The 121,960-nt window shown below is 36.7% G+C and overlaps 13 protein-coding genes, 1 long non-coding RNA gene and 2 pseudogenes across 16 annotated transcripts; 10 read left to right on the top strand and 6 right to left on the bottom strand.

The window, feature by feature from the left end:
* Positions 1–1,277: 1,277 nt before the first annotated feature.
* On the bottom strand, positions 1,278–4,970 carry LOC137732200 (serine/threonine-protein kinase BRI1-like 2). The gene has a single exon (XM_068471500.1). The coding sequence runs from the start codon at positions 4,903–4,905 to the stop codon at positions 1,411–1,413; it is 3,495 nt and encodes a 1,164-aa protein (XP_068327601.1). The 5' UTR covers positions 4,906–4,970; the 3' UTR covers positions 1,278–1,410.
* Positions 4,971–15,528: 10,558 nt separating this feature from the next.
* LOC137732365 (non-functional NADPH-dependent codeinone reductase 2-like) lies at positions 15,529–17,747 on the top strand (annotated as a pseudogene).
* Positions 17,748–25,148: 7,401 nt separating this feature from the next.
* LOC137731749 (D-galacturonate reductase-like) lies at positions 25,149–27,018 on the top strand. The gene is made up of 4 exons (XM_068470942.1): positions 25,149–25,548; positions 25,819–26,062; positions 26,169–26,348; positions 26,559–27,018. Exons 1-4 carry the CDS (start codon positions 25,229–25,231, stop codon positions 26,769–26,771), a joined length of 957 nt encoding a protein of 318 aa, XP_068327043.1. The 5' UTR covers positions 25,149–25,228; the 3' UTR covers positions 26,772–27,018.
* An 8,882-nt stretch (positions 27,019–35,900) lies between these two features.
* On the top strand, positions 35,901–37,884 carry LOC137731748 (D-galacturonate reductase-like). The gene is made up of 4 exons (XM_068470941.1): positions 35,901–36,304; positions 36,557–36,800; positions 36,898–37,077; positions 37,351–37,884. The coding sequence occupies exons 1-4, from the start codon at positions 35,985–35,987 to the stop codon at positions 37,561–37,563; spliced, it is 957 nt and encodes a 318-aa protein (XP_068327042.1). The 5' UTR covers positions 35,901–35,984; the 3' UTR covers positions 37,564–37,884.
* Positions 37,885–41,137: 3,253 nt separating this feature from the next.
* On the bottom strand, positions 41,138–44,541 carry LOC137731996 (transmembrane 9 superfamily member 3-like). Its single transcript, XM_068471271.1, has 7 exons — positions 44,316–44,541; positions 44,142–44,182; positions 43,210–43,795; positions 42,964–43,101; positions 42,721–42,877; positions 42,139–42,623; positions 41,138–41,693 (listed from the first exon to the last, which is right to left on the bottom strand). Exons 1-7 carry the CDS (start codon positions 44,465–44,467, stop codon positions 41,474–41,476), a joined length of 1,779 nt encoding a protein of 592 aa, XP_068327372.1. The 5' UTR covers positions 44,468–44,541; the 3' UTR covers positions 41,138–41,473.
* A 4,329-nt stretch (positions 44,542–48,870) lies between these two features.
* Positions 48,871–58,419, top strand: LOC137731995 (sodium/hydrogen exchanger 8-like). Of its 2 annotated transcripts, XM_068471269.1 has the most exons (22): positions 48,871–49,234; positions 50,055–50,105; positions 50,212–50,303; positions 50,565–50,642; positions 50,712–50,869; positions 51,057–51,158; positions 51,230–51,347; positions 51,765–51,817; positions 52,057–52,122; positions 52,332–52,376; positions 52,471–52,523; positions 53,674–53,858; positions 54,332–54,379; positions 54,516–54,623; positions 55,246–55,483; positions 55,659–55,961; positions 56,089–56,318; positions 56,414–56,632; positions 56,711–56,917; positions 57,051–57,315; positions 57,426–57,730; positions 57,829–58,419. In XM_068471269.1, the coding sequence occupies exons 1-22, from the start codon at positions 49,030–49,032 to the stop codon at positions 58,192–58,194; spliced, it is 3,495 nt and encodes a 1,164-aa protein (XP_068327370.1). In that variant the 5' UTR covers positions 48,871–49,029; the 3' UTR covers positions 58,195–58,419. The 2 variants fall into 2 exon arrangements, with proteins under 2 accessions (XP_068327370.1, XP_068327371.1); XM_068471270.1 differs by lacking the exons at positions 48,871–49,234; positions 50,055–50,105; positions 50,212–50,303; positions 50,565–50,642 and having other exon boundaries at positions 50,734–50,869; positions 51,062–51,158.
* A 3,713-nt stretch (positions 58,420–62,132) lies between these two features.
* LOC137730917 (sodium/hydrogen exchanger 8-like) lies at positions 62,133–70,469 on the top strand. Its single transcript, XM_068469919.1, has 23 exons — positions 62,133–62,683; positions 63,188–63,238; positions 63,346–63,437; positions 63,700–63,777; positions 63,847–64,004; positions 64,196–64,297; positions 64,370–64,487; positions 64,912–64,964; positions 65,041–65,105; positions 65,202–65,247; positions 65,341–65,393; positions 65,731–65,915; positions 66,257–66,304; positions 66,441–66,548; positions 66,801–67,032; positions 67,212–67,514; positions 67,651–67,748; positions 67,929–68,060; positions 68,154–68,372; positions 68,452–68,658; positions 68,871–69,135; positions 69,246–69,553; positions 69,653–70,469. The coding sequence occupies exons 1-23, from the start codon at positions 62,476–62,478 to the stop codon at positions 69,983–69,985; spliced, it is 3,462 nt and encodes a 1,153-aa protein (XP_068326020.1). The 5' UTR covers positions 62,133–62,475; the 3' UTR covers positions 69,986–70,469.
* Positions 70,470–75,905: 5,436 nt separating this feature from the next.
* On the bottom strand, positions 75,906–77,966 carry LOC137732443 (protein XRI1-like). Of its 2 annotated transcripts, XM_068471749.1 has the most exons (6): positions 77,794–77,966; positions 77,464–77,654; positions 77,266–77,347; positions 76,921–77,157; positions 76,435–76,722; positions 75,906–76,170 (listed from the first exon to the last, which is right to left on the bottom strand). In XM_068471749.1, exons 1-6 carry the CDS (start codon positions 77,912–77,914, stop codon positions 76,163–76,165), a joined length of 927 nt encoding a protein of 308 aa, XP_068327850.1. In that variant the 5' UTR covers positions 77,915–77,966; the 3' UTR covers positions 75,906–76,162. The 2 variants fall into 2 exon arrangements, with proteins under 2 accessions (XP_068327850.1, XP_068327851.1); XM_068471750.1 differs by lacking the exon at positions 75,906–76,170 and having other exon boundaries at positions 76,217–76,722; positions 77,794–77,965.
* Positions 77,967–80,790: 2,824 nt separating this feature from the next.
* On the bottom strand, positions 80,791–81,434 carry LOC137732554 (uncharacterized). The gene is made up of 2 exons (XR_011068352.1): positions 81,127–81,434; positions 80,791–81,043 (listed from the first exon to the last, which is right to left on the bottom strand). It is a non-coding gene; the product is annotated as an uncharacterized lncRNA (long non-coding RNA).
* Positions 81,435–82,690: 1,256 nt separating this feature from the next.
* Positions 82,691–84,566, top strand: LOC137733033 (L-lactate dehydrogenase B). The gene is made up of 2 exons (XM_068472259.1): positions 82,691–83,561; positions 83,981–84,566. The coding sequence occupies exons 1-2, from the start codon at positions 82,944–82,946 to the stop codon at positions 84,428–84,430; spliced, it is 1,068 nt and encodes a 355-aa protein (XP_068328360.1). The 5' UTR covers positions 82,691–82,943; the 3' UTR covers positions 84,431–84,566.
* A 1,721-nt stretch (positions 84,567–86,287) lies between these two features.
* Positions 86,288–89,319, bottom strand: LOC137730490 (glutamate decarboxylase 4-like). The gene is made up of 5 exons (XM_068469476.1): positions 89,106–89,319; positions 88,737–88,941; positions 87,744–87,944; positions 87,105–87,626; positions 86,288–86,806 (listed from the first exon to the last, which is right to left on the bottom strand). Exons 1-5 carry the CDS (start codon positions 89,183–89,185, stop codon positions 86,288–86,290), a joined length of 1,527 nt encoding a protein of 508 aa, XP_068325577.1. The 5' UTR covers positions 89,186–89,319.
* Positions 89,320–96,064: 6,745 nt separating this feature from the next.
* LOC137730768 (protein NRT1/ PTR FAMILY 8.3-like) lies at positions 96,065–99,344 on the top strand. Its single transcript, XM_068469727.1, has 5 exons — positions 96,065–96,315; positions 96,916–97,021; positions 97,103–97,320; positions 97,475–98,031; positions 98,310–99,344. The coding sequence occupies exons 1-5, from the start codon at positions 96,262–96,264 to the stop codon at positions 99,130–99,132; spliced, it is 1,758 nt and encodes a 585-aa protein (XP_068325828.1). The 5' UTR covers positions 96,065–96,261; the 3' UTR covers positions 99,133–99,344.
* Positions 99,345–100,319: 975 nt separating this feature from the next.
* On the top strand, positions 100,320–103,481 carry LOC137730767 (protein NRT1/ PTR FAMILY 8.3-like). The gene is made up of 5 exons (XM_068469726.1): positions 100,320–100,394; positions 101,356–101,461; positions 101,553–101,770; positions 101,862–102,415; positions 102,518–103,481. The coding sequence occupies exons 1-5, from the start codon at positions 100,347–100,349 to the stop codon at positions 103,347–103,349; spliced, it is 1,758 nt and encodes a 585-aa protein (XP_068325827.1). The 5' UTR covers positions 100,320–100,346; the 3' UTR covers positions 103,350–103,481.
* A 489-nt stretch (positions 103,482–103,970) lies between these two features.
* Positions 103,971–106,498, top strand: LOC137730764 (eukaryotic translation initiation factor 3 subunit I-like). Its single transcript, XM_068469723.1, has 7 exons — positions 103,971–104,498; positions 104,590–104,717; positions 104,831–104,950; positions 105,047–105,136; positions 105,498–105,584; positions 105,681–105,760; positions 106,227–106,498. Exons 1-7 carry the CDS (start codon positions 104,099–104,101, stop codon positions 106,300–106,302), a joined length of 981 nt encoding a protein of 326 aa, XP_068325824.1. The 5' UTR covers positions 103,971–104,098; the 3' UTR covers positions 106,303–106,498.
* On the bottom strand, positions 106,426–107,731 carry LOC137730766 (short-chain dehydrogenase reductase ATA1-like; annotated as a pseudogene).
* A 284-nt stretch (positions 107,732–108,015) lies between these two features.
* LOC137730765 (NADH dehydrogenase [ubiquinone] 1 beta subcomplex subunit 7-like) lies at positions 108,016–110,761 on the top strand. The gene is made up of 2 exons (XM_068469725.1): positions 108,016–108,476; positions 110,534–110,761. Exon 1 carries the CDS (start codon positions 108,148–108,150, stop codon positions 108,454–108,456), a length of 309 nt encoding a protein of 102 aa, XP_068325826.1. The 5' UTR covers positions 108,016–108,147; the 3' UTR covers positions 108,457–108,476; positions 110,534–110,761.
* The last annotated feature ends 11,199 nt before the right edge of the window (positions 110,762–121,960 follow it).

Below are 121,960 nucleotides of genomic sequence, written 5' to 3'. Positions count from 1 at the left end.
GCATACTAATATCGTATCGAACTAAATTTAACATCTCTTAAGCAAACGCGGGGGTGTTCGGATATGTGTAGATTATAAGTTGTATTGCTTTGCATGTGATTGCACTAGGACAAAAATTTACTCTATAAACTTGTACGTACGTACGTGCAGAGAAAGTGAAGTGAAAACAAGGAGAGAACTGAGAAAACTATAGTTACATGAACAATACTGTCTATATGTTGAGTGTTAATCTACATTGAAGAAAGAATGAATCTTATATGTGCATATAAATAATTAAATTTTATAATACAACCTCAACTTTTTCGTTTGTTAGACGATAATGTCGCGGCATCTATATATCTTTAGATATAAATAGAGACAAAACCTTTTTCCAACATCAACAAGAAGGAACGAGTGGATGGAACTTTCCATTTCACCTTACAGCAAGTCAGATATTAAAGAATTAAAAGAAGAAAAGGTCATTGTTAAAGAAAACAAAAAGTAGAGAGGGAGAGAGAAATAAAGTCACTGTTCGTTTCCCCACCTGCAAAGTAAAACTAAACCATATAATATAATGTAGGACGAATAAGTTATATAAGTGTATATATACATGTATATTCCTTACGTGCAAAAGTTGGGGAAAGAGATCTTTATCTTCGGACTTTGTCCCCATTTCTTAATAAAAATCTACATCCAATCCCATTCCCACAAGCATATATTTGTATATAGTAAATCCCTCCCACACAGAATGCGATATCGAGCTAAGTAATAAGATGAAAAACAATCAAATTCAACGGTTAAAATATCCATAGCATTGAGTGCTATATACACGTAGCAGTTAAGCCACAGCCCTTAAATAATACAATTTTTGTTGTTGATGATGTTTTTTTTTTTTTTTTTTTTTTTTTTTAAACCACAAGTTGCAAGTGGGCCGGATTCCATATCAATTTAGACTCAACCCAGTTTCTAAAATCAAATAGAGACCAACCGAGCCCAAGTTTTGGAACCGAACACAATATTTGGGCTGGGTGGGCTGATTGCTTCCACGTGGAATGAAACGAACGGCTTACCCGAGTCAATTTGTTGACCAATAAAACAAATAGCCCACAAGGTCCAACCGGACCGAATCTTTGGGTCAAAAACTCAAATCCAGCGGTTGCCTACCAAACAAGCAACTCCGGGTGTCCGACATTGTCCAACGTTTGCCAAACTAAGAACCCTCTTTCTTTACATGCTCCTCAAACTCTTGCAATTTCACTTCTATTGCTCTTAGAAGAAGAAAAGATTTGCAAAACTAGTTACAAGAAATTCTTTTTGATATCGATTTGATCAACAGGTTCTTACAAATGTTGTAATATTCTTACAGTGATTAACGATGATGATGAAGAGTGATCGATAATCGTACAAGAAACATGAGACCTCTTTCAAATTTCAAGCACTGTTACTACTTCCACTTGCTGATCCAGGCACCAGCTCTCTCAGCATGGCAACCACCTGCAACATGTTAGGCCTCTTTGATGGGAAGTCGTCGACACACTGCAGTGTCACCCCTAAATACCTCACCATCTCTTTCACTTCGTCAGCTTCTGCTTCATCCGTTCCTTTAGTTACTGAAAGTAACTCTTGGTCTATCACTTCCATTTGTTTCCCTTCTCTCACCTTCATCTTCGCCCATCCGACCAAGTTAGTGTCCCCAAAATCTTCCTTGTCTGTTGGGCGTTTTCCGGTCACAAGCTCCAGGAGGACAACCCCAAATGAGTAGACATCGCCCTTTGCAGTGCAGCGGAAACTCTGGTAGTATTCAGGTGGAACATAACCAGGAGTGCCTGCAAGAGTGCTTACACTCAAGTGTGTGTCAAGAGCACTTATGAGCCTTGCCATTCCAAAATCAGAAACTCTTGCTTCCATTTCGTTGTCCAACAATACATTGCTTGACTTCATATCTCTGTGTATGATGTGAGGGATGCAATTGTGGTGGAGGAAACACAGTCCCTTCGCCGCGCCTCTTGCAATCTTTTTCCTTTCCTCCCATGTTAGCATCCGCCTATCACGGGTCTTTGTTCTTCCATGGAGCATTTCTTCGAGGCTTCCGTACTCCATGAATTCATATACTAGCAGCCTCTCTTCGCCAATTTTGCAATAACCCAATAAAGGCACAAGATTCCTATGCTTGATCTTCCCCAGAGTTTCCATCTCGGCCATGAATTCACGGTCACCTTGGCAGCTCAGCCGTATAAGTTTCTTGATTGCAACACTTGACCCATCTTTCAGCGTTGCCTTGAACACTTCCCCAAAACCTCCACACCCGATAAGACTATCTGCCGAGAAGCCATTGGTTGCCTCAATGAGTTGGGAAAACTTGAGCTTCCTCAACTGCCTTTGGAAAGTTGCAACATTAATGCTCAAGGGTTCTTTCTCCTTGTCAATCTTCCATGCCGCATGGGATGCTTGCAAGCGATTAAGCATCTTCACCTCCTTTGCTTCCTTTCGCCTTGTGCGCATTGCAATTGCCCACACAATCAGAACACAGACCGAAGCAAGAGAAATCAGAACCCCCACGACAATGCTGTTAGCCAATGATGCAACTGATGGCCTGCGACTTTGTTTGCCTGCATCCTGATCGCTCGGAGTCGTGGATGGTTGGTCATTGCTGCTCTGGCAATCGGGCAATGGGACCCCACAGAGTCCAGGGTTGTTAGCATACTGGGTAGCAGGAAGTGTACTCAGCTGACCCCTAGAGGGAATTTCTCCGGTTAACTCATTGTTGGACAAATCAATTTGCACCAAGAAAGATAGGTTCTCCAAAGAATCGGGGATATGACCCTGCAGTCTGTTATGTGATGCGTCAAACACCCCTAAATCTTTGAGCTGGCCAAGTGATGCAGGAATCTCACCTGATAACTGGTTGTGGGATAGCTCAAGAACTTGCAACGCAATCATGTCCCCCATTTCTTCCGGGATTTTCCCGCGAAGCTGATTGTATGATAGATCAAGATACTCCAGTGTTTGGTATTTTGTAAAGAGACTCAGCACTGGACCAGAGTACAATCTGGCGAAGTCACAAGTCCTCAATGTTGGGTCCTGCTGAAGCCTTTCAGGTCGGATTCCTGCAAACTCTAATAAGCCTCCCACACCTTTACAAGAGTTTCCCACATTCCGTACAAACACCAAAGTATTGCCGGAGAGTATTCCGCTCAGTGCTTTAGCTCCAATCTGCCTCCCAAGTCGAGGTGGGATCTCTCCGGTGAGTCTGTTGCTGTTCAAATCCAACCAAACCAAACTGCTGCAATTTCCGAGCTCTCCTGGTATCTTGCCACTCAAGCTATTGTTCCCAAGTTGTAGAACCGCCAGTCGTGTCAATAGGCCAAATTCCCCTGGGATTTCACCACTGAGTTGATTGCTTGTGAGTGATATCCATTCAAGATTGCTGCAGCTGAACAATTCAACTGGGATTGCACCACTCAGATTGTTATTATTGAGAATAAGATCCTTGAGATTCTTGCATTTTCCCAAGTCTGGTGGGATTTTCCCCTCTAAGCCATTGTACCATGCTATTAGCTGCTGCAAATTCTCCAGCTTCCCAAGCTCAGCTGGAATCGAGCCGTTGAGATAGTTCAAACTAAAATCGATCGTCTTCAGCTGAGAACATTGTGACAGTTGAGCAGGGATTTCGCCTACAATGAGGTTGTCCGGCATTCTCAGCTCCTCAAGTGACGAGGCTCCTGGACATATATCTGGTGGGATGACACCGGATATTTTATTAGAACTCAAGTCTATAACCTGCAGGCTTTTGCAAGCTGATATGGAACCCGGAAGTGATCCAGAAATGATGTTATTCCTCAACACCAAGCTCTGTAAGGAGGTGAGGTTCTGAAAGATAGAATCTGGTAGGGGACCTGTCAAGTTGTTGTTAGAGAGATCGAGAAGCTCCAGCGAAGAACACGAGGAGAAAGAGGCTGGAATTGGACCAGTAATGTTGTTAAACGAAAGCTTGAGTTCGACAAGCAGAGCGCATGCATTTCCTAATTCAGGAGGTATCCAACCGGTTATCTGATTGTGAGAAAGATCCAATCTCTGTAGACTGCCCAGTTGCCCAAACGATGCTGGGATTTCGCCTGTCACATTGTTGGTCGATAAACTCATAGTTTTGAGACTGGTGCAGTTTGCCAAGGACACAGGAATGGAACCCCTAATACGGTTTCCTGACAAATCAAGCTGCAACAAAGAAGGGCAAGAATACTTCTCAATTCTCAGACCAGAAATCGACCCGGTTAGATTGTTGTAAGAGATGTCGAGGGTTTGAAGTTTGTCGGAATTCAATAAGAGATCTTTGGGTAGAGAGCCGGTTAAGTTGTTAAAAGCAAGATTCACAGAGACAAGATTTGGACATTTTGAGGAAAGAGTCTCAGGAAGAACACCGAAAAGTGCGTTGAAAGATAAATCGAGCTGTTTCAAAGCATATGGGAGTTGAAGCAAAGAGGTTGAGTTTATACTGAATTTATTGGAAGGCAGATTTAAGACAGAAAGCATGTCTAGAGAGGCCAAGGGTGCAAAGGAGATTGTCCCCACAAGAAAACAACCGCTAAGATCGAGCTGAGTTGCTCGGTTCATGGAGCATGTAACTCCATACCAGCTGCATGGGCTGGTGCCGAGCTTCCAACCCGACAAGACGCCATTCGGGTCCGTGTCAATCATCTTTTTGAAGTTGAGAAGAGAAACTGCGTCGGTTTTGATCGATGGAGTGACTTGTTGATCAGCTGTGGAAACAGAAACAAAGTGAAGTCCTACCAATACAAGTATTGCAGACAGATGAAGAAAAACCTGGACTGGATTGAAGTTCTCCATTGACGAAACAGGTTTCAATTCTCCGGAAGACAATTTAGAGAGAGTGTGAGGGAGTGAGTGGTGAGAGTGAGTGCATATCATGAGAAAATGTTGTGAGAAAGGAAAGGAGGGAGCTTTAGGAAAAGGTAATGCTTTATATTGTTAAATAAAATGGACAGAATGGAACGTGGAAAGGAATAAGAAAAGAAGGGAATTAGAATGTGGTTGGTGGTGGGTTTGTACTTATACGGTTCGAGTACCATGAACTGTAGAGAGAGAGAGAGGAGAAAGTAGTGAGAGATTGATTTGACTTTTGGTCAAAAGGAGTAGGATCCACATCCTACTGACAGGTTTTATCTAAGATCGGCGCTATATCCTTAAAAAAATGGTTCATATAAATAATATTGGTTTGTGTATATGAATCAACAGCCACTTTCTGTCAGTAAGCGTGAGAAAGTTCCCTATTAGGAAAGTGAATGAGCAGTATACATATATATATAGATATATATGCACCCACACTGTCCCTATGGGTATTTCACAGTCGTGTCGTTGCATGCATTTCACGAGGGAGGAGGGGGAGGAGATTGTAACTAGAAATATCAATACATGATCGTATATTATTGGTGACAAAGTAGATTTTCTCGGAGAAGAAGAGAGTAGAGTAGTGTGGGACCCAAGGGCTGAAATTTGAAGGAGAAGGAATGATACTGTTCCATTGCCCTGCCTGGAAAGATAAAAATGTAGAGAGGAGGAAGGGAGTGAAGAGAAATAGAGAGAGGCCCACAGATACAGGAGGAGGCAACATCATCAAAGGCAGTCTGGGGGTTAATGGCATTTGGCATGGGAAGTTATGATGCCTCCAATTTTTGCTTTTCTTTTAATGTTAAGGAGATTCTCTCAAAATTAGATTTTATATTGACTTTATGTTACATTACAGTTTAACGTTAGTTTTTACGCCAACATTATAAAATATTGTGCCAAAAATATAAGGTAACAAAAAGTCCATGTGTAGTCCCCCCCCGCTTGTTTTACTTTTTTTTTTTCTTATTATTAATAAAATCCAATAGAGGGGAATGAGCCGGGGATTTCTATGTACAACAGTCTTTTATCTATTGAGGGAGGGTTGGTGCCTTGCAAGCGATCATTAATGAAAAGCTAATTTCGTTTATTTCATCTCTACAAAATTTATATTAAAAAAAATAAAATTCATAGATAGTATCACTTTTGAAAGTCTCCTTAGAATTTCTCTTTGAAATAATATTCATCCTCTCCAACCCCGGATTGGATTGGATTGGATTTCAAACTATATAATCTCAGAGTTTAAAGTAATGACCTTTATGGCTGGTTTATGGGACCATTTTAGTGCTCTGTTTAACTTTGATAGTTGATGAAATGATGCATCTTCTCTTGGGTTCTGATATGTAAAGTCAGCTACTATCCTACTGCTTGCCTATATTATGATCATCTTTCAAGCCATCCATCATATTGGGCTCGTACAAACTAAATAATTGCCAACGTTGTCTATAGTTCAATATGTTACTGTTGTTGATTAGGTCAGTTGATTCTAACAATGTGTCTTCTTTCGCAATCAAATTTTTATTTTTCTTTTCGTAGATTAGAGTAATTTGCAATACCATTTTGTTTAAAATAAAATAAAAAAAGTAGAGATTATTAGTTGTTAATGCCTTGCATCTAACCAAGAGTAATTGATGAGGGGTGAATTCAACAAGTGAAGATCAATTTTGTATTATGATCTTTAGTATGAACATCAAAATGAAACAGGAAAAAATATGTGAAATTAGAAACAAAAATTTTAACTGGTTGGAGAAATTGTAGAGTTTTGGTAATTTTAGTACCGTTTTATTGCTAATCACTTCATATCAATCAATCATTTGATTAATGATGGCATCCTAACATTATCGTGACGAGGTAAGAGACCGCAACCGATGATCCCTGGATGGTCGTTCTTCATAAAAAGAAGAGCAATGCTTGAATCACGACATCTGCACGCGTAAGTAACTGTCAGTTATTGAAGCAATTGAGTTTCATGATAATTTAGGCCACTAAAGGCAGCATAATTCTAAAAAGAAGAAAAGAAAAGCCTTTGCCTCACTCCTAAATGAACTTTATCCTGGCGCGTGATAGATGAGCATATACAATGAAGCAGATTGGTGCCTCCCAAGATTTTTCAACCCAATTGCATAGAGGCATAGACCCAATGAGAGAACTAGGAAGCATGGAAATCCACTCACTTCAAAGCGTACAGAGACAACTCATGCTATGGGAGGATTGCATTTTGACCATAATAAAGGTCTTAGAATCTTTAATTATTAAATTTATAATTAGTGCCTTAATTTGTCCTTCTAAATAATCATTTTCATTTTGGCAACCTGCTGTTCTGGTATAAAACTTTCGTTTTTGTTTTCAACATTTATCGATTGTACTTCTTTTTTGCTCGGTATAAATAAGAAAATGATTTCCACTCACCATTTGTCTCCTTGTAAAAATCACTATTTCATTTTACTTTCTTAATTCCGTTTTGATTTATTCAATCAAATCATCATAAATAAACAAAGATTGAGGAAAAGATGTGAAAATCACTTCTGTACAAATATTTTGTTGGAATTCTCAGTGTGCTCTGAGCAACGAGGGCAATTAGGCAAAAGTGGAAATGCCATCATAAACTGTAGTTCTAGAGGCTTTCGGCAACTTATGGGATCAGAGCCTGAAAAAAGAGAAAAAATGGGACTGTTTGTTTCCTTTGGCTATAATTAAAAGAGTAATTACCATCTTCACAGCTTGGTCAACTTTGGGGAGAAGACCCTAAGCTTTAAACCTTTTTACAGTTGTGGATAGAGCCTGACAACTTTTGAGACAAAAAATTAAGATATGCATTCTACTCATCGCTTTTAAGTGATGTTAATGCTAGTTATCATACTTATCATCGTTTAATGAGTTTAATTTTGAGATTTATGTCTATCTAATATACATATTTGAAATTTAAGCTTCGTGACAAATAATATGATGAACATCACCATCACTTGAAGGTGATGCATAAAATTATTCTCAGAAAGAAGCTACAAACTCTGTTTAACAGCAACTTGTTATATGTTCAAATCATTAATTTTTGTTAGCTCGAATATCTTATCGCAATTCTTATTCACTTGTGTTGTAATTAACGTATTCTCAATGTACAATAATTCCTATCAACTATAAAACGAAAGGAAACGAAAATGTATACTCAGATGAATCATACGTGAATGATATGTACTGCAATGTAAGCCACTCAAGTTTAGCCAATTTTGACGGTCCATGAAATGATAAATTCCCCGTCCCATCAAAAGCTATGGAACTTGAAAACACCTTTTACCCCAGCAAAGACTTGCACGCCACGGGAATCATCTTCATCATTTGCATAGGTCTTTTTTTTTTTTTTTTTTTTTTTTTTTCACTTTGAGTTTTTTAAATCCTAATATTTTCTTGGCAAAGATTACACAAAGAAAGAGGAAATTGAAATTGAAATTGGAGTGACAAAAACCGAAGGGATGTGGTAGTTCTTGGGGTCACCACCAATCATTTGGATGATGTAAAAATGCAATTAGTGGGAAGTGATATATGGATGAGTCGGGGGCCCTTTGGCGTGCCATCAACGACAACGTCTTACCATTCTTTCTACGTTTGCATTTGCATCAAAAGCCACGCCCCGATACCAGTTCCCCTATATTTTCAATGGACAAGAATTGTCTGCCCTTCTATTTCGGCTGCATTTATGTACCTTTTTGTTTTGTGTGATCACAGTTAAACTACGTTAATATTTTATATTATTTTTTTTATAGAGATAATAAGACAAAAATAAATAGTAATATAAAATGTTGACGTGGCTTAACCGTGACTACACAAACAAGAGAGCATAGGAGGGCATTGGAAGTGGGAGACCATACAATCCTTGTCCATTTTCAATATAGTTAGTGATTTTCACACCTCTTTTTTTTTTTAATTTTTTTATATTTTATTCTGCAACGTTTTTTAATGATTAAATTGTTTAATTTTTAGTCTATATTTTAAAGGTTAACTTTGCAAAGAACCAATCAAATTATAAATTGCAAATTCTAGTTTTTAAATGAGAAACATAGTTCATTTATCATTTGAATAAACATTAGATGACTAAACGACTTCGGTTTAAAGAGCGAATTAAAAAATAGACTGTTTGAATCATCGTTTACTAGAATGAGAATGAGAAACGACAAGGATGACTTGGGATTTGTTTTAGTAGCGATTTCTAGTGAATTACGGATGAGGGTTTGGGTGAAAACAAATGAGATATGTAAGATGTAACTGGTGGGATTTGATAAGCATGAAGATCTTGGTAGGGCCTACTGTAATCATATATGTTTTGGACAAGCTTACCTGTTGAAATCCTTATATTAATAAATTCCATTCAAACGCACAAATGCTACAGGAGAGAAATCATTCTGAACGTTATAATTAAAAGTAATTTTATCTGAGATTAGTCCGGTAGAAAATAATGATAATGGATCTTCCCATGGGGCCTTTTTCGGCCTAACATTGGGCTTAAATTTGGTGTCGCAAGATCTTAATTGCTCTTTGGACAAACTGTGATTGGACTTGAATTTATGGAAGCAAACCCAATATGTTACTGACGGAAAAAAACCTAATTATTTGAAAAATCAATAGCTAAAAATGATATTTATTCGATATTATTGGATAGATATTTTCTTACAACGTTTTGAATAATAGTTAATGTTTTTTATATAAGCAATATTCTATACTAATTTATCAAAATTATGTAGTGGAAGATTTGAACTTGGGTGGTGACACACCCCGACCGAGATCAGGGAGTGCTGGCCGTCACACGAAGGTGACGTAGCCATGTGCGCGTGCGGAAGCTATTAAGATAGTAATATAAAAGTACGAATAATTAAAAACTAGCATACAAGTACTAAAACAAGTGCTAGCGTATGTGAGACACACTTTCAGAGCAAGTCTACAGCAGTCAAAAAGGAAAGATGCGACATAAATACACCCGAAGGTGACCCTACAATGGTGAGTGTCTGTCAGAAATGCCGGGACGCCCTCTGGGATAAACCACCGAACTTGCTAGACCACTAGAACCTGGAGGGGCGCAAAAACAAAAGCGTGAGTGGGCAAAAACAAAGCTCTTTGAAAACTCTTTAGCAAAATACATTCTAACCCCTCGCCGTAAAACCTGTATACTTCCCAGAAAATGAACATATATACGTATGTATAGATATGCCAATCATGCTCCAAAATATGCCATTCATGCTCGAGAATATGCCACAACAGAATCTCATAATCAAATGTAAGTACTCAATCGTAATTCACATCAATAACATATAATCTGGCAGCCGGGAGTCACCTAACGTGACTTGTACGGCTGCATATAGAGCTCCATTCTCAACTCAATAACTGAATCTGCACACGAGTCGGAACCACCTATCGTGGTCTGTACGACAGGCTTGGTGTAATATATATATATGCTCTAGTGCTACGATCACGTGAAGCTGGGCGATAAATCGCGGGTCACCTACAAGTCGGAACCACCTAATGTGGTCTGTACGACAGGCTGTGCACCTAACTTGGATCCAAGGTGAGCATGCAGTGCGGGTGAACATACACGTGAATGCTATGCCCCAACTCTGGGCGGGAGCACTAACACCGGGGGTGCAGATTATGAGCTCTCTAAGCATCTCAAACTACTATTGCATACAAACATGAATACCACTTACCTGTCACTTACCTGTGCGTCCACAGCACCAATACACATATATAAATGTATGCCGCTACTAATGCATGTGATGATGCATAAGTGATAATAATAAAGTGCATGGCATAAATCAATTACTCTTTTTAATCTATTTCTGGGAATTTAAATGTATATAGGTATATACGGAAAACAAAAGCCCACTCACTGATAAGTGGAAGGGTCGTAGCCCCCCTGCCTCGAGTGTGTACGCTCGTCCTCGGAATACGAATCACCTATACGCGAAAAAGCTACGAAAACGTTAATTTAAAAGCACTTAACCAACTTCTCGTAATAACTTCTCATACATTGCTCAAAATGGACAATTGAATATACCAACGTGCTCTACACAACCTCAGGATCACACCCATATTTTTAAAATAATTTTTGGACCCCGCACGCGCCCCCACGCGCCTGAATAGGCACGGACCTACGCGCCCCCACGTGCGGCCACGTGCCATGCACACTGACGGCGTCAACTGACGCCGTCAGGAATATTCCATTAAACTGACGGAATATTCCGTTAAACTTAACTGACGCCGTCACTGCCGTTAGGAATATTCCGTTAAAACTTAACGGAATATTCTCCCTTCTTCTCCGGCGAGACTCCGGCGCCGGCGACGGCGCCGGAAAACTGGGAAAAATTCAAACTTAGTTTTCTCCTTCGTTTTTCAACCATTTGTCACGATCTTTATACCAAAATGAAGCTTAGGACTAGTAGAATCACGTTAGACTACTTTTAAGGCCTAAAAATTAAGGAATTATACCTGCAACAACGATCCAAGTTCGGCCAACTTTGAACAGGACGATCCCGACGTCCAAACTCGTCCAACGAAACATTCCCAAGCTCCTGGGAACCTCACAAACACAACTATAAACTTAAAAAGTCCAAAAACCTGCTAGATTAGGTTTGCATGAACAGTGCTTAAATCGGCCATGGCGATATTGACGTGAAAACATCGAAGTTCTTACCTGAAAATGGCACCACTGGACTCCTCTCAGCCCCACGAGCACGAGGGTGGTCTTGGTTTCTTGATTCGTGAAGGTTTGAGTTTGTTTGTGTGTGTGTCCGTATGTAGAATGAAGAAGAAGAAGAACTCGGGGAGAGAGAGAGAGAGAGAGAGAGACAGAAAAGAGACAATGGGAGAGGGAATCCCGGGAGAAAAAGAGAGGGTATGAGTGTGTGTGGTCCTACAACACCACACAACACAAAACTACACGTAAAGTAACAAACTAGGGGGTAAAATCGTAAATTCACACGTACGTTTCGTTAGTTTCGGGACGGGATGTTACAGGTGGTATACTGAAAGTAATATTGCTCTAAGAGACAAGGCTAAGCTCATTTCTACAATAATGGTATTAAATTAAAAAAAGCAGTAGTTATTATTTATAAGATTTTTGGGACACAGCCAAAAGAAAACAAAAACATTTTATAATGAGATAGTATTGTGATTAGTAAAACCCAACAGACATTATGTCCCACCCTTTCGTCCTACAAGTTAGAGGCATATATTTTTTTTTATAAATAAAATATAAGAAAAACTAATGAAAAGTCCTCAAGGACTTTAGTTTTAACGAAAATGATAAAATAAAGATGTAAGGGAATAGTATCAGAAGTGACATTTCAGGGTTAAAATGTCATTTTTGTTAAAAATGAACAGCACCGAAAATGTTTCACTAAGATTCCCTAAAATATATTGATGAAAAAAAGGTACTGCAACATCAAAGAGCTATTGGAATAAAAAAAAAAAAACAAACAAGCAGAAAAAATTGTAGCCACGAAAAAAAAAAAAAAGCAACGTTGTTGGCTTTGCTGTCTGTTAGAGGCATATCTTGAAACCATCTCATGTGGTCACCGATAGTTGCGTATGAACTAGGGGTGGGCAAACGGTACATGGACCTGCGGGTATGAACGGGTCCAAGCGGTTCGGAACGGATCTAATTTTTTTAAATTTAAAACGGCGCAGGACGGGGCGGGGCAAGTTCTAATTGCTGAGGAAACGGGCTCCCGACTCGAACCGTTTCCACGTTCAAAAATATGAGATTTAACCTAGTCCATTGATCAAATGATCAAATCTCTGCATTAAAACATATATCAGAGTCTGTTTCTCCGACTCTCTTTGACCTCGCACTCTCTCCCCGAATTTCCTCTCATCTCTCTTTTCCGGCCTCCATAAAGCATCATCTCCGTCCATTCCCCCACTTTCTCGTTCTCCCTCCCACCCCTTATGGACTCGACTCCTTGAGACAGTGTCGACATTAATCGGGGAAGAACACCACAACCACACCATTGCGAGTTCTGGCCACCACCACACCATCCTGGCCATTGAGAACACCACCATCATCCTGCAAATCCCTGGGTAATTTATGAATTAGGGTTTCTGATTTTAGAATTTAGGATTTTTGTATAAGCTTTTCAATTGATTTAGGAATTATGTGGGTTTCTGCTATGGGAATTTAGGTTTTTTGGGGCTGTGATTGCATAAGCCTTTCGATTCATTATATGGACTGCTGTGATTTGATTACTTGCTGAAACTTTTCGATTGGTTTTGAATTTTATGGATCTGCTTATAGATTGTAGATTTTAAGTTGTTGGTATTTAAATTTGTTACAATTTTTTGAAGATATTGATTTTTGAACTAAAATTGGTAATTGAAGCTGCAATCTTGATGCTTGTAAGTCAAAGACGAGTTTATAGATTGAATTTGTATATGATGTTCTTCAGAGATTAGTTTACATTCAAAGATTTATACAAGATGTATCTTCAACCGTCGTTGGAAGAGAAAAGGCTATTGTGGTTAATCTAGAGCAGTTTCAATGTATTATTACGGCCGATGAGGTTCTGTATTACATAAGGATTTATATAGTTTTGAGTTCAGTGCCTTATTGGTGACTGATAATGATACTTGCCGAGTTCCCACAGTGCCGGTTTATTAATACGTGTGTGTATGTGTATATCAGTATTGATTTGCAGTGCATCCTCAATTTTCAAAAACAGCTCCTGTGTGCAGAAGCTTGTGAAATAGGTCTTATAATGTTCTAAAACATGAGTTGGACCCGTGGACCCGTATATAAATTGGACCCGTGTTGCTGTGCAGTATATAAATTACAAAAAAAAAAAAAAAAAGAGTTGGACCCGTCCCGAATCGGTCCGTTTCAAACGGGCCGGGTTAGGTCCGGTTCCTAAACTCAAAATCCCTCTACCCAGCCCGTCCCTCCTCGTTATTGTTTAAAACGGGTAAGGTCCGGTTCCTCCAAAATTAGGCTCGGCCCGGCCCGTGCCCACCCCTAGTATGAACCATATAAAGTCCTACCCCAGTTAAGTGTACGTAGTCACCGACTCACCAATCATTGTTTATGAACCTTCTGTAAGTGTTAATGAACCATCTGTATTAACTAAGTTTATTTACACCAATAATTGCGTATGAACCATCTGTATTAATTAAGTTGTTCCATATATTTAAGGGTTTTTTTTTATATATAGGCCAATGCAATACTTATTTTCATGACAAAAACCCATCTCGTTTTAAACTTTCAAATAAAATCTAAATTTGAAATAAACTGTTATGTAAACAAATAAATATCTATTATTTTTAAAATATTTACAATTGTGCGACAACACCCTAATTATGTTGATGAATTTAATTATCCACCATAATTATGGCAAATAAGTGCTTTATTATTACAAAAGTATCTACTTTATACTTGTCTTACCATCATCTGTTTCATTTCTTATACTTGTTTGACAATCATTGTAGGTAAATTATTTTGCATGTATTATTACATATGTTAGGCACATTTTGATATTATTATATATATGTGTATGCAAATAACTTAATTAACTTTTGAATCAAACAGTATTTATTTGTTTTACTAATAACTTATATTGTTATTTTACCTGGAACTTAATATTGTTATTTTATATATGTAAAATATTGGTAATTTTGAATAAAATAACATTTGTATATTTGTGAAAAATACTAATTTACTGGTTACAATTATTTGAAAAGGAAAAAAAATGCTCATTTTTACATAAATGTGAAAACAACTATATATATAAGGAATCAAAACTCTAATATCATGTAATTTTTGTTATTAATATGCATTGAAATCATGATGCTAAAATTTCTTTTCCAAATCTGCATAACATTTCAAAACGTTTAATTGAATGAAATAATATAAAATAAATGTAGACAACAAGTAATAGACCCAAAGTCAATGATATTAGGGGTAACTTAGACATCCAAAAATACCAATTTTGCCAACTCATACTTAATTATGGATATTGCTTAGTTGGAGCCTAGTCATTGGGTTTTTATTAGAAAATTTTACAATTGTGGATTTTAGTTAATTATGGATATTATGGATAGAGTGCTGATATTCCCACACCGGTGTCTTATTTCCCCACCCACCATTTAATGAAAATGTTAATAACATATTTATCCTTTTAAAAGAAGACTCTTAAACCCCTATTTAATTAAGTACAAAAATTTTGAAAAAACAAAAAATAATTTAAAATATATAAATAATGGTGGGTGAGGTGTGATATCTTCGGTGGAAAGAGGTTGGGAAAAATTTGAGTTAGAATCGACGGAAAGGTTGGAGGAAGGAATGAGTGTGTGCTAGACGAAGGCGAGAAACTCAAATGGAGGAAAAAGAGACTTGGGTGTGAGATCTAAGGCTTTGACAAAAAAGGAAGAAGAGTGATTTGGGGATCAGTGGTCTCAGCAAGGTGAAGATAGGTGTGAAGGAGATGATGAATGTCCAGTTCTTAGGTTTTGCATTTTCTTTCACTTTTTCTATGTTTATTTATTTATAATATTATTTAAAGATATATTACAATTATTTAAAAATATATATATATTAGGGTTATTTTGGAAATAATGGTGGGTGGGAAAATTACATTTTACTTTTTTTAATTTTTTATGGTGGGTGAAATTATCATGTGGATGGAAAAATAGGATAATATGGTGGGTCTAGTAGCACTCTTATGGATATTGCTTAAAACTGAAATCGATTGGTGTGTGGTGGAGGCAAAAATGGGAAGCAAGAGCATGCCGAAATTGCCACTCCCGCTGGCGGCAAGCGGGAAAAGCATGCCGGTGATAGGGTCAGGGACGTTTCCTTCAGCCGGCAGTGAAGCCACAAAAGCAGCCATTCTCAATGCAATCAGAGCTGGATACACGCACTTTGACACGGCTGCTGCTTACAACACAGAGCAGTTTTTGGGTGAAGCCATTTCAGAAGCTCTTTCTCTTGGCCTCATCAATTCCCGGGATGACCTTTTCATCACTTCCAATCTCTGGTGTAGCGACGCACACCCTCATCTTGTGCTGCCTGCCATTCATAACTCTCTCAGGTAATTCGTTAAGTTGTTTATTCTTTTTAATACAATGCATATTAATTCTGCTTACAAGGGTTGATGTTTAATATTAATTCTTCTACTTAAGCAGGTTAATTTGTATCCATCCATGTATGTAGGAATCTTCGGTTGGATTTCCTTGATCTGTATCTGATTCATTTTCCGGTGAGTATGAAGCCGGGAAAATTTGATTTTCCTATTAAAAGAGGACCTTCTTCCCATGGATTTCAAGTCGGTTTGGGAAGCCATGGAGGAATGTCAAAACCTTGGCCTCACCAAGTCCATAGGAGTCAGCAACTTCTCTTGCAAGAAGCTTGAAATCTTGCTTACCACTGCTAAAATTCCCCCTGCAGTCAACCAAGTAATTCATTACCTCTACCGTATATATAAAGTTTTATAACAATGCGGTTAACTAAGTGTTTTTAAATGCGGATGTTGATACCATGCCAGTATGCCGTTGACATTGTTGATACTGCAAATTTACAGTTATCATATATGTGATCGGTTGTGGTTGTCTTTTATTTGCAAGTGTAGTTGACCCCAAAATTAGTAGAATTTAAGTAAATGTTTAATCTGGTTAGGTGGAGATGAACCCAGTTTGGCAACAGAAAAAACTAAGACAGTTTTGCGAGAAAAAGGATATAGTTATAGCAGCTTACTCTCCACAGGGGGCAAACGGAGCTTTTTGGGGGACAAAGAGAGTCATGGATTGTGAGATGCTCAAAGAGATTGCGCACGCCAAAGGAAAAACCCTAGCCCAGGTACGCACCATAAAAACCTACTGAACTATTTTTGATCTGACCGTTCATTTGAAAAAAAAAAGGAATTTTTTTATATTTAAAAAATATTGAGAACGAGTCCCATATTGATTGAAGAAGGGACCTTGTACGGGCTTATAAAAGGTTTGGCTACTACTCATATTGCCAATTGGTTTTATGGTGAAACCTCAACTTTTGTTATGGTATCAGAGCAGGTTGTCCCACATATGAAGCTAAACGGTTATACACGCTCCATGTCATCCCGTTTTGTTATCCACGTGTTAAGCTTGAAATTAACCACACATGAGGGGGCGTGTTAAAAATGAGTCACATTTTGATGGGAGGAGAGACCACATTGATGGAAGGAGAGACATTGAATGAGCTTATAAGAGGTTGGGCAAATTCACCACATGTGAGGGGCGTGTTCAAAATAAGTCACACATTGATGAGAGAAGGGATCTTGTATGAACTTATAAGAAGTTGAACTACTCTTTATATTACCAATTAATTTTATGATGAAAATAATAATACCAATTTTCGTGCGCGGGTACTCTCTTGCTTTTGACCGAGTTGAAAGTCTCCAACAAGATTTTAATGAGGCCACATTGATGCAACCTATATATTCTTTTGTATAAATTCTTATTTCTTGAAAATATTATGATATTAACTATGAAATTTTGGGTGCTTTGCTTTTGCATGCATGAATTAGGTTTGTTTGAGGTGGGCTTATGAGCAAGGGGTGATCGTCGTGGTGAAGAGCTTTAACAAGGAGAGGATTAAAGAAAATATTGACGTATTTGATTGGGAGCTGAGTCCTGAGGATTTGGATAAGATCAATCAAATTCCACAAATCAGAGGGTACCAAGGATTTGACTTCATTTCAGATGAAGGCCCTTACAAGTCTCCTGAGGAGCTTTGGGATGGAGAGATTTAGTCCTCGTGTTTCACAAATTGCACAAGTTATGGTTGCATGATTGTTGAATGAATGTACTTTTTTTTTTTTTTCCGAACAAAAATGAATGTACTTTTTAGAATGCCAAAATCATACTTTGCAATTGTTTTTGTTTGTTTATTTGTTTTTTTTTTTTTGGTCAAATGAAGTTTCAGTCGACAAAGAAGGAAACAGTAGAATTATTTCTTGACAAAATCCAAGGAAAAAAAGATTACCAATTACACGGTTAGGAGTTAGTAATTAGTCAATTTAATCATATAAGAGCCCGCCTATTTGTTAGAGCTTACTTACAAATAGCATAATCAATCTGCTCCACTAAAGGTTTTAACTTCCAACAGATGAGGTGAACTGGTGAACCGTACCGTATTGTTCATAGTTAAGACCTTAGCTACCTGGTAACATCCACCCCGTGTCCAGCGGCCTATCTCTGAATTCAAAGGTGTTCTGTCTTCTATGGCCAAAGTAATAAACATAATTACATTACATAACACGCAGTACTAATTCTTGCAAGAGAGATGCTAATCCGACTCGCCTATATCAAAGAATAAACCGTTTACGGTGACTTAGCATATCCTGAACGTGGTTTGCTCCATAATCTTTGACAATTTGGACAATGGTTGATAAGACAATATTAAAATTGATATACAAGAGAATCACAAGTATCACATGAAAAGGAAAAAGTCTATAAGAGGTCATCTATTTAGATTATATGACGTAGTTGTTGATGTTGGATTATTACTTAATTAACATCCGTATTTTCTATTGGTAACACATCACTTAGTTTGCAAATGTAATTTAAAAAGTTGGTTACCTAGCATAAGTCTTTATCATAAGGTCCTATGGCCAACATCTTTTAATTCATTTTTAAGTGTTTTTAGACCTAAACCAACAGGTAAACTTATTTTACTTTCATCAACGTGCTCGCGACAGTTTTTAATATAAGATATGTTGCTTACAACACAAAGCAATTTTGGGGTGAATCCACTTCAGAAGCGCTTTCTCTTGGCCTCATCGATTCCCGGGATGACCTTTTCATCACAGGACTAGAAATTTCAGCTTTACCAACAAAATCAGTTTGTCAGCAAAAGTTATATTTCGTCGGCAAAGGGTCTTTTCCGACGAAATTTTTTGTCACACAAAGCATGTTGTGTGAGATCTTTTCCGAAGAATTTTGGTATTTCCTCGATTCTGTTTTAAGGTGACAAAACACAGCCGTCAAATTGTGCCCGCCACTAAAATAGTTGACACAATAGCATGTCAGCAAATGTGTTATTGCTCGTCAAAATATTTTGTCGGCATAGATTTTCCACGACAAAAATATTCGTCCAAAAAGGTGAAACTCTTTTGTCGACAATTTTTTTTCAGCTTAGTACCCAATGCCGACAAACTCTTTGCCGACAATATTTTGCCGGGAGAGATTTCCATTGCCGAAACGCAAAACCACATTATGAAATAATGAAGAGTTACATATTAAACCCATCAATATACATACCAAATGCTATATAACATTAGATATAATGCATCCACAAACCGTAGAGTAAGCATATTGGAAAATGAGTAGTTTGGTATCTAAACCATTCGTAGATGAGTAATAAGTTCCAGACGAAAAAGGAGTCTGGTAAGCATTTATTTCATCCTCTTCCTCACCCACATTCCTCACCCACATGTTGATCGGAATTTGTGTGTGGTGGTAAAATCATTGGGGGAGGTACAAACCCAAGGGCTTCCTTCGCTAGCTGCTGCATAGTTTGCCTCTACGACTGTATGAAAAGTCCAAGACTTTACTGGACTTCACGCGAGCTGCATCAGCTGCATTCACTCTCTGATCTGCTGCCTCTCGCGCTGCTCTCTCTGATGCCAGCTGCTCCTGATCCAACTGCTGGGGGTGTCAATGAAGATCCCTTCATCCTAAAAAAGATGTAGTCAAGACAGTACAATTTAATACAACGTCAATCATATAACTAAAGTAGAATGTTTATCATAACCTCAAAATGTAAAACTTACAAATTTGGCCTTAGCAGTGTCATTGGTCCAATTCTTATTATTCCTGGCATAGGCTATATCAAAGGTATCAATCTTCGGAAATGGGACTTAGTTCCAAGATTACATATTGTTAGATGACAAATGTGAGCCAAATCTGTCTAATTATGGGCTTGGGAGGAAACCAGTGGAGAAAATGATGACACTGGTGGTGTTCTATCATTTGCAGCGTCTAATTCTAGTCTATCTGCTTCACTGAAACTCTGTTTTGTCTCTTTTATTGGGTTTGATTTTTCCGCAACTTTGGATATGTTTGGAGCAATGGTTATGGATTCTTGAGTTTTATGGTTATTTAGAGTATGGTTTGTGCTAAGCTGAGAATTGTGATGTCTGAGAAGATAGTTCAAAAACTTATCGAGAAGTTTGTGTAGTAGTATATTTCCTTATCATAGCTTATAACGTCAAGCCTAACAAACATTCTAACAACTTAAGCTGACGTGGCATTGATTACATGGTAACGAATCATCAAGATCACGATGCTGACTGGATTTTTATGTGAACCCACGTCCCTTGTAGCATAACGTTTCTGCTTACGGTTAGTACTTAGCATAACAATATTCAATTGTTCAATGATAACGCAACATTGCTCACAAAAGTATAAATATTATTTACTTTTGAAAGAAAATGACATCCACAGAGTGAGCTCTATTTGAATATATGAAAGATACTACCGCATCATTTCCATTTGGCGAAAAAGTTGTTTGCATAATTAATTTATATACTCACGAGTCACGATCGAAGTTTGAAAATTTCTTTCCCCACGCTAATTTGATGTATAATTAATAATAATATTATTGATTACATGAAATACAGAAGAAGCATGGTTTATTTACAACGCACCTTTGTGAAAGCAAAAACCCACAATCCGGGAAAAGGGGTTCCAAATCCAAAGTTTTCCATTTGCACACCTGAAAAAAAAAGCTTATGATCGACCAAAGAATGGTTGATGAATTTTAATTCATATTTTGTTGATGAATTTCTCCAAGGTCACGTTTATTATTGACTCTTGGCCAACAAAGAAAAAGCTTATGATCGACCAAAGAATGAATCAAAGTTATTAACTTATTTCATTACAAAGAAATTAACGGAAGAGGGAGAAGGGAGTTGAGAAATTGGGTTGTTTGGTCAGTAATGTTGGCTAACTTCATGTCTTCAGGCATGCATGCGTGCATGTTTATCGACTGGTAGAAATTTGTATATGTATCAGCAAAACAATGTAGTATATTATGTGTTATAACATACGTAGATAACATGGCTAATCTCAATTTATTACTCTGAAGTTTCTTGGTTTTCAACATTCAGTATATGAAATTTTTTTCATCTCAAAGTGGTACCTAAAGTCACAATCTTGGAACACTTTCATACATCCGTTAAGGTTGCTGTTAAATTAACCATTAACTGATGACGTGTCGTCCACGTGGATAATGACTGAGCGCCGTATGAATATTAAAAAAAATTTAAATAATTAAATAACTAAAACTAAAAAAACTAAAAACCCCATTTCCTTTCCCTTCTCCTCCTCCGCCCGAGTCTATTCCGAGTCAGACCCGACACGCAGCTCCTAGAACCCACAAAGAAGAAGGAGAAGAAGCAGAGATAGGCGGTGGAGGAAACTGGTAAGCGCTCCATTGGCAGAGTCTTTTGACACTCTCAGTTCCTAAAAAATCTCAGACCAAAATCTGGATACCAATCGACCCCATTTCCAAGATTTGGTTTTGGAAGAAAAACTCAAATCTTGAAAAACTGTAATTAATTGTTGTAATTTGATTACATATCTTAGGGGCGAGGGAGATTTATAAGAACCAAAGTCACATGGGGAGGTGGGTAAGTGAAGGAGGATGATTACATCTCTTCGCCTTGATCTCAGAAACCCAGAAAGAGTTCCTTATGGTTTAGCTTTTAGGGTTATATATCCACGTGGCGCCCACAAAGAAGAAGGAGAAGAAGCGGAGATAGGCGGTGGAGGAAACTGGTGGCGATGGGGTTGGATTGGAGGGTGGCTAGGGCGAAGCGACAGAGGGGCAAGGTCGCCCCTTCCCTCGCTGGAAATCAAGGCCAGGAGCGGTGATTTCGCCCCTCTGGTCCCGTCGGAAGTGAGCAATTCCGTCTGGTTCTCTGGTTTTTGGTGCTCTGCAACAGAGTCCAGTGCTGGTGTGTTTCTGTTTTCAATTTTCAAACCCAGGCCAAACGACGTCGTTTGGGACGGCAAAGAAATTTTTTTCAAAGTAGAACGGTGCATTTAGTTTCTATTAAAATACTAATAGCAGGAGACCATGCCTTATATGTCGTTTAGTAGCACGTGAACAATTAACATCCTTCTAGTCTTCTTTGTCGTAGGATTTTTTTTTAAAGATTTCAAGGCTAGAACTTTTCTAATAATTTCGATATCGAATAGGAGCTGATTTGAAGGCTTTGATTTTTCCTTTTGAGTTGGAACTGATTTCATTCTAAATTTGTTTTAGATTTTTTATTTAAAAAAAAAAAAAAAAAAAAAGATATGCATTTTTTTAATAGGTTAAATTATTATAATATTTTAAATGTACTCGATTATTAAATTCGTCATAGAGTACAAGAATTTGAATTTATTTTCACTAAGTTCGTCATACTGTCACAGTTCGTAATTAATATTGATAAATCATGAACGTCATTAAATATTTTCTACTATCGAAACTGATTTTGTTGTCTCCATAATTTTTTAACCATGCACCATTTTAAATCTGTTCCTCCCCTCATCAATTCCTGGCTTCGCCACTGACGGTGAGGGTGGATTGCAGGATGTGTAGATGGGGATTGAAAGGGTGGTTGCGGATTGGAGTGTATTTTTAGGGGTGTTTTTTTTTTTAATATATAAATTTTTTTTATATAAATTTTTTTAATTATTATTATTATTATTATTTTTTTTTTTAACATCCACATGGTGCCTAGTCATTGCCCACGTGGCGTCACGTCATCAGTTAACGGTTGATTTAACAACAACCTTAAGAGATGTATAAAAATGTTCCAAAATTATGACTTTAGGTACCAATCTAGGATGAAAAAAACTTCATATACTAAATGTTGAAAACCATAAAACTTTAAGGTAATAAACTGAAATTAACCCTATATTTTTTTTATGTTTATTTACTTACATTATGACATATTGTGAATTACTTTTATATTCGAATATAGTGAAAAATCTCTAATTGAAAAGTACCGTTGACTCGTTATACGCGTCTAGGAGTTTGACTGTTCAACGAGCGTACATTATGGGTTGGAAAATTGGAAATCGAGGGTATAAGACAAAATTAAGAAACAGTCAAATAAACAACACAACAGAAATCGTATTTGTTCTACGAATTTCCAACGCCTTGGTCGCTAGGTAATGCTTCACATTTTTTTTTTTAACTGCCAATTAATTAAGGGTGGTGTATTCACATATTTCATTTTATCTTTATTTACATATTTTTAAATTTTAGACAGTATGATCGGATGAGTATGTGAAAATTAAAAATGAGAATGTGATAGCACCACCCTTAATTAATCAGTTGGTTACGAAGGGTCCTTCTCATGCATTATTGATTTTTTTTTTTTTAACAAACGATATCATTTACACTAAAAATGACGGGGTTAGGTTAAGCCTCATAATGAGCTAGCAATATATAATGTGGTTCAAATTCATCTTTGACGATAATCGAATCTAAAACTTCTCACATACAAGTGAAAAGAAACACAACTAGATCGTATTATTAAGTGACATGCATTATTGAAATAATTCATGCTTCCTCTTAAGTCTGAAAACTATCTGAATCCAATAGAGTTATCCAATTCTAATAAGTCAAGAAGGATTAAAATTATGAAGTAGTTCGAAGACTAAATATTTATGTAGTTTTTTCCTCCAGCTTTCTCTATTTGCACTGGCAATTTGTCTAATAAATTAATCTCTCGCTTTGACTAAAAAGAGGGTAAGAAAAAGATTGAGAATTTTGAGTTTTCGTTTCATATTCGAGCCAGAACCAACATCTTTATTCGATAGTTACATGTTACTAATTCTTCAACTGGACTGTTCTGTTTTACATATTCAAGTCTTTGCAAAAAATCGTAGGTCGCAATAATAATTCAAATTCAAAGTAAGCAAGTCAACTTCTAAATCATTATTGTCTGATAATATGAATTTCAATTTCTAAGACATTGTTTTCAAATAATACAAATTTCATCGATGCCAGTAAGCAATTCAAATTTGAACTTTTAAAACATTATTGTCTAATAATACTGCAATCCGTATCTTAGATACTTGGTACAACACCTCATGCTCACAGTATTAACATTATTTATCTGTTATTGGTGAGCGACTTGTGTAATTACTGATTCTCATAATCGAACATGTTTACTTATTTAAAAAGAGAAAAGTTATGAATAAAAATGAAATAAGAATGATAAGTACTATAACTGTTCCAAGTATGTAATTAACAACCTCCCTTGGTGATCTCGAGCTTGTACCTGATTTTTCATGTATGACATACCTAATTTCAATGTGCGATCTACTTACTTTTACGTTTCGAACACCAAATCGGCCACCTCCTGATCTTCGATCCAAGCCAAGGTAACAAATCATATCCAGCCAGTCCAGCTGAAAATGTGTCTAAGATAGCATAATGAATATGTTTCTACGCACTGACAATATTTCTTTTCTTTCGCACGATATCTTTATCTTATTGAGTTATAGTCCTAGGGTAATATATATATACACACACACACACACACTTATATGCTCATAAAATTTTCTTTTAATAAAAAATTATATTTATACTTAAGAGTGAGATCAATGTGGATAAGCAAAGTCACACAATAGAGTTTGTCATAATAATTTAGTATCAAATTTATCAATCACGTGAGTTAAATTTAAAATTTCTTACTTACAAACCTTCAATATTAAGTGACAAATTCATAAGTAAGTAAGATGATATGTATAATTTGTACAAGCAAATTTTAAAGAAATGTAAAAGGCTAGGCTAGCAACAAAATTCATAATTTTGTTTATTTGATTTAGTATTTTACATTACATTTGTTTGCCGGATAGATTCGACTACGACATATTCTGGTAGGTCAAAAACCAAGAAACGTCTTTTAACCGCAATCATCACACATCATGACATTTAAACCATAATCAGTAATTAAATAAGATGATATATAATTTGTAAAATAAATGTAAAAAGACAGGCTAGCAACAAAATTCATAACTTTGTTTATTTGATTTAGTAGTTTGCATTACATTTTTTTTTCCGGATATACGACTACGACGACATATTCTGGTAGGCCAAAAACCAAGAAAAGTCTTTTAACCGCAGCCATCACACATCATGACATTCAAACCATAAACTGTAACTAAATAAATGACTTATGACATGGTCTACGCAGGTGCATGCCTATATAAACGGAAGACAATGGTGCAAGTGGAGACCAAGATATCTTTTAATTCCATAGACTTCTCTCTAATTTCTTGAAGAGATTATTTGAAAGCTTAAATTCTTGATCGACGTATACGCTAATTAGTAATGACGCCAATGATAGTTCCTGAGGTAACACTGAGCTCCTGCGACACGACGATGCCAGTGATCGGCATGGGGACTTCATCGTACCCTAAAGTTGACCCTGAAACAGCCAAGGCTGCAATTCTTGAAGCCATCAGAGCGGGCTACCGCCACTTCGACACTGCCTTTGCATACGGGTCAGAGCAAGATCTGGGGGAAGCCATAGCTGAAGCACTGCGTCTTGGACTCGTCAAGTCCAGGACCGAGCTCTTCATCACCACCAAGCTTTTTGCCAGCTTTGCTGAAAGAGAGCTTGTAGTGCCTGCCATCAACAAGAGTTTAAGGTTGGAATGATAGTATGACAAAGTTACAGTTTAATCAATCAATTCATATTTCATATTATTAAGGACTCGTTTGATAACATTTCATGTTTCAAATTCCAATTTTAAAAACTCACAAAATAGCTTTCAATTTTTAGTTATAAATTTTCTGATAAAATAAAAACTGAAAAACCACATATTTATGAAATAGCTCCCAAATGAAAGTTGAAACCCTAGCTCATTAACTTTTGTTTGCTGTTAGTTAACACTATAAATCATGAATTAATTATGTAGGAATCTGCAATTGGAGTATGTGGATATGTACCTAATACATTGGCCCTTCAAATTTGGGAAAGTGGTGAGCTCTATGCCAGTGGAAAAGGGGGTGCTGCTACCCTTAGACATCAAATCAGTTTGGGAAGGCATGGAAGAATGCAAGAGATTGGGCCTTGCGAGGGGCATTGGCGTGAGTAACTTCACTTCCGAGATGCTTGAGGACCTCCTTTCCATCGCCAAAATCCCTCCCGCCCTCAACCAAGTACATATACATTCCTACTTTATGATCAGTTATCTTTTTATATATACATGCATGTATAAGGCTATATATTTTATTTGTTAATTCATTTGTAAGTTAAACTATACAGTTGGAGATGAACCCACTTTGGCAGCTGAAGAAACTGAGGGAGTTCTGTAAGGCAAAGGGCATTCATGTGATGGCCTACTCTCCGTTAGGTTCAACCGGGACTAAATTTGGAGGCAACAAAGTCTTAGGCTCGAAAGTCCTCCAAGACATTGCCGAATCCAAAGGAAAAACAACTGCTCAGGTAGCTAGTTAATATGTCTTGAAGACGAAGTTAAATTCCCTTATAATGAATAGTTCCACGGTACACATGTAACTGAATTAGAAAATGATATTGTTTTAAATTAGTAGTGGACCGCTGAACCGTCTCTGAAATTTTAACGATTAGCACAACTACTTTTGTTTAATTTGCCACCTAATATAAATTTTCTTCTTTCTTTTTAATGATCTGCAGATAGCGTTGAGATGGGTGTACCAGCAAGGGGTGAGCTTGGTAACAAAGAGCGTCAATAAGGAAAGAATGAATCAGAACATTGACATCTTCGGTTGGTCCTTGACTGAGGAGGAATTAGACGAGATTAGTCGTCTTCCTCAACACAAAACAATCACCTTCGCCTCAATTATGGGACCGCATGATGTTGTGCTCCAGGTCGATGCTGGATTATGATCAATCCTTCATTTCGGATCTTCACTTCTTCCTAGCTAGGATCCCCCGTACTCTTTTATCTTTTATTCTTAATTATACTGTATTCTTTTTCTCTTTCTTTTGCTGTTCAAAATTCCATAAGTTTCCGCAAGTTCCACAGTTGTTTGAACTTTCGGCATATATATGTGTGTGTGTTTACTAGTGGAAGTTCCATAAGATATTCAATTAATTTTCGAACAATACTTGGTTACTCAAAAATGAATAGAAACTCCTATTCAAAAAAATTCAAAATTGTTCATTGTCAATTTATACAACTTCACGTTTATAATCAGAACAGTTTATATTATAAATCACCCTATAAAGATCGTCTCTGCAAAAAATCAATTAAAACTAAGGTTGTTTAGTCATTAAACTGTTTAAAAACAAATAAATGGTATTAGTAAAAGCATTACGAACCGTCTATGTGTTTGCTATAATAGATTGACTAAACGACCTTAGTTTTAATTTATTTTTTTGCAGATATGATCTTTACAGTGTAATTCATAATATGAACGATTATGATTATAAACACAAAGCTCTGTAATTAAAACACTAAGAATTTTGAGTAGAAATTCCTACTCATCTTTAATAGCCAAGTATTATTCTTATTATTCCCGCAAGTTCCACTGTTTCAGAAACTAAAACAAAAATATTAGTAATTGAAAAAAATAAAAAATTTGGGAGACCTGTTCATCTTCCACATCTCCCTCGCCCAGACATATGAAAATTCAATCATCATCTTCCACATCTTCCACATCAACGTCACATTCAAGAATCCTTCGAACATAATTGTTCGAGTTATGAATTCCAGTCGGTTTCACAATTGCTTCATCCTCCTCTTCCTCCGTCCTCTTTATCTCCACCTCCTCTCCCCAAACCCCATGCCCGTCCTCCTGTCACGGCTCAAACTTCCTGGTAGCGCAGGACTTCACGGCGTAGCCGGAGTTCTTGGGATCGTTTTTTATGGTGATTTCGGCGGAGCGGTTGATGCAATTGATGTAAAATCTGAAATGCTTCCAAAATAGGCTTCGTCGGAGACTTGAATTGGATTTGATGCTTTTGGACATGAAATTACGAAGGGTCTGCCATTCTTTTTATTTTTTCAATTACCAATATTTTTGTTTTAATTTGAACTCAAAAAGAAAAGAAAAATTGAAATAGTAATTGAGTTAAAAATCGATTGGGCTTGAATTTTATTAGGGGTACAAGTGGAAAGAAAACTGCTAGTTTTTAAAAGTAATATTATTCATACTATGTTTTTATATTATATTTCTATACCACTTTAGGTAGCATATGATGTGGACAGTCATATTATTTGAAAAATTTGCAAAACCCAAGAAAAGTAAGTACTTCTCGTATACCATAATCATTATTTAATTAACTAGTTTTTCTTAATCATTAGTTTATTAAATAATGAATTAAATTTAAAATTCTGATTAATTAGCCACATCAAATGCCACCTAAAATTGTATGAAAATGTGATATAAAAACATGATATAAATAATATTACTCAATTTTTAAACACAATAAGTATTTAGTTTTAATGACCACGCAACATATAAATTAATGTAAGCAATTTCGTCTGTCTATTTATATCCATCTAATCATTTCTGTCAACTTATTCCACCTAATTATGTGAGCAATTTCTTGTTTTGGATTAATGATATCCACCTAATTATGTAAGCAATTTCTAGTTTTGTATTGATTATTACTTGTCAATGTCTATTTTTTGTGCTCGTAAGCCTGCTTCTAACCTCATATTATTTTCTCAAGTCTCGACTATTAATATATTAATAATAGTGACAGAAACCAAACCATGGCCATGCACCTCAAACCAGCTGAGAAAAATTCTGCATCAAGAAAAAAGAATTGCATGTACTTATATATAAGTATTTGATTTATTTTTTATATTATCAATTGACTTTCTATTAGAATTTTAATTTTTTTCATTGTATCTGAACAAGTTATCTCATACGTAAAATCTCAACTTTCTTCAAAATCATAACGACTGTTGATAAACTTACGACGAATGTCTCGATGGAAGCATGCAATCCCCTCCAAATTGGAAATCTTTTTATGGTTATTGCCTTGCTACTTTTTATTTATTTATTTATTTTGTTTTGTTTTGAACTGGATAATTCCACTTTGTAATATGTATAGCATCACATCAGGGATATGTGCATAATATGTATAGCATCACATCGGTGATATGTGCATACTTTTCCCCTGAAAATTCATCTTTATGAATAAGGAAAACTAATCAAAAATTTTAGTTCAAATGAAAAATAACAAATAAATGTGTAAGTAAATAGTACCAAGAAAGATAAAAATGTCATTTTTCGTTAAAAGTGAACAGTATCGGAAATATTTCGTTAAAACTCCCTTATAAATATGAGATTTCAACTTAGGATGTTTCTAAACTACAAGTTAATAGAATCTTCTTTGTTAACAAAAAGAGAATAAAAAAACCATTTAGTCTTCTATCACAACAAAAAAGTTAAGGTCAGTAACATAATTTTACAAGACAAAATTTTGTTTTTTTTTTTTTAAGTCTCATCTACATGTGATTTTAACATCTCTAATTTTAAACAATTGAAAAATAAAAAATGAACTTCTATCTCCGCTCTCACATTCTATCTCACTTTCTTTCTCTATCCTTCAATTTTAAAAACAAAAATAAAAAAAATTTACACACACTTTGTATATACAAGGGAGTAGGATTCTCTCCCCTTTTTTTTCCCTCCTCTTCCCTCTCCTCCTATTTGAACGGTCATAGTTAAATCACGTCAACATCTTATATTAGTTTTTTATACCAAGAGAAAGATAAAATAAGAGAATGTAAGAGGAGGGGATGGAAAGTGATGAAAAAAGAAGAGAATGAAAGGGAATGGAAAGAGAAGGGAAAAGAATTCTAGTCCATATACAAGTTTAAAATAGTAGTATCGCCTTTTGTTGACTAATGAGTTGCCCGCACATCCCATGTATATCAATAAATTGACCATGACTAGTTGCTTGCTCCTTTTTTTTTTTTTTTTTTTTTTTGAACACCGTTGCTTGCTCCTTTAATCCAGGGTATTTAAATTGATACGTATGTACTTTGACTTCTATCCGAACTTTTTCATATAACGATGTTTTACATTACAAGAGAAAAAAGATTTAGACTAAGCTACACAATCAATCTATTATAGATAATGTGTTGACTCGTCATCCTTACAAATTAAATCTAAAACCTCTTACTTGATAATAAGTAACACCATTTTTTATGGTTTCCACCCTATTTTTGGACAAACAATAAAAATTCAACATTATATTAGACATTACTGATGAGCTATGTATAATGTACCAATATATAAACTGACGAAACGAGCACCACAAATTGTCTCTCAAAAAAAAAAAAAAAAAAAAAAATGAAGAATCCCTGCAAAAAAATGGTCCAAAGTTCAAGATTGTTATGTCATCAAACGATATTTGGTTGTGTTGAAGATTTAAATTTAAATATGTTTTGTAGCTGGAAATGAGCCCAGCTTGGCGGATAAAGAAATTGAGAGAGTTCTGTAAGGTAAAGGGAATCCCATGTTACAGCTTACTCTCTTTTCGGTGCAGCTAACAGTTAATGGGGAGACAATGAGACAATAGTGTTTTAGGGTCGCATGTCCTCGATGACATTGCCAAAGCAAAGGAAAAACAACGGCTCAAGTACGTTACGACTCCTTCGTTCTTTACATATATCTTTCGATCCTTTCCCTCCCAATATCACTTGTACTTGTACTTTTTTTTACGTGTTCTCGATTCTCTCGCTTCAACAATGCATGCATTAAAGCATGGTAACACAACGCTTCAACAAGGAAAGAATGAATTATAATCTTGACATTTTCGATTGGTCTTTGACTGAGGAAGAAATAGAAATTCAGAATGTAATTACAGTAACTACATGGAGTTCATTTGAGTATGGTAGCCATTGTATTGTAATATTTACCCTATTTGTATAGATTTCAGGTGTTAACTAACTGGTTATAAGTTCGAATCCTTCTTGCTAGAGCTAGAGGAGCCTCTCCAAAAGCCTCCCCTCATGGTTTCGGGTTCTTGTATTAGCAAATAACAAGTCATATGGTCAATTATTAGAGGGTGATGCTACCCACGAACCCATTTTTACCTCTCACACACCTCTTTCTATTTTCAGCTATCAGATAAAATGAATTGAAAAAGATCAATGGACAAATTACATAAAGCAATAAGGGTAAGCTAATATGGAAAAAAAGTCATTTCAGAGAGTTAGGTAAAATGTGGCCATACAACAAGCTCTTCTGTTCCCCCACATTAATGCTTCTATTCTATTACATACACCTAGTGAATAATAGTTAAGGCAAACTCTAAATTGCCCCAAAGTTTCCCAACGCCTAAAGCAAACGCTCAACAGAGGCCTCGAAAGACTTGACTCGGGAAAGCTCGCTGCTTCCTCTGCTTCTGAAAGCACCCTCTCGCCTACCTTCAAACAAAAATCACGACTCTTTCCTATGATAAAAAAAAGGAATAAACGATGACCTATTCAACAGAACGATCAACCGACCACCTACTCATACTTGATGGACTTGTAAATGTGACGAAAAAACAGCAAATCAGTGCGGAAACTTACGCTGCCAAGCATGAGAAAGAAGCAGTAGCAAATGCAGGCCATGTGACCGAAGAAGAATGACGTTTGCATAAAACCAGACATATCTGATCCGGCGTAGTAATAATACAAGCAGTAACCATATATGAAGAGGCCAGTGGGTCCACCGCATGGGAAAAGACCTGTCGCAGATCAAGAACTCTCATTAGTCCAGCCACACAAGTCATAGAAAAAGGAAAACATATTCAATAAGTATAGCTATATGGATTCAGAGTCACGAAGAGATGGGTTCACAGAGTCATAACTCAAAAGTAATGACACTAGTCACTGAAAGCATATAACATTATGAAAACCCCGAAGATCATTAGTACCAAACAACTTTTACCCTATTTATGTAAAGTATATATAGAAATTTGTATTTTTGGACAAACGATAAAAAAATCAACACTATATTAGACATTACTGATAATCTATGTATAATGTACTAAAATATAAACAGTTTAAATCAATAGAAAAAGTTATGAAATGAGCACCACAAGTTGTCTCTCAAAAAAAATATTTGAAGAATCCATCAAGGAGAGGAGACTCTCTCTATCTATACATATATAATTGAAAAAAAAGGAATAACATCTTAAGTTAAAATTTAATTTATAAATTCATTAAATCTAACCGCTGAGATCCAATATGATCAAAATCTAATAGTAAAAGAAAGATCTAACTGCCCCAAATTAAATCTAACGGCTAATACAATTTGAAAAAAAAAAATTTAAATCAAAATTCACCCAAAAACTCTTGTTTCATGTGATTTTTCAATATTTATCAAAATCTAAATATTTTTAAGTTAAAATATCCATAAAAATAAATTACGATAGTTTACATAAGTCTTATTTTTTTTAAAGTCACTTTGAAAAAAAGTTTTAGCCTAAATTCATTCTTTAACTATCTCGGGTTAAAAATTTAACCCAATATGGTTGGAGCAAATAAACCATTTTCTAGGTTTAAAATGTTAGATTTGAACTCAAAGGGTTGGATATGGTCTTATACTAAATCTGATAATTAAAGTGTACTCTTTGTACGTTATATGTACATTGCCAAGCCGTCAACCAATGCTGACTTTGAGTATCTGAACCAAAGATAGAAGAAATGTAAAAATAAGACTTTGGAGTAAGTCTGTAAGATGCTAGGAGATGGTTAATTTGCTGCATTTTTGTGCATCTCTCTCTCTCTCTCTCAGAGAGCGAAGGACCACATGATTGAATGGGCAGGGATGTGAATGTGTCCGCACTGACCAAAAATTTGTCATTATCTCCTATTTCAAAGACTACAAACCAATATTTCGTTATGCATTAATGTATCAGTCAGCAAATGAAAATGAAGCCTAGCTTAATTAACATGCATTCTTTCTTTCAAAGTCTACAAACCAATATTTCAGCATGCATTAATATATAGCAGTAGACAGCAAATGAAAAGGAAGCCTAGCTTAATTAGCATGCATTATTTCAGAAAACAACCCCGACACGTTGGATGGTCGTGTTAGTTATAAGGGTATTTTTGTAATTGTGAAATGGTATTAGTTACTATAAAAAGCACTGTAAAGGGATCATTTGGGATTCACTTGTAATAGCTTCGTTTGTGAAAAATACAATACAGTCTTCTTCTTCTGCTTATTTATCTGCATTCTTAAGCTCCATTTCTTCTACTTAATAGCTCTAACACAAAAGAGATGAGTCACTTAGAAGATACGACTTTAATTTGACGATTCCTAAAATTGTATCCATTATTTGTAAAGTGAACACAAGATTAATGGATACGTAGGAGAAAGGATCACTTGATCGTTAATGCTCATCAACTGAATTTGTTCTGAAGTCTCCATTATTAGGTTTTTTTTTTAGTCAAAATAGTATATGAGATTTGTATAACTCCTCGCTTTAGTCTCAGATATTTGAAATTCATAGAAGTGGTCATTGAGATTGTCTACCATCAATCATTTTGATCCTTAGATAAAAAATTATGTTAAATAAGAATCAAAATGATAAAATTACCTTCAATTTAATAAACAATAGGTCAAAATGAAATGACCAAAATTGAGGGTATTTTTATCATTTTATCATTATTTAATGGAGATTTTTCATGAAATGACCAAAATGATTGATTGTGGACAAACTCAGGGATCAATTCTATTGATTTCAAATCTCAGGGATCCAAATAAGGAGTTATGCAAATCTCAATGACCATTTAGGCTAAAAAGCCTAATTAGAAATATGAAACGGTCAAACCTAGTCTAGCAAGGAAGTCAATAAAAGCTCCTCCGTTGGCTATGATTTATGACTTTACGCTAGTGCTAAAAAGTTGAACATGAACTCCTTATTGATTTATTTAACGACACTGGTCATTGCGGAAGAGAAAGAGGTGATGGAAGTATTAGCAGCGGGGAGGGGGGAAGGATTGGTTTGAGTGGTGGTTGGTGTTGTTGTTTTCAGCCATGGAAGCGACGATGGGTTGGAAAAAAAAATTGGATCGTTTGTCGTTAAGATTGTAGGGCTCAATACCATGTAAAACTTTAGAACATTAAGGTTTTCAGCTTAGTTGCACACCCATATAATGATGGGTTGCAGTATATTTATACACATCGATTTCAGATTACAAGTAGGGTTTTGAATACCCTATTTACACGGAGAACTTTGAATTCAAAATACAAAATCAAAACAAACTTATCTTTGAACTATTCAAACTAAAACATGACCTAGCAATCTTATCCTATGAAGAGTTTGTTTCGGAGATGAGTTTCTAATAAGATTGACTCGGTCTAACATATATGCCGTTGAAATTTGATCCAACAATTGAAGTTATTATAATTTTTAAAATGAACCCCTATTTATAACCGTTTGATCAAATTTTAGCGACACAAATCCCCTAATTTGATGGATTAGAATGAAGAAATTCGGAGAGTATCATTTCCTGGTTCGAGGATACAAAGGAATATTGATACTCTTGATGGTGTAAGATCTCCTCTTACAACTTTTACTTTTGTTGAAGAAAATAATAGTACTGCCGCTTGACAAATTCATTTGTGTTGTAAAAGTTGTGGGGGTGAATGCCCTCATGTTTTTGGCAAAAGGTGAAAAGACTTTAGAATAGTGATCATGTTGTTGTTGTTGTATGAAGTTTGTCAAAGAACATTCATTTCATCTTTGTAAGTTTTTATGGGAGTGACTCTATTTAAAGAGCACTTCGTGTGTGATCACTACACACTGCAAAAAAGAAAATAACTGAAAGCAATAATGTCAATACTCTTTCACTTCCGTTTTTTTTACTTGCAATCCTTTTATGTTATAATTACGAAACTAAACAGCGTAATATTTTACACCCGCTTCATTTGTGTTCCTAATAAAAATAATCTCTCGAACTTTTATTTATTTATTACAATTTGTTTAATTTCACCTTATCTAAATAGTTTATTCTTCATTCTAGTTCTATCACGAAATTAAAGGTCAAGTCATAGCGTACATGTATTTATTCACGGTGGTTGATTAGTGAATATATTACACAAAATAAAGTATTCACGTGCTCCATTGGAGAGTTTAGGTCTCTGCTAGCCCAGTTGTCTTGTCCGGGCAGAGCCCTGGTCGATGGGTCATGACTCTTTATGAAAACAGAAGAAGCATGATTTAATACTTGAGAAATGCTAAAGGAATTCTTTTAAAGTAAGAATTTTTTACGGTTTATTGTTTTACATTAATTTTCGTATTAATATTATATATTATTATGTCAAAAATATAAAGTGATAAAGAGTTCATAAAAAATCACTTTTGAAAGAGGTCTCTTAAACTTTATATTTGCAATAAAATATTAGATCAGATGTGGATGTGTACACGTATATACAACGCACGTTTTGTGAAAGCAAAATCCCACAATTTGAACACCTGAAAAAACAGATCGCAGTTTATTTTCGAATTTTAATTCGTATTTGGTTGATGAATTTCTTCAAAGGCACGTTTATTATTCACTCTTGGCCATCAAAGGAAAAGCTTATTATTGACCATAAAAATGAGTCAAGGTTATTAACTTATTTCATTACAAAGATGGAAGAGGGAGAAGGGAGTTGAGAAATTGGGCTGTTTGGTCAGTAATGCTAGCTAACCGTGTCTTCATGCATGCATGTCCATCGACGAGTAGAAATTTGCACGGGCTGTTCGGTCAGTAGTGTTGGCTAACTGCGTCTTCATGCGTGCATGTCCATCGACGAGCATAAATTTGTATATGAAAGGACAATACAAGTAGTATGTTACGTGTTATAATATAGGTAGACAATATATTTAATTCGTCTTATTCTTAAAATATATTTTTTTAATATTTTTTTACTTATATTACGACATATAGTAAAATTACTTTGTGTTTCGTATACACTGAAAAATCTTCATTGAAGAGTATTTTTGTCTCGTTGTTCAGGTGCATGCCTATATAAACGCAAGATATTGTTACAACTGGAGACCAGGATATCTTCTAATTCCATAGACTTCTATCTAAATTCTTGAAGATAATTTGTAAGCTTAAGTTCTCGATCGACGTCCATTAATTAGTTAGTAATGACGCCAACGATAGTTCCTGAGGTAACACTGAGCTCTTGTGACATGACGATGCCAGTGATCGGCATGGGGACTTCATCATACCCTAAAGTTGACCCTGAAACAACCAAGGCTGCAATTCTTGAAGCCATCAGAGCGGGCTACCGCCACTTCGACACGGCCTTCATTTACGGGTCAGAGCAAGATCTCGGGGAAGCCATAGCTGAAGCACTCCGTCTTGGACTCGTCAAGTCTAGGAGTGAGCTTTTCATCACCACTAAGCTTTTTGCCAGCTTTGCTGAAAGAGACCTTGTAGTGCCTGCCATCAACATGAGTTTAAGGTTTAAATGATAGTATGACAAAGTTATAGTTCAATCAATCAATTCATATTTCATAATATTAAGGGCTCATATGATAACATTTTAGTTTTCAGATTCAAATTTCCAATTTTAAAAACTCACAAAAGTAGCTTTTAATTTTAGTTTTCTGATAAAGTGAAAAAATGAAATATTTATCAAACAGCTCCTAAATGAAAGTTGAAACCCTAGCTAATTAACTTCTTTTTTTTTTTTAATCATGAATGAATTATGTAGGAATCTGCAATTGGAGTATGTGGATATGTACCTAATACATTGGCCCTTCAAATTTGGGAAAATGGTGAGCTCTATGCCAGTGGAAAAGGGGGTGTTGCTACCCTTAGATATCAAGTCGGTTTGGGAAGGAATGGAAGAATGCAAGAGACTGGGCCTTGCGAGGGGCATTGGCGTGAGTAACTTCACTTCCGAGATGCTTGAGGACCTCCTTTCGATCGCCAATATCCCTCCCGCCGTCAACCAAGTACATATACATTCCTACTTTATAATCAGTTAGTTTTTATGCATGCCTAAGGCTATATATTTTATATGTTAATTAATTTGTATGTCAAAATACACAGTTGGAGGTGAACCCGCTTTGGCAGCTGAAGAAACTGAGGGAGTTCTGTAAGGCAAAGGGCATTCATGTGACGGCCTACTCCCCGTTAGGTGCATCCGGGACTAGATATGGAGAAAACAAAGTTTTAGGCACAAAAGTCCTTCAAGACATTGCCAGGTCCAAAGGAAAAACAACTGCTCAGGTGCTAGTTAATCAGTGTTGAATGTCTCATGAAGTTAAATTCTCTTATAATAATGGTTTCACAGTATACACATGCAACTAAGTTAGGACACTATATATACATTGATTTAAATTAGCAGTGAACCACCCGACCATCTCTGAAACCTTAACAATTAGGACAACTAGCTTTGTTTAATTTGCCAGCTCGCCCTAATATATATTATATACACATAATACATAGACGTAGCTTAGCATTGCACTAGTTAATTTTTCCTTTCTTTTTAATGATATGCAGATAGCGTTGAGATGGGTGTACCAACAAGGGGTGAGCTTGATAACAAAGAGCTTCAATAAGGAAAGAATGAATCAGAACATTGACATCTTCGGTTGGTCCTTGACTGAGGAGGAATTAGACGAGATTAGTCGCCTTCCTCAACAGAAAACAATCATCTTTGCCTCAATTATGGGACCGCATGACGTTGTGCTCCAGATTGATGCTGGATTATGATCAATCCATCGATCATTTCTGACCGTTTCGTTGATGACTTCATCCGCGAGGGCTTTGATATAGCTAGCTAGGGTCGCCCGTACTCTTAGTTAGAGTGTATTCGTTCTCTTTCAGAATTTCATAAGTTTTTGTAAGTTCTACAGTTGTTTGGAACTTTCGGCATCTGCTCTGGTCAAACTTTTGCACGTTCTTTATGTATTTTATATCGTATCTTGAACATAGGCATAATAAATTGGCTTTTTAGCCAAAATGGTATTTGAGATTTGCATAAAATATCAATTTAGTCATTGAGATTGAAAATCAATAGAAATGGTCCTTGATGTTGTCCACCATCCATTATTTTGGTCTTTCCGTTAAGTGTCTCAGAGCTCTTGGTCGAAAGTTTGGACAATTTTCAAAGCATCGTAACTCAATCGTTTCTTAACTAAATTCGACCCATAATATATCAAAATGAAGATAGGAAAGTGTAAAACAATATTATACCTATTTGGAAGCCCAATGGTTGCCAGAGATGGCCGAAAAATAGCCTGAAAGGTGACTGGTCTGCGTGAAAACTGGAAAACTCGCCGGAAACTACGTAAACTTTAAACGTTCATAACTTCTTCAATACTGAACGAAATCGAGTGATTTAAAAACGAAAATCATACTTCTCAATGAGACGAAGAGAATGGTACTTTTGTAGATGGCTAAATTACCATGGTGTGGCCAAAAAAAGGTCTCAAAATTGGCTGTCTTGGTCTCGAGTTAGCCACTTTCGAGCCATTTTTCGGCCAAAACACGGTGAATTAGCTGTCAAGATACCATTATCTTCATCTCTTTGAGAAGTATGATTTTCTTTTTTAAATCACTCGATTTCATTTAGTAATGAAGAAATTATGAAAGTTTAAAGTTTACCCAATTTCCTGCGAGTTTTCCAGTTTTCCTGTGGACCAGTCACCTTTCAAGCTATTTATCTGCCATCTCCGGCAACCATTGGGCTTCCAAATAGTTATAATTTTGTTCTACACTTTCCGATCTTCATTTTGATATATTATGAGTCAAATTTGGTTAAGAACCGATTGAGTTACGAAGCTTTGAAAATTGCCCAAACTTTCGGCCAAGAGCTTCGGGACACTTAACGGAGCTTTTAACAGAATGACCAAAATAATGGATAGTGGACAATCTCAAGGACCAAAGTGATGTATTATATAAATCTCAATGGTCATTTTGGCTAAAAAGCTTAATAAATTCTTGTGCTTTTTAATTACAGAGTTCGTTTGGATCCGTACATGTGAAGCTCATTGGCTTGGTTTTACAATCTTCAATTAACTTTTATATTATGTTGGATACTAGAAGTGAAGGTACCGGAGACTGGAGAGTGTATTTTGTGTGTTCGGGATTGTCTGGATGAAAATGATAATTTTCTTTTACCCATTGCACATGTTCGGGGTTAAAAATTTTCTATTTCTTCTTAGGGTTGGTTTGGTATTGCTGTGCTTTGAAAAAAAAGTTGTTTCTGTTGTACTGTGAGAATAAGCGGCTGTGAAATAAAGCAACAGAGTGTTTGGTAAACTTTTTTGTAAAAGTGCTTTTGAAAAAAAAAAAGCATTATTATAATGTTTGGTAAACTTTTATATAAAACAGATGTGAAAAAAAGCTAGTTTTTCAAAGTTAAGTTTTGCAGCTTCTTGTTTTTGGCTTTTTTTCATTCAAAATCGCTTGTAAACATAATAATCAAAAAGATAAGATGAATGACAGCTACGTCTTGCCATTCTCTTTGTACGGTCCCCGCTCAATATATGCAACGTGGACATTGCTTTCACTATATTTAAAAATCAACGATTGTCCTTCCACCATTGCCCCTAATAATTGTCCTTCCACTTGTCTGAGAAATTTTCTAGTGTGACCATCCCACGAAATGGTATATCATGTGTTTCTGTATAAATGGTGAATTATGCATGTTAAAAGGTTAATAATTTAAAAATTAAAATTTTTCATCACTTACATAAAAACACTTGATGTACTATCTGTATTTCCGTCACAACTAAAAATTTCTCCACTTGTTTGGTAATTGTTTCCGATTTTAAACAACTTTCTAATACTTGACGATGGCGTCGAGTACGTGGATATGTACTTAATACACCGGCCATCCAAATTTGACAAAAAGGGGAAGGGTATGACTGCTGAAAAGGAGATGGTGTAACCCTTGATATCAAGTCTGTTTGAGAAGGCATGGAAGAATGCAAGAGACTCGGCCATGCCAGGGGCATTGGCGTCAGTAACTTCGGTTGCAATCTGCTCGAGGACCTCCTTTCCATCTCCAAAAACCCTCCCGCTCTCAACCAAGTGTGATCATTTAGAATTCTTAACGAAACACTCATGGTACTGTTCACTTTTCACGTTAAGGACATTTTTATTCTAAAAAGTCACTCTTGATACTATTCACTTACAACACATTTTTGTCTTTTTGGTTAAAATTCAAAGTTTTCAAGTCATTTTCATTAGTTATCCTTTATTTATATGGATATATATATATATATATATATATATATATATATATACATACAATCGGATTAAACTGTCTATATTTTAAGTTCTCATTCAAGCGTCATATCTGCAAAATATCGTCCAAAGTTGAAAATAGTTTCTGTGGCTGGAGGTGAGCCCAGCTTGGCTTATAAAGAAATTGAGAGAGTTCCGTAGGGCAAAGGGAATCCCAAGTTACAGCTGACTGTCTTTTGGGTGCAGCTAACAGTCAATGGGGGAGACAATAGTGTTTTAGGGTCGCATGTCCTCGAAGACATTGCCAAAGCCAAGGGAAAAACGACGGTTCATGTACGTTATGACTGCTTCGTTCTTTACATGTATCTGTCGATCCTCTCCCACCCAATACCGCTTGTACAGAATCTTGACATCTTCTATTATTCTTTGACTGAGGATTGGACAAGATTAGCCACATTCGCTCTGCGCTCACCGCACGGCTGCGTACGTTCAAATGAGAACTACTGCTCGCCCAAGTGGGGCGCCGGTGGTTGTCTTCTCATTTTCGCTGTGGGACAAACAAACAATTTGGAATCGCCAAGTCAAAATAAAATGTAATGAATGCTACAAACTATGATTTTATGACTGGAGTGGACAGGAAGGTATTATCCGCTGGAATACATGTAAAATAATATAATTAGAAATTTAGAGAGTAATTAGAGTAACTTCGTGGAATTCATTTGCGTATGGTAGCCATTGTATTGTTTTATTTACCCTACCGGTATACCATTCAGATGTTAAGTCTTTATCGAGTCACTGTAAAGAACCTGTTAAGATAACAGGTTTAACACAACACGATCGTTAAGATAACAAGTACGAAATAACGGATATAACACGAAAACAATACAAACACAATAAGCACGACCCGTTTGCCAAATCTATATTTTCATATTCTCGTCTTAGAAAATAACAAGTCATTTGGTCAATTATTAGATGTAATCAAGAGCAATCGTGCATCCAAAATGTAGCTTTGATTCCTTCCTTCCATCGATTATTTGATTCGAATGTAATTCGTGAAAATGCTTAACACAAATGTACAATTAGACAAAAGAATAAGGGCAAGCTAATATGGAAGAAAGTCATTTCTGAGAGTTCTAAGTAAAATGTGGCCATACAACAAGCTCTCCTGTTCCTCCACGTTAATGCTTCTATTCTATTACATACATTTAGTGAAGAATAGTTAAGGCAAACCCTAAATTGCCCCAAATTTTCCCAACGCCTGAAGCAAACGCTCAACAGAGGCCTCGAAAGATTTGATTCGAAAAAGCTCGCTGCTTCCTCTGCTTCTGGAGGCACCCTCTCGCCTACCTTCTAACAAAAATCACGACTTTTTCCTATGCTAAAAAAGGAATAAACGACAACCTATTCAACAGAACGATCAACCGACCACCTACTCACACTTGATGGACTTGTAAATGTGACGAACAAACAGCAAAGCAGCGCGGAAACCTACGGTGCCAAGCATGAGAAAGAAGCCGTAGCAAATGCAGGCCATGTAACCGAAGAAGAACGACGTTTGCATAAAACCAGACATATCTGATCGGGCATAGTAATAATACAAGCAGTAACCATAGATGAAGAGGCCAGTGGATCCACCGCATAGGAAGGACCTGTCACAAATCAAGAACACTCATTAGTCCAGCCACACAAGTCACAGAAAGAGGAAAACATATTCAATAAATATATGCTCTGCTATACGGATTCACAGAGTCACGAAGTGATGGGTTCACAGTCATAACTCAAATGTAATGACACTAGTCACTGAAAGCATATAACATTGTAGAGAAAACAACTTGAAACCCCAAAGATCATTAGTACCAAACAACTTCATCTATTGAATTTCAGAAATTTTCATACTTCGAAACACATTATGAGCATTTCTTGTATCTTATTTGTTTTTGCTTTTGTTCATTGTATAATTTTATGGTCCATATCTACAGAAAAAGTTTAATTTAGAAAACATTAAACAAAAAACAAAGCAGAAAACTAAACCTAACTTCTGGGAATATAAGCAATATAACCTACAACAGAAGCAAGATTATGAAGATTTGTTACCTCCACCACCACCCATGATCTTCAGCAGCAAGTTGGAAATATGTCAAAGCCACAGTTATAAAGGCAGTGACAATCAAAAGAATAATAAATACAATAAACAGGATGCTGTAGATTGTGTAGATCCTGTGACCCCAGACGCTGGCGAATATGTAGTAAAGTTCAATGTATATTGCACTGAAGGGGAGAAACCCTGCCATTGCCATCTGAGGAATGGTCGTCCTGTACCATGGAAGAGTTGGAATTTCTCGAGGATACTTTGTGGTGCGGACGGGAGCTTGGAATTCAGCCTTGTTGTTTTTCCCGGCAATACCACCCAAGACAAGCAATGGTGATGTTACCAATGTCCAAATAAGGACAATTACCACAATAGTACCAAAAGGAAGAGCTGCAGTTGCACTATAAACAATTGCAACAGTGTTAAGGAAGCAGAAAGTCAGGAACAGGGGCCCGCAGAAAAGGCACCCGGTAAGTAACAAGTTTCTCACCTGTCAACCAGAAAATGGAAACTAAATGATTCCATTTCACTTTAAAAGCATAAACTATAACCTGCAATTGTTGCAAACAGAATCCATATTGACTTACCCAGTTTTTTCCTTCAAGCTGACAATAGAAAGAAGTTGCAGTATATCCCGCAATGCCAGAAGTAAGAGCATATATGACCACAAGCGCAGTGAATAAAGCTCCTCGGTTGTATGGATAAAATACACCAACCAATGCCAGCATGAAAATGAATATTGTGCTGGAAATGAAGAGAAGGCCAGACATTAGCATTAGTACTAAGTTACTAACATTTAATAACCAAAAAAATTGCAATAAGATCCTCACAGAGTGAACAGCTGGGTTCCAGAACCATGGGCTGCAGCAAACAAAGATTTGTTCTCGGGAAACCGGAAAACATCACCATGAATGTACTTCCATCCAGTCTCTTCTTGATCATCAGCAGCTTCCTCATCTTGCGCATACCTTAATATAAAATTAAACAGATATAATAAGTGACAATTAATTCTAAACGGAAAACCCGGAGACTTTCAGAAAACATCAGGTTTTCAGGGATCAGAAATTAAATCTCACTTCATGAAATCGTTCTTCAGGACTCGCATGAGAATCGTTGCAAGAAAACCCGTCAAAAGGAGAACTGTGACGCATGAATTTATGATTGAGAACCAATGGATTTCCAAGTGATGTGGCAGTGAAGAGGACTGTGAGTATTTATCCATTCTATTCTCGAAGGGAATGTTAGTATCCGACCATTTCACACTGTACATGAAATCCGCATCAACATCCTTGTCCTCTGTCAAGTCTACAACAGAATGAGGGTCCATCTTGGCGGTGATTTCAATCACACGATCTTTATTGTAACGAGCATCAAATTGGATATGCTTGTAAAGAAAATATTTGTATTCCCTCGGGTCAGTTTTTCCTTCCTTGTCAACCTTTCCCAAAAAGCCCCAGATGGGCAAGTCATCATAATACATTTGGAAGTAGTAGTCTTTTTTCACAGCAGTTCGAAACTGCACAACTTCTTCCTTGGTCAGCTTCCTTGTACAAGCAACCTCAGAGTCCTTATCTTTTCTAAACTCAAGCTTATAAGGAGCACTAACAAGCCGATCTCCATTCAACACCTCTCCGAGCGCCTCCCTCTTCTCCTTCACATCACCTAACATTTACATTCATTCGCCGCCGAATTAATAACCAAAAGAGACAATAACACAGCAAATGCATCACGAAACAAATTTCGCGAACAGAGCCATAATCAAGAGCTGCATCATTATCCTAATTTTAAAACCCAAAACTTTGCCTCTATCAATCGAAAATGTTTACAGGGACAATTATCCCCAAGTTCCCAACATTTTAACTCCTCGAAATAGAAATTCCAAGTGAAAAATCCTCACGACAAGTTACTATTTCAGAATTTTATGCACATTTTTTGGATGTCACAGCTAAAATTTACACAATTGCATATTGAATGAGAATGTAAGAGCAAAAAGTTTGAGATGCAAAACCTGCTGAGCAGAAGGGCAGATCAAAATAACGATACGTTTCGCTGCAACCAAACAAACAGATACAAAGACAGATTAATAATCTTAAAAAAATCAGAAATTGCATGAAGAATTTCAGAAAATGGAGGTCGAAATCCAGATCGGAAGTCAGATCTGGAAGAGCTTTGATAGGATTACCTGGGGTTGTGGAAGGGCCCGACTTTGTTGGAGTAGAGGGGGACGGCGTCGCCCTCGTTGTAGCGGTGGTCGGAGGCGTCGGATCTGACGTGAGTGGCAGTGCACGCGATTAGAGCCGCGAGTAGGAGAATGGGCGGGAGGTTCATCTTCATGGTCCGGACGGAGAAGAAGAAAAAGAAGATGCAAGTGATATTCTTTCAACTGGAGATAGTGAGAGAATGCACGAACGAACAACTGAAGCAACCGGATAATATATTTCTTTTCTATTTTTTTTTCCAGTTTCGAATGTATCTATTTTTTTTTCTATTTTTGGAAGTTTAAACGAAAAATCTATAGTACTATTCACTTTAACGAAAAATCATATTTTTATACTAAAAAGTCAAATCTGGTACTATTCACTTTAGCTTTTATTTTGTCCTTATCGTTAAAACTCAAAATTTTCAAGTATTTTTCATTATATTTTTTTTTAAACAATGATATTATTTATCTAGAGAATTGAGGAGTGGGTGAAGTCTCATAATAAACTAATAATATAGTTGAAATCCACCTTTGTCGAGAATCGGACTTAAGACCTCACACTTACAAAGAGGAATACCACTAGACCGTACCAAGGTTATAAAAAACGCTAGGTGCTAGTCAAGGCGATGGGTTGAGACCTAGCGCTTAGACAGAGCCTAGACGAACTAGGCGGATTTAAGTAAATCTATTGTATTTTGTGTAAATAAGTGTGTGTTTATACTTAAAATATATATAATTTCATCATAAACTAGAAAATAGAATGACATATATATTATGAAGTATTAGAACATAATGAAAATATGGAAAGCAAATATATAATGTGTGTGTTATTTAAATGTTCAATAAGCCTCTTACAATTTATTGAAAACAATAAAAATGCAAAAAAAAAAGTTATTTATTTTTTATCTAAGTGAGTTGCAACCTAGGCAGATGTCCAGGGAGGTCTAGATGGGTTAGGCGGGTGTTTAGGCGGTTTAGGTGGGCGCCTCAGCAGGTTTAGGCATCATTTCTTAATTTTCAAATTCCTAAGCATTGATCGTGGCGATGGTCAGCCGCAGGGATTTTTAGAACAGTGGACTGTACTATTAACTGGCTAATTTATTATTATTAATAGAGAGTTCGAAATTATTATTATACTTTAGGAGATGAGAATTTTGAACCTGATATGCATGAAAACTTAATATTCACATCCATTAAGATATTAGACCACACATAATTTCGACGGTATAAACAACCTATTGATAAAATATTATTTGTTAATTAAAAATTTATAAAATGAAATTGGATTTTATATAACAAAATACTTGTTAGAAAAAAATATTTTTAAATAACTGATAGTGTTTTAAAAAGTTATCCATAAAACCAATTGTTATAAAAATAAAAAATTAATCTTAAAAAAGTACTTTAAATTCTTTTATAATTCAAAAATATCTTCTCTAAAACAACTTCTAGTCAATTAAAACATTTCTCAACGAATACAAATAGACTTTTAAGAATTGTAAAACATTATTCTTTATAATAATTTGCTATTAAAAAAATTTAAACATTGTACAAATATAATTATCAAATCGGAATTGGACTTTGATTCAGTACAAAAGAGAATTTGGTCTTTGACCCAAAATAAAACAAACTGCAAAGCTGATTTAGGCCCCCTCTCTCATTAGCCCATTAACACGACTTTCAGAGGCAAGCAGTATCGCGACATGCCTTATTGCGGACAAAGATCTTCATTTCACTGTCCATAACTTAAGAATTGGATAATTTGGGCCGTCTGAATTGAGTTATATAATATTTATTAACTCATTTTGCTAGCTCATCTTATATAAATTAAGGGTTATGATCTTTCTTTCACACAACTTAAGGCCTCAAATTTCATGGTCTTTAGGCTCTGGACATTAAGGTCCAGAGGGGACCCAAATTTCCATACTACAAAGGGTTCGTTACCCACCTTCATATGGTGTTCGTGTGAACAGATTCGCCTTTGACTTATGTACACATTACAATTCAACAACAAATAAATACTCCATAAAATATCACTCGCCTGACCCTAATTTTATAAAGCTTAATTTTGATGGGTCGGTCAGTCTTCAAAATGTAGTTGTTGGGTTCGTGTTAAGAAATGATAAGGGAATGTTTTGGGAGGCGATTCTTTCAATGTTGATGGAGCTACGATTTTCAAGGCAGAAGCTATGGCGCTGAAGGAGGGTCCATTTTTTGCCCTAAAAAAAGGGAAGGTGTTTCTAAGATCCAAGTGGAAGGAGATTCAAGATTAGTCATCTACTATGTGCTTGGTAGTTGGTCTGCTCCCTGTAACTTGAAGACTGCGATTGCAGAGATTCGAAGGCTGGCGACAAAATTTCAATAGATCTCTTGGCGACATATTTTTAGGGAAGCTAGTTTTGTTGCATACGCTTTTGCTAAGCATGGCCTTAGTCTTCATTCCAATCATATTTGGGATGGTGTTGTACCAAACTTTGCCGTCCCAGTCATAAATTTTGATTTAGTTAGGGCCGATTGTTCTCATGGTTCCTCTTTTTAATATAAAACTGTATGAATATAAAGTTTGATACAAAGAAGATTAGCATGCTCAATTACACACATAAACTAAGACCGGTTCTAACTTTTTTAGCAAAAGGCTTATAAGTTAAGTAATTTAAAACATTTATCCATTCACTCGAAATTTTAAATTCGACTATTCTTCTTACATTATCGTTAACATAATAAAAATGAAACTAAGTAACAGCTACCAACCTACCACGTCATTACCAGATGCTACAAACATTATTCCAAAGATGCGAATAGGTTTCAAATTACAATATTGCCCTTGTTAAAGTCATCAGTTCCTCAGTTGTGACAAAAAAAAAAAATTTAAAAATTAAGTTGGAAGATTAGAGCAGAAACATAACGATGTGGACGTGTGAGAATTAAGGGGCATCCTTCCATCCCTTCTTTTTATATTCTTTATTTTATCTTTTTTTTTTATTTTTTTATAAAAAGTTAATATAAAATGTTAACGTGGCTTAACTATGATCGCTCAAATAGGAGGAAAAGAAAAAAAAAAGAGGAGAAATAATCATACTCCTTTCAATCCGTCGCACATGCATCCATGATCTTGATTTTGTAATTAAAATAATAATATGCCATAATTACTTGTTTAACTAATAACACATTTGATGATTAAAATAAAAGAACTTTAACGAAAAGCTCCTGGTACAGTTCATTTTAACGAAAAACCATATTTTTACACTAGAAAGTCAATCATGGTACTATTCACTTTACCCTTTATTTTGTTCTTATCGTTAAAACTCAAAGTTTTCAAGCCATTTTCATTAGTTTTCCTTTAAAATGAAGTCTAATCAAATCCCCACATCTGATGCAAAAGAAAATTAACAGATAACGCCTGCTGCTTACGTCGAGTAGATCCAAACAATTTGTCAATTCTATTCATCTTCTTCTACTTTTTTTATTTGTCTTTATGTTCTTTGTAAAAAAGCGAGGAGTCCAGATCACCAAACTATTGAGCAGCGTGCTATTGACACATTTGGAGTCTTGTTACAAATTACAAATAATTGTAGATAATAATAATATAGTAGATTTGTCACTTGATACTACAATCTAGTTTGAAAGTAAGAGGTTTTAGATTTGATTATTGCCAAATGTGTATTTGAACCATATTATTGCTAGCTCATTATGAGTCTAAGCTCATCACTTTTCCCTTAATGTAAATAATATCGTTTGTTCAAAAATAATAATATAGTGGCTTTAATTACCATAGAAAATTAGGCAGCAAAGGGCAAATATATGATTCATTTGAAAGAATTTTAAAATGACTGAAAACGTTTTAAAGAAAACTTTTTTGGATTTCAAATTTTTTTACCATAAACGCTTTTAGTTATTTTAAAAGTACTTCTAAACGAGTAATAGCACATGATTTTTTTGAGCTACATAAGTTAAGTTTGACAAATACATGTAAGCCATGTTGAATCAAATGCTTTTCTGATCCCCTCTTACCCTATATTTTGGGCTATCATCTAAAGCTAGAATATTTTGGTTATGTGCTTGTACAACTTTATATTCCGAGATATTCAACTCTTAGATTCTTAATCAAGATCGAATCGTTAAGATCTTGATATAAAATGCATCGGAACAACGTAGAATTTTTTAATATAAAATAAACGCGGACAGTACGGAATTTCCGATTAAAATGTTATATAGGCGACAACTTGGTGAAAATAACGACTAAGAAATTATTTAGTCAAGATCTGTGATCTGTAGATAAACATAGAAAAATAAATAAAAAATAAAATAGTAGTTACTCTGAATTCATCGTTAATAAATATCCACCGTAAAAAATCATCAGTCCGAGGTATTTCCAGTCGTTCGGTGAGGCGATTATTTGACAAATCGGCGCTTACGTCCAAGAGCAAAATCGCCAGGCATTATTTGTCCGTGACAGAACGAAACGTGACCGACAGTGATCGTGTCGTTCAACTTCAATCATCTTCTCAGAGTATATAAAGCGCGCAACTACTTTTTTTCAACAGCAAAAGCCGCTCGCGAGTCTTTACCACTAGTATGCTGCTGCTTATTGCTTAATCAGAAGTCAAAAGCTGAAAGCTTTAAGCTTTTTAAGCTGGGACTGAAACAGGAAGTCAAATTTTGGTGGATATTAAGTAGAGCTTTTGAGATTGGAGAAATGGCGACGGTGACGGCATGGCAGTTACCGTACAGAATCTTGGCGGTGGAGGAAGAAGAAGATAGCTCGTCGGACCCGACGAACGCGGTGGCGTTCGTGGGGTTGTGTTTGGTGTTAGGAATCGCCAGCAGGCATCTGTTGCGTGGTACCAGAGTTCCCTACACTGTCGCTCTGCTCATCCTTGGCATTGGCCTCGGCTCCATAGGTCTCTCTCTCACTCTCCTCCATTTATTCTTGTTGTTATTATTATTATTATTTTAATGATTGGGTTTCATATAATATTAACTGGAGCTAGTTATCAAACTTCGTATTTTTGCTGATTTCAGTGATTTGAATCTTAAAAATGAACAAAAAAAGTTAGGAGCTTGTTTATATGAATATATATGGTGGATCCGCGGCAGTATTGTGTCTACACAATTTCTGACACATGTGGAGTTCACTGTCGTAATTTCAATGATCTGAACTCTTTATCTGTAGAACATCGTTCATGGATCATTTTCGCAAAAATCACTAAAACATTCATTTGTAGTGAAGAAAATGGACGAATACGATTCTACAAAGATACCCTAAACACTTTAATCCAACGGTTAGATGGTTTTAGATTTGAGTGATTTTTTGGTAGACATGATCTCTGAGGAAATACCTAAATGATAGCTTGTTTGGATTGTTAAAATACATTACGAAGTGGGTCCCACAAAAACGTGTGTTAAAAGTTGTGTAAAAAGAGTGGTGCCACGGATCCGTCCCTTATGTTTATATATCAAAATTCAGTGGTTTTAGGGTGATTTGTGGGGGCAAGGATTAAGAAAATCAGCAGCAGCATCTCAACAGTGAGGTTTCTAAGAATAGAAATAGGAACGGAATATAAGGAGGAATAAATGAACAACAACCATGAAATTGTAGTGAGACACAATTTCAGATGGTGGGATGATATGATACTCTCTGGCCTCTGCTTTATGTCTTTGTTAGGAGTTAATTGTTTGTTTTAATTAATATTTGCTAATTAAAGGTTGATAAACATGTAGAATATGGCACACATCATCAATTGGGGAGGATTGGAGACGGAATTCGAATTTGTAAGTTCCAGCTTTACATCTTTGCTGACATAGCAATTGCAATACCGATTATAGGCTTTGGATCCTTGTGGTGTTTTGACTTGGAGGGCTTTCTACCGTGGTGCAGGGGCAAATATTGATCCTTCACTTCTATTGGCTGTTTTTCTGCCTGCCCTTCTTTTTGAGAGTTCGTTTTCTATGGAGGTGCACCAAATAAAGGTCACTTTTCTTCCTCACATATTCTAATCGTGCAGTTTAAAAAATTAGAGTTTATATAGTTTTTAATTTTGTTCTTCCTTTACCATGCTGTTGTTCTGCATATTCACAATCCTGGAAAGTATGAAACATATATACAGCAATAAGACCAGCAAACTTTACTTTGGTGCAATTCTAACCTGTAGCTTTCTGCAAAGTCACTGGTTGACATGAAATTGTCCCGGATATGAAACGAACCGGCAAAATTTTCTATTTTTCGTGCAGAGGTGTATGGTACAAATGCTCATACTAGCTGGTCCGGGTGTTCTAATGTCAACCTTTGTCCTTGGATCTGCTTTGAAGGTATCCTAAACTTTGCTAATTAGACTATATGTTGGAGTTATATAATTATATTGTCATATTCAACTGCAGCTCACTTTTCCTTATGACTGGAGTTGGAAAACATCACTGTTGCTTGGGGGGCTTCTTAGCGCTACTGATCCTGTGGCTGTTGTTGCTCTGTTAAAAGAGCTTGGTGCTAGCAAAAAATTGAGTACAATAATTGAAGGAGAATCCTTGATGAATGACGGGTATAGATTTTTAGTGACCTAACACTATCTCAAGTTAGATAATCCATTCTCTACTATCCAATATTTAGTGTAGGTGAACCATGGGTGGTTCATATGTATGAATTGTTGTGCTGTTGTTTTTTACAACATTTGTGTAAATTATGCCTTTCGTATTTTCTCTTATCTGAATGTGTTTAATTTCGTCCAGGACAGCAATTGTGGTGTATCAGCTATTTTATCAAATGGTCCTTGGAAAGAGCTATGACTGGGCCGCCATAATTAAATTTCTATCTCAAGTTACATTTGGAGCGTATGTCTTCCATATTTCTTTGAGTAGAGATGGCAGATTTGTTTCACATGTTAACTCTTTTATCGTTCCAGTGTAGGCATTGGTCTTGCTTTTGGCATAGTATCTGTACTTTGGCTCGGCTTCATTTTCAACGACACCGTGATAGAGATCACACTAACACTTGCTGTCAGCTATGTTGCTTACTTCACTGTATGTTCCTTTCCAAAATTGGATGCTTCATCATATGATTATTATTCCAAATTGCTTGTTGTCATGTCAATAGATATGTATGAATTGGTGCAAAATTCTTAAGACTGAAACCTGTCATAGAACTGCTATAGATAGTTCTGCAATTACTTTTACATGTGACCGGGAAGTTGTCTACTTGCATGTATGATCCTTTCCAAATTTATGTAAAATATTCTTTTGATGTCTCTTTTATCCCAAAAAACAATCAAGGATTGTTAACAATAAACCATGTCTCTTATGGTTTCTACTAGCGTAAAGAAGGTTGATGTATTCCACTTAACATATTATAATGCATTTCACTTATCTGGAAAAATATGTGATCATTAGTTGCCTGTTTTGTGTATGAAACAACTGAGATATTTTATTCGGGTGCCACAGGCTCAAGAGGGTGCAGACGTGTCCGGTGTCTTGACGGTGATGACTTTAGGAATGTAAGCTGAATTTCCCGATAACATCTCATTTCTCACTGGTGAATGCATTTATCCTAGGGAACTTTAACGAAAAGCTTTCAGTACTGTTCACTTTAACGAAAAACCATATTTTTACACTAAAAAGTCAATTCTGGTACTATTCACTTTACCCTTTATTTTGTCATTTTCGTTAAAACTCAAAGTTTTCAAGCCCTTTTCATTAGTTTTCCCTTTATCCTAATGTTTTAATCTGTGGACAGGTTTTATGCTGCAGTTGCAAGGACAGCTTTTAAGGGTGAAAGCCAACAAAGTTTACATCATTTCTGGTATATCGTGTGGTTGTAGTTATCACTTTAAACTAAGGCTGGCTGTTTGATTAAACAAAGGTCCAATTCATGAGTAAATTCATCATATAGTTAATAATCTCTAAAACATAAAGATACAGCAAATGTGTGAATAGTTTGATAAAAAAAATCTCTCTTGAATCTACTCTTCATGAAATTTTAATTGCTCGTACTCTATGCATCTTGCACAGGGAAATGGTTGCTTATATTGCTAATACCTTAGTTTTCATCTTGAGGTAAGTGCATAATCCATCGCTCTTTAGTTGTATTTTGTTTTGTGACAATAACAAAATGGAAAACAAAACACATATTTTCTGTTTTTCTTTTCAGTGGAGTTGTTATTGCTGAAGGCGTTCTTAGTGGTGAAAATATTTTTAATCACGGTAATCCTTACTTTTCAAACATGGAGATATGCATTTATGTACTCATTTTTGCATTCATAAATATATGTACTCGCTTGGTCATAACTGAGCACACGCACACACATACACAGGCAGATCAGGTGTGGACTCTTCCAAAGCACAAAGGCCGAACAATAGATCTTAGCACTGTTGCATATTTTTGTTGTTTCACACCGTATATCTTTGACATTCTTCATAAGTAGCTCCTTAACTTTGTGGATTTACCTTCTAAATATTTATTTTTCTTGTAATATGTTCTTACAGATAATTTTTCAACTTTGTTTGCTGATTACTATATTCTTATCGTTCAATATAGATTACATACATTAAGAATGAAGAATGAAAGAAGAAAACGAAAACTATCTTTTGGGTGGTTAACATTTTAGTGGATTATCTGTTAGTTATTTTATATGGAGTGCAAATGGAGGCCCAAATGAGTTAGGGGTGAGGATCGAAGACCAGGAAGTAGCAAAGAGCGTTCGCTTTCGCTACCTACGATCTATCTTGCAAAAGAATGGAGAATTAGATGGAGACCTCAACCATAGAATACAAGCTGGATGAATGAAGTTGAAGAGTGCATCCGACGTGTTGTGTGACCGTCATATGCCACTGAAGCTCAAGGGAAAATTTTATGGGAAAACAATAAGGCCGACGATACTGTATGACACAGAATGTTGGACGGTTAAGCATCAACACATACATAAAATGGGTGTAGCAGAGATGAGGATGCTTCGTTGGATGTGTGGGCACGCAAGAAAGGATAAGATTAGGAATGGGGATATCCGAGGTAAAGTAGAAGTAGCCGAAATTGAAGGAAGGATGAGAGAAAATTCGTTACGGTAGTTTGGACATGTGCAACGAAGGCCTACTAACACTCTGGTTAGAAGATGCGATTACGGGACAGAGGTCCAAGGCCGAAGGGGTAGAGGAAGACTTTGGAAGAGACTATAAGAAAAGACTTAGAGTGCTTGGATCTAACGGAGGACATGACACGTAACCGAGCGCAATGGCGTTCTAGGATTCATATAGCCAGCCTCATTTAGTGCGATAAGACTTTATTGTTGTTGATCTGTTAGTTCTTTTATGACTGGTTCTATCTAACTCTTTGCAACTCTAATTCTTTTTGTTTCAGGAAAATCTTGGTCGTACCTCATTCTTCTCTATGTTTATGTACAAGTTTCCCGGTTCATAGTTGTTGCTGTTTCATTTCCCCTTCTCCGGTATTTTGGATATGGTTTGGACTGGAAAGAGGCTATAATCCTTATATGGTCAGGTCTGCGAGGGGCTGTAGCATTGTCACTTTCACTGTCAGTGAAGGCAAGTTGTTAATTACAAACTGTTGTTTATGCAAAGCAAAATTTAACTTTTATACCTTGTGGTTAAAATTCAATCTCTACTGTCTGTTAATTTCTTAACTTTTTCCTTTTGAAGTTGGACGGTGCATCATAAACTTTTCCGTTCTCAATAAACCAGCTGCTAAACCTCCATTTTTTGAGTTTGTGAAGGAAATGTTTCACTCACACATCTAACTGTTTGCTGTGTCAAAAGTGATTATTGTAGTCTACATGCAAGTAGTTTTTAGTGCATAATCTGACAAAAGGAAGCATCTTACATTTGAAAAGATATTCCCCCCATCCCAACCCACCCCCCACCAAAAAAACCTTTGAAAGTTTTACGTTCATATTGCTTGTTTGTGCGTATTCATTTCATAGTATTTTCCTTTTATTTTTTTTCCTTCTGAATACCCATGATTTTCATGGCTTCTAATTGATTTACCTTTATTCTTGTAGCAAACTAGTGACAGCTCTTCACTTATCAGTTCTGACACAGGAGTCCTTGTACGTATCTGAAGCATGAGCGCACACTTTCTTCTGTTTCATTGTATAGTGTGATAGATTTGCAAACAGACTAATTAATTTATTCTTGGACACCGCTTGAGATACTTATTTAAGCAATCTGTGTAAACCTTTGCAGTTTGTTTTCTTCACTGGCGGAATTGTCTTCTTGACACTAGTTGTGAACGGTTCCACCACACAATTCATTTTACGCCTTCTAGATCTGGACAAGATATCAGCAGCTAAGGTGAGGTTTAACTGTCCTTCAAAATATACAACTACATTGTCCTTGTAGACCTATGGTACTGCTTTACGTTTCCCTTTCTTTGTTTCAGGATTATAATTTTAAGTAATTCCTCAACATTTCATACAGCTATTAATCCATTTGAACACAAATAATAATTGTCGAGATTAGTTAGAGGAGGTCTATGCTCGAGCACTTGTTATGAGAATTTTCTTCCGTGTATGCATTTGGTTTAGAATGTGTGGGCACACGAGAAAGGATAAGATTAGGAATGAAGATATTCAAGGTAAAGTAGGAGTAGCCGAAATTGAAGGAAAGATGAGAGAAAATCGATTACGGTGGTTTGAACATGTGAAACAAAGGCCCATTGACGCTCCGGTAAGAAGATGCGATTACGGGATAGAAGTTCAGGGCTGAAAGGGTAAAGGAAGACCTAGGAAGACTTTGGAAGAGACTCTAACAAAAGACTTAGAGTATTTGGATCTAACGGAAGACGTGGCACAGAACCGAGCGCAATGGCGTTCTAGGATTCATACAGCTGAACCCCACTTAGTGGGAAAAGGCTTTGTTGTTATTGTTGTTGTTGTATGCGTTCGGTTTATATCTATATCTTTGTTTGTTGCAGAGGCGCGTGCTGGAGTACACAAAATATGAAATGTTGAACAAAGCATTAGAGACTTTTGGTGATCTTGGAGATGATGAGGAGTTGGGGCCTGCTGACTGGCTCACTGTGAAAAGATATATTGCAAGCTTAAATGATGTTGATACCGAACCTGTACACCCTCACGATGCATCAGAAAGTGAAAATAGTAATAATCCGCACGTTACACATTTGAAGGACATACGTGAACGTCTTTTGAATGGTAAATTTAGCAGTGTTTATATTTCAGTCCCAGTAACTTAAGCTTAGGCATTTGTTACGTTGCATATTTCTGAAACGTAAAACTAAAATGCTTAAAGATACTGGTGTCAAAGTTAAAGGTTGCTATATCTAACTGTGGCCTCATTTGCTAATACAAAAAGACCATTTTAAATCAGGAGTCCAAGCTGCTTACTGGAACATGCTTGATGAGGGAAGGATTACACAATCTTCTGCAAATATTTTGATGCAATCAGTAGATGAAGCGATTGACTTGGTTTCACGTGAGCCTTTATGTGACTGGAATGGTTTAAAAGCTCATGTTCATTTCCCAAATTACTACAAGTTCCTTCAAACTAGCGTTTTCCCTCAGAAATTGGTAACCTATTTCACCGTGGAAAGGCTGGAATCTGCATGTTACATTTGTGCTTCCTTTCTCCGTGCCCATAGAATTGCAAGGCAGGAACTTCATGATTTTATAGGTTAGTTAATACCTTTTGTGATTGTTGTTGTAATGTAAGAACGGAAATTGTTTTGGTTATTATCTTATTGTAGTAGCCCTATATTTTGAAAAATATGTAATTGATCTTCATGTGCTTATTTATTCAGGTGATAGTGAAGTTGCTTCTGTCGTCATTAATGAAAGTGAGGCAGAAGGAGAAGAAGCAAAAAAGTTTCTGGAAGATGTTCGTGTCACATTTCCTCAGGTTCTGCGTGTTGTAAAAACAAGACAAGTAACATACTCAGTTCTAAACCATTTAATTGAATATCTCCAAAACCTAGAGAAGGTTGGCATATTGGAAGAAAAGGAGATGCTTCATCTTCATGACGCAGTCCAGGTGCGTGTTGGTGATTTTTTGTGTCGTATAATTATTTAGTGTGTGCCTCACTCATTGACGATAATAGATTTTGTTGTTATTTTGGTTTCATGCAGACTGATTTGAAAAAGCTTCTAAGGAATCCCCCATTAGTAAAGATCCCAAAAATAAATGATCTGATTAGTCTCAATCCTCTAATGGGGGCCCTTCCGCCTTCAGTTCGTGAACCACTTGAAGGTTCTACCAAGGAAACAATGAAATTGCGTGGTGTGACGCTTTACAGGGAGGGATCCAAGCCTACTGGTATTTGGCTTCTTTCAACTGGGGTAGTCAAGGTAATTAAAAGTTCGATGCTACGACATTTTCTGTTTTTCCTCACGGATAATATCATGGATGAGAATTATTTGTGGCAGTGGACAAGTAAGAGCATAAAAAACAAGCACTCGCTGCATCCAACCTTCACTCACGGGAGTACTTTGGGCCTGTATGAAGTGCTAACTGGAAAGCCCTACATTTGTGACATGATCACCGATTCTGTGGTTCTCTGCTTTTGCATTGAAATTCATAAGATACATTCAATGCTCCGGTCCGATCCCTCAGTAGAAGACTTCCTCTGGCAGGTATTCTTTTACTAAAAATTTCTACTTTGTAATGCCGGGCAAGTGAAAAGATAATATGATGATATGAATTTTGGAAAGGATTATGGATTTATAATGATGTAACTGATTTTATTTAATTCCATTTTGTTTTTAGGAAAGTTCTATTGCTCTTTTGAAACTTTTCCTTCCACAAATATTTGAGAAAATGACAATGCAAGATTTGAGAATTCTTGTTGCGGAAAGGTCAGTGATGACGATTTACCTAAGGGGCGAATCTTTTGAAATTCCGTACCGTTCCATTGGATTTCTGTTAGAGGGTTTCGTTAAAATCCAAAGTGTCCAAGAAGAACTGATCACATCACCTGCACCTCTATTCCCCTCACATGGTTACCAGAGCTTCCAGAATCTGGAAACAGCAGGTGATATCAAACTTCTATTTCAAAAGATACTTGTCGGAACTAGTTTCATTCTTGCATAAACCACTTCTGCATCGTTAATGCTAATCAGTTTTGCTGCTAATTGATCACAGGCACCAGGGTAGCCAGTTTTTCTCATAAAGGATCCAACTATCTTGTTGAAACAAGATCGAGAGTGATTATATTCGACATCGCAGCATTTGAATCTGACAGTGCTCTGATTAGGCGCTCACCCTCGTTTATATCAAATGCAGTTGATCATCCTCATAGGTCTCTTACTAGAGAGCATAGTGGTCTTATGAGTTGGCCTGAGCAAGTTTTCAAAGCAAAGCAGCAAAAGCAGAACCCCGAAGGGATTGACCGACAAAACAACAACTTGTCTGCGAGGGCTATGCAGTTAAGCGTTTACGGCAGTTTGGTAAGCTCAGTTTCTTGATGTTCTTTAGTACTTGGGATTTGATTGTGGTTTTATCTTTTGGTTCAAGCTAACTTATTTTCTCATGTTGTGCAAACAAGGTGAATGTGAATCTGAGGAGGCGTGCTCGAAGTTTTCCGAGAAGTGGTCCGGTTAATCCATCACACACCGTGTCATATCCAAGCATGCCATCATATCAAGGCCGTTCACACAATGTGTCATATCCGAATATTCCATCATATCACCACCGTCCACTGGTTTCAGTCAGATCAGAAGGGGCAACAACTGTGAGAAAGAACCTTGAAGTGAGAAAATTCACAGGCCAAACAAATCCTCCAGGGCAGCAAAGTACAGACCCAAATAAGAGCCATGTGGTAGAGGATTCGAGTGATGAATCGGGTGGTGAAGATGATGTAATTGTGAGAATCGATTCCCCAAGTACGCTTTCTTTTCCCCAGGCTCCTTGAATGTTTATCTCATGATTCCGAAAACCACGATTGTAATGTTTGATTCACTATCGTTCCAAGTATCAAAACAAAGCGTCTCTGTAATTTTTTTTTTGTTGGATCTTAGAGATCTTATACGTGACGTCAACCATCAATCGATTGTAGAAATGAATAATTAAAGTTTGCATATATTTCGATTCGCTCCCCGCTCCTCCTGTGGAGGGTTGAGATGAAGAATTACACTTACGTCTGTAATAATTTGGCAGATGCTCAATCTTGTACATGAAACTTCTGCTCGTCACATCCAGAAAAAATATTTCTTTCAACGTTCTACCTGTGAGGACTGAAAATTAGCCTTCCTCTTTAACCTCGTAAAGCATTCCAACCTCGAAACGCCGAGGCAGAGGCACCCCGAAAGCAGGCAGGGAAAACCGACAGTTAACTTGCTGAACTTCACAATCCAGCACTCCTTGCTGCTTCCAAATAGATCTCTCTTCTCGGACCTCTCAAGGATCAAATGGAAGACGTCCTGAGGTGCTCTGTAGATGTGCCTGCAAGATATTAGTAACTTGACTAACAAAATCGTCTCCCTCGAGGTTTAGGGGATCTGCATAGCCATACTGAATAACGCACCCATAAACTCCTTTCAGGCCGAGTTTTGTGACGACAATCCTCTCATGATGGGCAACCTCCGGAACCAAAAGGTATCGAAGAGTAGTTAACATAGTGACCTGGTGAAGGGATTACATGTTTTTATCATGGTGTCAAAGAATCGGAGTGAGGCCGTCTTAAATGTTGATGTACAAGGAGCACAATCCAGGAACCCTTTGAACCAACCACACAAGACGAAGGCGAGGATAAAGGATATGGCAAACGGAATCCATCCATCTTCTGCGATCTTCGTGAAGACTGCACTCACGTAAGCACTTTCCATCGCGAAGAATACGCACAAGTGAAGAGCAACCAGCACCGGTGGTGTTCTCCATATTATGATCATTACCAGTGTCAGTAATATTGTGGTGATGAGCATGACTAGATTCACAACAACGCCCGAGAAAAAGGGTGTCGAGATATATATATATAGACAAACGCATATATAGGTTATCTTATACGTATATATTTATTCCCACCTTATTGTTGTCTACATAATAGAGCCGTCCATAATGCGAGGCTGATTGAGACGATGACCACTGGCGGCAGAATCGACGACAACAGAAACCTCAGACGCAGTCACCGGCGTCGAGTGCAGTGGTTGATCCATTAAAACACCACCACCGCTGACGCACCGTCGCCAAGTCCCCAGCTCACTCAGAGCCTCCCCGAGTCTTAACAACTCGGATTCCGAGTCCGAGCGACAAGCTGGAGAAGGAGGACTAATTCCCCTTCAATTTTTTACTTCAATTTTTTGTTGCAAGGTCGCAATTTTTTCTTCATATCTGCAATTTTTTCATCGTTGCTAGGCCCTCCTGCTGATTGCTGAGAGCATGTCTGCTTCTTAATTTACGCTTGTTTTTATGTGACGTGAATGAATTCGTTTCATTCATAAATATTAAAAGTACTCCTGGATATCAAGCACTTACTATCAAGTAAAAGCTAGTCGTCAGTCAGTCAGGTTGAGACAGTAAGGTCGTTTAGGCTTGCCATAAACAAGTATCATAGATGATGGCGAACGAGGCACTTGTAACTGATAGCACTGGACTTGCTTACTCGAATTAGTTTTACTAACTATTCTCAAAGAGAATGTGCTCATGCAAGGAATAATGGACTTACATCACAATATCTTTTTCTTCCTCATTCTGATTTTGGTTTTCGTATCACGGACCTTGGTTCGCGCTTTATGGCATTTCCAGTATAAAAAAAAAAATCCAATCCTGCAAAGGATTGTTCATGGAACTACTGTCGAGATTCTTCGGACCATACTTGAATACATGGAGGTGACAACAAAAGGGATAAGAATAAAGTGAGGTAGTAGATTGGAAAGGGGTGCATTGGTGGTCTTTGAGGAGTTGGGTTTATGTGATCATCTTGACTTTTTTTCAACTTCAAGGGATGGAGTTCCAAATCATGAACAACTTCATTTGATTAGATTTATGACCTAGATGCATTTATCATTACCTGATTTATTTAACAGTTAAGATTCAACGCTACTAAATCTTCCAAAATCTATATAAATTATGTAGAAATCTATATAATCTTATGAAATCGATTACTTATCAAAATCTAGTAAAATCTTCTCAAATCCAAGTTACTGTACCCCAAAGTCTTAAGTTTGCCAACGTCCCTGTGACTTCCAATTTGCAACACGTGATCTGCTGGACCTCTAAATGGGTGGGGCCCACTCATCATTCGGCCTGTTCAGTCCTTTTGCATGCATGTTTGTTTTTGCATTTACGTTGGGTTCAATCGAAAGACTAAACATGTAATACACGACAAGGATTTGTATAAGACCGCCAGGTACATTTGTCACGGTTGTCTTGTGCTAATAAAATAGGAAACACGTAACGTAGTTTTGTATGTGTTGTGTAAGTGATTCTAATTACAAACATTGAGCACACATGTCATTGTTCTCCTCTCAGACATAGGGGTGGGCACGGTGCGGTTCGGTGCGGTTCCACCCCTAAATTGGAACCGGAACCGAAATATATTAACAGTTTAATTCGATGCGGTTCCACTTAAATTTATGACTAGAACATTACGGTTCGGTCTACACCGGTTCCGATTCGGTTCTTGCCGGTTTACGGTTCCTAATAATAAATTATTTGAACACCAAATCATTATGCATTCAAATACATCTTCTAAAACTGATTACATAAAGTTGCATACAACACATCTTTTTTAATGCAAATGTCTTTGGTAGTGGCACCAAGTCAACAAAAAGAGACAACTAAAATACATATGCACTGGTCAATCAGTCAACAAACAAAAAAAATGATGAAACAAATTGCAAGTTTTCAGACTTCAGAGAGCAAGCAAGAAGCAGCAGCTCCTGTACACAATTTTCAACCTATTTTTCAACCTATTATACCATGACATGTGTGTGTATATATATTTTATTTATTTATTATTAATAAAACGGTTCGGTTCGGTTCTGCTGGTTCTTGGTCATTCGAAACCGAAACCGGAACCGGTTTGAACGGTTCGATTTGGTTTTTCACTCAAAGTTGACTTTTCCGGTCAACACGGTTTTTTTCTTACGGTTCGATGCGGTTTTGCGGTTTTGCGGTTTTTATGCCCACCCTACTCAAACACAAGCTATTGAAGTAAGGCAACTGGTTGAGACAAAATAGGAAATGACAAGTGATTGAAAGATATGGGAATCTAAAAAAGAGCTTAATACCTTCTCAAGTTAAGTAAAAGTTAAACATCGCTAGACCAACTGATTACGTGTGAAAAGTTATCCATCTAACCCGTCAATATTCATATGTGGATTTCAATACCATATATAATCAATAATAAATACGAAGTTAAAAGGATTTAAACTTCAAAAAAGGAAAGCCAACCAATTGATCCATCATATCATACTTCTGGGAGAGATCGGGATACCTTATCTTCCAAACTCAATATTTTTTTTTAACAAATAATATTATCAAAAGGGTGGGGCGCGGAAGAGTGAGCTAAACCTCACAATAAGCTAGCAATAATGATGGGATGAGATTGTAATTTTGTAAAATATATGGGAATATATTTATGATTTGAAATTTTCATTAAATGAACACTAATTACAATGCTTTGAGAAAACACACTTTTTTAGAAATATGGTAAACTCTGCTTCAGCGTTTCTATGCTTTTGACCGCAGTTTAAAAAAAAAGTGTTAACTATTGTTAATGACAGTAGAAAAGTGTTTTTTTTTTTGTTTTACCAAATACATTAATGTTCCAGATTTTTTAATATGCTGTTTTTTTAAAACACCACAATCTCAATCTAGCCCTAACTGCGCTGAATCAGTATATGGGTAAAGATCCTTGAACGATATGAGTGTCATGATGAACATGATGTTCGGCTGTCTGAGTGTCGAACTCTAAAATGCATATGCGTGTAACTGCTCATAGAAAACGTCACTTTGATGGGGAAGCTGATGACGTGACGTGACATGTTTTGACGAAAATATTGGAGACTGTTCATGATGGCCAAGTCTGCCCAGGGCGAATTTTCAACCGCAAAAGCCGCCCGCGAGTCTCCACCATTAATCTCTGCTGCTTATTGCTTAAGCAGAAGTCAAAAGCTGAAAGCTTTTTAAGCTAAGACAGAAACCGGAATACAAATTGTGGCGGAAATTAAGTAGAGTTTTTGAGATTGGAGAAATGGCGACAGTGACGGCATGGCAGTTACCGTACAGAATATTGACAGCGGCAGAGGAAGAAGAAGATAGTTCGTCAGACCCGACGAACGCAGTGGCGTTCGTGGGGATGTGTTTACTGATAGGAATCGCCTGCAGGCATCTGTTGCGTGGTACCAGAGTTCCCTACACTGTCGCTCTGCTCATCCTTGGCATTGGCCTCGGCTCCATAGGTTTCTCTCTCTTCCTCTCTCCTCCATTTCTCCTTCTTCTACTACTACTTATTATTATAATTTAATTATTGGGTTTAATCTAATGTTAATTGCAGCAAATTCTCAAACTTTGTAATTTTGCTGGTTTCAGTGATTTGGTTCTTAAAATGAACAAAAAAGAAAGTTAGGAGCTTGTTGTTTACAATTTTGGATTATATAACATATATGTATATGTATATATCAAAATTCAGTGGCTTTTGGTTGATTTCTGGGGGGGCAAGGATTAAGAAAATTAGCAGCAGCATCTCAACAGTGAGATTTCTAAGAAGAGAAGTAGGAATGGAATATAAGGAGGAATAATTGAGCAAACCATGAAATTGTAATGAGACGGAGAACTGCTTGATTCTTTGTCATCCCATTTCAGATGGTGGGATGATACTCTCTGGCCTCTGCTTTGTTTCTTTATTAGGAGCTAATTGTTTGTTTTAATTAATATTTGCTAATTAAAGGATGATAAACATGCAGAATATGGCACACATCATCGACTGGGGAGGATTGGAGACGGAATTCGAATTTGTATGTTCCAGCTTTACATCTTTGTTGAAATAGCAATTGCAACGCCGGTTATAGGCTTTGCATCCTCGTGTTGTTTTTGACTTGGAGGGCTTTGTACTGTGGTGCAGGGGCAAATATTGATCCTGACCTTCTATTGGCTGTTTTTCTGCCTGTCCTTCTTTTCGAGAGTTCGTTTTCTATGGAGGTGCACCAAATAAAGGTCACTTTTCTTCCTCACATATTGTCATTGTGCATTTTTCAAAATTTGAGTTTGTATTGTTTTTAATTTTGTTCTTCTTTTACCATGCTGTTGTTCTGCTTATTCACAATCATGAAAAGTCTGAAACATTTATAGCGCAATAAGACCAACAAACTTTATTTTGGTGCAATTCTAACCTGTAGCTTTCTGCAAAGTCACTGGTTGACCTGAAATTGTCTCAGATATGAAATGAACCGGAAAAAAATTTCCATTTTTCGTGCAGAGGTGTATGGTACAAATGATGATACTAGCTGGTCCGGGTGTTCTAATATCAACCTTTGTCCTTGGATCTGCTTTGAAGGTATCCTAAACTTTGCTAATTAGACTATAGGTTTGAGTTATATAATTATATTGTCATATACAACTGCAGCTCACTTTCCCTTATGAGTGGAGTTGGAAAACATCACTGCTCCTTGGGGGGCTTCTTAGCGCCACTGATCCTGTGGCTGTTATTGCTCTGTTAAAAGAGCTTGGTGCTAGCAAAAAATTGAGTACGATAATTGAAGGAGAATCCATGATGAACGATGGGTATAGATTTTTAGTGATCTAACACTATCTCAAGCCAGATAATCTCTATGTTCTACTATTCAATATTTTGTGTAGGTGAACCATGCGTGGTTTATGTGTATGAGATTGTTGTCACTGTTGTTTTTTACAGCCTTTGTGTAAATTATGCCTTTCGTATTTTCACTTATCTGAATGTGTTTAATTTTGTCCAGGATAGCAATTGTGGTGTATCAGCTATTTTATCAAATGGTCCTTGGAAAGAGCTATGACTGGGCTGCCATAATTAAATTTCTCTCTCAAGTCGCATTTGGATCGTATGTCTCACATATTTCTTTGAGTAGAGATGGCAGATTTGTCTCACATAAATAACTCTTTTATTGTTCCAGTATAGGCATTGGTCTTGCATTTGGCATAGTATCTGTACTTTGGCTCAGGTTCATTTTCAATGACACCGTGATAGAGATCACACTAACACTTGCTGTCAGCTACGTTGCTTACTTCATTGTATGTTCCTTTCCAAAATTGGATGATTCATTGTTAAGTTCATATGACTATTATTCCAAATTGCTTGTTGTCATGTAAATGGATATGTATGAATTGGTGCAAAATTCTTACGATTGAAACCTGTCATAGAAATGCTATTGATAGTTCAATTACTTTTACGTGTGACTGGGAAGTTGGCTCCTTGCATGTATGTTCCTTTCCAAATTTATGTAAAATATTCTTCTGATGTCTGTTCTTTCAATAACCAATGACTGAAGACTGTTAACAATAAACTGTGTTTTATACTGTTTCTTCTAGCGTAAAGAAGATTGAAGCATTCCAGTTAACATATTATAGTGCATTTCACTTATCTGGAAAAATGTTTGGTCATTAGTTGCCTGTTTTATGTATTGAAAAACTGTGATATATTACTCGGGTGCCACAGGCTCAAGAGAGTGTGGGCGTTTCTGGTGTATTGACGGTGACGACTTTAGGAATGTAAGCTGAATTTCCCAATAAGATCTCATTGCACACAGGAGAATAGATTTATCATAACGTTATAATCTGTGGACAGGTTTTATGCTGCGGTTGCAAGGACAGCTTTTAAGAGTGAAAGCCAGCAAAGTTTACACCATTTCTGATACAGCAAATATGTGAATAGTTTGATAAAAAAAAAGTCGCTTGAATCTACCCTTCATGAAATTTTAATTGCTCGTACTCTATGCATCTTGCGCAGGGAAATGGTTGCTTATATTGCTAACACCTTAGTTTTCATCTTGAGGTAAGTGCATAATCTGACAATCTTTAGTTGCATTTTGTTTTGTGACAATAATAAAAGGGAAAACAAACACATATTTTCTGTTTTTCTTTTCAGTGGAGTTGTTATAGCTGAAGGTATTCTTAGCAGTGCAAATATTTTCGATCATGGTAATCCTTACTTTTCAAACATAGAGATATGCATGTACTCATTTTTGCATTCATAAATATATGTCACTTGCTTGGCGTTAACTGCGCACAAGGACGCACATACACAGGCCGATCAGGTGTGGACACTTCCCCCTCCCCCAGTAATAATTTCTTTTTTTCAACTTGTTTCCCGGTTGTTAAATTCTTATTGTTCAATATAAAGTACATTAAGAGCGAAGGATGAAGGAAGCAAACGAGAGCTATCTTTTCAGCGGTTAACGTTTTAGTGGATTATCTCTTAGTTCTCTAATGACTGGTTCTATTTAACTCTTTTTAACTATAATTGTTTTTGTTTCAGGAAAATCTTGGTTGTACATCATTCTTCTCTATGTTTATGTACAAATTGCCCGGTTCATAGTGGTTGCAGTTTCATTTCCCCTCCTCCGGTATTTTGGCTATGGTTTGGACTGGAAAGAGGCTATAATCCTTATATGGTCAGGTCTGCGAGGGGCTGTAGCATTGTCACTTTCACTGTCAGTGAAGGCAAGTTGTTAATTACAAACTGTTGTTTATGCAAAGCAAAATATAACTTTTATACCTTGTGGGTAAAAATCAATCTCTACTGTTTGTTAATTTCGTAACTTTTGCCTCTTCAAGTTGGATGGTGCATCATAAACCATTTCGTTCTCAACAAGCCAGCTGCTAAACCTCCATTTTTGAGTTTGTGGAGGAAATGTTTCGTTCACACATCTAACTGTTTGCCGTGTCAAAAGTGATTATTGTAATTGTAGTCTACATGCAATTCCATTAGTTTTTAGTGCATAAGCATCTTATATTTGACAAGATATTTTCCCCCCTCACCTTTGAAAGCTTTATTCTTGTAGCAAACTAGTGACAGCTCTTCACTTATCAGTTCTGACACAGGAGTCCTGGTACGTATCTGGAGCGTGAGCGCACACTTTTTTCTGTTATATTGTATAATATGCTCGATTTTCAAACATAACGTATTAATTTATTCTTGGACACCACTTGAGATTCTTATTTAAGCAATTTGTTAAACCTTTGCAGTTTGTTTTCTTCACTGGTGGAATTGTCTTCTTGACACTAGTTGTGAATGGTTCCACCACACATTTCATTTTACTCCTTCTAGATCTGGACAAGCTATCGGCAGCTAAGGTGATGTTTAACTGTCCTTCAAAATATACAAGTGCGTTGTCCTTGTAGACCTGTGGTACTGCTTGATGTTTCCCTTTGTTTCGGGATTATAATTTTTAAGTCCTCAACATTTCATGCCGCTATAAATCCACTTGAAGGTAAATTATAGTTGTCTAGCTTAGTTAAGAGGATGTCTATGTTTGGGCACTTGTTATGAGAATTTTCTTCCGTCGATGCATTTGGTTTGATAGCTATATCTTTGTTTTATTACAGAGGCGCGTGCTGGAGTACACAAAATATGAAATGTTGAACAAAGCATTAGAGGCTTTTGGTGATCTTGGAGATGACGAGGAGTTGGGACCTGCTGACTGGCCCTCTGTGAAAAGATATATTGCAATTGATGTTGATACCGAAACTGTACACCTTCACGATGCTTCAGAAAGTTATAATAGTAATAATCCGCACGTTACAAATTTGAAGGATATACGTGAACGTCTTTTGAGTGGTAAATTTAGTAGTGTTTATATTTCAGTTCCGGTAACTTTCAAGCTTGGGCATTTCTTATGTTACATATTTCTGAAACGTAAAACTAAAATTCTTAAAGTTACTGGTGTGAAAGTTAAAGGTTGCTATATCTAACTGTGGCCTCATTTGCTAATACAAAAAAAAACCATTTTAAATCAGGAGTCCAAGCTGCTTACTGGAACATGCTTGATGAGGGAAGGATTACACAATCTACTGCAAATATTTTGATGCAATCAGTAGACGAATCAATTGACTTGGTTTCACGTGAGCCTTTATGGGACTGGAAAGGTTTAAAAGCTCATGTTCGTTTCCCGAATTACTATAAGTTCCTTCAAACTAGCATTTTCCCCCAGAAATTGGTAACCTATTTGACTGTGGAAAGGCTGGAATCTGCATGTTACATTTGTGCTTCCTTTCTCCGTGCCCATAGAATTGCAAGGCAGGAACTTCATGATTTTATAGGTTATATTCTTTCTTTCCAGTTAATACCTTTTGTGATTGTTGTTGTAACGTAAGAGTGGAAGTTGTTTTGGTTATTATCCAGTAGCACTGTATTTTGACAAATATGTAATTGATCTTCGAGTGCTTATTTATTCAGGTGATAGTGAAGTTGCTTCAATCGTCATCAATGAAAGTGAGGCAGAAGGAGAAGAAGCAAAAAAGTTTCTGGAAGATGTTCGTGTCACATTTCCTGAGGTTTGTTAGTTAAGTTTCTTCATGGATATGCTGATCGCGCTGGATTCAAGTTGGAGGGTTTTTAGCCGAAGTACATTTAATCTACCGTCTATAGTTAAAACTTTCCTCTGTGTTCTTGCTTAGGAAGAATATTTTAGCATGAGATTGTCTTGTATGAATTTGTATGTTTGGAATTTTCAGGTTTTGCGTGTCGTAAAAACAAGACAAGTAGCATTCTCAGCTCTAAACCATTTAACTGAATATCTCCAAAACCTAGAGAAGGTTGGCATGTTGGAAGAAAAAGAGACGCTTCATCTTCATGACGCAGTCCAGGTGCGTGTTGGTGATCTTTTGTGTCGTATAATTATTTAGCGTGTGCCTCACTCCTTTACGATAATTGATTTTGTTATTATTTTGTTTTCACAGACTGATATGAAAAAGCTTCTACGGAATCCTCCATCAGTAAAGATCCCAAAGATAAATGATTTGATTAGTCTCCATCCTCTAACGGGGGCTCTTCCGCCTTCAGTTCGTGAACCAGTTGAAGCTTCTACCAAGGAAACCATGAAATTGTGTGGTATGACGCTTTATGAGGAGGGATCCAAGCCTACTGGTATTTGGCTTCTTTCCACTGGTGTAGTCAAGGTAAAGTGATGGTTTAAAGCTTCTACATTTTCTCTATTTCGTCACGGATAATATCATGGATGAGAATTATTTGTTGCAGTGGACAAGTAAGAGCATAAAAAACAAGCACTCGCTGCATCCAACTTTTACTCACGGGAGTACTTTGGGCCTGTATGAAGCGCTAACCGGAAAGCCCTACATTTGTGACATGATCACAGATTCTGTGGTTCTCTGCTTTTATATTGAAACTCATAAGATAAATTCAATGCTCCGGTCTGATCCGTCAGTAGAAGACTTCCTCTGGCAGGTATTCTTACTAAAATTTTCAGCTTGTTACTGCTACCAAAATGACATGAAGAGTACTGTTTGTCAAAGTTTCAGTACTTTCTCAATATAGTGTTTTAATCAACTTTGTAATGCGTGGCAAGTGAAAAGATAATATGATGATATGAATTTTGGAAAGGATTATGGATTTTATTATGATGTAACGAATTTTATTTAATTCCATTTTGTTTTTAGGAAAGTTCTATTGCTCTTTTGAAACTTTTCCTTCCACAAATATTTGAGAAAATGGCAATGCAAGATTTGAGAACTCTTGTTGCGGAAGGGTCAGTGATGACGATATACCTAAGGGACGAATCTTTTGAAATTCCGTACCATTCCATTGGATTTCTGTTAGAGGGTTTCGTTAAAACCCAAGGTGTCCAAGAAGAACTTATCACATCACCTGCACCTCTATTCCCCTCACATGGTTACCAGAGCTTCCAGAATCTGGAAACATCAGGTAATAATAAACTTCTGTTTCGAAAGATACTTGTCGGAACAAGTTTCATTCTTGCATAAACCACTTCTGCATTGTTAATGCTAATCAGTTTTGCTGCTAATTGATCACAGGCACCAGGGTAGCCAGTTTTTCTCATAAAGGATCCAGTTATCTTGTTGAAACAAGATCGAGAGTGATTATATTCGACATCGCAGCATTTGAATCTGACAGTGCTCTGATTAGACGCTCATCCCCATTTGTATCAAGTGCATTTGATCACCATCCTCATGGGTCTTTTACTGGAGAGCATAGTGGTCTTATGAGTTGGCCTGAGCAAATTTCCAAAGCAAAGCAGCAAAAGCAGAACCCCGAAGGGATTGACCGACAAAACAACAGCTTGTCTGTGAGGGCGATGCAGTTAAGCATTTACGGCAGTATTGTAAGCTCAGTTTCTTGATGTTCTTTACTACATGGGATGATTTTGGTTTTATCTTTTTGTTCAAGCCAACTAATTTTCTTATGTTGTTATGCAAACAAGGTGAATGTGAATTGGAGGAGGCGTGCTCGAAGTTTTCCGAGAAGTGGTCCGATTAATCCATCACACACCGTGTCATATCCAAGCATGCCATCATATCAAGGCCGTTCACATTATGTGTCATATCCGAGTGTTCCATCACATCACCGCCGTCCGCTGGTTTCAGTCAGACCAGAAGGGGCAACAGCTGTGAGAAAGAACCTTGAAGTGAGAAAATTCACAGGCCAAACAAATCCACCAGGGCAGCAAAGTACAAACCCAAATAAGAGCCATGCGGTAGACGGTTCGAGTGATGGATCGGGTGGTGAAGATGACGTAATTGTGAGAATCGATTGACCAAGTCGGGTATTGTAGTAGATTGAGAAGATATAGTATTGTAATTATTTTAGTTAAAGAAAGGGTATTGTTGTATTTTTCACGTCAAGTCTCTGTTCCGCCTATACCTCAAGTAAATAAATATGCTAATAGCAACTGCGTTTTATTTCCAAGTATCTCTCAACTTATATAATTACATATGGTGGTACGTGCTCGTATTTTGGACATGCTGCCTATGCCTCAAGTAAATAAATATGCTAGTAACAACTGCATTTTTTTCTTTTCCAAATATCTCTAAACTTGTATAATGATATGTAGTGTATGTGCTCGTATTTGGGCACGCTTAATTGTGAAATAGAATGCGCATATAATACATAATATTATTGTTGGCATAAAATTGAGGAGGTAGGAGTTAGTACCAGCGACCGTATCGTACTTGTGTATGAAAATACTGACTTGTTCAAAGCCGAGGACAAAAAGAGAAAAATTGAGAGAAACGCGTGTGGGAGAATTAGGGGCTTAATAGAGCAAGTGGGGTGGTGGTTGGGTAAGAGCATTTTTATAGACAGAAAATTATACATTAGTAAATGAGCAGCACCACCACCACGACGTACGCCACCAGACGCGTTGCTCACTCGGTTAAAACTCGAAAGGACATCCCTACGCGGCTTCAACGCACCCTAATTTATAACCTAATCCATCTTGCTGTCGGCAGCTTATCACAAACCGCCTCCACTTCGGTACTGCCTCCCTTTCTTCCGACGGTCACCCACTTCATTACTAGCTAGCTAGCTAGGAGTAGAAGCACCGACCAGTATCCGAATATGGCTGCTTCTGCTTCTGCTTCTGCAGTGAGGGGAATGGCGGTTCCTCGCAGTAGTCGCTGGATTCCGAAACGCGGCCAAGTTCTGAAGAGGGTTCTGAAGTCCATCTTTGCTTGTGTCTGCTTTGATCAAACAGCAACTACACCAAACAAAAACCCTTCATCTGTTTTTCCTTGTTGATCAGTTTATGTGAGGGTTTTAGGACGGACGGACTTGGTCTAACTTCATTTGTCATGCATTTTGTTGCTAGGGTTTCTTTTACGCGTACACGTTTAGATTGTTTTTTGTTCATGAATTTTGATCGATCAAGTAGTAATAATAATAATTGAAATTTGGGCCTCTGTCTTTGTTTTTGTTTCTCTTTGATTCAAAGATGGCAAGAACACGTCCCCCATTTTGTTTCTATGCTTATATATCCTTGAGCAATAAATGAATGTAGAAACACAGAGGACTTTCATGGCGTCCATTTGTATGCGTGACGGAGTTTGAGTTTGGACTGTCATTTGACCAGAATATTCAGTAAATTTGTTTGATTTAAACAACTTTCACACTAAGTACAATCGTATGCAATCATCAAGGGGTACTAAAATATAAAGCGGTTTCGTACATTCTTTAAAAGTAACCTACATATAACATGATTGGACACCGCTATTCAAAATTATATCCTCACTCGCTATATGAATAAAAAATATATTTTATATATGCCGCATGGCATCTAGACCCATAATTCGCATTTGCATTTTGGATAATGCTTGTGTTCCCTCCATGGAGCTAGGAACCTACTTGTCTTTCTCTTATACAATTAACGAATTTTTAGAGTCCGAACATCATAATTGGAACCTTTCATTCTCTTTATCTCCATCTATCATATTAGGAATAAAAATTTCAATTTGGAAATCGTTTAGTCATCCATATATGTCAAACTAATCAATGATTTTTGTGACAGGTAATATCCTCATAATGAACCGTCCATTTGTTTTATTCATATAAATAGTTAAAAAATTCTCCAAATTGATATATATATATATATATATATTTTTTTTTTACAGATATGAACTTAGATGATGATAACGAGAATAAACGGTTTTGATTATAATGTTTGAACTATAAAAATTGTTAATCATAAATGGAGTACAAGTATTCTCCCATGGGGTACACTAGCATTGTCCCTTTGTTCTTTCATTTTTATCCAAGATTGAGATGGTCCACTACCAAGACCTTAAGTCCGATCCGGATCGCAAAGGCCAAACTACAACCGGATGCTTTGTCGCTAGTCAGCAAGTGTTGGCCAAGACTCAACAGTGAACACGGTGTACACACCAGAAATCTATTGGCTCTAACGTAAGCCACGTGGCCCATGTCATGGAGATTCTGTACTACCGTTAAATATGTCATGATGCTCATGAGTACATTTTACGATTTTTGTACGTAGTTCTTTTCTGCCTTGGCCTTCTTCGGGTAAATTTGAGCCATGAACAAATTCTCGTAGCTCATGAACTGACTACAAAATCTACGTATTTACATGCCCTTATGATTAAGGTAACGACTTCAGGAATGATCAGCTTCCATAGTGTGACGGCGGTTTGTTATCATATTAGCGGTAAAAAATTTATAACTTAATATTTAATAGTATTTAATTCTGTAATCGAGGAAAAATTTTCATTTTCTATCATGCTCGAAGCATTGTGCTCCAATTCTCCTTCTACAATATCGTTTATGTCAGATATCATAACGTAAGAGGTTACGTTGCTATAAATGAGAACGCATGTGAAATGTGGTTGACTTTCTTTTCGAGAGTTAATTCCGTTCTCTAATTACTTATAGATGTTTTTGTTTTTCGGTCGAAAACTTATCGGTGATTTTTGACTAATGACCAATGAGTATGGACCATGTCTTGCAGTTGGTCTGAGTTCAAGCTATGGACTTTTGACTTTTGACTTTTACTTTGACCAATCACATACATGACGGCTGCAGGAGCCAATCACATATAGTTATTTGCAATTTCCTCACGGCTAATTATTGGCCCAATATCGATTCCGAAGCAATCATTTAATAATGGGCCTTCGTGGGCTTGGTGAACTATATCAATATAATTTGGGTAGTCCTCTCCATGCCCCTTAATTTTTCTGTCATTAAATTAAATGAATTTAAAAAATATTAAGAGACATAAATCAAGAGAGATTTTTAGAAAGTAAAAATTTGTATATAGATAGCACCATTCTACAATCTATCGTTTTAATCCCCATAGCAATATAATCCATGCTTTAAATGAGAAAGATTGGGGATTTGGAAAAGAAAAAGTCTATGATATTCTGATCACATATACCAAGGGATTTTCTTTTTATAATTTAAATAAGATATTCAAGAAATAACGAGAATTTTGAAAGAAAAATGTATGAGAGATCATCTATTTAGACAATAATTTGTAAATCGCATAATGTAGCGGTCGATATTGGATTCCTAAAAAATTTTAAAGGTGAAATTCAATCAAAGTGTCACATTGTATGATTTACAATATATCATTTAAGAAAATAATCTCTTTAACATCAATCATGATAAAAATATTGGATCGCCCTAAAGCGATGCTAATTGAGTACAACACTAATCATTACTATATTTTGTTGGATTTTTCATTCAATGAAAGAGAAAAATCATGCACATGATCACAAACCTGATATTAGTGAGGTGAGGGGTTTGCGGCTTTGGAAAGACATCCTATTCGGATCTCTCCCTTCAAATCCCAAGGATCAAGTGATCGGATCTTTGAAATTTGATCCAACGGCTAAAAACAGAAAAGTTAGTAAAAACTTTTAAAAGCTATAATAATTTTTAGCTGTTAGATCAAATTTCAAAGGTCCGGATCACTTGATCCCTGGGCTTTGGAGGAATGGATCCAGAAAGGATCTCTTTCCTATGGTTTTAACCAAGTTCTTAACAGAGAAGTTATCTTCTTTTTGGAACATCAAATAGTGTGTGGAGATTATTATATTACCTTTTGACCATTTTCATTTTTTTTTAAATTTGAAAGGTCAAATATCAAAATATTAAACGAAGGATAATACTTGTATTCTCCGGAATGAACTCATCATTCTCCTCATATAAGTAATGTATATTCGTCCTACAAATTTTATAATCGAAATCATTTAATTTCTTAATATTTATTTGAAGATCACTTGTACAAAATATCATTTAAATGAGAGATCATGACTAGATGTATATAAAAAATCAACATTGTAGATACCAAGTAAAATGTTCATTTTGATACGTTTGGATGATTAAGGGATATTTCTAATTCAAACGATTTTTTATACTAGTGATCTTCAAATAATGATAAGAAATTGAATGATTCTAATTATGAAGTTTATATGCTCAAGACACGTTATTCGCAAATAAGGGGATATGTGCATCCCCATATGAGGAGGATGCAAGTATTATCGTTAAATTATTACAATTTTTTTACTTTCACTCCTTGAGCCACCCTACTCATCCTTTTAGGTCTTTTTTGCTACATGGTTCTTTGATTTTTCTCTTTTTTCTTTAATTACTTTTCTTTTTGGAATATATATATATATATATATATATATATATATTATTTTTGCAATATATATTTGATTTTGAGAATGGTATAACCCTTTTTCTTTTCTTTATATATAACTGACCTAGATTCTGCAAATCCAAAGAAATTTGGGCATAAAAAAGTAGAAAAAGCTATCTTCAACTTAAACCAACAACAATGATTGTTCTAACGAGACAAAACACCAATCCTCGTCACTCCCTTGGCACTCGCACAAAGCAATTTGTACAAGGACGTCGTATGTAGCTACTACACAATACACACCCCGCTAGGACTTCTGCAACATCTACGGGAAACGTGATTACTGTGAGTGTGTGAGCATTCGTGTGATCTGCTCAACCGAGAAAAGTTAGGTTAACAACTAAAGAGTGTCCGATTACATTATTTGTAAAGTATTTTATGTAAAACATGAGGTTTCAATATTTTTGTCCTATCAAACTGCATGAATGTTATAATTACTTTAATCAAACAACGCTATCAAAGTTTCTTTCATTTAGCTAAGTCTAGCTCAAGTCATATATTAGAATTTAACTTATCGAACTGCATGAATGTTATAATTACTTTAATCGAATAGCATTATCGAAGTTTCTCTTGCCGAGCTCAAGTCATACTATGTAGAATTTTGTGTCACAAAAAGTCAAAGGTTATTCGAGGGTAGTGAACGATCATCAGTGCAGCACATATAAAGAGCAATTAATTAAAACAAAGTATATATAAAACTCTCACTTGGGTGCATGTTTTCGTATATATTGTCCCACATGTTAGATATTGTCCGATAATCCATGCGATGTTTTTGAATTGTGGGCATTGACGTAATTACTGACCTATGTATTGAAGAAGACATGCACCGCAGAACATGAAGGATGTATGCATTAGTAAACACTAAACAATCAGAGAACAGTATACTCTATGATTGGCGCAATGCTTAGAATTAATTACATAATTAACCTACTGCGTGCCTCATGATCCCCATGCCTTAGAAGTCTTGGTTGATCCGATGTATACATACATACATACATATGTTCATATTGGAAAATGATTTGACTTTTACTTTTTAGTGGTAGTGGTTGGAGTCTTGGAGAAGAAGGTCTGCAGCAGGTAGCTATGAAAAAGGTAAAGCTAAAGGTAAACGATGGGAAATGGAAGATGATAAAGCTGTCATTGTTTCAAACATTAAATGTACGTAAGGTTTTGAAGTGTACAGTGATAGTGATTAAATCCATCCATCTTATGTTCAAAAATTATTAATGGGTTAGGTTATATTACATCTCTTCGTCAATAGAAGAAATATTAACGTTAGTTGTACGTAATGGGACGAACAAATATCTAATGAGATGTGTAAAAGCATCTGTACAGTATTTTTATTGTTATAGATACGCCTTTTACTCGTTTTATTTTATGCAACTAATGTTAATTGTTATTGTCTAGTTTTGCAAGTATTTTTATTGTTTGATAATCATAACTAATGAGATCTGATGGATATATTATGCACCCATCCAATTGTCCCCACTTCAACAAATCAAATGACCAAACTGATCTGCTTTTACTTTAGTCTTTACACCTTGCGAAAACTGGGGCATAGCAGAGAGAACATATATTGCCTTATAAGCAGGTCTGTGCCAGACGATATAATGGACGCTTTAATCTTTGAAGAAGCATTTTCGTTTCTATTCTCTTCTCTTTTCTTTCTTTCTTTTCGGGCATTTCTCCTACTTTCTTATTTTCCATTAATTCCACCATGTTGATTATTATGACCTCAGAAATGACGTTCTTGTTGCACATTTAATACCTCAGTTATACTCAGTAATCTACACAAAAACTTGAGTATTAATTAACAGAGACGTAATTAGTAAATAACATTCTTAATTATGTGTACGTAAAAGTAAACCCATAACACATGAATGTTACACATGGACTGTGGAAACATATATAGGTTTTCTATACAATTCACAGAGATCGAACATATTAATTTAAACTAATTAACTAATTAATCAAGGATGGATCGAACTCATGCATGCTAAGTAGCTAGCACCGAGGCCATTCACTAATTAAATGACAATGATTAATTTAACCTTTGGTTCTGATAATAGTGATTGTGCCTCTGCCCTGGGTTTGAATCCTGGTAAGGGCCACCACAGCTTTGCCAGAAAGGCCAGGGCCATCGGCAGACACGCATGGTCGACACGCAAAGTCCCCAACTGGGTGTCGTACTGGCCGTGTTGGTGGCATTAGGATTCTCTCGTTGATGTCGTTCAAGGTCACGTCGCCTTCTACTCCGCCCGGCTTCACCAACGCAAATGGATAGACCACCTTTGTTATCACCCTCTTCTTCTTTTTTCTCTTTTCATCATCACCACCACCTGTATTAGAGAACGTGTCAACAATGCCGTCAATTTTGTTTGGTAATGCTATTTAGGCACACAAGCTATCACACTCTCTAATACTAGTAAATCCTGAATGCCAGGTAGGACCCACTTCAATTAGAGGGTGTGTATTTTATGTGTTTATATAACATTATTGAATACGTATATTACTAGATTCATGATATGCTTACATACCTACAGCTGGAGCAGCAATATTGGTTAAAAAAGTTTCTTTGGGAGCAGGTAAATAATCAGAGTTGGTGTTTGCCGAGTCTTTGCTAGAAGAAGAAGAGAAGGAATCAAAAGCTTCGGGAGCTGACATTGTTGGCTCTTCTGGTGTGTTTATCTTTGTGCCGACTATGTCGTTTGTGATCTCTTCGGACTCGAGTCTGCTCATTGGTGTGGTTATACTTGCAGGATCACCTAGAAGAACTGAAATTTAAACCATTTTAACATTAACTAACTATAAACAACAATTAAGAAAGAACTAAACCTACTATAGATAAGCTAAAATAAAGTAATTAATTATTACGTAATTACCTGATAGCCCAGAACTGGAAGTAGTTAGCTGGCTCATGCAATCAAAATTCTCAGACACTTCCCAGTCTGAATTCCAGTACCTCTGTTTATAAAAATTAAGTCAGAAATTGGCTCAACATTAATTAATGAAAAAGCTCTTACGATTATAAAAACAAGGCTTACAAATCGAGAGATCTCTCGAACAAGCTAACCCAATACCTTCGCAAGAAGAGAAGTGGAGGAGTCCTTGAGCTCGTTATCACCATCGGTATACGCGAGCAAGCGTCTTCTTTTGGATCGCTCGCTAAATTCAACCAAAGCGTCTTCTAAGTACCCCGTCGAGAAATCCGACTGATCTACATGAGGCGATGAGTAAAATGGTGCATTCATCATCATGTACTCTTCCATAGCTGCACATATTATTCAAAACTTATAATTAACCCTAGCAAGCTAGAAATATATCATTGTGTTATATTCAACGACAAGTAAATACAAATGTAGACAAAAACAGTGAAAGGAGAGAAACAAAGGAATAAAAAGTGGAGAGACCTAAAGACATTCTGTCTGTGTTGAGGACTCCAAGGTGGCTGTGACAATCCCAACCTAGGGAAGAGCTGTGAAGGCTACTGTTTGTGTAAGCCATGGACATGGAGTCATGAAGCTCGCCCATCTCTCTCTCTCTCTCTCTCTCTCTCTCTCTCTCTCTCTCTCTCTCTCTCTAAAAGTCTTAATGTTTAATGACTCACTCACTCAGACCCATACATTTCTTTTTATGGGCAAAGCCATGACATATATAGAGAGAGTGGAAAAAGTGAAAAGAGATTATATGAATTTGGGGAGAAATTTTTTATTGTGATCAAAACACGGATGGTACATGATATGTTTTTATATAAGTGGTGGAAAGTTATATTTTTTAAGTTATTAACTTTTTAACACACATATCCTACCATTTGTATAATAACACGTGGTGTACCATCCCGTGTTTTGATCACATTAAAAATCTCTCGAATTTGGATAATGTTAGATAGACCAAAATTTCAAATTAAATGTGCAAATCAAATGATGTGTCACAAATAGAAAATAAGTACATTAATCCACAATAAATAATAATCCAATTATCAACAACTCACCATTTTATTTTATTGACGAAATTTAATTCAAAATTTTGATGTACCTAAAAAAGCAGTAATACTCAGTCAACGGCAAAGATGTTAGATAACAAAATTTTAAAAAAGAAAAAAAAGTGTCTCTTGATATTCGCGAAATGTAGTCTTACTTTAATTTTCTTTGGTTAATAAGAAACTAGATGAGAGTACACATTTTATGTGTGTGATCAATTTCTCTTAATAAGTGCATATTTTTTTTCTATACTATTATTAAGAGAAGCCTCCTTGTCAACATTTTTTCCCTTTTTTTCCTATTTTGTCATTCTTATATAAATATTGTGTATCAAAAGTGTTATTAAGAGAAGCCTCCTTGTCAACTTTTTTCCCCTTTCTCTTAATAAGTGCATATTTTTTTTCTATACTATTATTAAGAGAAGCCTCCTTGTCAACTTGTTTCCCCTTTTTTTTCCTATTTTGTCCTCCTTATGTAAATATTGTGTATCAAAAGTGAGGGTGGAATTGGAAAAATAAGTATATGATTGTCATTGTCTATAAAATAAAATAAAATAAAATAGGAAAAATAGGGATATGCTTGTCATTTTGTCACAAGGTATAAAATTACTATTTTGCCCTCCTTTTTGTCAATAGTGTATATCAAAAGTGGGCCCCAAATAGAAAAAATAGGGAAAAAAAGTTGACAAGAAGAGTTCTCTTAATAATATAGAAAAGATAATATAGATAGATATGTGGGGGACTAAATAATTGCAAGCGTACTCATGTGATGATGTTGCATGCAAAAGCAAATATTGCAAGGGAAAGATGGATAGATATGCCCTAGTACTGTTAGACACAATTCAAATTTCAGCTTTTCCTTTTCTGTTTTCCCCTTCAATGTTATGCTTCCCAACCGTTCTTCTTTTTGAGACTTTTTCCACACCCTTCTCTCCATTGTGGGGTTATATCACTTATTTTCCACCTGTAAATTTTCTTTGCTCGTTCGCATGCATTGGGTCCACCTATTGGCATGCTTGTGGTTGATAACTCGAACGCAGCGAATCATGAGAAATGTTTTTATGTGCCGGTCATACTATTACGTTGTTATCAAATATTATAATTTAGGTAGATGATGAGATTAATTTAGCTCATATTTACTTACTTAGAATTGGTGAAAGACATAAATCAAAATGATCTATATACCGGATCGTTACATTATGATATAAACAGTAAACTACATTAGTACAAATCATTATGGAGTGAGTTTATTGGTTAGGGACGAATTTTAAGTTCGTATTTCACACATCATATCTTGTGTTCGATTTCTAAAACTTATAAATAACACGATAGTAGCTAGAAAAAATTTAAATACTTATGTAAGACTTCCTAACCTCCAAAAGAGTAAATTAATTGCTATAGCAAAACAGTCAAATAATGAAAATGATACTTCTGTCTTACACATTCATGGTGATGTAACAATCGTGTTGATAAAACACACTCGAGGAAATTTTATTTTACAAGAGGTGGGTGCGTGTGACCAGTATCCTTTTGATCATGGAGTTTGAATGGCCGAACTTTGTCTGATGTAAGTCACCTGCATCGTATTTCGTGTGGACGTTGACTGATGTACAATCCGACGGAAGAGCATGTTTGTTTGATGTGTCCTACAGACTTATTGTGTGGTGCTTTGTGCCAAAACACACTGATCTCCGAGTCCAACGGTGGGGATCAGAATTGGCCGATCCTTCGTATTAGTGCTTTTAATCATGTATAATTGAGAGTTAGCCCCATCGACAGCTGGATTCATATCGATTTACTGCTGGTAATCAGCACTATAAACACAGTTTAGTGAAAGTTTTAGCATTAATCCTTCAATCCGTTATCTGTGTGAGAAACAATTTGAAATTCAATAAAAATGGGACCCCAAATTATAGCTGTTTTCAAAGTAATAATATAAAGCTTCAGGGGTTCTACACTGCACATGCACATAAGACACGGCTTGATAAAAATATCCAAACCCTCAAAGTTTCTGATAAGAAATCATTGTGCATTGTTTTGGTAATGGCAGTGAATAATTCATTCAGTGCAATTAATCTAACGTAAAAAACACTGTCATTTCTTTTTTTTCTTTTTTTCCTTTCAAATTTCATTGTTATTAAAGAAAGAGTTCGAAACTATTACAATAATTTAAATAAGAGAAAGTTTCAAATCCGTGATGCATAGGTAGAAATCCAACGTCATTTCATTCATTTGAATTGGTTTTAAATTTGAAATTATTAAATCTCTGCTGTCTCACATTCTATATTCATGTACAAATACTTTTTTCCCTTTTTTGGGGGCCAAGTTGTTATTCGCTATTTCCCTTGTTTTAGGACAGTTTTGTTTATTTATTTATTTATATACTATCTTTTTCTGTTGTAGTCAGAGAAATAAGCGAGTTAGCTGGTAAGGATAGGAACCATAATCTATTAAGAAATATTACGACAAGAGCACCACATTTAAATAGTACGTTAAAGTAAAGTAAAATACTAGTGTGCCTAGAAGAGTCAACGATCACAGCAGACAGCAAATCAAATGACCCTTCGTTGCATGTTATTCCCTAATTCAACATTGAAAGACATTGGATGTTTCTGGTCCCCCTTTATATATGTATTGCTATGGCCGGACTCTTCTGACTTTGGCTTATGGCACCACGTACCCTGCAAATCAAACAATTAATTTTACAACACCAGTTACCCTTAGTTTTGTATGTATAAATAAAACTACCCACGTAATTACTTACTTCCGCACTTCTTTCCGACAGGTCGTTTCCTGATGTTGCATCGCTTTGCAATGGTAATGGCAATGGCGGGATTAATACCGGCTTGCTTTGCCAAAGGTGACAACAGAACAGCGCAAAGGCATTTTGGGGTAGTCTTGATCAAGGCACCAACTTTGGTGCAGCAAAGTGGGGGAACCTTGGCCCTCACGTTTCTGGCCGCACTCAAGCAAGGGCTCAGACTTGTTGCTGCTGAACTAATCGGAGTCTTTCCACATTCTCCAGCTGCAACAACTTCCTCGACGAAAACGTTCGTAGCCAGCAGAAACAAAAACACAGAAACAATGAAGGCTTTCATGTTGAAGCTCAACGTATATATTTGCAAGATTACTAATCAAGTTTGCTTGATTATATATATCTCTTTGCACGGACCTGATGAACTAGCTCAATGAACGGGTACATATATAGCATGAGGAGAATGGTGCGTTTTGCTGTAGTGGGGTGGTTGTGGGATTGTGGAAGGATGACTATCAGGACTTGTGGCTTAGTTTATTCAAAGATGTAATCATTTGGGACGAACTGCGTAGAGTGTTCACACTGAGTGATACTTTCGCAAGGTGGCACATAGTTAGATTTTTGCTTTCCCTTGTGTCTGCAGAGTGCTTTAGATCTCTTTTATTATTTTTTTGGGAATCTGTGAAAACCCACAACACCTGGCCACATCTGATTGAATTCAGAGTCGAACTGCCCGACAAGTTATTTTCTATATGTGTATTGCTAGTTAGATCAATTTTGTATATCAAAATTGCAAGTCATATGATATGTTATTAATAGGAAATAAACATGTTAATTAAAATTTAAGTAATAATCTAATCATTACCAACCACATCATATATCTTACATCACCATATGATGTCATCACACCGTCATATGTGTTACATTGCCATTTGATTTCCCTAACATTACATTTCCTATATACGAAGTCATCACACCGTCTTGTGATATTTTTGTTTCCATTGCCACTATAACACGTTGAATGTTCATGTACTGGTAGCACAACTTAATAGAGTAACAGTCCAAATCATATATGGAAGATATTTTTAGAAAAAATCTAAATCCACTTGTATGTAATCAAAAGCATTTCTAACGTATTTGACATAAAAAGTGATTACATATTTGAATAATCTAAGCCACAAACCCTGATAGTCATCCTTGCACTCGTATGTAATCAAGTGTGTATAGATTGTAAAGCATTTGAAAGCGTTTTTTATTTTATTTTATAAAGTACTACTTTTGAAAGTACTTTTAAGTGTTTTTCTGAAAAAAAAAAAAAAAAAAAGGAATTTCTAATGAAATTTCAACACTTTCCATCAACAAGAACGCTTATGAACATGGTATAAGAATAGCATTTCCAAATCGACTCTAAAATTTCCTCCCAAAATGCAAGCTTTGAAGATGAAAGGGCCGTATTTCTTGTAAAAGGCCCATTAATTCTAATGGACTTCTATGCAGATTGAAGATGCGGGCTTCTATATATCAATTGAGTTTTTTTATTCTAGAAGGCCCATTAATGGATTGAACGTTCTGAAGTAAATCGCAAGACAAGGAAAGAGAAAAACTTACCTCTCCGGTCCAAATTCTCCATTAATCCCCCAATTTCCCAAAGGAATGTCCAAGTCTTTAATGACAGCATTGAATGTTGAAATGGAAGGAAATCGTCCGAATCCGACCGGCATCCCCTCCCTCTCTCCGACACTATATAACTCCCCCTCTGTCTCTCTTTCTCTAACATCATCAAACACCACAAAATACACAACCTAAATTACAGACCCACAAAAAACATGTCACCCGTGCACAAGAGCAGTTCAGGATCATCACTGGGTCCGGGAGGCCTGGACTTAACCCAAGCCTTCTTCAAGCCCATCTCACGCGCCGACCCACCTTCCCCCACCAAGCGCCATACCAAAATCTCCGTCGTCGGCGCCGGCAACGTCGGCATGGCCATCGCCCAAACCATCTTAACCCAAGACGTCGCCGATGAGCTCGTCATTGTCGACGTCGACCCGGACAAGCTCCGCGGTGAGATGCTCGACCTCCAGCACGCCGCCGCTTTCCTTCCCCGCACCAAAATCATGGCCTCCGTTGACTACGCCGTTACCGTCGGCTCCGACCTGTGTATTGTCACCGCCGGCGCCCGCCAGAACCCCGGAGAGTCCAGGCTGAACCTCCTCCAGAGGAACGTCTCTCTGTTTCGAAGTATCGTACCGCCGCTTGTCAAGTACTCACCGGACACCATCTTGCTAATCGTGTCCAACCCTGTTGATGTCTTGACGTACGTCGCCTGGAAGCTATCAGGGTTTCCCAGCAACCGGGTTCTCGGGTCGGGTACCAATCTCGATTCCTCCAGGTTCCGCTTCCTCATCGCCGATCATCTTGACGTTAACGCCCAAGATGTGCAGGTAAATAAAGAGTATATTGCATGTACTATTTCGTACTATTAAATATGTATGTTGAGTCAATTTCAGGGTTTAAAGAGATGACACGTAATTTTTTTTTTTTTTTTTTTGTCACTTGCAAGCCTATGATATTTCAAATTTAATACTTCCGAAAAACATAATCCTAGAATCAGTTAGGATATAGATAGTTTTCGCACGGCTCTGAAAAGTAATTTACTTTACAAATATCATAATCAGAATTATTTATTTTAAAAATCATTTTTATGAATATGCACAATCAAAACTCTTTATTTTTTTAGTCATAATCAAAACTGTTCAAATTTTCTTTCATTTTGCCAAGAAAGCTACCTTTTTTTTATATAAAAGTTATGTAGTTTTGTGCTTGTACTAATTTACTGTTGAAATATGGTATATATGTATAGGCTTACATAGTTGGGGAGCACGGTGACAGCTCCGTGGCGCTGTGGTCGAGCATAAGCGTAGGGGGAGTGCCGGTGTTGAACTTCCTAGAAAAACAGCAAATAGCCTATGAGAAAGAGACACTAGAAAACATTCACAAGGCAGTTGTCGAGAGTGCTTACGAAGTGATAAGTCTGAAAGGGTATACTTCATGGGCAATTGGCTACTCCGCCGCCAACCTGGCTCGGAGCATACTGAGGGACCAGAGGAAGATCCACCCTGTGTCGGTACTCGCCAAGGGCTTCTACGGAGTGGAAGGTGGGGACGTGTTCTTGAGCCTGCCTGCGCAGCTTGGGAGGGGCGGGGTGTTGGGCGTGGCCAATATACATCTCACTGACGAGGAGGCACAGAGGCTGAGGGACTCTGCTAACACCATTATGGAGGTCCAAGCTCAATTGAACTTGGGAATATGATCCAAATAAATTATTATCACCTAATTATTTTTTATATAGTATTCCCTCTATATAGGGCATAGCTATAGCCTCTAGGAGAGAATGCGATGGGTTCTTAATTTTCCATTCTGTTCAGTTCGTTAATTTTGGTCTAATATATGGAAAGTGATTTACTGAAATAGAAGAAATAATTAAATAAACAAAAACATAAGGCAAGCTTTGGAATTTTGAGCATCAATCATCAATGTAAAGAATCATTAATTACAACTGACCATGTTTTTGTTGGGATTTCAAGCTTGTGTAAAGTGATGTTATCAAAACAAGGTGTTTGACATTTTTTGGGAGACGTTATTTTTTATTTTTTTTAACAAATAATATTATCTACTATATGGGAGAGTAAACTAAATCTCATAATGGACTAACAATAATGTCGTTCAAATTCGTCTTTGGCGATAATCGAACCTAAAACTTCTCACTTACAAGTGAATAACATTACATCCTGACTTTTGAGAAACGTTATTAAAGAGGTAAAATCACAATAACACGTAATAACATGAGGTATGAAACACAGGTAGCCGAGTCATCATCGGAGGAGAGACCCTTTCCCTATATATCTTCTCCTCCTTTGTCGCCATTGGTAAATGTAACATGTATTTCACTGCGTATAAGGATATTACTGTTCACATTGGACTATTGGAATGGAGATGGATGGGTTTGAGAGCCTTTTGGCATAATACAGAAGTGGGAAAAAATGAGGGTGACCCTAGAGTGGACAAGCTTCTATGATTTGGGGGATTAGTGGTATGGCCTTCGATCCTTTTCAAAACTTCCTCAATAATGTTTCTATGTGTGGTCCAAATTAACAATTAGTGATATGGCCAATGACAAGGCACTTAACAACTATAGCAAGGCACTTAAGAAGGTCTCCTAAAACAATTTAAATGGCTAGTACATACAAACAAGCTGAGAGATTTTTCTATGTACCAAGAACGCACTCCGACACACCAAATATTATAATACAAGTGACTATATTATTATACTTGGTGTGTCATGCCATGTATCGGGAACAAGCTAATGACCTCGCTTTGTGAAGCCGTATGTTTATTAACTTTGAATTGTGTTTAAATCAAGTACATAAATGCTTGAGAACTTAATTTGCTGAAACACAAGTGCTTGGAATATTCGAAACCCCAAGTGTATATGTCATGGCATTGGCAATTACCTTTACTCCATGTTTGGATGAAGAAATTTTAGATTACTAAGAAATTTTAAAATGACGGAAATTGAAATGATAGGATTTTATTTTCTACAATTTGTGAATTTTCTTGTTTAGTTAATCTAAAAGAACAATGGAATTGAATACGAAATTGTTATTTTTAAACTCTTAATCATGGAAATTGGGAAATGACACATATTTCCATGAAATTTAAACTGGGGAATTGGAGGTACCAAATTCCAAGTTTTTTTTCACGCATAAATTCTAAATTTCTTTGTTTATAAATCCAAACAAAAAAATTGATGCATGTCAATTTATAAATTCCGATTTTTATCCAAATTTCAAGTGTATTTTCCTCATTAGAATCCAAACACTTTCTAGCAATTGTGTGGATGCAACAGAAAATCTTGGTATGTATCTGAAAGCCCACAAAAGCTTGGTATATATTTTAGAACTGCCTTGGTTATATTTAACCCTCAAAATTAACATCACTCTCAGTTAGTACTAGCTGAAAGTATTTTATCAAATGCCAAGAAATAAAAACACCAAAACAAAAGAAACAAAAACTCCTACCACCGATCTAATAAACTCGATCTCCAGCAACAAAGAGTTAAACTTAGTATGGATTACTTAAATTGTGTATGTTATGTTTGTCAGTCCGACTAGTAGCATTTTGCACCGTCCGTCATCTGGCCGTTCTCTGTCCCACCGTTTCCATTTGCAGCTCCAATTGCACACACTTTGTGATGACAATTTTCAACGGCAGCAGCTGGTGGCAACTCGCCGTTTCCATTTGCAACTCCAATTAGAGACAGTTTATGATGACCATTTTCTTGAATGGCAGCAACAGGATGCAGCTCATCGAGCTCTTTCAGCACAGCGTTGATGCTGGCCAGAAGGTACTCAGCCCTAGTGCGAGAGAAGTCTCCCCTTATGACAACACGGAGCAAGGCCACATGCTTAGCATCCGCTGGCATGTGATATGCAGGCACAATAAATTGGTGCCGACGCAAACCCTCCGACACCTTAAACTCATCGTAACGGCTTCTGTCCTTTAGTGAAAAGGCCACCACCGGAACCCCAATGTCCTTTGACAGTATCTTAAACTGCCCGGTTTTTTCCACTCCTTCTTTCACCACCATCGCAAGGTAGTGACAGTTTTCCATAATATCACGATATCCCTGCCCACATCCGCAGAAATATACATTAATTATATATGCATGAGATCATTAGTATATTTGAACCGAAAACAGAGATCATATAAATATAAATATATATATATATATATCTCTCTCTCTCAAGTGTGGCACACTTAAGGTCCTTAGGTCAATAAAAATAAGTTCTTTCCAATCAAAGGTCAATACTACTTGTTCATATTAACCTCGTTAAAAGCACAAAGTGTTAATTGGCGCAATCCTAATATTGAAATTATTTTGTAACGTCAAACAAATTACACTTCTTAATCAATTAGAGTCTCACCTCAAAACCAAGTCGGATGAGCTGATAATATTGAGCAAGAACCTGACTAGACCCTTTGGAGAAATTGAGGGTGAAGGTGGGCTGGTCAGCTCCAAGGTAATTGATGTGGAAGATTAGGTCTTCAGGCAAGTCCTGTTTGCTCCTCCAAACAATCCACCCAATTCCAGCGTAAACAAGGCCATACTTATGACCGCTCACATTGATGCTCTTCACCAGTGGAAGACGGAAGTCCCATTCAAGATCAGGGTACAAGAAAGGTGCGATGAACCCACCGCTCGCCGCATCAACATGAATCGGAGTGTCCCATCCAGTTTGCTTGTTCTTTTCCATCAAAAGATCGTTCAAGAGCTTGACATCTTCGAATTCGCCATTGTAAGTGGATCCCAAGATGGCAGCAACGCAGATGGTGTTTTCATCCACCATCTCCACAGCCTTGACGGGGTCCATTACATAATAGTCTTCCCTCACTTTCACTTCCTTCAGTTCTACTTCAAAGTACCTTGCAAATTTCTCCCAGCAAACCTACAAATACTTAGGGTGTGGGTTATGAGTGACAAAAAAGCAACTAGGGTATTTAGAAGAAAAAACCCCAAAATAAGAATGGATTCTGACATGAAGAGAATAATATTACGTATGTACCTGAACATTGGCACCAGTGACTATGTTGGGCTTGTCATAGGGTTTGCCGATAGCCTTCATCTTGTTCTGCCACTTCCTCTTGAATGCAAGGCCCGCCAGCATTATGGCCTCCGATGATCCTACTGTTCCCGTTCCGGTCGCAGCCTCGCCGTCTTTGAGTGGTGCATTAAAAAGATTGGCTATCATATTGACGCACCGATTCTGAACACATGTAATTAACACATCATGATCACTCTTGAGAGGGAATACAAAATTATATTAATATCGATTCCGCTTTGACCAAATTTTTAATTAATTTTTTTATTCTAAAAAACTCATGCTAGAGTAACACAGAATCAGGAAAGAGTTTAGTTACTGGCTAGAATTGATTTGCCTAAAAAAATCAATAAAGGGATAAAATAAAGTAAGAAAGATACAAAAAGTTTTTTTTTTTTTTTTTTTCCTTAGGAAAAAGGACCAGCCAATGGCTTTTCGCCATTTGCCACGGCAATCTACCATTCTGAGTGTAAAAAAAACTTATAAAGACATCTTAGCCTCCTCCAGCCACCATAATGTGAGAGTGCCAAAAATTGAACTCATAAGGTGTCGTGTGTATATAGAGAACAAGTTCTTGACCAAAATAGGTAAAAAATAAATAAATAAAAAACCACTACCTAAAGGATTTTGACACAAGTAGTTGGACATATATTAAGTACTTGACGCTTTCCTTAATTTTTGTCAAATTTAAGCGTTGATTCTGAAATCAAATTTTTTATCTTTCCTTCCTACTTGGACATAATAAAAAAGGATATATATTTTAAAATTGGAAATTATTATTGGCATTCCAAAAGTCTCATTCTACATTTCAAACTTTCTATATTTGGAAAGAGATTTTTGGAGTACCAATAACAATTCCCTTCAAATTTTTGGAGTGCCAATAACACTTCCCTTCAAATTTTGTAATAGATCTTTGCTTTTTTTTTTTTTTTTTTTTGGGTGGTCTAGACACGAGACCTGAAGATCAGTGGTAGCAGGGTACTCATCCATGTCAACATAGTTCTTGTCGAGGGACTCCATGATAAGCCTTTTAGCCTTCTCCTCCATCGATGTTGTCACAAACGAAGCCAAGTTCAGCCTTGGGTCCGCATCCAACCTCAGCTCATCGTCTATCATTTGGAACGCCATGTCCTCTGGCATTGAATTCTCAGGCATCTTGTACCTGCACCACCAAAACCCTAATTAATATCAATATATTATATACATATATAGCCACCGCAAACCATGCATAATTGCTGACAATACTACGGAAAAGGTGATTCAAACTTAGATGTCATGGAGCAGCATCATGCATGATTAATTCACGCAAAACAACGAGATACATACTTAGCCGGTGACGTTAGGATATAGCTAGTGGTGGAGTGGAGCGAAACATCGGACTCTGAGAATGTTTTCGAGAGCCCCATGGTAGTTCAAACCAGCAGAGAGAGAGGAAGGACAAGTAATTAGGGCAGAGCAGATATCACACAATTAAACTGGCTAGCTAATTGGTAAGAAAAAATTGATTGCAGGGAGAGGGGTATATATACGAATTGCAGAAGTGAGATTGGGGTTGCTTGGAGAAGAGGGTTGAAGACCATATATGGTATTTATAGGGATATTTTACTCGTTTCTTCTGTCTGTGATAAATCTTACCAGATTCTCATGATCAGCACCATTCAAGGAAATTCGCGGCTTGTTTATTGTCCTGCCTGCCTTTAATATTTCTAGAAATAGCTGAAAGAAAAAAATTGAGTGATTAATTATAAACAAGAAGAAAAAAAAAATCCTATTGTATTTGATTGTATTCAAACAGAAATAATATTATAATACGTTACCTTTTTTTTTTTTTTTTTTTTTTCAATAACGATGATTTCATTCGACTTCAATAAAGCATTACACATTTGGGAACATTTAAACTTTTTGAAGAAAAAAAATATTTAAACCTTTGGTAATAAATTAATAAAATGAAGATTAAATTTGTAGATATGATTTTGTAAACTAAATGATATACAAATTGATGATTAGATTATGATTTAATGTTGATAAACATACTCATTTCTGTTGATGATATATTGTTTAATCATGTAATTTTTTGTGGCGAATCGTTACGTGGAAAGAGCACAATTAAAAATACAGAACTTTATTGACCACGACGACGATTTTAGGCAAAAATTCTGGATGCAGCATAATTAAGTTCCTGTGTGCGTACTGTGTGCAGTGGTCAACAAGACTAGAAGTCATCATAAACCGTTGAACTTTAATCGTTCAAAGCAAAAGCTAAAGGCAAACAAGAATGGCCCTCTAAGATAAAACTATGGGAACTGACCAAATCAAATCTCTAATGGGTAGAGAGATTTTTTTAGTGTGCTTGAAATATGATACATATATCATATGTTATTATATAAGTAGAAGAACATTTGGAATAAAATAAAATTTCTACTTGTATAATAATATTTGGAGCACCTCCCCATATTTTAAGTATATTGAAAAATCTCTCTAATAAGTGATGCCAAAAAGTTTGATCATATTTTGTAAGTCACATAATGTGAAGGTTGATGATTGAATTCTTTCTTTAAATTATTATAAAAACAATCTAATTATCAACCGGCACATCATGTAATTCATAAAATATGATATGAAAAGGTGGTCTCCATAACAATTTCCATCTTTAATATATTAATTTGAATTATTAGATTTGAAGTTAAAGTTTATTTTCCAATTAATACTGGTCAATATCGAGGAGTATGGTTGGTACGTATGAACGCAAACGAAAAACGGGCATTTTGCATTAACACATACATATATTCCTTTTATTTCAAAACAACTTTTAGACTTGCAAACGAACTAATTCCATGGAAAATTACGCGTACATGTACCAGGTATGTGCTTACCAGTTCATACTAGCACATTAGGTAGGAGCATAAACATATATATAGTCAAAGTCATGTTCTCTTAAACTATCTATCGTTGGATTAAGATCGAATGACGAGTGACCACAATGTTGTTGGACCATGAGAGGGAGTCAAATATGTGACTTAACATAAGGAAACAATATTATCGTGCACATCTAACTAATGATCAATGTGAAAATATTGTTTGAATGGAGCTAGCAAAGTTATTGAAAACCATTCACCAATGGTACTCAAAGTTGTCCACCTTAAATATGCATTTGAGGTTGAAGTTTGAACAAATGGTGAAACTCAAAGTTGTCCACCTTGAATACGCATTTGACGTTGAAGTTTGAACGAATGGTGACATAAACTGAATCAAACAAATGACCAAGGTAATTAGTTGGCTAATTACAATCGTCTCCTTTGGAGTGGTTAGCAAGTGAAAATAAAGCAAGGCATGGCTTTTTTTTCTTGGGGAGGGGGCAATTCGGTTACAATAGTCTGTCCCTAATTATACGACATATGATATCTGAGTATAATATAGTTTCCTAAACTAATAGCCTAATATATTGCCATTAACTTTCTGTGATTTTTTTTCCACTTCGTTGAATTGTCTATTTGCTTTTTTTGTCTACGTTATTGACGACTCGTGTGAAGCAGCGATATGATTTTACTCTTTTTTTTTTTTTTTGTCTAATAATTTGTGTGAATTATCTTGGAGTTTGGTTTTGATTTCTTTTTTTAAGAGTGTTTGCTAGCTTGATTGCTCTCTATAGGAGAGTTGTTTGATTTTAATTTTTGTTTTAGTTTACTACCTTTTTTGGATCTATGTGTGAAGCATGAAACCTTTTGAATTGTTGGATCTACTTCACTTGGTGTTTTATGATTATGGAGGTGATTAGGTCATGCAATCAACCTATGGGTTTCGTACTCCCTGTCTCAATATATGATTTGAGATTTTATTCTCATACGATCTACGTGTAACACAAGATTTAACGATTTTATTGACCTGTGTAATTTTGCGGTTCCCGATGAGTTCGGACGAATGCTTGAAGTCTACTCATTGCTTTGCTATTAGTGATGCTTTATTGTAATGTTTTTAGACCTAGTTTGCAAGGACCTTTTGGGGATCGAATTATCCATTATATGTATTTGTAATGCTCTTTTTTTAATAAATGAAAGATCGTACTTTTCTTTAAAAAAAATTGTTTCGAAAATGAGATTTATCTTTTGGTTGGACTGAATGGGTTAAGAATAAAGATCGAATGGTTTCGTTGGAGAAATTCTTCCCTGAATAAGGGGTGTTTAAGTACGTAGGGCATGAGCTCATAGACTCCATAGTAAGCAAGAGATTTCAAGCTCACGGTTTGAAGTGGAAAACAGAAACCGGCGACCCGGTCATCCAGTCAATCGAACCACCTCCTACAGTTTCACATTTTGGGACGCGGCAAACCGGTTATGCTAATTGACCAATATATATTTGACACGTGTCATGGGATGAAAACACGATGGAGGCCGGTGTATTTATACGGGCTCAAATTTACTTCTCGTGACCCAAAAATAATTATAGAATTTGGGCCCAGAATGTCCAACCCAGTGTTCAGGAAGGGATGGGCCCAAACTCCTCCTTCCCCCACACATGACACTACTATGGGTTTTATCAGTGTGAATTATTTTTTTACAGTGCACTACTCATTTTACTACTTAATAATACGATCTAGTGATAAATTTTTTTTCTTTTTCGTTTTTTAGTTAAAACCCTAACATTTGACTTATGTGTATTGCGAGTTCATACCACATTATTATTGATGAAGGCCGCGTACAAACACACGATTTATATTTCATGAAAATTAGACAAAGGTCTTATGATGTAAAACAATATATATGATTTGAGAAAATTATTAGTTGGAAGAAAATTAAATACAAGTGAATAAAAAAAAAACGATATCATATGGTACTGAAATTGTATAGGAAAGAGAATTAATTTGCCATCAATATGTAATGAAATACCTCTAAACGGTCCATTCGCGAAAGTGCTTTACAACTATATTTGACGGAAATGTAAACACGTTTTTAAGTTGTTAAACAACTCACTAGGCGGTTGTGACATCCCGTCCCGAAAATATCGGAAATGTGCTTAGGAAATGACCTTTTTACCCCTAGTTGGTTTTCGTATTATTGTTTTTGGTTACTTTGTGTGGTGTTGGCAAGCTTTGGGGCCACACACACACACCTGCACATACACTGTCTCTCTTCACCCTCTCTCTGTCTCTGTCCCGTGTCTCTCTCTCTCTCCCTTTCTTCTTCTTCTTCTTCCAAAAACGTACGGACCAACACACATACCCCTCAAACTGTGGTGGATCGAGGAAACCAAGGACACATTTGAGCTCGTGAGGTCGAGGGGAACACAACCGTAGCATTTTCAGGTGAGAAACACATCGTTTTCACGTCGATTCGACGATGTCCGTTTTGAGTACTGTTCATGCAAAAGTTATACATTAAGTTTTTGGGTTTTCTGAGCTTGTAGATGTGTTGGTGAGGTCCCAAGGAGCCTCGGAGTGCTTCGTTGGACAAAATTGGACGTCGGGATCGTCCTGCTCGAAGTTGGCCGGTTTTGGAGAATTTGCACAGGTATAATCTCTTAGTTTTAGCCCTTAAAACTTGTTGGGACATGTTCTACTAGTCTAGGGCTTTCATTTGGTCCAAGAATCACGAAAAACGGTCGAGAAACGAGCGAGAAAACCCTAGTTACAGGTTTTCCCAGTTTCCGGCGCCGGCGACGTCGCCGGCGTTCGAATGAAGAAGGCGACGGAATATTCCGTCAATTCTGACGGAATATTCCTAACGCCGTTAACGGATCCGGTTAGTTTTAACGGAATATTCCTGACGGCGTCTGTTGACACCGTCAGTGTGCCTGGCACGTGGCCGCGCGTGGGGCACGTAGGTCCGTGCCTGTGCTGGCGCGTGGGGGCGCGTGCGGGGTCCAAAATTTTTTCTAAAAATATGGTTGTGATCCTGAGGTTGTGTAGAGCATGTGGGTATATTCATTTGTCCATTTTGAGCAATGTATGAGAAGTTATTACGAGAAACGGGTTATGTGCTTTAAAGTTAACGTTTTTATAGTTGTTTCGCATCTAGGTGACACGTACCCAGAGGACGAGCGTGCACACGCGAGACAGGGGGGCTACGACCCTTCTACATACCAGTGAGTGGGCTTTTGGTTTCCTTATATACCTATATACATTTATATTCCCAGAAATTGAATTAAAAAGGGTTATTTACCTTATGCCATGCACTTTATTATTTATCGTTTATGCATCTTTGCATGCATTATTTGTGGCATACATATACATATGCATATGTCATATATATTTATATGTGGGTGCTGTGGAGGCATAGGTAAGTGCCAGGTAAGCGTTAATTAACGATTGCATTACATAGTGTTTAGAGATGCTTAGAGAGCTCATAACCTGCACCCCCGGTGTTAGTGCTCCCGCCCAGAGTAGGGCACAGTCCTTCACGTGTTGTTCACCTCCCGCACCATACGCTCAGCTTGGATCCAAGCTAGGTGCATAGGCCTGTCGTACAGACCACATTAGGTGGTTCCGACTCGTAGGTGACCCGCGATTATTCGCACAGCCTTCACGTGATCGTAGCACTAGAGCGTATATATGTGTTACACCCAGGCCTGTCGTACAGACCACCTAGAGTGGTTCCGACTCGTGGGCAGGTTCAGTTGTTGAGTTTAAGATTGAGCTCTATATGCAGCCGTACAGGTCACGTTAGGTGACTCCGGCTGCCAGATGTTATGTTATTGATATGATTCATACCTGAGCACATACATTTCATTACGAGGTTTTGACATGGCATATCTTGAGCATGATTGGCATACCCTTGAGCATGTTGGGCATATCTATACATACGTACATATGTTTATTTCCTGGGAAGTATACAGGTTTTACGGTGAGGGGTTAGAATGTATTTTATGAAATGGTTTTCAAAGAGCTTTGTTTTTGCCCACTCACGCTTTTGTTTTGCGCCCCTCCAGGTTCTAGTTGCTTAGCCGTTGCGGTGGTTTCCCTTGAGAGCTTTTCGGCGTTCTGACAGACACTCCCCATTGTAGGGTCGCCTTCGGGCGTACTACTGTTGTTGTTTTATTTGGACTGCTATAGACCTGCTCTGAATTTGTATCGCACTAACTAGCACTCATTCTAGTACTTGTATGCTAGTTTTTAATTATTCGTACTTTTATATTACTACTTATTAGCTTCCGCACGTGCACATGGCTACGTCACCTTTGTGTGACGGCCAGCACGCTCCGATCTCGGTCGGGGTGTGTCAGCGATTCTTGATAAAGCATTCATTTGTAAGAGCTCTTTTAAAATGACATAAAAACGATTTTAGAGAAAATATTTTTGGTTCCAAAAGTACTTTAAGTGTTCACTTACATTTTTTGTAAAGATTGGTTCCAAAAAGATTTTCTTAGGTAAAGATTCTAAAAATATTTTTACCAAAAGCGTTTTTAATTATTTTAAAAACACTTCTAAATGAGCTATTGAACAAGTATTTATACAAATTTCAATATCTTCTTCTCTACTATTTAATAGAAGCCTCTTCGTCAACTAAAAAAATAGATGAAAATACCATTCTAGCTGTATCAAGAAAACTTAAAAAAAATAATAAAAAAAAATCAAATTAAAAGTTATGAGTAATATAGTAAATCACACAACACAAAGTTTGCTGTTTTTTCCTCTTCCTCACAGAGATGATCCCACCTTACCTCCCACCTCCCTCTTTATCCCACATTTTGTTCCATTGCTCTGTCTCCTCTTTGCTCACACACGTGCTGGGATTGAGATTCACTCTGGATCTTTGTGTTCGGAGTCTACGGATCAGGAATCCAGACCTCTCAATTTCAATTCTATTGCCTCTATTAATCTATTTCACTGACTTACTTCACAAAAATTTAAAAACTTGAATGATCAAGATCTCTTTCTTTCTCTTGAACACTCCAGATTTATCAGTCCGAGAGCACCAGACACAAAAATCTGTAGTGGATTTCATTTCATGCAAGTGTGACTTTTGCTATTATTTATAATGGAAAAGTAGTACTATTTACACATTTATTTTTACTTCTCACACAATTCTCTCAATTTCAAACTAATCAATTGAATGAATTTGAAAATATCACACATGCGCTTACGAAGAAATACTTACCACACAAGCAGTTGAGACGAAGATAAAAGCATTTTACGGCCAAGTCGAGTAAAGAAAACGACATCACTTGGTTAGCCCGGAAACCGGGGGTAAGTAGATTGTTGTTGAAGAAAAAAAATCTTTAATCTTTATCCTTGTCGGTTAAAACAACCTGGCCATTTGACGTCTGCAAGTCCCAACTCCCCCAAGGTTGTCTTCCGTTACGACACTTAACACGATAATTTGACCTTATACTTGTGTTATCCATCCACGCTTCCGACTTCCAAGACGGAAAATAATAATATCTCTGTTCCTCTTTGTCCTTCAGAACACAGATTTTCCATTTGTATTGCACTCGCAGAAGAAGCAGAGCGGCGGAATTAGAGATCGTGCAGAGAGAGAGAGAGAGAGAGATGGGTTCTCTTCAGGAGGAGGAGCGATCGCTTTTGGAAGATGGACTTATTCAGGTTCTTCTCTCTCTCTCTCTCTCTCTCTCTCTCTCTCTCTTGACTTTTTTATCTGAAAGTTGTGATCTTTTGTTTGATTTCGATGTTTGGATCTCAAAAATTTGATCTTTGATGTGAGTAATATAGGGTTAATTTGGGCACAAATCGATTCTTTGATTAGCTGCTGTTAGGGATTTTGAATTTTTAATATTAAACTGAAATTCGATTGGGAAGGTGGGTTAGACTTTTAGTCAATTGGTGTTTTGGGGAAGCTATTTTACTTTGGTGTATGATTAAAATTAATCATTTGAAGTTAGATGGGTATCCCGCGATTTCTGTTCACGTTTGAATACTGATCATCTGTTGCCATTAGTGGGTTTGGGATTGTTTTTGTTCGTCTCCAAGTGCTTTTTAAGAAGCATTTATAGTAGGTGACCCACCAGAAGCACTTACGACTTTACCTGAGAAACGCATACCGAATCTCTTGAATTAATAAAGATGGCAGTGTGTTTTTAATAAAAGCACACTTATGAACAGAAGTGTTTCCTATGGAAGCAATCGTAAACGAGGTTTCGAACAGCGTGACACTATTCACATGATGTGTTTCTGTTGCATCTGCAGAAAGAAGGTGACGGGCGGTACACTGGAGATGGCTCAGTTGACATTAAGGGGAATCCTGTTCTGAAACAAAATACTGGGAATTGGAGAGCTTGCCCCTTCATTCTAGGTGATGTTTTGTTCTTCACTATACATAGCTCTTGTGCATCAAAGATGTTTACGTGATTATAATACATATGCTATGTTACAGGTACCGAATGTTGCGAACGTTTGGCCTACTATGGGATTGCCACTAACCTGGTTACTTATCTTACACACAAATTGCACGAAGGAAACGTGTCTGCGGCAAGGAATGTTACTACTTGGTCAGGCACTTGCTATCTTACACCTCTGATCGGGGCTGTCTTAGCAGATGCTTATTGGGGGAGATATTGGACAATTGCTGTTTTCTCCATCATTTACTTCATTGTAAATACAATTTCAATTTTGTTTTTTCTTCCCATTTTTTGGGTGCTTATAGAATTTCATCTCATATACATGCACACATATATGTATATGTATACATATTTGGGGTTAGAGATATAAATGTGCTGATATGTTTACTAATTATTATTTGGTGTAGGGGATGGGTACTTTGACGCTCTCTGCAGCAGTTCCTGCATTGAAGCCTCCACAATGTGTGGATTCGGTTTGTCCTTCCGCTTCTCCAGCACAGTATGGAGTGTTCTTCTTTGGACTCTATCTGATTGCTCTGGGGACTGGTGGCATCAAGCCATGTGTTTCGTCCTTCGGGGCGGACCAGTTTGATGATACAGATAAAATGGAAAGAGTAAAGAAGGGATCCTTCTTCAACTGGTTTTACTTTTCTATCAACATCGGTGCTCTAATATCGAGTTCTCTAATAGTCTGGGTTCAAGACAATGCTGGGTGGGGTTTAGGATTTGGTATACCTACATTGTTTATGGGCATTGCTATTTTTAGTTTCTTTTCAGGCACACCCCTATATAGATTTCAGAAACCAGGGGGAAGCCCTGTTACAAGAATGTGCCAGGTTTTGGTTGCAACATTTCGTAAGTGGAATTTGGACGTCCCTAAAGACAGTAGTCTCCTTTATGAAACACAAGATAAAGTCTCTGCCATCAAAGGAAGTCGTAAGCTGGAGCACAGTGATGAACTGACGTAAATTTCTTCTTACTGTGTTATTTCCTTGGGAATAATTATTTGGATTTTACATAATCACACATTTTCGCAGAAAACTTAAATGACGAATTTTCAAATTGCTATACAAAAGAAAATGGAATTTTGTTTTCGTGCTATGTTAGTACAATCTGTTCCTTTGCTTTTCATCATGTTGTATTACACATAAAAGTTTGATTGCATTTTATTGAGGTCCAAAGCACTGTAAGAGTTTAGTATGTCAATTGTTCCTAAAACTCTGAGCATTGTTTTTGCTGCAGATGTCTTGATAAAGCTGCTGTGATATCAGAAACTGAGACCACAACTGGGGACTTCTCCAATCCATGGAGGGTTTGTACGGTAACACAGGTGGAGGAGTTGAAAATTTTAATCCGCATGTTTCCAATCTGGGCTACTGGAATTGTCTTTTCTGCTGTTTATGCTCAAATGTCGACTATGTTTGTGGAGCAAGGGACGATGATGGACACATCTATTGGTGCTTTCACCATTCCCCCAGCCTCCCTCTCAACATTTGACGTCATTAGTGTTATTTTCTGGGTCCCCGTGTATGACAGGTTTATTGTCCCAATTGCTAGGAGATTTACTGGTAAAGAAAGGGGCTTCTCAGAGCTGCAACGGATGGGTATTGGTCTCTTTCTTTCAGTGCTATGCATGTCGGCTGCTGCTGTGGTAGAGATTAACCGGTTGAATGTTGCAAAGGAGCTTGATTTGGTTGACAAAGAGGTAGCTGTACCGATGACTATCCTTTGGCAAATACCACAGTATTTCTTGTTGGGTGCTGCGGAGATATTCACATTCATTGGGCAGCTTGAGTTCTTCTACGACCAATCTCCAGATGCTATGCGGAGTCTATGCAGTGCATTGTCGCTTCTGACGACTTCGTTGGGGAACTATCTGAGCTCCTTGATTCTAACAATTGTAACGTACTTCTCAACAAAGGATGGGAAGGCTGGATGGATACCGGATAACTTAAACGGAGGTCATCTGGATTATTTCTTCTGGCTCTTGGCCGGACTCAGCCTCTTGAATATGTTGGTGTACGTTGTCTGTGCCAAGAGGTACAAAAAGAAGAAGGCTTCTTAAGGCTTTCTCGAGGTGTCGCCTTCGGCACACCCTCAAAACTGCAAACGGAAGAAACTGAAGAAGTGTTAGTAATGCTTTTCTGATTTGATGACGATGAACCCCTTTGTATAAATCACCCTGTTACTAGTAATTTGTAAACAGAAGCTACAAGCTCTGCATTTTCCTTCAAACAAAGTCATTTGGGATTATAAAGAAATGTGTGTTATTCGCAATGATTCTCTCCTTAAGTTGTGCAATTTTTAAACCATTCGTGCTTTCTGAGTTTCTTCTCCTTGGTTGTTTGATTGGTACAAGACCCTACACAAGAGATGATGTGGCCGGGCAGCCCTGTTGAAGTTTTCTGGTGGGAGTTGGATGCACAACATTTTTGCCTCATTCGTTATAAACTAATATAACAACAAAACTTTATCTTACTAAGTGGGTTGACTGTATAAACCTTAGAAGGTTGCGCTTGACAAGAGGCCCCCTCTACTACAGTAGTGGTGAAGAGGAGTGTTGTCCTTGCATCGTGGCGTGGGTTCGAATCCTGTCGGCTCATTAATCTAAAATCCAATTTAACAAATTTATCTTTTGATAAAAAAAAAAGATAAATAAATAAAAACATGAAAACAAGCTTTCCAAAGTCTCTTTTCAAGTTTTTCTTAGATTTTCCTTAACATTTTGCATTAAATCTCTGTCTTATGATTGCATTTTCTAACATAAACATATGTCATGTCGATCTTCTTTTCGCCTGTGTAGTCTTACGTTATCGATCATAACCCGCATAAAAAAAGATAAAATAAGCGTTCAACAACCGACGCTCTATGTTCAAGTTGAATCTTGATGGTGATGGGGTGTGTGTGTGGCCAACCATTGTTGCGTGTCATCGGCAAATTAAACGAATGACAGTGAAGTCTATGGACTCGGGGGCTACGGGACCTTCAATTACGTCACCTTTTCATCAATTATTGCTCACGCGACGAACCAATAAAAGGTTGATTCTTTTTATCTAATCGTCTTTTGGATTCTCTGAAACAACAGAAATCTGATATATATAAAATTATTATTAGCATTTTAAAATTTTTATTTTACATTTCAAATTTTTTATATTAAAAAAAAAATACAAAATGTAAAATATAATTTTTAAAATATCAATAACATTTAAAAATAAAAGATATATATATATATATATATATATATATATATATATATATATATATAAGAGAGAGAGAGAGATGGCTTCTGAGACTGAAGAGACAGCACTCTTAGAAGATGTTCTGCAGGTTCAAATCTTCTACCTCTTCCATCTGCTCCTTAAATCTTAGCACTGCAAAATAATCAGAATGATTTGTTTTTTACTTCTTTTTTATTTCCCCAATCTTTCCGTACATTCTTCTGCATCTTGAAGTGGTCTGATTTCATTTTCGTGCCATAGTTGCTGTTGAATCATAGATTTGTATAACTAATCTGGGTTTTTCTAAAAATAAAAAATTTAGAAGCAAATGAGTTGACTTTTGCTTTCTGAGTGATTGTACCAAGTCTTCCAGGCAGTCTCCAGGGGTCAGCTTCGACTTGCTTCAAATTTAGGGACTGCATTCAATTGAGATTTTGAATGATTTTAATTATTTTAATGAATCAAGGATATTCAATCATGATTTTAAGTGATTCTTTAAAATTTAATGTGTATTCAATTAGGATTTTAAGATAGGTTATTAAAATTTTTAGAAATCTGGTGTATTCAATTATAATTTTAACAAAGTTTATAACATTCAAGTATTTTCAATTAGAATTTGAATTTAAAGAATTTGGAAAAGTTGAGGAATTAGAGAGAATTTGAGAAATTTTATAGTATTCACAAATCTCATCTCTTCCCGTGAGATTTCGAGGGAACATAAAAATCTCTCAAATTTTTAATTGAATACACCCCCTTAACTCACTTCAGTATGTTGTCCAATATCTTAGTGGACGCTGAATTTTGATTCATACATTTCGGATTCGAAACTCCTCCTGAATTATTATAATAGTCCCCGTAATAATAACAAATCTTTCAAAAAAAAAAAAAAAACTCACTTCGGATTACGATCATGTTTTGTTCTATATGATACCTATCGCTGCTGGGATTGTAATAACACATACTCAGTTTACATCACTTACATTTTTTCTGTCCCGCTTTTGTTTTTCCTTTGGTTTAAGATCATGTTTTGTTCTATATGATCTGTACGATGTTTTATGTTCTGTCTCCAGAATGAAGGCGGTGGCCTCTACACCGGAGATGGTTCAGTTGACTCCAGGGGGAACCCTGCTCTCAAAAATAATACCGGACAGTGGAAAGCGTGCTCCTTCATTCTTGGTGACATGCTGTCCTTGACCTCTGCTCTCATGTGTCCGATAATCTGTTCTTTTCGTAATAGTTGTAGTGTGTGTGTATATATACAATGCAGGTACGTTCTTTTGTGAACGGTTGGCCTTCTATGGGATTTCTACCAATCTTGTCAACTATTTCACTGACAAACTGCACGAAGAAACTGTCGTTGCTTCAACGAGTATCACTAATTGGAAAGGAACTTGCTACATTACACCCCTCATCGGGGCAATCTTAGCTGATACCTATTGGGGAAGATATTGGACCATTGCCGGTTTCACTATAGTCTACTTAATTGTAAATATTAGAAATGATTTCGTTTTTTGTTTAACATAAAAGTTCATGCATCGATTCTCCTCACTTGTTGAATGATTGTGATTTCGTGCAGGGAATGTGTACTCTGACTCTCTCAGCATCAGTTCCAGCACTTAAACCTGCTGAATGTGTTGGTTCCGTATGCCCTACAGCTACGACTGCACAGTATGCAGTACTGATTGCTGGACTATATCTGATTGCGTTAGGGACAGGTGGGATCAAACCTTGTATATGGCCATTTGGGGCAGACCAGTTTGATGATACCGATCCCAAGGAAAGAGTGAAGAAGGGGTCGTATTTCAACTGGTTTTACTTTTCTCAAAACATTGGTGCTATTATAGCAAGCAGTTTACTGGTGTGGATTCAGGAAAATGTTGGGTGGGGTATTGGATTTGGAATTCCCACAGCGCTTATGGGTGTTTGTATTGCAAGTTTATTGATTGGCACACCTCTATATCGATTTCAGAAACCAGGCGGAAGCCCTCTAACAAGAATGTTCCAGGTTTTGGTTGCAGCGTTCCGTAAAAAGAATGTGAAGGTGCTCGAGGACAGTGTTCTCTATGAAACACAAGATAAATGTTCTGCCATTGAAGGGAGCCGTAAACTGGAGCACAGCAATGAACTGAGGTAGTCCTCTTCTCTTTAATTTTCCAGGATTCGGTTGCATATTTCACGAAACATTGCTTCTGGAGTACATAGTACTTTTAATCTACCATGTCTTTGCTGCAGGTGCCTTGATAAAGCTACTTTAATCACAGACACCGAGATTGCATATGGCAACTTCTCCAATCCGTGGAGGCTCTGTACCGTTACACAGGTAGAGGAACTGAAGATTTTGGTCCGCATGTTTCCTATCTGGGCCACAGGAATTGTGTTTTCTGCTGTGTTTGCCCAAATGTCAACACTATTTGTGGTACAAGGGAAGCTAATGGATAGAACCGTGGGTTCTGTCACCATTCCTGCGGCCTCTCTCTCATTTTTTGATTTCGTAAGTGTCATTATCTGGGTCCCCATCTACGATAGCATAATCACCCCAATCGCTAAAAGGTATACACACAAGGAGAGGGGCTTTTCGCAGCTGCAACGGATGGGAATTGGGCTGTTCGTGTCCATTCTATGCATGGCAGCCGCTGCATTGTTAGAGATTAAGCGATTGCAGCTTGCCAGGGAGCTCGGTTTGGTCCACCAAAAGGTTGCTGTTCCACTGAGTATACTTTGGCAAATTCCCCAGTACTTTTTGTTAGGCGCCGCAGAGGTCTTCACGTTCATTGGACAACACGAGTTCTACTACGAGCAAGCACCAGACGCGATGAGGAGTTTGTGCAGCGCCTTGTCGCTGCTGACGAATTCATTGGGAAATTACCTCAGCTCATTGATTCTGACGATGGTAACAGCCATCACGACCGAGGGCGGGAAGGCTGGATGGATTCCGGATAACTTGAACGAGGGCCATCTCGATTACTTCTACTGGCTTCTAGCTGGACTCAGCTTCTTAAATTTGGTGGTGTACATGGTGTTTTCCCGAAAGTACATAGAGAAGAAGGCTTCTGCTGCTGCCTAAGATATTCTTCTTCGACAAGGCATTGTTTTCCAATTGGTATACATAGATTGAATTCTGATGTGAAACATGTTTCCAAGATGCTGTTATTTCCACAATTATATGGGAATGGATCCGTGATACTACTTTTTTTTTTCACACGTTTATGTGGTGATCAGTTCATAATGTATTTTATCAATTCAAACTGTTTATATTTGAGGTCTTCCCTCAAAAATCATGTATTGCCAAAAATCACAAAAATTTGAAACTACATGACCATTTGGATTAAAAGTTCAGGGTTTATTTGTAGAATCGTAGGACGACTCCAAGCCTACAAGACTTTCCAGTTTGCGAGGGTCGGGTTTATCGTACGCAATCTTATACTTATTTTGTAAAATGACTGTTTCTATGACTCAAACCCGTGATCTTTGGTCACACATGAGTAACATTTTCGTTGCATTAAGGCCCGTCCTCTTTATTACAAATGAACGTCTTAAAATTTTTAGATTTGTCTAATTTCTTGTAAGAATGGTATCTGTATACAATTTGATATAAGTATATTTCGTAACGCCAAGCTTGGGCCTAAATTTCTGATTCCCAAAATCCGATGGACCCACGCTCCGTCTAACTAACTCAACCCGAATTGGCTTAACCTAAACCATTCTTCCACCTCCTTCCAAAACTCTCATCTGAATCCGCCTATCTGCCTTCGCCATCCTTACTCCTTCGAAACCCTAATTCTCCACCGATTCCTTCCTTCTCCGACTCCGACGATGAGGCCGATCCTGATGAAGGGGCACGAGAGGCCCTTGACTTTCCTCAAATACAACAGGGACGGCGACCTCCTCTTCTCCTGCGCCAAGGACCACAACCCCACCGTCTGGTTCGCCGACAACGGCGAGCGCCTCGGTACCTACCGCGGACACAACGGCGCCGTCTGGTGCTGCGATGTGTCTAGAGACTCCGCCCGCCTCATTACCGGCAGCGCCGATCAGACCGCCAAGCTCTGGAACGTTCAGACCGGTCAGCAGCTCTTCACCTTCAATTTTGACTCGCCGGCGAGGGCTGTCGACTTCTCCGTCGGCGATAAACTCGCCGTCATCACCACCGACCCCTTCATGGACGTTACGTCGGCGATTCACGTCAAGCGCATCGCCAGTGACCCCGAAGATCGTAAGCTTCTTTGATTTTCCCACTCCTTTTGTATTGCTTTTGGGTTTATCTAAAATTGGATGTGGAATAATCGGCGGATTCGAATTTTCAGAGGTTGGGGAATCGGCTCTGATACTCAAGGGACCTCAGGGAAGAATAAACAGAGCTGTTTGGGGCCCTCTGAACAGAACCATCATAAGCGCTGGAGAAGACGCAGTTATTCGCATTTGGGATTCTGAGGTGAGTGTACATTGTACATTGGCTTGCCGTGACGTTATTCAATACTTGCATTGGAAATCTGAAAGCTTTTTCTTTAATTTGATTGGCTCTAAGTGTTTTCGATTAACTTGCAGACTGGTAAGCTACTTAAGGAGAATGATCCGGAAGTGGGTCACAAAAAGACCATAACTTCACTTGCAAAATCTGTAGATGGTTCCCATTTCCTCACCGGTTCGCTAGATAAATCTGCCAAGGTAATGCATCTGATAATCTTCCTACTTTGTTAACAGAGTTGTATATAGGTTTCGTATTTTTACTGTGTTTTGTGTTTTGTGTTGCATATGTTTTAGCTGTGGGATACTAGAACGTTGACTCTTATCAAGACCTACGTGACAGAGCGTCCAGTCAATGCCGTTGCAATGTCTCCTCTTTGTGATCATGTATGTAACTGTAATCTCAATTTTGTTTGCATTATCTTGCATGTTTCCAAAATGTTGTCTTTTCGGTATTTCATTTGCTAAAACTCTCATTTGCATCCCAACTTGTTTTGAGTCAATAATTTGCTGACATACTAAGATAAAATTGGAGTTAGTAGAAATACGATTAAATGCTTTCTATCATTCACATACACGTACTGAATAGTTTGTAACTTTGTGTGTTAATTGCTAGTTTTAACTTTGGTGAATGATGATATGTACTAAAGACGCGTATTCCTTTGTATCTGGTATATATGCACTATTTTCCTGGTTCATTATAAAAGAATTATTTTTATGAAAACAAAATTCCTTGTTGGCTATCCAGGTGGTACTTGGTGGTGGTCAAGATGCATCAATGGTCACCACAACTGATCATCGTTCTGGGAAATTTGAAGCCAAATTCTATGACAAGGTAAACGATATTACTTTTTTTTATTTGTAGCATGAAGGTTCTTGGTTGTTGTCTCTTCAGTAAGTGATTTTTTTATTTAAAATTTCATATACATAGATTCTTCAAGAAGAGATTGGAGGTGTTAAAGGACATTTTGGACCTATAAATGCTTTGGCGTTTAATCCCGATGGAAAAAGGTATAGTTAGTTCGTACTCTTTAACTACTTTTGTTGGTTTCATGATTTGTGAATACATAATGAACAAACTCTTCTTAACTATAGTTGGATTTGATTACCATTAGATAGTTTTTGCTACATAGTTTAGGAATTCCTTATTACCTTTGTCTGTGCAATATTGATTTTGCTAATGTTGATTGATCCATTTTTCATGCCCTTTGCGATATATTTTTACAAGAACTATTTGTTTAGCTAGAAGATCTAATTTAGTTTTAAATCAAGATGAAATCGTGCATAAACATTACACATCTTATTTACGTAAATTGGTAATAATGGTATCCTTGTTATCAATTGATGATGGATGTGTTTTAACTTATCATCAGCCTGTATGAATTGAGATAATTTTCCTGCAAAAAAAAAGAATTTGATGTTTGCGATTTTGAGGTTATCTTAATATTTTTGGGTTTTTGTTTATTCTCTTTAACAGTTTCTCGAGCGGAGGTGAGGATGGTTACGTACGTCTACATCACTTTGATTCTGATTACTTCAACATCAAGATTTAGATCTGCAGCTTGATATTAACTCTCGCCTTGGAGGTTCGGGAAAGGCTACTTCTCCCTTCCCAAACTAGCCGCGTTGAGCATTTACTTTTGTAGTTCTGGGATTGTGATTCAACAAACCATGTTCTGTGTTTGCTGCTTGTCGTTGGAAGGAAAACAGTTTTGTAGAAGATTTATAGGTGATATAATCACATTTATCCTTCTGGTTGTCCCAATAACTTTTTATTTAGAATTTGACTTGTAATTTTATGATCCGTCGTCGAATTACACGGTATCCTTATCACTATTCTGGTAGATGAAGCTCATGGTACTTACAGCAGAAGTATATCCCCCATCAAGAACGAGATTATGTCCGGTTATAAACCCGGCGTCTTTGCTGGCCATGAACAATGCAGCTTCTGCAACATCCTCCACGGTCGCCCATCTACCACGCAACAAGCTCCCCCTCTCTCCCACAATTCTGCCTACATCTTCTGCCGTCATGTCCATTTTCCCGAGATGCCATCTGTAGGAATCGACGAGCATCTCCGAAGGAACCCCGTGAGGGGAAATGTTGTTCACGCGAATGCCATGCACTCCCAGCTCGCACGCGGCACTTCTTGCCAATCCGTTGATGGCCGCCTTTGACAATGTGTAGGCATGTCCTCCGAGGCCTCCCATGATACCAGCCGAGCTCGATGTGCAAATGATGCTCCCTCCTCTTCCACCGTTGATCATGGCCGCTGCAGCGTACTTGATTCCATGCACAGCCCCGAGAACGTTGACTGAGAGGAGGTGCATCACCTGCTTCATGTCGAGGCTGGTTATGCTCCCCGGGGGACCGGGAACACCGGCATTGTTGATCATGATGTCAAGTCGGCCTTTCCATTTGAGTGCAAGCTCGACAGCTGATTCAACATCAGCTTCCTTTGACACATCACAGTGTATGTAGCGGCCGTCAATAGAATCAGCCAGTGTAGCTCCCAACTCGTCGAGTATATCAGCAACAACGACGTGCGCTCCGTGTTGAGCGAATAGCTTGGCTGTGGCAGCTCCAATCCCTCGTGCACCCCCAGTTACGACTGCAACTTTGTTCGCCAACCTAACCAAACCAAAGCACATAAAAACCGCGTATATACAAATAAACATAGAATCACCAGGAGTTTCGGCGAAAGTTTACAACCAACCTCTTTGAAGGCGGCCTCTGCGCCTCATCTTCATCGTGCATCGGAATAGATGGCTCCATATTTTCAGTCAATTGGATTGAGTTTTTGACGGTATATAATGCAACTTCAGATTGGTGTAGAAGCTAAGCAAGTTGAGCATTGCTCCTTACAAGTTTTGATTATTCAATCCATGCACACTTTCCATTCCTTACAACTAGTTCCAACCCATAAGAGTCCGGTGGCCTACTTTTTTTTATTTTTCTTTCTTCGTTTTGGGACAACCGTTTCACTTTTCCGTTTGAATTTTCACTTTGGTTATGAGCCTCCCCAAACTTGAAGGAAGGCCGATGCTCCTCCCATCGGTACTTCTGTCGAGTAATCCATCCAATTAGGGGTATTTTTTGTCCATTGGGCTTCATCTGGGCCGCACAGCCCAATATTGTCCCTGGTGACCTTCAGCCCAATGTACCAGAAAACTTCCCGATTTTTCTTCATTGACTGAAAAAAAAATATAAAACAAAAAAATAAAACTGAAACCAGCAAGAACGAGAGGTATTTGTTACGGTGGATAATGGTAACTACAATACGAATCCGCACTCTGAAACGACCTTGAACACTCCGACACCGAAAGCCGGCGTGGACCACGGAAGCCACCACCATCACAGCGCACCCGGAACCAAAAGGGGCTGAATATTTCAAAGCAATGGCAGCTGAGGGAACGTCGAAGAAGATGATAGCGACGCAGGCGGAGATGGTGGAGAATCGGGTGCCGATTCCTTACAGAGACCAGTGCGTCCACTTGCTGATCCCTCTGAACAAGTGCAGGCAGGCGGAGTTCTACCTCCCGTGGAAGTGCGAGAACGAACGCCACACCTACGAGAAGTGCGAGTACGAGCTCGTCATGGAGAGGATGCTCGCGATGCAGAAGATCCGCGAGGAGGAGGCCAAGTTGAAGCAGGGAAATAAGAAGGGGCAGCCGATTCCTCTCATTCCCAACACCGCCAACGCTTAGAACCCACCATCCGTTATTGGGTAATTCACTATTTCATTGTTTTGCTTCTTCAATTTCTTGTTTTTGGCATTTTAATTTCAACTTTTGGTTCTTTTATTAATGGGTTTGCTGTTAATTGCTCAGTATTGTGTGTTTTTGGGATGCTATTGTGGAATTTTTCGGGGCGATTATGGAACCTAGGGTTTGTGTTGAATTGGGCTCAATGCAGTTTCTAAGAGAAATATGGGGTCTTGTATTTAGGATTTCTTCACTCATGGGTTCAAGCTTGAAGAAAGATTTGGGTGGAGGGGTAGAAATTTGGGATTAAACATCAGCTGGTATCAGCTTGGGAATTTAACCAATGTTCAAATGGGATTGTGGTCCTTTTGAAAACTGTTAATTTTTGGGATAATGTCAGCTCAGTCTAATGAAAATCAATGATTTGGGATTTGGGATTTGGGATTTGGGTCACCCTCTAATGAATGAAAAAAACATTATCGGCTTTGAAATCGGCATCTTTATCTAGTTAGTGGATTTTCCTTTTAGATCCTTTATGGAGTCTTAGTAGTATAGTGTGAATTATGTTGGTGTTCAGTTTTTTGATGGCTGTATATAGTGCACTTGCTTTGTACTAACATATAGCAAGCTTACATATGACCTGAACATGAAGAAGCTGTGTTTTCACATGAACATGTACAATTGTATTTTCTTTTTAGAGAAGCCAATTGAAGACAAGTGTGGGAGGATACGTATAAACTGGTCGGCGGGATTTATTTGTGTGTGAGATGTCCTTTTGATTTTCTTATTGTCTGGTAATGTAATTTATACAATGGAGCATTCAGCAGTGAAATTCTTCTAGTTGGTTAGTGAATTTAATGCCATGTTATGGAAAATTCAAGAGTCCCAAGTTTCTTCGTGTCATGTTAGTGTGTGGCTGCTTGTCGGTCAATATTTGCAGATTTCAATAGAAGGATAATATTACAATTATTTTGACTCTAGAATTGGTTTTATTAGCATATCAGCATATCCTATCCCCAAGTGACTTAGGAATTTGAATTACTTACTAATTTATTAGAAAGTTCATTGGGTTGGTCACATATAGCGGGTCTTGAATGTGCGACCATTAGGTTAAAAGCCCAATGCTCTAACAACTGAGTTATAATCGCCGAGATACAACCTGTACTTTTGAATGTACAACTTCTGTACCCCAAGACAACAGAGCCGTCACACACACCCTGCGTCTCAGGGGGAACCAGAAAACGCCTTTCATTTTCTCCCCCTTTTTTGTCCTTGCCACCTTCCTTCCTTTACCTCAGAGGAAAGGGCTGATAGCCAGGCTGTTTAAGGATTGGGGCTGGAGGTAATATAGGGTGAGGTCATTTCTGATAGTTCTACAATGTGGGGGCATTTCAAGTTAACTAGCACTCCAAGAAGCTTCTTTGTCATTCTAAATCCCATTTAGGTGGGATTTTTAAAGGGGAGCACAACTCAAACTACTGATCAAATGAAAGCGAGAAGATGAGCAACGTCAAGGCGTGTCAACTATCTAGCTCGTTCTCATATTTGGACATGGAATAGAGATTTTTCTGGCATATATATATCTGGCAGCCCACATTCATGTATATCCTGCATCATACATTCCCTCTTCTCTCTGTTTTTCCAGCGAAGTATAGAACAAGTATCTTGACTAATATTTATGCACCCAAACTGGGAAACCAAAAATTTCAAAATCTCATCATTTTGATTCATTCAGCCAAATAAAAACGTGTCGCCTTGATACATTTCAATCTTTCCTTTTTTGTATAAAAGAAACAGAAAGTTCTCATGGAAAAGTTTCTGATAAAGTAGTTTATGAATGTATTATCATTTCTAAGTACATACATTTGTGCACTCAAATATGCAATTATGCACACACTCGTAACCCGATCACAATTGAAAGTCGAGAGTAAAAGACCCTCAAACAATACACTTACCCCCAGTTTCTGTTGCTGCTTTCAGTAACCGATGATCACATGGCCAGAAGCCTTATTTTTCAGTCTTACTTTCGTTAGTTCAATTTACTGGTTCTGCCTACTTACTCTGGCTAAATTTTTTGCAGGAAGCATAAATTTGTGAGGTGTGGATGTTTTGATGCTTTTTACCGCAACTGATGAGAAATTTCTCGGGACTCTTTTGTACTGAGACAAATGTTATAGACTCGGTCCTTTCGCTTTCTCAGTTGTGCAACCAGTTTCATAGTATTCAAATAAATTTAGTCCCGCATTGCTTGACATTTGTATTCTGATTTTCCGAAACGGTAATTGCATGTTCTTGCTCGTTTACTGTATTGGATCGGGTATCAAATAGATGGTAAAAGTCTACGCTTCAACCTTTTTTTTTAGCTTTTTTGGCGCACATTCACTTCAACTTTGGATCAAATTCAGTTATACTGGATACCGAGGAAGTCTTGGGAAGCCTGTGCTTAACTGGGATTCAATTGGGCTGGCCTCATTGAACCTTTGGAAAGCCCTCCACTATAGAGGAGATAGGTTTCGGCCTTACAACCCCTTGCATCTTGAGTTCAACACTTCTTTTCCGCTCTATTTGATAAATATTTTGTTTTTAGTTTTTGTTTATTATTATTTTTTTAAATTGAAAGGCAAAACTTTGAAACTCAAAATGGTAGTTTTTCGTTTTAAGAGAAATGCTAAATAGACTCTCAAAACTGGGACTCTCCTAGACTCACTGCCATTTCATGTTTTTGGCATGTTGGTATGATAATTCACGTTAAACTGTGAGGTGACATAGAGTCCCTAAAAAAGTCTTATTTTGAGAGGGGTCATGTGAGGGAGATCAAAATTTCAAATCAAATTTGTAAACCAAATGATATATCATCAATAAAAATTAAACACATTAATCAACGTATAAGTATGATCATATCATTTGATTTAAAAAATTTAGTCTTCCTAGTATTATCTTTATGATAGAGTCTCTTTTAACATTATTAATTTTTTTTTAAAGTTAGGAAACGGCCCTTAGATATCGCAGGTTTATTTGGACTTTGGTAGAATTGAGAGAATAAATAATAATGATCCAAATTGGAAATTGATTGCAAAGTGTGTATAAAATCCATGACGACATTCACAGATGGCGTGGAAGTGAAGCATTTTGAACGTGTCAGCTATTGATGAGCGATGATGTCCCTTGCATGGCAGCTTACGTGCATGAGAGGATAGTTCTAGGTCTTGGAAACAGCCAATCGCATGTTTAGTAAAAGCAAATTGCGATCAATTTGCGGTTTCATTTGTAACATTCAAAATTCAACCACCTAATTCCAATATCCCGTGGGCCCAACTTCTTTATTCATCACATATTCCCTAGACTCTGACCATGCACATATAATATATAAATAAATAAATAAATATATATATATAGAGAGAGAGAGAGAGAGAGAGAGAGAGAAGGATCAAAGGTAAATCCAACCAACAAAGCAAAATTATGATATAAAGGAATGGAGATCTTATTCCAAAAGTTGTTGGCAAGACAGTTTAGTCTTCTCATCGATCTAGCTGTTTGTACGCACATGCATTCATATACTACGATATGTGTAGCTGCTATATTTGAATTTTGACTCACATATGGATCTATGATGTAGAGTAGATGTTCGAATGGATCAAAGAACAATTTGGTAAGTGTGTCATTGTAAGTTTCAGTTTAGGTGTCTAATTTGAGTTCATGATCCATACGGCGGAAGAGATTCGGTCCCTTTTTTTACTTAAGATGGTTTGCTTGTTTGGTTCGTGTCGTTCTTCTCCCGTTCTAAAAAGAGTTTTACACAACTTAACATATCGATGCTATAGATCTCATCAATGCTGAACAAACAACCTAAATGATCAAGTGGCCTAGTCCACCATTCATTTGCAAATTTCTATAGTGAAATTGTGATTGCTCGACCTCGGAAGCTAATTTGCATGTAGACTGTTCTGCATGTTGTGCCGTAGGCTCTATCTGTTCATTTATTTTGTAATTTTTGTATTTTGTTTTATCTAGGATCAAGGTTGTCGTTCGATTTTTTCACTTATCATATGACGTAGAATGAAAAATGATAGCAGCAAATAACCTCACATTGCTCCAATCTCATTTCTCTGAACGGGTGAACCTAATTAAATCAAGGGTTTCTCTGTCTTCCTTATGTTCATAACGTACAGATGGGCCGGTGCCAACTTACGAATACATATACGACTATGTTATTGCAGGTACTCAATTTGAAGAGGTAACCTACAAAAATCCACAAAGAAGATATGTACAGAGAACTGAGACGCCGACGGTTATACCCACAAATGTACCACAAATTTCAAACTCCCCTTTTAACAAAGAAAATATAATGTAGTAAGTAACATCGAAGGGAATAATAATAGTCTCGGGCATACAGCCATGCAAATGTCAACCAATTCAAAAGTCCACAAGGAAGAAAGATGTATCAGTGTGTCCGGAACACAGACATATACGTTATATTTCATTGTACAAGTGGAGAGATACTTGGATAAAAAAACTTCTTTATACTTGTATAATAACATATGACATACCGCTCTATGTTTCGAATACATTAAAAAATCTCTTCATCCATAACTTTTCAAAAATATCTTATGTCAAAACTCAAAACAAACAATTTTTATGTCTATTCTTAGAATTTAAACAAATTAGAATTCATCATTCTCTAGACGTCTAGGCGATGAAATATTTTCAGGAACAAACAAATCATAATTTTGTTTCTCTTTATTTCCAGACATCTTTTGATGTTTTGTAATGACTTCATCAAAATTTGTATCAACATGTTTTCTTTTTCTCAACATCTTTTGATGTTTTGTACTTCTATGAACTAATGAAATACCGATTGCTTGACACATGATAAAATTTTCATCATTTTTTATAGTTTTACGAATTGGTTTCGGTAATAAAAATTGAGACCTTGTGAGGTTCCATCTTTGCGTTGCGTTTTATTAAAATGCGACTCTGTTCGTGAAATATATGAGGCCAAAAACCCTAACACAAAACAAATAATCTAGAAGCTTTGGTTCTACTGTCCTTTGATTTTCAGAAATCATTCGTAACGTCTGGAGATCTGGTCGACTGGACCACTAGCCATATAGCCAAAAGGGTACACACACAAAGTAAAAGTTTATCAATAAAAATTAAAACAGCACAATAATTCAAACTTTTCACCTAATTCGATGCCTTGAGCAGTTGAGCTTGCAAAGTCAAAATATGGTGGGGATCGGATGGGAACCCTTTCTCTTCAATCATTCTTCATTTTCCAGAGTCCAGATCGGCAGAATAAAAAATTAATAATCAATATCTACAACACACTAGTAATAATATTAATCATTGACCCAAAAAAAGATAATATTTTCATTCCTCGTTCATTCCCTTAATTCTTCACACGAAGATGATAAAGTGAAATAGGATAATGACGGCAGGCTTTTTATATTTTACTTGTGCATGCTTTTTTTAGTGTAAAAATATACATTACATAAATTAAGTTAAAAATGCACCTCACATTAATTAATTAATCAAAGTCTATGAGATTTCGAAATTGTTTTCAAACTTTGTTTTGTCTCTTATTTGCTGTCTGTGCATCATCATTTGATTTGATAGCTAGAACATAGTAGAGAACATATATATATATATATATATATATATATATATACACACACACACACACACACATAAACAAGGGCAGATGCATATTGTGACCAAGGTGGTCTTAGGATCACGATAAATATATATATGTGAATGTCGTACTAGAACTCTCTAAATGTTTGATATGAGTTTCTTTTGTGTCTATCAAGTGTTTGATACTTTGGTGTAATGCCTGCTGGGCACCAGGTTGTCAACAGTACTCGACAAATGTTGGCCTGAAATTGTACTAGTAATCACACTGTGTAAAATGACAAACGCTTGATAAAAAAATATAACAATTAATTTAAAAGTTCCTAGTGTTTGGCAAACAATTAGCCATTTTGATTTGGACTAATTTCATATAAGACATGCTTAATCAATCAAAGAATGCCCTGGACCAGAAGTAGGTGGAACAGATAAAGGCTAGAAAGATGCTCAGAGATGATGTACATGCCTTGATTCTAATGTCTCTTTCGAGAGGTTTGAAATTATTTGTAGTTTATATGTAGGTTAACATATATAGATATATATTTTAATGTTGAACTATTATATAGTTAGCCATCTTTTTCTTTTAGAAAAATTACATGGTTTGGTGTTGATTAATAGTCAATACATTTGACAGTGAGATTGAAGCAACTTTAGTGATCTTAAAGTTAGCAAATTATCCCCCCAATCAAAGGAAAATACTCTTTTGCTTTTTCGGGGTAAGAAATTGTCAAAGTTATAACCTAATACATTGACCTCCGTAGTTGCCACCAGCTGAAACCTAGCTTGCATGGATGACCAGAAGGAAGGAATTGCAACCCATGATCTCCACGACTTTGCCTTTGTTATGGTCACCGATGTGGGTCCAACTAATTTATCTCATCATCACATATTCCCCAGAAGAATGACACGCCCAGATATTTTATGATTAAATATTATTAGTATACAAATTTAATCGGACGATTTCAACTTACTTGAACTTTCAGTTCCATTCCCTTCCATTCCATGGATACCGGCCGGTTTATTCTTTATCGTATTTCATGGTCGGTATATATGTATGACTTTTGATTGCGGCTATCTTTGACTTCCATGCTTAACAAGCACGAACTTAGCGTTTGGAAAGAAAGAAAGAAAGAAAGAAAACATAGGTAAACGTAAAACAAGTTAGACCATGGTTTCTTTCGATATATTTCGTTCACATCCAAATTTGGTTTAAAACTATATTTATATATAACACGTTTCGATATATTGTCCAAAATATTTCTTTGAGTGTTAGTTCAGAACAACCATGATTGCACTTGTCTAAAATTCTCTGTTGACATAAAATGTTGAAGGATCTAATATCGTAACATAGTGTATAATCATTTTCCGGGTATAATGATATTTTAAGAAAAATACAAAATGATTAAGTCTGAGAACGCTATCATTTAAACTTTATACTTAGCAATTCCATACCTTTACTTTATATATAGAGTGAAAAGTCAAGATGGTGGGCAACCATATTTTCTTCAGTCATTCTTCATTCCCTAGACCGTGAAAGCTGGGCCGATTGGCTCGAGTATTATCACTCAATACATTTGTCTGTATTTGTTCTCTAAGAGTAAAACATGAATTTTTTTAGCGAACATTATAAATGGTCAAAAAATGTATATACGATAAACATGTTAAAGGTGTTTCTTAGAACAACTTAAAAGATTACACATGTTAAAAGAATATCAAAGCCCTAAAATTACAAATACATCAAAAATACACTATGATTTTTCAATCGTGGAGGACCCTTAATCCTAAACTCTAGTTACGAGGACTACAAAATTGCAAGTCCGAGAACTATGGTAGAGGCCCACGAGAAAAAGACAGCACCAATCTCTTATAATTTTGCAACGTTGACAAATAAGCGCTGGTTTAGATTTCAAGATTTGAAAAGCCAATACCATGGCCAAAACCACGAAAGCTCTCCTTGACAAATTGCGAGAGTTACCACAACCACACATTGAAGGCTTTTTTTCACAGAACAAGAGAGCGACTACAACTGAAAACTGAACAGTCTTCTTGACAAAACTAGAGAGAGATTACAACTAAAAACAAACAGAAAAAAAAAGGAAGAAATCAAACCGCAGGGAGAAAAAATACTAGCTAATGCTAGTCTAATAGTAAAACATAATTAAATAGTTATAGAGTAAGAGTATAATTGTTGCAGTGGGCAGCAATACCGCATATCAGCTCCGCCACTGTTTCCATGTCAATTAACACTAATGATGGGTTCGCACAATGGCAACTTTCACAGTGGTTAGATGTCTATGTGTTGTTTTATGGTAATTATATAATTTTATGTACAGATAAATTAATACGTGACAATAATTATGAACACACAATGTTGCCGTGGCGGTTTATGCTTATTCCGAAAGTCCTAAATGCATGGACAAACGCGTTGACAATAAATAAAAAACTTGGCATGGCAGCAAATTGTAAATGCTGCAGTAGTTAGATTAAAAGGAAAATTAAAGTAATACTTTCTGTTAACATTCTTGAAGGTAGAACCTTATTTTAACAATGTTTTGAGCATCACAACTATATTTTTCACTTATTTTTTATGTTTTTGACTTAAATATTCTACTAAATATACATTTGTTGCTTAATAAATCGTAAATCTGCTTCCAAATACCTTATAAAATTTTCCTTAATGCTCATAGAAAATATTTAGAGAAAATAAAAAATTTGCATTTTTAACAAAAAACGTGGGTAAACACTGGTTGGTATTAGTCAGTTTTTACAAATTCGTACATAAATAGTCATACAAACTATTTAATTTTACCTTCACTTCACCGTGAAGTTTGAAAATTATAGTAATACTTTACGTTATGTTCTAGTGGGTGGAACGCAATTTTAACAATGTTTTTTTTTTCCCAAATTTTAACAATGTTTTGGACCTCACTACTATATCGTTATGTTCTAGTGGGTGGAACGCAATTTTAACAATGTTTTTTTTTTCCCAAATTTTAACAATGTTTTGGACCTCACTACTATATATATATATATATATATATATATTCGATTTAAATAGTCTACCAAATATACATTTGTTGCTCAATAAATCGTAAATCAACTTCCAAATTGACACACCCTGTTCCAAAAATTTGGGGCGTGCTAGCCGTCACGTGAGGGTGACATAGCCAAGTGCGCAATGCGGAAGTAAAAGAGTGAAAATACGAGGAAATAAAGTCAACAAAATAATTACAATAAAAAGATCAGTGAGTGATAGTGACAAACATGGAAGGAAAAAGGCAAAGTAGAAGTTCAAGTATCCTAGGTGCAGTCCAGAATAAACAAACACTACACAAGTGATAACTAGAAAATCCTACATGGAGGGTGCCCTGTCAGAACTGCCTCGATGTCTCGTTTGCCACCCACGTCCTTGCTACCCAAAACTGATATGTAGAAGGATCGTAAGCCTCGAGCCTCGCGTGGTTGTGCTTGTCGTCCGGATAGTCCTCACCTATATGCGAAACAACTATAAAACCATCAATTTAACGTTCATAACCAACCTTAGGTAATAATTTCTCATACATTGCTCAATTAGGGTGTTTGAATATACCAACATGATCTACTCAACCTCACGAATATCCCCATACTTTTAAAATAATTTTCCAACCTCCCACACACCGGCCATGCGCGAGCACGTGCCAGGCACACTGACGGAGACCCTAACGGCGTTAGGGAATATTCTGTCCAAGAATGGAATATACCGTTAAAACTAACCTGACACCGTTAACTGCCGTTAGGAATATTCCGTCAGAGTTGACAGAATATTCTTCATCTTCTCCGGTGATCATCGCCGAAGCTGCCACCGACCGCCGTCTGTGTCGCCGGAAACACTTTGGGGACCTAAAACCAATGGAAACTCACCAGAGAAATTCCAGAAAATCCGGCCAACCTTAGAACTCGCTATCCCGACATCCAAAATCCTTCAAACTTGTTCCCCGAGCTTCGTGAGAAAGTTTTAAAGCTCTATACGACCTCAAAACTCGATGCAACCTCTGCAATCACGAGTACATAAACAATGCATGAAAACTGGGTTCTCGGGTTTTTGAAGGTCTCACGTCCTAAAATTGGTATGGATGAGTTCTTGGGCTTGCTATGAGTCCAAAACCAACCTTCAAACCTTCGATCCGTGCGTGGAAAGTTGGCTTCGAAGTTTGTCCGTACACTTGCAAAGGAATGGAAGAAATCCGCCCACCAACCAAAACAAAACAAACAACACTTTACAACGTCAATTAACGTCTAGGGGCAAAATCATCTTTTCACACCTACGGTACAAGTAATTCGGGACGGGCTGTCACACAAATACCTTATAAATTTTGTTTAATGCTCACAAAAAATATTTCGCTAAAATAAAAAATTTGCATTTTTGACAAAAAACGTGGGTTAACACTGACGGTTTTTAGTCGATTTTTACAAATTCGTATATAAATCGCCGTTCAAACTATTTATTTTCACCTTCACCCTACCGTGAAATTTGAAAATTAAATTAATACTTTCCGTTAATATTCTTGAGGGTGGAACCATGTTTCAACAATGTTTTCGGCATCACTACTATAATTTTCACTTATTTTTTTAGTTTTCGACATAAATACTGTACTAAATATACATATGTTGTTCAATAAATCGTAAATCCGCTTCCAAATGTCTTATAAAATTTTCCTTAATGGTCATTGAAAATATTTCACGAAAATAAAAATATTGCAATTTTGACAAAAAACGGTTTTTAGTCAATTTCTACAACTTCGTACATACATCGTTGTTAATTTTTCACCTTCACCTCACCATGAAGTTTGAAGATTATAGTAATACTTTTTGTTATATTCTTAAGGGTGGAATGCCATTTTAACAATGTTTTGGGCCTCCCTATTATATTTTTCACTTATTTTTTTGGTTTTCGACTTAAATAGTCTACTAAATGTACATTTCTTGCTCAATAAATCGTAAACTTGCTTCCAAATAAATAAATGAAATAGAAAATGATACAATCAGTACTTTTTTACCGATTGTCAAAAGGAAATGTCGCTAGAATGGTAGCAACATTTCCTGGTATGAATCGCTAGCTTCATACCGAACCCATCTTTTCAATTTTTTCTTTTTAGTTTTTGTTTTTTGCGTATGTTTGTTTTAGTTCTGTTACCATAACAACAAACTATCAAACTCATATTCTTCAAAATATATTTTTTCATGCAAAATCTATTATTGTACATATTTAAATAGTAATACTTTTTGTTATATTCTTAAGGGTGGAATGCCATTTTAACAATGTTTTGGGCCTCCCTATTATATTTTTCACTTATTTTTTTGGTTTTCGACTTAAATAGTCTACTAAATGTACATTTCTTGCTCAATAAATCGTAAACTTACTTCCAAATAAATAAATGAAATAGAAAAGGATACAATCAGTATTTTTTTACCGATTGTCAAAAGGAAATGTCGCTAGAATGGTAGCAACATTTCCTGATATAAATCGCTAGCTTCATACCGAACCCATCTTTTCAATTTTTTCTTTTTAGTTTTTTTAGTTTTTGTTTTTTGCGTATGTTTGTTTTAGTTCTCTTACCATAACAACAAACTATCAAACTCATATTCTTCAAAATATATTTTTTCATGCAAAATCTATTATTGTATATATTTAAACAGTAATACGTTTTGTTATATTCTTGAGTGTGGAACGCCATTTTAACAATGTTTTGGGCCTCCCTACTATATTTTTCACTTATTTTTTTGGTTTTCGACTTAAATAGTCTACTAAATGTACATTTGTTGCTCAATAAATCGTAAACTTGCTTCCAAAGAAATAAATGAAATAGAAAATGATACAATCGGTACTTTTTTGACCGATTGTCGAAAGGAAAGGTCGCTAGAATGGTAGCAACATTTCCCGGGATGAATCGCTAGCTTCATACCGAAACCATCTTTTCAATTTTTTCTTTTTAGTTTTTTTAGTTTTTGTTTTTTGCGTATGTTTGTTTTAGTTCTCTTACCATAACAACAAACCATCAAACTCATATTCTTCAAAATATATTTTTTCATGCAAAATCTATTATTGTACATATTTAAACAGTAATACATTTTGTTATATTCTTGAGGGTGGAACGCCATTTTAACAATGTTTTGGGCCTCCCTATTATATTTTTCACTTATTTTTTTGGTTTTCGACTTAAATAGTCTACTAAATGTACATTTGTTGCTCAATAAATCGTAAACTTGCTTCCAAATAAATAAATGAAATAGAAAATGATACAATCGGTACTTTTTTACCGATTGTCGAAAGGAAATTTCGCTAGAATGGTAGCAACATTTCCTTGTATGAATTGCTAGCTTCATACCGAACCCATCTTTTCAATTTTTTCTTTTTAGTTTTTTTAGTTTTTGTTTTTTGCGTATGTTTGTTTTAGTTCTCTTACCATAACAACAAACTATCAAACTCATATTCTTCAAAATATATTTTTTCATGCAAAATTTATTATTGTACATATTTAAACAGTAATACTTTTTCTTATATTCTTGAAGGTGGAACGCCATTTTAACAATGTTTTGGGCCTCCCTATTATATTTTCACTTATTTTTTTAGTTTTCGACTTAAATAGTCTACTAAATGTACATTTGTTGCTCAATAAATCGTAAACTTGCTTCCAAATAAATAAATGAAATAGTAAAGTATACAATCCGTACTTTTTTACCGATTGTCAAAAGGAAATGTCGCTAGCATGGTAGCAACATTTCCAGGTATGAATCGCTAGCTTCATACCGAACCTATCTTTTCAATTTTTTCTTTTTAGTGTTTTAGTTTTTGTTTTTTTGTGTATGTTTGTTTTAGTTCTCTTACCATAACAACAAAGTATCAAACTCATATTCTTCAAAATATATTTTTTCATGCAAAATCTATTATTGTACATATTTAAACAGTAATACTTTTTGTAATATTCTTGAGAGTGGAATGCCATTTTAACAATGTTTTGGGCCTCCCTATTATATTTTTCACTTATTTTTTTGGTTTTCTACTTAAATAGTCTACTAAATGTACATTTGTTGCTCAATAAATCGTAAACTTGCTTCCAAATAAATAAATGAAATAGAAAATGATACAATCGGTGCTTTTTGACCGATTGTCAAAAGGAAATGTCGCTAGCATGGTAGCAACATTTCCAGGTATGAATCACTAGCTTCATACCGAACCCATCTTTTCAATTTTTTCTTTTTAGTTTTTTAGTTTTTGTTTTTTGCTTATGTTTGTTTTAGTTCTGTTACCATAACAACAAACTATCAAACTCATATTCTTCAAAATATATTTTTTCATGCAAAATCTATTATTGTACATATTTAAACAGTAATACTTTTTGTTATATTCTTGAGGGTGGAACGCCATTTTAACAATGTTTTGGGCCTCCCTATTATATTTTTCACTTATTTTTTTAGTTTTCGACTTAAATAGTCTACTAAATGTACATTTGTTGCTCAATAAATCGTAAACTTGCTTCCAAATAAATAAATGAAATAGAAAAGGATACAATCAGTACCTTTTTACCGATTGTCAAAAGGAAATGTCGCTAGCATGGTAGCAACATTTCTAGGTATGAATCGCTAGCGTCATACCGAACCCATCTTTTCAATTTTTTCTTTTTAGGTTTTTAGTTTTTGTTTGTTGCGCATGTTTGTTTTAGTTCTCTTACCGTAACAACAAACTATCAAACTCATATTCTTCAAAATATATTTTTTCATGCAAAATCTATTATTGTACATATTTAAACAATTGTAATCAACGATTTAAAATCTAAATTTAAAGATATTTGAATTTGATAGTGGTTACTCAGATAAAGTAATGTACAAAGAAAAAAACTCA

The sequence above is a fragment of the Pyrus communis genome, chromosome 4, assembly GCF_963583255.1.
Source record: "Pyrus communis chromosome 4, drPyrComm1.1, whole genome shotgun sequence".
NCBI lineage: Eukaryota > Viridiplantae > Streptophyta > Magnoliopsida > Rosales > Rosaceae > Pyrus > Pyrus communis.
This window is presented reverse-complemented; position numbering and strand designations above follow the sequence as displayed.

Coding starts and splice junctions, on each gene's coding strand:
- LOC137731996 (XM_068471271.1), bottom strand. CDS start 44,467: ATGAAGATGAACCTCCCGCCCATTCTCCTACTCGCGGCTCTAATCGCG. Junction 44,183..44,315: donor GGGCCCTTCCACAACCCCAG/GTAATCCTATCA, acceptor GTTTGGTTGCAG/CGAAACGTATCGTTATTTTG. Junction 43,796..44,141: donor TCTGCCCTTCTGCTCAGCAG/GTTTTGCATCTC, acceptor TGTAAATGTTAG/GTGATGTGAAGGAGAAGAGG.
- LOC137730767 (XM_068469726.1), top strand. CDS start 100,347: ATGGCTTCTGAGACTGAAGAGACAGCACTCTTAGAAGATGTTCTGCAG. Junction 100,395..101,355: donor TCTTAGAAGATGTTCTGCAG/GTTCAAATCTTC, acceptor TTCTGTCTCCAG/AATGAAGGCGGTGGCCTCTA. Junction 102,416..102,517: donor GAGCACAGCAATGAACTGAG/GTAGTCCTCTTC, acceptor TCTTTGCTGCAG/GTGCCTTGATAAAGCTACTT.
- LOC137730490 (XM_068469476.1), bottom strand. CDS start 89,185: ATGGGGCTCTCGAAAACATTCTCAGAGTCCGATGTTTCGCTCCACTCC. Junction 88,942..89,105: donor ATCCTAACGTCACCGGCTAA/GTATGTATCTCG, acceptor TTGGTGGTGCAG/GTACAAGATGCCTGAGAATT. Junction 87,627..87,743: donor TCACTGGTGCCAATGTTCAG/GTACATACGTAA, acceptor AAGTATTTGTAG/GTTTGCTGGGAGAAATTTGC.
- LOC137730764 (XM_068469723.1), top strand. CDS start 104,099: ATGAGGCCGATCCTGATGAAGGGGCACGAGAGGCCCTTGACTTTCCTC. Junction 105,137..105,497: donor TGTCTCCTCTTTGTGATCAT/GTATGTAACTGT, acceptor TTGGCTATCCAG/GTGGTACTTGGTGGTGGTCA. Junction 105,761..106,226: donor TTTAATCCCGATGGAAAAAG/GTATAGTTAGTT, acceptor TCTCTTTAACAG/TTTCTCGAGCGGAGGTGAGG.
- LOC137732200 (XM_068471500.1), bottom strand. CDS start 4,905: ATGATATGCACTCACTCTCACCACTCACTCCCTCACACTCTCTCTAAA.
- LOC137732443 (XM_068471749.1), bottom strand. CDS start 77,914: ATGGGCGAGCTTCATGACTCCATGTCCATGGCTTACACAAACAGTAGC. Junction 77,348..77,463: donor CCACTTCTCTTCTTGCGAAG/GTATTGGGTTAG, acceptor TTTTATAAACAG/AGGTACTGGAATTCAGACTG. Junction 76,723..76,920: donor TATTGCTGCTCCAGCTGTAG/GTATGTAAGCAT, acceptor TCTCTAATACAG/GTGGTGGTGATGATGAAAAG.
- LOC137733033 (XM_068472259.1), top strand. CDS start 82,944: ATGTCACCCGTGCACAAGAGCAGTTCAGGATCATCACTGGGTCCGGGA. Junction 83,562..83,980: donor TTAACGCCCAAGATGTGCAG/GTAAATAAAGAG, acceptor ATATATGTATAG/GCTTACATAGTTGGGGAGCA.
- LOC137731748 (XM_068470941.1), top strand. CDS start 35,985: ATGACGCCAACGATAGTTCCTGAGGTAACACTGAGCTCTTGTGACATG. Junction 36,305..36,556: donor GCCATCAACATGAGTTTAAG/GTTTAAATGATA, acceptor TGAATTATGTAG/GAATCTGCAATTGGAGTATG. Junction 36,801..36,897: donor TCCCTCCCGCCGTCAACCAA/GTACATATACAT, acceptor CAAAATACACAG/TTGGAGGTGAACCCGCTTTG.
- LOC137731749 (XM_068470942.1), top strand. CDS start 25,229: ATGACGCCAATGATAGTTCCTGAGGTAACACTGAGCTCCTGCGACACG. Junction 26,063..26,168: donor TCCCTCCCGCCCTCAACCAA/GTACATATACAT, acceptor TAAACTATACAG/TTGGAGATGAACCCACTTTG. Junction 26,349..26,558: donor AAGGAAAAACAACTGCTCAG/GTAGCTAGTTAA, acceptor AATGATCTGCAG/ATAGCGTTGAGATGGGTGTA.
- LOC137731995 (XM_068471269.1), top strand. CDS start 49,030: ATGGCGACGGTGACGGCATGGCAGTTACCGTACAGAATCTTGGCGGTG. Junction 49,235..50,054: donor CATTGGCCTCGGCTCCATAG/GTCTCTCTCTCA, acceptor ATAAACATGTAG/AATATGGCACACATCATCAA. Junction 50,106..50,211: donor TGGAGACGGAATTCGAATTT/GTAAGTTCCAGC, acceptor ACCGTGGTGCAG/GGGCAAATATTGATCCTTCA.
- LOC137730917 (XM_068469919.1), top strand. CDS start 62,476: ATGGCGACAGTGACGGCATGGCAGTTACCGTACAGAATATTGACAGCG. Junction 64,005..64,195: donor GAATCCATGATGAACGATGG/GTATAGATTTTT, acceptor AATTTTGTCCAG/GATAGCAATTGTGGTGTATC. Junction 65,248..65,340: donor ACCTTAGTTTTCATCTTGAG/GTAAGTGCATAA, acceptor TTTTCTTTTCAG/TGGAGTTGTTATAGCTGAAG.
- LOC137730768 (XM_068469727.1), top strand. CDS start 96,262: ATGGGTTCTCTTCAGGAGGAGGAGCGATCGCTTTTGGAAGATGGACTT. Junction 97,022..97,102: donor AGCTTGCCCCTTCATTCTAG/GTGATGTTTTGT, acceptor GCTATGTTACAG/GTACCGAATGTTGCGAACGT. Junction 97,321..97,474: donor TCTCCATCATTTACTTCATT/GTAAATACAATT, acceptor TATTTGGTGTAG/GGGATGGGTACTTTGACGCT.
- LOC137730765 (XM_068469725.1), top strand. CDS start 108,148: ATGGCAGCTGAGGGAACGTCGAAGAAGATGATAGCGACGCAGGCGGAG.